Source organism: Macrotis lagotis, chromosome 1 (assembly GCF_037893015.1).
Source record: "Macrotis lagotis isolate mMagLag1 chromosome 1, bilby.v1.9.chrom.fasta, whole genome shotgun sequence".
NCBI lineage: Eukaryota > Metazoa > Chordata > Mammalia > Peramelemorphia > Peramelidae > Macrotis > Macrotis lagotis.
The window spans coordinates 360,338,920-360,483,098 of NC_133658.1; the positions used below are offsets into that span (position 1 = coordinate 360,338,920).

At 35.4% G+C, this 144,179-nt stretch overlaps 2 protein-coding genes across 9 annotated transcripts in view; both read right to left on the bottom strand.

Moving 5' to 3' along the window:
- Positions 1-3,755: 3,755 nt before the first annotated feature.
- On the bottom strand, positions 3,756-65,339 carry MAPK9 (mitogen-activated protein kinase 9). Of its 6 annotated transcripts, none has more exons than XM_074212199.1 (13): positions 65,291-65,339; positions 47,532-47,700; positions 41,343-41,472; positions 39,511-39,569; positions 38,229-38,367; positions 34,041-34,206; positions 32,591-32,662; positions 29,678-29,860; positions 28,307-28,431; positions 18,286-18,349; positions 16,489-16,560; positions 14,309-14,440; positions 3,756-6,549 (listed from the first exon to the last, which is right to left on the bottom strand). In XM_074212199.1, the coding sequence occupies exons 2-13, from the start codon at positions 47,651-47,653 to the stop codon at positions 6,503-6,505; spliced, it is 1,311 nt and encodes a 436-aa protein (XP_074068300.1). In that variant the 5' UTR covers positions 47,654-47,700; positions 65,291-65,339; the 3' UTR covers positions 3,756-6,502. The 6 variants fall into 6 exon arrangements, with proteins under 6 accessions (XP_074068300.1, XP_074068302.1, XP_074068301.1 ...); XM_074212201.1 differs by lacking the exon at positions 32,591-32,662 and adding an exon at positions 32,976-33,047; XM_074212200.1 differs by lacking the exon at positions 65,291-65,339 and adding an exon at positions 64,767-64,886.
- A 35,814-nt stretch (positions 65,340-101,153) lies between these two features.
- The window catches only part of GFPT2 (glutamine-fructose-6-phosphate transaminase 2), a 56,678-nt gene continuing 13,652 nt past the window's right edge, over positions 101,154-144,179 (bottom strand). For 2 of the 3 annotated variants that reach the window (XM_074212208.1, XM_074212209.1), the window contains exons 2-19: positions 135,414-135,521; positions 129,128-129,226; positions 128,347-128,472; positions 126,199-126,257; positions 122,039-122,173; positions 120,979-121,040; positions 117,286-117,365; positions 116,712-116,829; positions 114,229-114,392; positions 112,392-112,487; positions 112,195-112,292; positions 111,771-111,891; positions 110,572-110,729; positions 110,143-110,257; positions 109,411-109,538; positions 104,127-104,294; positions 102,896-103,057; positions 101,157-102,460 (exon numbers count right to left, since the gene is read on the bottom strand). In XM_074212208.1, coding sequence (XP_074068309.1) covers positions 102,416-102,460; positions 102,896-103,057; positions 104,127-104,294; positions 109,411-109,538; positions 110,143-110,257; positions 110,572-110,729; positions 111,771-111,891; positions 112,195-112,292; positions 112,392-112,487; positions 114,229-114,392; positions 116,712-116,829; positions 117,286-117,365; positions 120,979-121,040; positions 122,039-122,173; positions 126,199-126,257; positions 128,347-128,472; positions 129,128-129,226; positions 135,414-135,521 — 2,042 coding nt within the window. In that variant the 3' untranslated portion in view covers positions 101,157-102,415. Of the gene's footprint in view, positions 102,461-102,895; positions 103,058-104,126; positions 104,295-109,410; positions 109,539-110,142; positions 110,258-110,571; positions 110,730-111,770; positions 111,892-112,194; positions 112,293-112,391; positions 112,488-114,228; positions 114,393-116,711; positions 116,830-117,285; positions 117,366-120,978; positions 121,041-122,038; positions 122,174-126,198; positions 126,258-128,346; positions 128,473-129,127; positions 129,227-135,413 lie in introns of all 3 variants that reach the window. The other variant, XM_074212207.1, reaches the window with a different exon arrangement.

The following is a 144,179-nucleotide window of genomic DNA, read 5'->3' on the forward strand; positions in this document are numbered from 1 at the left end:
TCCAAGAAAAACAGAAATTGGGCTCAGGCTATGACAGAGCTCAAAAAAAGACTGAAAATCAAATGAGGGAGTTAGAAGAAAAACTGGGGAAAGAAATGAGAGAGATGCAGGAAAAACATGAAAATGAAGTCAGCAACTCAGTCAAGGAAATCCAAAAAACTGCGAAAATAGCATGCTAAAAACCAGCTTAGGTCAAATGGATAAAACAGTTCAAAAAGTTATTGAGGAGAAGAATGCTTTTAAAAGCAAAATTGTCCAGATGGAAAAAAGAGATAAGAAAACTCTCTGAGGAAAACAAATCCTTCAGACAAAGACTCAGGGACTCAGGGAGATTGATGAATTTATGAGAAATCAGGACTCAATACTTCAAAAACCCCCCAAAATGAAGAAAATGTGAAACATCTCATTGAAAAAACAACTGATACGAAAAACAGATTTAGGAAAGATAATTTAAAAATTATTGGAATACCTGAAAGTCATGATCAGGAAAAGAGCCTTGACATCATTTTCAAAGAATTACTACAGGAAAATTGCCCTGATATCCTAGAAGCAGAGAACAAAATAGAAATGGAGAGAATCCACAGATCCCCCCCAAGAAAGAGATCCAAAAAACCAACCCCTAGGAATATTACAGCCAAGTTCCAGAACTCCCAAGTCAAAGAGAAAATATTACAAGCAGTCAGAAGGACACAATTCAAATATGGAGCTGCAGTCAAAATCACACAGGACTTAGCAGCAACTACATTAAAAGCTCATAGGGCTTGGAATATAATATACCAGAAGGCAAAAGAGCTTAGAATGCAACCAAGAATCAACTACCCAGCAAAACTGAATGTCCTTTTCCAGGGAAAAAGATGGACTTTCAGTGAACCAGGGGAATTTCAAATGTTCCTGTTGGAATGGCCAAAGCTGAACAGAAGGTTTGATCTTCAAATACAGGACTCAGGTAAAGCATAGAGAGTGGAGGAGAAGAGGAAAATATGAGGGACTTAATGATGATGAACTGCATGTATTCCTGCATAGAAAAATGACACTGATAATACTCATATAAACCTTCTCAGTTAATAGAGCAGGTAGAGGGAGCTTTTATAGTTGAAGCACAGGAGAAAGCTGAATTTGGAGATAAAATATGGTGTAAAAATGGAGTCAATAGGAAAAAAGGGAAATGCAATGGGAGAAAGAAAAAGGAGAGGGGGAATAGGCCAAGATATTTCATATAATAAGATTTTTCTTTATTACAATGAGCTATTGCAATGATATGGAAGGGGGGAAGGCAAGGGGGAATGAGGGAATTTTCTCTCTCATCAGAGGTGGCTAGGAGAGGAAACAGCATATATATACTCAATGGGGTATAGGCATCTGGAATAAGAAGGAGAGGGGGGATGGGGGAAGGGGTGGGGATGTGAATAAAGGAGGAGAGGATGGACCATGGGGGGAGAGTGGCCAGATATAACACATTTTCTTTCTTACTTCTTGCAAGGGGCTGGTATTGGATGGCCTGTCCAGGACCATAGGGCCAGGTGGATGCTGGGCCTAAGGGGTGGTATGGGGGCTCGGGGCCTCTTGGCCCCAGGGCCAGGGATCTGTCTGCTGTGCCACTCAGCTACCCTACAGCAGAGTCAGAGTGAAAGGAGAGAGAAAATATAGTACATGGTAGTGGAGAAATACGAAAGGAGGGAGTTGTGATCAGCAATGGCAATGGTGGAAAAATATGGAAGTAACTTTTGTGATGGACTTATCCTAAAGAACGTGATCCACCTGCGACAGAGTTATTGGTGTTGGAACAAAGACTGAAGCACATTTTTTATTATTATTATTTTGGGGGGGATGCAGGGCAAATGGGCTGGGTGGCCTGCCTGGGGCTGCATAGCAGGGTGATTGTTGCAGCCAGATTTGGACCTGGGTTCTCCTGGCTCAAGGGCCAATGCTCTGTCTGCCACCCAGCCACCCCTACTATTATTACTATTTTATTTTATTTTATTTTATGTCTTTTTTTTTTTTTTTTTTGGTTTTTGCAGGGAAGTGGGGTTGGGGTGGCTTGCATGTCACACAGCTGGGTGATTGCTGGGTGTATGGGCCCAGGTATGGGCTCAGGTGCTACTGGCTCCAGTGCTCCATCCATTGCGCCACCTGGACATACCTACAATTATTATTATTATTTTTTTAAATTTTAATATTTTTCTTTCCCCTTTACTTTATCGTTCAAACAAGTCTATATTTTTTTGGGGGAGGGGGTGTTTTGTTTACTCTTAAACAAGAATATTTTATTAATGTATAAAAACATTATTTGTACAAAATGAGAATAAATATTAAATTAAAAAATAAATAAAATCTAAACAAAAAAGAAAGTACATTAATTGGGGAGGGGATAAGAAATAAATATCTTTTCATAATCCTTAACATTTTCAAAGATCAGAAAGAAGGATAACTCAAACAGAAAGCTTGTAGTTATTTTTGTTCTGTTTTGATGTTTGAGAAGTTTGAAATAAGAGGGATCAGGAAGCAAATCACTGGGAGGCAATGAGGATGGAGGGAAAACACCATATAGTGGAAGTAATCAAGATAAAGAATATTCAAACAGAGGGAGAGGGAGGGAACGGAATTCAACTTCATCTGAAATGAACAAAGAAAGATCAAATACAACTACACATACATAAAGATATCAATATGGGAATACACTAAACTCAAAGGAAAATTGGAGGGGAGGGAGAGAGATTTAAGATCTGAATAGGAAAAGAATAAACAAAGCAAATTCCAGCTGGAGTGAGGGAAGAGCATGAACAAGAAATTAAAAGGAAGAAAGGAAAAAAAATGCAGTTAGGTATGGGGAAAGGGGAAGATAAAAACAGTAACCGAATAGAGAAAGATCGTTTCATTTATAGGTCATAGGTATTAGTCAAACTTCCTCTCTTTTATTGCCTTCTTATTTACAAAAAAGAGGAATAGGAGGAAGAAAAGAGGAAAAAAAGTACAAGAGAAACAGGATGGAAAGAAATACCTACTAACCATTATAAACATGAATATGCATTGAACATACCACAAATCTATAATTACCCAGAAAATCTAAGAAGATAAAGTAAATTAGAAAGCAGAATTCAACAAAATGTTTTTTACAAGAAATGTTAAAAATATCAAGAATTCAAATTAAGAGAGAAAAATATTATGCTTCAGTTAGAATAAAAAAAATGCAGGGATAGCAATCATAGTTCAGGTAAAGATACATTAAAAATAAATAAAATAAAGAGATAAGCCAGGAAGCTACATTATGCTTAAAGGAAGCATAGATAATAAATCGATAACAACTCTTAATATCTGTGTACTTTATATAGCATAACACTTAAATATCTAAAGGAAAAGTTAATCAAATCAAATTTGGGAGAAATAGTAAAGTACAATGGAGAAGGACTTCCAATGAATCCCTTTGATAACTAGAAAAATCTAATCAAAAGAAAAACAAGGAAGGAGTTAAAGACTTGAATAGAACTAAAGAAACATTAGAAATGATAGATCTATGAATATTACTGAATGGCAATAGAAAAGAGTTTACATAATTCTCAGTCAACTATAGCATTCTTATAAATACCAATCTTGTAGTGGGGTATAAAATTCATACACAAAATGCATTAAAGCAAATATATCAAACACATTATATTTATTGACCAGAATGCAATAAAATTATATTCAATAAAAACTTTTGGAGAAAGATCCAAAATTAATTGAAGACTAAATATTCTAATTCTAAGAAACTGAGGGAAGTGTTAAACACAAATTATAGAATCCATAAAATTTCAGCAAAGAAAACTGCATTATGGAGACAATATATCAAAATATAAGGGATGAATGGGGGAGGTAATGTTGGGGTACCAAGATTGCAAAGTGAAGGAAAAACTAGATAACTCTTGCCAACATTCCTCCACAAGACCAATCCAAGACAAAAAAGTTACAATGAATCATTTTTCTGGCTCAAGTCATAGACTTTAGGGACTTGGTCTGGGCAGAAGCACCCCATGTGCACGGGAACTGAAAGAAAATTGAGGCTATGCCTAAGAGCAAGAAGAGATTCCAGACCTTGGTGACACTACAGCCTTGTGCAGGCTGAGGAAACAGTGCCAACTGTAGTTTTATCATTCATTATTCAGTTCTGGGTCAGATCCAGAAGGATAAAGGACTAATGGTGGCATTTCAAGGTTAGGAGAAGTCATGGACTATAAGTTGTGTTTTGAACTAGGAACAAGTTTAGAATCAAACAAAAATTAATGTGCTAAAGTGGAGCAAAGTCTAACCAATCAATAAACATTCACTAAGCATTTAGTATGTGCCAGGCATGGTACTAAGTATTGGGGATATAAAAAGATGCAAAAGCTTATGGTCTAATGGTGGAGTTAATAAGCAAATATTTACAAATAAGCTATATTCAGGAAAGTAATAATAATAATAATCCTGATTGCAGTGCCACAGGGAGCTAGGCCACACAACCTGGAAGGTTGGACCTTGTTTGCTGCCTGGACTGCACTGAGGCTCTTTCAGATACTTGGGCCTAGGGGAACAGACCTTTCCCGAGGATCTACCAAGTTGTCTTGGACTGGAAAATTGTTTCACTTAGTCTTTCTGTGGGTTCAGCCTCTCTGGTTAGAGTCAAATTTTATAGCTTTTGGAGTTTTCTGGGCTAGAGTTTCTTGGAATTCTTGTCTTCATTCTGCTATCTTGGCTCTACCCCAATTATGATGTTATTAAGATTTATCATATTCTGATAGTGGAGTTTTATAAATTTTGTATGAATTTCTAAGGTTTTTCTTTTATAGATTTTGTTGCTATATCATTTGATGGATAAAATTTAAAATTTGTTACACTCTCATTTTGAATAATGCCTTTAAGCATAGTAGAATTTCACTTGATTTCAGGTACAAATTCTTATCTGACATCTCAATGTCTTCCACTTTTATTGACCAAATTATATAATGGAATTAAACTAAAAAACTGAACAAAAATTTATACCTTCATAAGGTGCATATATTTATTTCAGACAATGTATTATTGAACTATTTTTAATCCATGATGTAATTTTGTTATTACAGAGCTCAATTCATTTACATTTAATTGTCAAATTTGTTTATTACCACCATTGTCGGTTAATTTGTTATTGTGGGCAAAAGGAGATAAAAATTTTATTTTACTATCTAACTTAGCAAAACACCACTAAACAAAATTCCTAAATTTTACGCTTCCAATTGTCCAAGTTTCTATTAATTTAGATTCATATTTGAATTTGGAATCATCCTATACCATCTCATTATTTTGAATAATAAACCACAATTTTGTAACATTTAGTGAACTAGCCAATACAACATTTTGGCAAGCACTCACACTTAGTCATTAACTAGTTTATCTCAGGCTAAAAATATGCACCGAGCTAAATACTACTTATCATTTTAAAGTTCTTACTCCTTCCCAAAGTCTATGAAATGTCTATTTTGATGTGAAATTGTTGGGCATAACTTTAACTCTGAAATATTAATTCTCTTGTCAAATTCTCTAAAGGCTGATTATGTTTTCTTGGCCCATTAATTTCTTCAATTATCCTTGCCTTTTTCAAAAAAAGTGGTCTGTGATCTTGACCCATGTCCCATCATATACTTTAATTCTTGAAAATTGATCATTACCTTGTGAGTGTAATTTTGAAACTGAACAAACTGTGTCAGAAGTGTTTAAATTTAAGATTTTTGGAAGACATTTAATGGTTATTTGTAAGAATGTTTAGATAATTCTGGAGAACTTTTGTCTGGAATGTGATAATGAAATTATCTCAAGTTATATAATTCAGATTTGTCCCTTGAAACTGCAGTTTCAAAATTCTTTTTTAAGTTTGTTCCCCCCCAAACCCAACTTTTATTGTCTGTCATTGATCTCAACTGAAATTCTGCTCTTGTCTATTTCTATTGGCAATTACATTCTCCATATCAGTTTTCATATTTCCTTATCTTAATTATTTTTAAAGCATCATTCAGTTTTAGGTATTCACAGTATGTTTTAACTGTGGCAAGTTATTTTATTTCCTTCTATGATTTTTTTTGCCAGTGTGAATTCTTGCCTGAATTCATTAAATATCCATTTGAAGACATCTTTTAATATAACTTGCATCATTTCTTCTGCAGATATTATTTCTGATGTTTTGGACTTTCTCTCAACTGAAAATAGTATAAAATTAAAAAGTCTTATAAAGACAATTAACAAAATAGCAGTGATCCATTGTGATGTTTCTAATATCCTGTAGTAATGTTGAGCTTCAGTTCCATCCCTTTCCCCTTTTTCCCCCCCTTCAAAAGCTAGTTTTTCTTGGAAACATTTTACAAATCTGCCATCTAGTGTTTCAATAATCTTCCTGCACTTAGGGTTTCTTTTCTCTCTATGTAAACTAGGCTTCTCATTCCATTTTCATTTACCACCTACCTCAACAGCTAGGCTATCTGTAGCAGTATAACATCCTTTATAGGATGGCTGGTCTTCAGAGCAGGGATCCTGGGATTCCTAGAGATATGAGTTGCTGTTTCCCTAAATTACAAATATGGAACAAGATGTCACTATACATTTGGAAATGAGGGTAAGATTTCCTGTAGTAACAGGTTTAGTAATTTGAGATGCCACTGAGAAATACAGTCAAGATTCAGGCACTTAGTCTTCCCTTACTTGCAACATATGCTGTGTTCCCTAAGATGGCTTAATTAAAGTGCTCTTGCCAATTTTTTTGTTTCAGTTCTCAGGATAATTCAAAGGTAACAAAGGAGTACTTTCATACCTTTATACCATGTAAATGTATATGTACTCCTTTGTGGTTGTCAGCATGCCATAATATATATAATTTTCACTAACTGCCCTAAAATTATTGGATTTGAAGCCAGATTTAGTTCAAAACTTTTCTCTATTGTGACATATGGGGCCTTTGGATTCTTCCATTGTAAAACAAAAAGTTTGACTAGATGATGAGGCTCTTCTAGATTTAAATTGATCATCTTTTATGGATTATTTTAATTTGATTTAGTTCACTATGATTTGATATAGTTCACTTCTTTTTGGAAAGAGATGCAGTGATAGGAAAGGGCAAATCCACTTGCGTTTGTTTTGGACCACAGTTCTGTATGATTTACTTTATTTTTCAGTTCACTGTTTGGTTGAGGTACTGCTAGAAGCATTTTATAATCATAAGGACCAGGAAATATTACTCAAATTAGTCTATTCTTGTCAATAGTTCTGGTTTAAAAAACAAAAAGCTTAGTGGCTAATAACTACTCTCTACAATAAGTCTTCTGTAAATTCAAATTATCCATGCAATCCTTGGTCCACATTATTGTAGATAATGGCAAGCATTCTGGACCCTGAACTTTGGAAAGGAGTTAAACAAACAACACAGACAACTGAATGTTTGCCATTCAAATATTTATTATTTTTTACAGTGTTTTTAGTAAGATAATTTACTTCTTTAAAAAGGCTTTTAAGAAATAAAATTTCATATGATATAGCTAGCAGTTCAAATGTAACCACTGACAACATTCTTTATGAAATGCTAGCCTACTTTAAATCAAATGAAAACAAGGAAATACAACTGCCATCAGTAAAAAACAATGTGTCTTAAGTGGTAAAACTTCTTGAAATTATATCCAGCATGAGACAAAGTTGTCAAAGCCATTACGTAAAACATTTTTGTACTGAACAGGCAACAAGAATGACAAAATAGCGGCATCAATGAGGCCAAATGGAATAGGCAATATAAGCCACTTCATGTAACTCTACAGGTATTACAGACTTCAAAGCACACATCATTCCTTTTGAAATCACAAACTGTAACCAAAATAAAGTTCAAAATTCTGAATACAAATTTTTAGTATTAGGTATTAGGACTTAATACTATGCATATTCTGCTCTCTTGCCCTACCCTGCCCCCCCCCCCCAATTTGCTCACTGATTAAAATACATCGGATGAGCTGAACTATTCAACAACAATGTGCATTTTATACACAGGACAAAGCCAAAGTAGACTGTGATACTAAAGTAAAAGCTGGTGCTCCACCCCAACCAAAAAAAACAAACCTAAAAAAGGAAGCAGTTCCTCAGGACCAAACTTGGATACTAAGAAGCACTTATTATCAAACCACCTTCATTTTATTTTTCAAACAGGTTTGTTAGACTGGTAATTAGGGCACTGATACATATGTAGGCACACGTTATGTGTGCATGTATGTGTCTGCATGTGTGGATCTCAGGAAGACTTTGCCAAAAGACCTCAAGATATTTTTGTGGACAAAATAGAAGAAAGTGGGCCAGATGACTGTATTAAAGTTAAACAAAAAATGCTGATTAACAAATCAGCATCAACTCAAGGGAGATTTCTAGTAGTGTGCCTTAGGGAATTATCACAGAATCTGAATCACGGATAGGACACGGTCTCCAGCCTTACGTAGTTCAACATTTTTATTTTGGCTTGGGTGAAGAAAAGATTGGCATGCTTACTAAATCTATGGCTAAAATAAATCCTCCACAAATTTAGAAGGAGATAAAATTGCTGCTGAGAAATATGATCCAAAACTATCTCCGTAGGTTGGAAAAATGATAAATTCTGCATTTATACTAGGCCTAACATAATTTCACATAAAAAACTGCATTTTTAGATAACTGCAAGCTCAATGAATCAACAGTGATATGGCTGCCAAAAAAAAAAAGCTAAAAACAATTTTGGGAGCTTTATTAATCTAAGTATAGGGTTCAGAACAAGGGAATCTTGCTAAACTCTAAACTATTCAGACCACAGCTAAAGGAATCTGTTTTAGCTTCATTGCCATATTTTAGGAAGGATATCGAGAAAATGAAGAGTGTCAAGTGAAAGTAAACCAGGATATGAAGGACGTAATTAAGTAAGATGTAATCAAGTTATATAGAGAATGGTTTAAGGAAGGGAAGTGTTGCATTTCTTCAAATACCTGGAGGACTTTCATAAGAAGAGGGACAGGACTTAATTCTTCACAGCTCCAAAAGAAAGAATCAGAATTATTGAGTGAAAGTTATGAAGAAGCAAATTTTAGCTCAACATATGTAGAACATAAGAATTGTTGGAAATTGGAATGGACTGGCTTGTGAGGTAGTGAATCACAGTCACTGGAAATGGTCAAATAGAGGGTAGATGGTCCATTATGAGGACATAATAAAGGGGATTCTTGTTTAATTATGGGTTGAATTAGATGACCTCTGAGATAGAAATCTTCCACCTCTGAGATTTTGTGAAATTCAAGCATGGGGCACAAAGTCAAAGGTGTCATTTTCATTGGAATTATGAGGAAGTTTTTGGGGAGTAGAGAAGATAACATTCTTAGAAGAGCATAAATTTAAAATGATTAAGTGAAGAATCAATTATATATTCCAGCTAGTCAAAAACCCATAATGAACATGGTCCTTAAATGTATAGTTAATATCTTATTTCATTCATGTTTTCATAAAGCTCTAATATAGATCAAGGTTTGTCTCCTTGCAAACTTGTTACTAAAATAACAGACAGGAAAGGTGAAAGGAAAGGGAGGATTTAACCTGTAGTAGTAGTTTCCTTTCTTTGCTCTTCAATAAGAGCCCCAACTAGCCCTAAAGTCTTAGAATGACAACTCTGAAAACCTCTTTTGTACTTAAAGATGAGAAAGATGCACTGGGGAGAAGTGGCAAAAAAAAGGAAGTTAGGAAGTTCTAGGAGATTTTCCTCTCTTCCCTCTAGCATGAACATTAAATAACTCTGTCTTTCCATGGAGCCATATTAAGAGTGAGAGGCTTTATGACAGATCAATTCAAAGAGAACAATAAATCTGTATGACAGATCAATTCAAAGGAACAATAAATCTGAGCTCATCTTGGTTCTTCCAAGGTTTAGCCAAAAATGTGGTCAATTCCTATCCAGGTTTGGGTGTCCTTATGAAGGATTTGAATCAGGTAACTTAAAATTCTTTCCAGCTCTAAGTTTCTCTGACCAAGAAAAAGTCAGTTAACAACTACAGTGTCACTATCTGACACTCATACTTGACTCTCTCTATTCACAAAGAAATTTACTTCAATTTGCAAGAAAATAACTACATCTATTTTTAAAGCCTCTCTTTTAAACTCCCCAAGGAAAAGTGGTGGCCATGACCTGATTAGTAAATACAAAAAACAAAGGGACCATGGCAGAAACTAATAGAGAGATATATTGCAGTTCTACATTCCATTCTTAAAAATCAAGGAAGCTAACTTGTGTTGGTCAACATAATGGTTTACTAAAGTCTATAATTATATTTTTACAAAATATAATTAATATCAGGTAGGGAACTAGTGCTTAAATTCATCACACAATCAGAAAATCTTCTGGACATGATTGAGTAGTTAATTTTTAGATTAATTTTTTTTAATAAAAAAGTATGGTTTGAACAAAAGACTACAATTGGATTCTTTAATTACGAGTGAAAATAACAGTATTTTCTAAATTTAAAAAGGGATGGTAGGTGGTAATAAGGGAGATATCAAAGCCATAACATATAAGTATTCTCCTACATATTTTAAAATAAGAGAGATATTGTACTCACTTGCTTGGCATGGTCAGGGGTGGGTCTGCCTTTCAGCTATAAGAAAAGAAAGAGGAACCTTCCAAACCTATGATGCTATGTTAAGAGCTTCCTAAAGTACCTCAAAAACAGAAACTAAAATAGTTCATGTGCAAAAATTGCAAGCACCATTAGGATTTTTAAGCAGTAAGACCTAAACACAAATGACTTTATAAGCACTCCATTGGTCATAATCTTTTAAGGAGGCTTCACCTGGGGGGAGTGAGGGCCTACACACTGTATTTGTGAGTGAGTGTAGCTTGCAAATCTATGAAGTCATAATCTGCTGCTGCAATTTGCCACTATACCTTTCAATACAGGTACAGACAAAGGGATCCTATTTGAAAATTTGGCCTCAGGAACTTTCATTGATCCAAACAGAAAGATATTTTAATTTTTAAATGTTAAAAACTTAGATAAATCCATTAACTTTTGGGTTGTGTGATCTTAAAGACCATATAAATATTCATCACCAGGACATATATTTGGTCATGAGTGGTTGTGACCATAATTAGTGTAGTTCATCACATAAGTTACCCAGATAAACTTGTCACAAAGGATAATATTTAAACCTTGATTAAGTCAAGATTGTACTCAGTATTCCATAGATAGTTTTCTCCCTTAGCTGTTATTTCACTTTTGCTTCTCTGAAATTCACATGCCAATGATCAGGATTAAGAAAAACTGCTATTAAAAAAACTAATCAGTGTTTCAGATTTCCCTGGTCCTTGCTACAATATAAGCAACTTGAGGAAAGGTCTCTCTGCCTTATTTCGTCTTTGTGTCTCCTGTGCCTAGATCTGTATCCTGCACATGGTCCATACCTCATGTCTATTGATTTGACCTGCTGCTTTTCTTTCCTCATGTGGGAACTGGCATGTGAAATCAGAACAGAACCACTTTTGTTTTGAACTTAAAACTGAAGCAATAAAAATAAAAAAGTTCAAATTTTTAATGTCAAAATTCTTTAAATTTATCTGTGTTATAAAAATGCACTCCTCAAACAAGACAAACAGCAACGTTGAAAAAGATAGGCAAAATTTGTAATCTTCTATCTAACTTCAATAGCTGTTAAGAAAAGTCAAACTACAATTCACATTGTACGAGAACCAAAGGGTTGGCCAGTCCAGGGTTTGGGGACAGGAATTCTAAAACTGAAATGAGGTATCATTCTGAAAAACATGTTGCCTTCAGCATGGGGGTCTTAAGTCTTAGATCTGCCATGCAGAGCAAATTCACAGAATTCTACTGCAACAAATGGTAACATATAAGAAAGTTGGTGCCAACAGTAATCATCAAAATCATGCTGGGCTTTATCAATGAAAATGAACATCTGGAATGGCACCTGAAAATAAATGGGCAGCAGTGCAATTTATAGACAAGTTACAATGAATTTCACTCACAAATATCCTTTGGTAGATGATAGGAGAAAGTACCCTCTTAATAAGCTTTGTTTAGACAAACTTCCTAAGCAGAAAAGTTACCAAAGTGTCATGATTTTTTTTAAAGTGCATTAAAAAAAAAGAGAAATATAGGCATAGTGGATTTGTTGCTCTTCAAACAATAAATATTAAAGAAAGGGCCATCTTAATATGCATAGTGATATCATTTCCCCCCCAAATACATTAAGAACAACTGACAATTTTTAAAATGGGTGTTTATGCTGGAATCCTAGAGTCACAAAGTATTTATTTCTTAGCTGTATTTGTCTGGTTTGCAACATTTGATACAGAATAAATGATTTCAGAGACTCATGTAAGTTTGATTTCTTGTTCACCAAAGGCTCCAGTTTCCAGTGATAAGACCAATCATATGACATAACTGGTATAGACAAAAATCTCATTTTTATATAGTATTTATAACAGACATTTTCTTATTAAAATACTTCTTCAAAACATATCTACTGAATGTTCAGTCCAAATAGCTTCCAAAATGACTAAAAACAAGATATTAGTCTGTAAAAATAAGTTCTTGAGGGGGAAAATTATGAGCAACATAGTTGAAATGCAATTTTAACTGACTCCATTTCTGCAATGCCATCTAGATATTCAGTGTCTTATTGAATTTTTAGATATGCATATATATGTATATACATACATATATAAGACTCATTAATAATATTCAAAGTATCTTTCAGGTGAGCAGTTTAATTACAAGTTACAAATCTCTTATCAGCTTATTTTTAACTGTAGCTCAGCATGCCCCCTCAAATCCCAAAGTCATATTTCAATAATTATTCTGCTAGTTTAAAAAAAAAGAAGAATACTCCCAGGACAGACTCCTTTATTTACTCTTTAGAAAAGTTAAAAAAAAAAGTCAGAAGTTTTAAAAATATTTTCTAAGCATCTTCCATTTAAAAACTGATAAAATATGAATTAGGGGTCATAATCAATGTTTTCTTAATTTAAAATACAAACCACTATTAACATAAAATTAAGGATCAATGTGACTTTTCACATAAGATGCATTTATTATAATACTTTAAAATATGCAACACATCTTTCATACCTGATCATGTTTGAGCCTGAAGACAACCCTATGAGAAATGCACAATGTGGATTATTTTCTTCTTTTAACAGGTGAAGAAATTTAAGTTCAAGGATATTAAATGACTTGGTCACAATCAATGATGTGCCTATTAAGCATCAGAGATGCAGAATCAGGAACCTGGTCTTCCTGGTTTCTCAAATTCAGCACTCTGCTTACCTCACCAGAATTTTTCAAAAATCTATTAGTGATGAAGATAATGAATTTTAGAATTCATGTGCCATCATATTGTTTTGAATAATTGTAAAATATTTTTTGAATTAGGGCTCCTTAAAGCACTGCAATCAGACTATTTGCAGTATTAATAGATTGGAATAAATTAAATGGATAGGCTTTTAAAAGCCAGATGTGACTGTATATAACAAAACATTCTTTGGCATACTGAAATGTCAAATTTAAATATCAACAAAGGACAGAGTAATTTTAGAAGAACAAATGACCCTGTAAATATTTTTGTTTGGGTAGTGGTCAACATCAACATATTTATTACAATAATTAATCCTCAGTCTTGAATGCCATTAATTCATGGAAAGCAACAGCCTTTTTTTTTTTTATTACTATATACTTTTAAAATGCTTATTCTCCTTAAAGAAAAAAAAGCTTTAAAATGAAGCATAGTATGATAGAGAGCAAAACAGGCAATGATAGATGATTAAACCTCACAGGACTATTAATTTTTTTCTACTGTAGGTACCACATTACTCAGGAGGAATAAGAAATGGCTTGAAAAAGTACACTGTCTGGAGCTTCACTGGACTCTTACACACCACATTTCTAAATGTGAGACAGGCCAAAAAGCAAAGCTAAATAAATAAAGCAAGCTTCTGATGGCACAATTGTGTAAGTCCAGAAGTTTGCTAAAGACACATGGTCACTGTTGATATCACAATTATCTTTTTTTTCCCCACCTACTATAATTGCTCACCTGAAATAATCTACGATTGACTTGTGATTTTTTTTGTCAGACATTGCATTGCTTTCATTTTTATAACATCAAGCAGGCAATCGAATTACAGCTGAGTAGGAACACAGGCATTGCACTGACTAGGACATGCAGAACATGGAGTTTCCCTGCTTGGTTCCATGAACTTACAAGCATGGAATCAAGAGTTCTTTTCCAATAGTAAATTTGCAATTTTTAACTTATCATCGACAACCTTCAATGGGTCCTGTCAAGGCATCCAGGCTGCTGTCTGTATCTGAAGCCAATGTCTGCTCTGTTGACATGGATGAAATGTCATTGATAGATGAAGACTGAGAAGGAGTGGTGTTGCTATTTACTGCTGCATCTGTGCTAAGTAAACCAAATATAATAAAATCTGAGGCAAGACATTGCTACAAAAACAATCAAAACAGTGAGGGCTATGGACAAATGACATTTATTTCTCTTCCCCTTTATCACAATTCCCAGATCTCAATTTTGGAGACAGAAAAACAATCTAGTTAGTCAGTAGGAAACAGTTAAGTCAGAATTAACCTAAATCTCTTTCCAAGTTCTCATTCTTAGGTTCTTGAATCCCTCAGGTTCAATATCTTTTCATAGACATTTTCATTTTCTTTTCCAAAAGTCTGACATCAAGCATATGGCTCTATATAGGGCCAAGGTCTGGATCTGCTATTTATTGTTAGAAGAACACCTAGATGAGAAAGCTGCTTCTACCAGTGCAGGTCAGCAATTCCTCTTCAGCTTGGAGAACTGCTTATAGTATAAAAGCTCAAGTGATTTGCCCAGGGTCACAAAGCCAGAATGGGTCAGAAGCAGGACTTAAATTCAGATTTTCTAGATGTTCTACTTATCAAGCTGCTTCTTGATCATATAAGAGTAGGCTCAATTATGTTCTGAAAATATGCTTTCATTTCAATAAGGTTTAAAATCATTGCATTTATCCAAATATCATTGTTCTTAAAAAGGCATGTGGAAAATCATGGTTCAAAATCATGTATATTTTTTATACCATTGTGTTCTACTTAAATGTAAGCCCAAAAGTATCATCTTTAAATTCAGGTTTGATAATAACAAGAGGTGGCTGCAACAAAGACTAGTCTGTCCAAAGAAAAATGATCATAAAGACTAGGAGTTTGCATTTTCAAAAAAGTCAAGCATAAGATTTAAATTTCATAAGACATAACAGGACATTTCATTTTTAATGCCTAGTTTTATGACTCAGTCTAATCAGAATGAGAATGCCTTCTAAAAGTATAGTTTACCCAACTTCTAAATTGTGTTCATTTTTAAGTTATACTGTTTGTATCTTTGAACAAAGAATATTTATTAGTTTATAATTCAAAAAGGAAAACTCATCAGCATATTCTGTATATAGACTCTTTTTGTATATTGGCAGCATGTGTGAAAAGAGCAAATCAGATCACAATTCACAAGCATGTATACATGTTACTTTTAGTGGCTTCAAGAGTCCATGACCTTATTTGTCTGCAAATGGTAATGGAAGGGTTTGCTATTTCCTTCTCTGGTTCACTTTACAAATGAAGAAACTATGGTAAACAGGGATAAGTGATAGGGTCACACAGCTAGTAAGTTTCTTGAGATCAGATTTGAACTGACTCTAGGCCTGGTAATCTATCCATTGTGCCACCTAGTTGTCCTTGTATGTGTAAAAGTAACCTGTTCATCCCCTGTACTTTAAAGATGATATGTCCTGGGGTGGCTAGGTGGCGTAGTGGATAGAGCACTGGACCTGTAGTCAGGAGTACCTGAGTTCAAATTCGGTCTCAGACAGTGTGGACTTAGGCAAGTCACTTAACCCCATTGCCTTGTACAAAAAAAAAAAAAGATGATATGTAGTATTCCAGATTTCAAATAAAGGGATATTCATAGGTTCCAAACTACCACTAATGAAATAAAATAATTCTTAGCAATTAGTTGGAAAATCTGGCAAAAGTTATCTAGAGAAATAAAGGTTATTTTGTCCTAGGAACAAATTGCTTTAATTTATGCTTGGTTTGATTGTGAAGCCACAGTTACAGAGGATTATGTATATCTTAGTAGATAAAGTTACACTCATCAAAATGAGTAAAGTGCTAGAAGAGGCAAATTCCTTTTCAAAAACAAATGCTAAAGGCAGCTAGGTGGCCCAGTGGATAGAACACCAGCCCTGGAGTCAGGAAGACCTGGGTTCAAATCCATCCTCAGACACATAAAACCTAGCTGTGTGAACTTAGGTTAAGTTACTTAATCCTATTGCCTTTCAAAAAAACCAACCAAACAAACAAACAAAAACAAATGCTGATCATAATGGTTCATACAGAACACACTGTTGGTATTTAAGTGAGTTAAAGCAAAGACTAACAGAAAAAAATTATGAAACTAATCACTAACCTGAAGGCTGATCTTTTACCACACCATTCTTGCTTCTTTCTTCCCAGTCCATTACTTCTTTGTATATTAGTTCTTCAAATAGAAAGATAAAATGCTTCATCAGTATCCTTATAGTTCTACAAATTTTCAAAATCAACTTTCACTACAATAAAAGGCTTTTTGACATCCCTGAATTGAATATTATGACAGTCTTTAGTCTTATGTATCAAACATGCTCCATTTCAGTTGTTTAGGTAGATCTAAACCCAGGACACTTTTGTCAGATTTTTTCTAGAATTAGAAATGGAGTCCAGATCTCTATATATCATGTTAAAAAAAAAAGTAGGGAATGTAATACATTAATATTTCTAAAACATAATAAAAAATTTACAATAGCCAAAATAATACAAAATAATGGGAAACAATATGATATTGGAGATAGAGAGCAGGTTTTGGAATTAGTAAGACTTGGGTTCAATGCCTGTCTTTAATCACTTCTTGGATGAGTGATCCTGGGCAAGGTATTTAATTACTCAGTGCCTCAAAGCTGCATATCTATTTTGTTAGTTTTCTATACCAATAAAATCATAGGTTATATTCAAAATAAAATAAAATAAAACAAAATAAGGTATAATAATCATTAATGATCTCTTCATATGTAAATGAAATTTTCAAGATGCTTATACTGACAACTAAATTAACACTATCAAACAGACTTGAACATTACAGGAAGAACACAAAATGAAGTATCCAATGGTCAAACTAACATAATGATTAAGTAGCTATAAAATATAATGGATAGCATTTGGCTTCTAATTCATTATTCTATCATGAGAAACATCATTTTCACAAATGTGGTTTAAGGGGGAAAAGTTTTACACTCAAAGGAGACATCAATATTAATCCAAGGCCTTTTTCTGACCTACTAATGAAGAAAACAGGATTTAGGGCTGGAAGGAACCTTAAAAAATTATTTAGCCCAAGCCCCTCATTTTAAAGATTAGGGTCAGAATAATTAAGTGACTTGTTCATGGATACACAGCCAATTGAGTAGCGGGGCTGGAATTCAAACTTAGGTCTTTTTTTCTCCAAATCTAGTATATTCTTTCTGCTAAGCTTTTTCTTGCTAAATTTTGCTAAGGTTTTTGCTTTTTTTGGACCTCAATTTTCTTGTCTAGAAAATAAGAGGACTCGGGGCAGCTAGGTGGCGCAGTGGATAGAGCACTGGCCTTGGAGTCAGGAGCACCTGAGTTCAAATCCAGCCTCAGACACTTAATAATTACCTAGCCGTGTGGCCTTGGGCAAGCCACTTAACCCCATTGCCTTGCAAAAAAAAAAAAAAACCCTAAAAAAAATAAGAGGACTGGACTAAATTATCTTTAAGATTTTTTATTTTACAACTCTTTGGGAGATGCCAGATTTAACCACAGAAACAATGTTTTAGGTATTAATATGCTTCAATTCCTAACAAAAATCACTTGAAATCTCTATCAAACCTCTTTAAGTCTTAAAACGATGGCATTTTAGTAAAAGCAAGGATCTTTTAAGATTTCTTCTTTGTTAAAAACAAGTCACATAAAACGATTACTTTTTTTGGCTATGGCTTAACAAGAACTGAAAACAAAATAATAAAATCCATTTAAGAAACAATAATTTACAAAAGAATTTGGGGATAAAACTATAATAAATAGTCCCATAGTTTTAGAAAATAAGGACTAAACTGACTCTTGGTCAATTATGCTATACAAAATTTATTTGTGCCAAGAAATATCAATAAAATTGTCTAAAATTGATGACCAAAATAACTTGTGTCATTACCTTTCCATTCTTCAATAGCATGTTCTCGTTCTTCTAACTGGGCATCATAAATTTGAGGTGGTGGCTAAAAGTTAAATTAGAAAAAAATCTGTTGTTCAAAAATCTAATGTATAAAAAGAATTCTAAGAGACTTCCTCAACGTGTAATATTGAATGAGCAATTAGACATATACTACATGCAAAGAAATGAAGATAGAAAGAAAAACCAAAAACCAGTCCCTGTCCTCAAGAAGTTTACAATCTACTGAGAGGTTACAACTTGTCCTTTAGAAAATATAGCCCATTAGAGAAGGGGGAAAAATAACAATGAGAGGAGTTAGTACCTAAGTACCATTAACTTGAAGAAAGTTAATGACTCTCTGAGGTTTGGTTAGGAGACAAGGCACTGGAGGCATGTGTTAAAATGTAGTAATGGGTGATAGAATGCTGTTTGGAAGAAAGAAAGCAATCTAGTTTAGCTGGGACAGAGCACATGAAGGGAATCATGTAAAAATAAGCCTAGAAAGGTAGACTAGTCAGACTGTGAAGAGCTTTAAATGCTAGTGCTAAGCCAAGAATCTTCATTTTATTTTAGTGACATTAAGGAGTCACTGGAGATTCCTGATTAGGAAACTGACATGGGCAGAGAAGTACTTTAAAAAGACTTGTTGGCAGTTGTGTGGAGAATGGATTTTAGGGTGAAGGGACTAGAAGCAATAAGTCCAATTAGGAGGCTAGAGCAATAAATCAGGTAAGAAGTAATGAAATTCTGAACTAGCTAAGTAGTCATGTTAGAGATGAAAGAACGGTTGCAAAAGATGTGGGGGTATAGGGGGCAGCTAGGCAGCATAGAGGATAGAGCACCAGCCCTGGAGTCAGGAGGACCTGAGTTCAAATCCATCCTCAGACACTTAATAATTACTTAACTGTGTGATCTTGGGCAAGTCACTTAAAGCTATTGCCTATTGCCTTAAATAAATGAAATTTAAAAAAAAGATCTAGGAGTAGAACTGATAAGGTTTACAACTATTTAGATTTAGGAGAGGCAGGAGAATGAAGAGCTAAAGATGTCTGAGATATTACAATAATGGGTTTATAGCAGTGTGAAGAATGATGGTACCCTAGACTAAAAAAGGGAAGTATGGAAAACCAGGGAATCTACCTTTAAGACAAACCCAGGATTATCAAGGCAGCATTTCCTCGGAATTCCTTCCCCCCCAAAACCCCAAAAGCCATCACATTATGACTCTAGCCAAAATTTAGAGGGGCAGAACCCACAGAAAGACTGAGTGACACATTTTCCCAGTCCAAGATAACTTAGAAGCACCATGGGAAAGGTCTGTTTCATCAGGACCGGGAACTGGAAAAAAGCCCTGGCTGCAGTGCAGCCCAGCGCAGCCCAGCCCAGCCCAGTCCAGCTCAGGGATCACTGGGAACAGCTTGAAGAGGCAGTGAGAGAACTCTGCTACACCAGAATGAGTATGGAGTGAGGAGTACTGGCCGCAGAACCTGCAGCAAGAATCGGAAGAAACCAGCCTGCACCTCCAGAGCACAGCCCACAGACAGTAAGGGGGTCAGGGGAGACTGCAGAAATCTCTCTGCTCTCCCTGGGGCAGGACTCTGCTGTTTACCCACACTCAGATGCAGCCTGCAGTTTGGCCTTCCATATTAAGATAGCAGGGACCCTCCTCACAGCTCCAGGGCAGAGGGGAGTGTCTGTGGTCATCTACATATCAAAGCACAGGCAAGAGAGCATAAGACCTTGAAGGAATAAAGGTCCCAGTGCGGTGTCCCAAAAAAACCCCAAAGCCTTGGTAGTTCTATAAATTAGTCTTGAGCTGAGGAAATGAGTAAACAAAAGAAAAAGAAGAATCTGACCATAGAAAATTACTTTAGTCCCATGGAAGATCAAAAAACATACTCAGATGATGACAAAGTTGAAACTTCTGTATACACAACCTCCAAGATAAATAGAAAATGGGCTCAGACTATGGATGAGCTCAAAAAAGACTTTGAAAAGCAATTAAGGGAGGTAGAGGAAAAATTGGGACGAGAAATGAGAGTGATGCAGAAAATTCATGAAAACCAAATCAGCAGCTTGGTGAAAGAAATATAAAACATATTGAAGAAAATAATATGCTAAAAAACAGTTTAGGCCAAATGGAAAAAGCAAAACAAAAGGCAAATGAGAGAAGAATGCATTAAAAAGCAGAAATGGCCAGCTAGAAAAGGAGATCAAAAAGCTCTCTGAAGAAAATAACTCCTTCAAATGTAGAATGGAACTAAAGGAAACCAGTGACATTGCAAGAAATCAAGAAAAAATAAAACTATACCAAAGAACCAAGAATTAGAAGAAAATGGTGAAATATCTCATTGGAAAAATAACTGACTTTGAAAACAAATCCAGAAGGGATAATTTAGAAATTGGACTACCCGAAAGTCATGACCAGGAAAAGTACCTAGACTTCATTTTTTTAAGAAATAATACAGCAAAATTGCCCTGAGATACTAGAAGTAGAGGGTAAAATAGAAATTGAGGGAATTCACTGGTCATCTCCTGATAGAGATCTCAAAAGAAAAACTTCCAGGAATATTATAGCCAGATTCCAAAGCTCCCAAATCAAAGAGAAAATTCTAAAAGCTGCCAGAAACAAACAATTCAACTACCAAGGCTCCACAGTCAGGATTATACAGGATCTGGCAGCATCTACATTAAGGGCTTGAAGGGACTGGAACTAGAATATGATATTCCAGAAGGCAAAAGATCTTGGTTTACAACTGAGAATCCACTACCCAGAAAAATTGAACATCTTTCAGGGGAAAAGATGGACTTTCACTGCAACAGGGGACTTTCAAACTTTCCTACTGAAACAACCAGAGCTGAACAGAAAGTTTGATCTCCTAAGTACAGGACTCTGGTGAACCATAGAGGGGGTAGATGAGAAGGATTAACTATGAGGAATTTAATGATATTGCACTGTTTATATTCCTGCATGGGAAGAAGATACTGATAATGCATAAGAAATTTCTCATTTATAAGAGCTTGTTAGAAGGAGCCTGTATAGACAGGGCACAGGAAGGAGCGGAATATACTAGTATAATATAGTAAAAAGATGGAGTCAATGGGTGATAAAGGGAAGTACTGAGAGGAAGAGAAAAGAGAGGAAGAAGGAGCCAAGATATTTCACATGAATGGGGGAAGGTGAGGGGAGAATGAATGAGCCTTCATCCTCATCAGAGAGGAAATAACATACACACTTAATAGGGTATAGAAAGCTATCTTACCCTAGAGAAAAATGAGAAAAGAGAGATGGGACACAGGGGAATGGGGAGAGGGAAGGGGGGAATAGGTGATAGAAGAGAGGGAAGATTGTGGGAGAGGGTACTCAGATACAACACACTTTTGGACAGGGCCAGGATGAAAGGAGAGAGAGAACAGAATAAATGAGAGTGGGGAGGGATAGAGTGGAGGGAAATACAGCTAGTAACAGCAACTGTGGGGAAAATATTGAAGCAACTTCTCTGGTGGACTTATGATAAAGAAGGCAACTCATTCCAGAGACAGAGCCATTGGAATCTGAACACAGACAAAAGTACATTTTTTCTCTCTCTCTCACTATTCCTGAGGTTTCTCAAAATATTGGGGGGGGGGGGTCATGTTTATTTTTATAACAAAATTATTGTAATAATATAAAATAAATAAACCAAAATCATACTTGAAAAAAAGACAATTAAAATGAATGAATGAATGAATGAATGAATACAAACAAAAAAGACAAACCCAGGAAATATACACACACATACACACACACACACACACACACACACACACGTATATATGCACAATTACAAAACACTTCACACCAATAAAGTCAGATCTGAACAACCAGAAAGATATTAATTGATCATGGGAAGGCTGAACCACCATAAAAAAAAGAAATGAATTTCTCCCTAAATTAATGTACTTCCTGATGTCATGGTCCCTCTTCGAGAACAAAGGACAAACAACTACTTAGTAATTGTCATACCAATCAACTACCAAAAAATTATGGTATAAAGCTAGAAAAAATGAGGGGCAGCTAGGTGGCATAGTGGATAAAGCACCGGCCTTGAAGTCAGGAGTACCTGGGTTCAAATCTGGTCTCAGACACTTAATAATTACCTAGCTGTATGGCCTTGGGCAAGTCACTTAACCCCATTAGCCTAACAAAAACCTAAAAAAAAGAAAATGAAATTCATCTGGAAAAACAAAAGGTTAAGAACATTAAGGGAGGGGCAGAGCCAAGATGGCGACAAGAAGGGATCCAGTCTTAGAAGTTCTCTGATAAAATTCATCAGCTAAGGACTCTAACTAAACTTTCGAGAGACAGAACCCACAAAGAGACCCAGTGAGGCAGTTCTCCTACTCAAGGTAACCTGGAAAAGAGAAGAAAGGCTCTGCTCCCCGGGATTGGAGAGGCAGCCTGCCAGAGGGGTGGCCTGCCAGAGCCAAAGAACTTCAGCCTCCCGGAGGCAGCCCCAGGACACTGGGAGTCTTAGCTCACAGCAGCGGGGGAGTCTCCTGAGCTGCACCCCGAGGAGCACCGGGCACAAAGTGGGGGAACAGCGGGGGACCTCTGCCAGAGCGAGCACATGGAGCCCAGCCCTCAGGGCACACAGCAAGCAGCTTGGTCTTTCTGCAGCCCACAGCAGGCAGAGCTGGTAAGCAGGAGCCTCCAGGGCATGAGCCCATTGAGCTGAGGGAGGGTAGTGAAGAGAAACTGGGAGCTCGATCCTCTGCCCCTGGAACAGGACTCTGGAGCTCTGAACACATTCAGATCCTGATCACAGTCTAGGGCCCCCCCATAGAACAGCAGGCCCCCCCCCACCTTGGCCCCGTGGCAGAGGGAGGTGCTTGTGGTCATTCACAGACCAGGAGGGAGGACAGAGCCTCACACACTGAGACCCTTGTGGGAGTGTCCCAAAAGCTCAGGAAGCACCCCCAAACCAGGCCCAGGCCGGGAAAATGAGCAAGCAAAGAAACAAAAGGAAGACCATTGAGAAATATTTTGCAAATGAGCCCAAGAAGGATCAAAATACTCAGTCTGAAGATGAGGAAGCACAAGCTCCTGCATCTAAAGACTCCAAGAAAAACAGAAATTGGGCTCAGGCTATGGCAGAGCTCAAAAAAGACTTTGAAAATCAAATGAGGGAGTTGGAAGAAAAACTGGGAAAAGAAAGGAGATGTAGGAAAAACATGAAAATGAAGTCAGCAGCTTAGTCAAGGAAATCCAAAAAAATGCTGAAGAAAATAGCATGCTAAAAACCAGCTTAGGGCAAATGGATAAAACAGTTCAAAAAGTTATTGAGAAGAATGCTTTAAAAAGCAAAATTGGCCCGATGGAAAAAGAGATAAGAAAACTCTCTGAGGAGAACAAATCCTTCAGACAAAGAATAGAATTCAGGGAGATTGATGAATTTAACAGAAATCAGGAATCAATACTTTAAAACAAAAAAAATGAAAAATTAGAAGAAAATGTGAAATATCTCATTGAAAAAACAACTGATATGGAAAACAGACTTAGGAAAGATAATTTGAAAATTACTGGAATACCTGAAAGTCATGATCAGGAAAAGAGCCTTGACATCATTTTCAAAGAATTACTACAGGAAAATTGCCCTGATATTCTAGAAGCAGAGGGCAAAATAGAAATGGAGAGAATCCACCGATCCCCCAGAGAAAGAGATCCCAAAAAAACCAACCCCTAGGAATATTATAGCCAAGTTCCAGAACTCCCAAATCAAAGAGAAAATATTACAAGCAGCCAGAAGGACACAGTTCAAATATCGTGGAGCTGCAGTCAGGATCACACAGGACTTAGCAGCAGCTACATTGGAAGCTCGTAGGGCTTGGAATACAATATACCAGAAGGCAAAAGAACTTAGAATGCAGCCAAGAATGAACTACCCAGCAAGGCTGAATGTCCTCTTCCAGGGAAAAAGATGGACTTTCAATGAACCAGGGGAATTTCAAATGTTCCTTTTGGAATGGCCAGAGCTGAACAGAAGGTTTGATCTTCAGATACAGGACTCAGGTGAAGCATGGAGATTGGAGGAGAGGGGGGAAATATGAGGATGAGGATGAACTGTATGTATTCCTGCATAGAAAAATGACACTGATAATACTCATTTGAACCTTCACAGTTAATAGAGCAGGTAGAGAGAGCTTTTATAGTTGAAGCACAGGAAAAAGCTGAATTTGAAGATAAAATATGGTGTAAAAATGGAGTCAATAGAAAAAAAAGGGAAATGGAATGGGAGAAAGAAAAAAGAGAGGTGGAATAGTCCAAGATATTTCACATAAGATTTTTTTTATTACAATGAGCTATTGCAATGATATGGAGGTGGGGAGTCAAGGGGGAATGAGGGAACCTTTGCTCTCATCAGAGATGACTAGGAGAGGAAACAGCATATATACTCAATGGGGTATAGACATCTGGAGTAAGAAGGAGTGGGGAGCAGGGGGAAGGGGTGGGGATGTGAATAAAGGAGGAAAGGATGGACCATGGGGGGAGAGTGGCCAGATATAACACATTTTCTTTCTTACTTCTTGCAAGGGGCTGGGATTGGAAGGCCTGTCCAGGACCACAGGGCCAGGTGGATTCTAGGCCTAAGGGGTGGTATGGGGGCTCAGGGCTTCTTGGCCCCAGGACCAGGGATCTGTCTGCTGTGCCACTCAGCGACCCTACAGCAGAGTGAGAGTGAAAGGAGAGAGAAAATAGAGTACATGGTAGTGGAGAAATAAGAAAGGAGGGAGTTGCGATCAGCAATGGCAACAGTGGAAAAATATGGAAATAACTTTTGTGATGGACTTATCATAAAGAATGAGATCCACCCATGACAGAGTTGTTGGTGTTGGAACAAAGACTCAAGCGCATTTTTTGTTATTATTATTTGGGGGAGGGTGCAGGGCAAGTGGGGCTGGATGGTCTGCCTGGGGCCACATAGTGAGGTGATCTTTGGGTGTTTGGGGCCGGATTTGGACCCAGGTGCTCCTGGCTCAAGGGCCAATGCTCTGTCTGCCACCCAGCCACCCCTACTATTATTACTATTTTATTTTATTTGGGGGTCTTTTTTCTTTTTCTTTTTAGGTTTTTGCAGGGCAGTGGGGTTTGGGTGGCTTGCATGTCACTCGGCTGGGTGATTGTTGGGTTTACGAGGCTGGATATGGGCTCGGGTGCTTGTGGCTCCAGGGCTGGTGCTTCGTCCATTGCGCCACCTGGCCATACCTACAATTATTACTATTATTTTTCTTTATTTTAATTTTTTTCTCTCCCCTTTACTTTTTTAGCCCAAGCAAGTCTATCTATATTCATGGGGGAGGAGGGGTATTGTTTACTTGTAAACAAGAATATTTTATTAATGTAAAAAAAATTTGTATAAAATGAGAATAAAAAGTAAATTAAAAAAAACCCCCAAAAAAGCAAAAAAAAAGAACATTAAGGGAATTAATGGGAAAAAACCATGAAGAAAGGTGGCCTAGCCTCAAACTCTATTAAAAATGCAATCAACCAAAACAAGCTACTATGGCTGAAAAAGAAAGTAGATCAGTGGAATAGACTGGGTACACAATATAGAGTAGGTAATGACCCAGCTTTGGGGACAAGAATTCATGATTTGAAAAAACTGCTGGGAAAACTGGAGAGGAGAGTTTGGCAGAACTAGGTATAGAACAACATCTCATACCATATACCTTATAACAAAATAAGTACATAATTTAGACATAAAGGGTGATACCATAAGAAAATGAGGGAAGTATGGAATAGTTTATCTATCAAATCTATGGATAAGGGAAGAATCTGGGATCAAATAAGATCCACAGAGCATTAAGGGATATTAAATGGATAATTTTAATTTCATTAAATGAAAAGGTTTGCACAAATAAAACCTATGCAGCCAAAATTAGAAGGAAAGCAGAAAATTGGGGCGGAAAAAGCAAGTTTCTCTGATAAAGACCTTATTTCTCAAAAATATAGAAAATATAAAATTTATTAGAAATACATTTCATTCCCTAATTGATAAATGGTCAAAGAATATGAATGGGTAGTTTTCAGATGAAGAAAGCAAAGCTATAATCATATGAAAAAATGCTCTGAATCACTGTTGAATAAAATAATTTTGAGTTACCACCTCATACCTATCAGATTAGCTAATATGACAGAAAAGGAAAATGATAAATGCTGGAGAGGATATAGAAAAATAAGGACACTAAATAACCCTGGAAAGCAATTTGTAATTATGTCCAAAGGGTTATAAAACTATGCATACCCCTTGATCCAGCAGTAGGTCTGTGGACCAAACAGATTTAAAAACAAAATGGAAAAGGGCCATGAGTACAAAAATATTCCTAGCATTCCTTTTGTGGTGGCAAAGAATTGGAAATTGAGGGGGATGCTGAACAAGCTGTGCTATATGGGTGTGATGGAAAACTATTATGTTATAAGAAATGATGAGCAGGATGCTTTGAGAAAAACCTCAAAAGACTCATATGAACTAATACTAACTAAAGTGAAGTGAGCAGAACCAGGAGAATTATGTACTGCTGTATAAAGTAATAGCAATACTATATGATAATGAATTGTGTCTGAGCTAGTCTCAGTAATATAAAAATCCAAAACTATTCTGAAGGATTTAGGTTGAAAAATGCTGTACACCTCCAGAGACAGAACTGATGGAGTCTAAACATTGATAGAAACATAGTATTTTTAACTTCATTTTTTTATCTTTTTTTTTTTTTGGTCCCTGTTTTCTTTCACAACATGATTATTAAGGGAATATGTTTTATGAGTGCACAAGAATAACCCACATTAAATTGTTTGCTATCTTAGGGAAGGGGAGGGAGAGAATTTGGAACCCAAATTTAAAAAATGAATGTAAAAATGATTTTACATATAACTCAAAACAATAAACAAAAGAAAAAAAAGAAATAGAAAAAATATGGGTTTAAGGAGAAGATCATGAGTTCTAATCTAATCATGCTGAACTTGAGGTTTCTACTGAACACTCAGGTGGAGATGTCTAATAAGCAGCTGGTAACCTGGCATTGACTGGAGCCTAGAAGACAAGCTGGAGAGGAATATATAGATTAACAAGATAAAGATAATTGAAACTATAGAAAATGATGAGGTCATTGAAAGAGAACTGAGAAAGAAGAGAAGCAGGTCCAGGACAGAGTTTTAGGGGATAACTCTGGTGAAGGGATTGGACCTGGGTCATTACCCAGCAGAAGACAAAGAAATGGCCAGATAAGTAGGAGAATCATGGCAGAGCTATGCCATAAAGACACAGTATCCAGGATGAGGTGAGAGTCAAGTGTCAAAGCATGCAGAGAGTTCCAGATTTCTTTGGGATAAAACATTTCAAGTTCTGATCTAGAATGGAAAGCACATACCTCCCAAACTCAGCATTAGCAATAGGAAGGGGTGGAGGAAACAGGAAAAGGAAGGGAATTAGAATCTGCTAGGAATGGGTTATAAATATCCTTGGCACCAGTAACTTATAAACTCTCTACATTCCTGTACCTGCATAGCAGAAGTTATTATTTATACCTCTGTATAAGAGAAAACAACTCTCTAAGGCATTTACCTGACAGTTCTAAATTGAGTAAAGAGAGAGCACCGGTCCATTTAGGAAGAAAGATGTCTAGACTTAAGACACTCCTGATTTCTCTATGTATTTCTAAATTGCATATAAAACAGGGGTTGCCTATGCTTATTTAACCATCACACAAATAGTATTTATGTAATATGTGTATATAATACACATATGCACATACATGTGTATGGACATGCACACATAAAAACATATATAATTTATGAGAGGGAGAGGAAGAAGAGAGAAAAGCAGAGAGGAGAGAAAATGGAGAAGAGACGGAAGAGACAGAACAGAGAGAGATCTTCAAATATCAGTGTTAAACTGCCTTAACTTCCAAGATATATCTTGCTTCAATCTATAAAATTACCAAAGTTAAAAAGATCCATAGGTCATTTTAAATCAGTACTTACTGCCTCTGCCTCAGCAGGGTCATACCAAACAGTAATATATGGATGCCGTAAGGCTTCATCAACAGAAATTCGCTTGTCAGGATCTATTACGAGCATTTTTGATAACAAATCTCTAGCTTGACTTGCTAGGAAGAAAAATAAAGTGTATGAAGAATCAGATTTTTGAAACTAAGTTGTTAATTGAAAATTAAGCAAAAATACAAGATAAAAAATTAAATATGGCAGCACAGATAAGGAAAAGATCAAAAGCTCAAATTATGCAATGAAACACATTAAATTCTCTTAGATTGTTTTTTTATGAGAAATAAGAAAGAGTATGCTGGGGAGAGTGGAGTTGTGTGCAGGGTACATGTCTGCTCTAATATCTGGAAAGGGCAGCACTCTCTGGCAATGAACAATAGAAAGAAAAAGACCCAAAGAACTGGAATCATTCTGAGGTTTGACAGTTCTAATTTTTCCTTCTGAGGAATAAAACAAAAGCTTGATATCATTCTCCTAGCTATTCCCTCTCTCATGGCCACATAAAAACTTTAAAAACAATTGCACTAAAACCTTGATTAACCAGAAAAATCAGGAATTTGGGAATCTGCCTAATGAAACTTTCTGATTAACTGAAAATTGATTACTGAAGCAGGATGAAAATAGTTATTAGCAACCAAAATCTATAAATCCATAAAAAGAGCTGTATCCCTATAAAGTGTCTAGGTGCAATAGATGCAGGAGATGCATAAGCCTGACCTTTCAACTTCATAAAAAGATATTTTTTGAAAATTACTTTAGGGAAGAAATTCTAGCTATTAAAAAATCTAGAGGATAATCAATATTATAAATTAGAGTTATAGTTGCACATAGCAAGTTTCATGGTTCCTTTGATCATCAGATAATATAATTTGCTTTGGATTCACAGAAGTTATCAATTTTTTCTGATTTTTTCTGAGCTACCTCAGTATTGAGATAATTTTATATGGAGAAACTATATTTAAGATTGAAAGCTTTGATAAAGTATGAAATGTACATCTTTACAACTTCAATTTCTGTAATTAACATATGTTCAAACTTTCAAATTAATTTGTGAGGTTTTTTTTTAACTTTGCTTGAAGATTTCTAAAAGGCAGACTTTGAGAACAGAATCTCAGGTTTCAGGTATTTATGTTGACACTGATTCTCCTTATCTTAGATTTCTCTGTCCTTGAGAAGTAGCAAAGTGTTTGAGGATCCCAATTGCTGGTATAATTAAATATATTTTAATATATTCCAATGTCATTTTCATTTACAGAAGAGATAACTATATTCACATTCATATTGTGGAATGTAATTAGGAAAAAAATTCATATGCATTAAGTATTCAAGTATTAGAAAAAAAAGTCTTACTTTTCAGTTTATCTCGTTCAGATTCTGATGGGAATATCCAATCAGGAAAAAGTTCTTCAAATTTGATACCAGGATATTTCGGCCTGTTTTCTACATAATTCCTCACAGTTGGTTGCAATTTCTTCATAAAGTCTGATGATGGTGTTCCTAACTGTTCAATAACTTTATTCCACTGATCAATATCTGTAGGACCTCTTTAAGAAAATATAACTGAAACAACCATATTACACAAAGTATAATCCAGTGGGGAAAAAAGCTAATGTATAAATGTGTACACCAATAAGGAATGAATAAGGAGAACCAGAATTCCAAGTTCTTATTATTCAAGACAAAGATAATTATAGAAAGCACTATACAAACTATTTGACAAATGGCATATGATTAACTTTAAAAGAGAAGTAACAACATAGCTTTTAATTCTTGCTCTATCCTTCCTACCTGAATTCTTTATGAATCTAGAGACTTGATTTCTTTGTTTGGGAAAGGGGAAGTCAGTCCCTCACAGTTCTGAAATTCTCTATTTCCTGTTGTCTACTGATCCAACTTATCAAACAATCTGCTAATGAATACTGCTTTGCCTTCTGGCTCCAATGAGATAATTTTCTTGTGACTGAAGATTAGAGCTTAAGCCAAAAATTATAGGTAGCCCCTGGTTTTTTGTTTGGGGTTTACTTTGGGAGATAGGGGTGGGAGGAAAGACGACAAAATCTTTTCAATAGTGTGGACAATTGTGGGTGAGAAAATTCTCTCTTCCAGTGTTGATCTGGTATCTGCTTTATAACTTGCAGACTTATAGGTACCTCAGGCAATAAGAAGATAAATGACTTGCCCAGGGTTATTGCAGTGTATGACAAATGCAGGAGCATTTGAGGCCTGATCTTGCAAGCTCTGAGGTTTACTTCCACATCTCTACTGCCAGGATAATCTCAACATTCACTAAAATTTAGGTAAAATATCTCACTATGGGATTCAAGACTATGACAATGGAATACAAGCTCTGGCAGGTCCTAGTAACCTCATTTATTATTACTGTTGCTCACAAAAATAATAGTCTACATTCATAGCATATTGCTTACATCACACATTCTGTCTCACTGGATTCTAACAACAGTCTTGTGAGGTAGGCGGTACAACTATCATTGACTGTTTCACAGATGAAGGATCAGGAAAGTAAAGTGATCTCTTCAAAGTCACAGACCTGGTGAATGACAGAGCTGGGACTCAAATATTTGACTTTAAATCCAGTTTATCTTCCAGTCACCCCTTCACAGAATAAGAGTCTATAAATTTGTATTCTTTTTCACTTAAATTATGATAGAAAAACCTAACTACTTTATTCTTTGTTTAAAGTAGATCAAACTGATTCTTTTCTCTGCACCAAGCTATTTTTTCTACAGTACCACTCTACTGATCTTTACTGTAGAATTGTGAAGTCTAACCTAATTCCTAACAATCCTTTTTCAATGGCTATAATGTACAGTTTTTTCATTTCTGCACCTCTTAAAATCTCAATTCTCTTTTAAAGTACATAATAAGCTAACTCATTAAATGCACAAAAATGAAAAGTAATTGATATGCAGGTCATTAATTCACCTAATATTAGGCAAAACAGCTTGTATTTTATAAGTTTTTTCAGTTCAATTTATTTTCAGAATAAAAAAATCTAGTTACTGAAATGAGTAAACTTGAAATAGGGTAAAACTGCTAGACAACTGTTAAGAAATCCTGAAAATAACATAGCATCTAACTTCACAGTTAAATATTTGTAAAAGAGATGATATACAAAAATATTCATAAAGCTAATCACAATGAAACAAAAAATCTCTCCAAAACAATTATCTATAGCTTAAGAATCTATCTACTTCACCTGGAAAAATCTTCCCAATAAAAAGACCACAAGAAAAAGTATGTTGCTATAATGTACATGATACTGAAGACTGATTTATTAGAAAGACAATAATATCTATCAATTAACATAAACTATTTTAAAAATATTTTTTAAAAATGAAGACTGATGAAAATATTGAATGATTATCATGAGAAATGATATATGGAAAAAATGGTTAGGATGAAAAGCACTCACAAGATGAAAGCATGACTACAGACAAGAAATGGCATACAGGAAAATCTGATTTTTTTCTGCTTAATGATGTTAATATGAATGAATGGATCATCTATTAATTGAAAATTTTGAAATTTACGTTCCTACAGTGTATTTGTAATGTGCCAGAGAAAAGTAACGATTGTTAAAATTAAAAAAAAAGCACACACACACACACACACACACACACACACACACACACACTGGGGTGATTTTTGAAATTTTTCCCAAATAAGAATTAGAATGGAATTAGAAAATCTGACACAACCGTTTATCTCATTTGAATATTTTCTATTTGGGTCTCATTTAATGTGTTTCCAATTCTAATTTCTAAAAAAGAATATTTTTAGTGCATATCAATCAGTTTAATAAATATAGCACAGTAGTAAAATCCTTTAAGCACAACATCCTGAGTTTGAAATAGCCTCTTTTCAGATAAATTAAATAATGTGGTGGGCTATTTATATCTTCTTCTTTAATATAGTTGTATTCCTACATATCTATATGACTTTTTAATGCATTTAAATGCCATTGTGCCATCTAATGCAATTAGCTTCTGGAGTAAATACATGAATATTTAAGCAGTAGAGTTTAGCATAGTAAAGTAATCAGGAATGAAAGTTAAATATGTGCAAATTGGTTAGTGGCACTAACTTAAATATGAGCAAAAGACCATTTCAAACACATACTCAAGAAGTATGATGTTTTCCTTTTTGTGTTCTCATCTACTGTACTGCAGACAAAGAAAGTCATTTTGTCTTTGGTGGTTATGGAAAGCATGGCTGGGGTTTAAGGATGACTGGGAAGGATACGATCAGTGCCTTGGAATATCACACAACCTTTCACCAGTTCTCCCATGATGCACCCCACTGACCAGATATCAACTGAAAATAAAATGAAATGATAAAATTATGAAGTGTCATGATCAAAATAAAGGCGGGAAAAAGGAATTCTAGCTTCTATACTAGACACATAAATATGGAAAAAATAAATAGCTAGCTAAAGATGAACTTTTACACAACATGAACTCTATTTTTTGTTGTTTCCAATTTGATAGTAATTTGGTTGTAGCACTGACTATAACATTTAATACCTCTGTTAAAATATTATGGTAAGTTACATGATAAACTAACTTAATGACCATTTTCGAACTCTAGCAATTTATTTTATAATTCTAGAAACCATGGTGAAGGATACAGTCTCTTCCTGGGAACAGGACTTTATGAAGGACCATTTCTGCCATAATGCACCCAACAGACCAGATATCCACTACCCAACGCCAGGTGCAGTGAGAACATAGATTAAAAAGTTAACCATAGAGTATGCCCCATGCCCCCTTGCCCCCAACACACCTTCAAAACAAAAAAAACAAAGAAGCTCATCATCCTTACTCTACCTCAAATATTTTTAAATTAATTTAATTTAGCATTTTTACAGTATCCTAAAATATGATTAAATTGGCATAATTAAACTGCTTAAGGCATACATCTCAGATTCAAATGGCAGTATTGCAAATGGAAGCATCCAGCAGGGGGCTCCCTTTAGCTAGACTGCAACATACAGTAGTACACTGACAAAGCAGAGCAGGTCCAGAAGTTAATAGATTTAGAGTCAAAAAAAGGTCTCACTTTACAAATTAAAAAAAAATCTAAGGCCCAGGAAGACTTCATATCAAACGCTTCCCTTGAGTTATTACATTGTGATAAAGTAATGCACCTTTTTTCTTTTAAGCCCAGGCTGAACTTATCACCAAGCCACAGAAAGTTTTATCCATTTATTTATGAGGAGAGAGATGGCAACAAATGTGGGGGGAGGGCAGATTCCATTATTTCATTTGTGTGGAGATATTTCTTTAATAAGATGAAAGTAAAAAATGAAAATAAATTAATTTTGAAACTTATAACTTGGTTGAATTTAGGCCTCTGGTTCTTTATGCATGAATTAAAACATAGTTTCTTCTAAAAAATAGAGAATCTTAAAAAAAAGTTAAGAATAGAGAAAACATCTTTATTATTACCTCAGAAATCAATTATTTTCAGATATAAAATAAATTTTGAAATGTTATTTTTTTACCAATATTGGTAGAAAATGAATGACTTCAAAAGTGTAGACTACAGGGACCTCTCTAATCAAGGACATAACCAATTTTAGAACAATAAGTAATCACAATTTTATATACAAATTCAAACTAACAAATGAACAATAAAATCAGCAATATAATTTTAAAGAATATTAACTTTCTCATGAAAATCTGGAACTTACCATTTTCTTTGTATCCCATCCCCAAGATAACTTCAGGTGCTCTATAATACCGTGTGACTACATATGGAGTCATCATAAAATTAGTGCATGCTGTCCGTGCCAGGCCAAAATCAAGGATCTTGAGTGTACAATCTGATTTTACTACTATGTTGCTGGGTTTCAAATCCTAATAAATCAATGAATTAAGTTAGGGCAGTGATTTAAAATATATAGGAAATGTTACATATAGTGTGGTTTATACAGTACTTTTTGACATTTGCTTTTTTAATTGTTTTCTCAATGTTTAGCAGTGTTCTGCATATAGTAAGCACCTAATAAATACTTTTTATTAAGTTGAATTTTAAGTCCATGGTTATCAGATGTCAGAATATTAGAAATAAATTGTACAGAAATTCTATTTATTAAAACTAGAACAGATATAGTACAGGAAAAGCAGCTAGAATTTAATGAAGCAAATCCATTTTCTCCATTAGAATCAATTATGAAGTCAGATAGGTAGGGAAAAAATTCTCCTTTGGACAAGCAAGAAAATTTTAAGTAAGCAAAGAAGAGATCTTAGTATGTTATCTGTAGCACCAAATGCATTTTTTTTAGGATCCTGCAATGTTTTTCAAGTTTTAAGAGCCAGTTTTCTAATATTACTCTCCTCTCCTCTTGATATTTTTCAGACCACCATAGGAATGTTTCTTGTGGCTCAGAATGCCTGGCTTTATATTTGATTAAGTACTTAGTTCCCCACCCAAAAATTCCATTACTGGCAATATACTTTGAGGGAGTTATCATAAAGGGAGTTATCTATTCAAATACATGTCATATATATGTATATGCAATTAAATGTACATGTAATTTGTATATGTATAAATAAATATATACATACATATGTATGTGCAATTAAGAAAAACCTTTTAAGAAAATGTTCAATTATGGCCCAAATCAATAATTCAATAAATGCCAAAAACAGTCCCTTTCCAATAAGATGATATTGCTCTTGCTTCTACAGTTTCAATGTTATTTGCAAGAAGTCTGAAGAACAACTAAAGTAGTGGGGACTAAAGTAGATGTGTTGTCTGCCCTAGTAGTAACATGGTTAGGTCTGGGCATCACATTTCTTTTTTCTTTTCTTTTTTTTTTTTTGGTAAGGCAATGGGTTTAAGTGACTTGTCCAAGATCACACAGATAGTAAGTATCAAGAGTTGAGGCTGGATTTGGATTCAGAATCTTCTGACTCCAGGACCGGTGCTCTATTCACTGTGTCACCTAGTTGCCCCATAGGTATCATATTTTAAGATGGGATATTAAATTAAAGCAAATCCAGGGAGGTAACTAAAATGGGAAGAGGATTGAAAAGCATTACATGAAAGAATCTGTTGTAGAAAGTGGAGAAGTTTATCATGGATAAGATTTATAGGATATTATATCAGTCTTCAAGTGTATCTGAGGAGCAAGTTATCTGCCGTAGAAAGTAAGATGTCAGCTCAAAACTAAGAAAAACATCCTTATCTTCAGAGCTAAGTGTGAAATAAACCATCTAGGTAAATAGTGAACTGTCTGTCCCTGGAGGAGGTTAAGCAGTGGTTCAATGTCCACTTGTCAAGAGTGTTGCAGAACATGTTACTGCTCAGATACAGTTTGAACTAGAGAATATCTTTGATCTTTTCTAACTTAGATTCTCCAATTTGAGCTCTGTTATTAACTATGAGCTTTCATGATTCCCCTTCTCTGTTAGTAAAAGTAATTTACCCTATCTTCAAACCTTGAACCTAAAACAATAGAGATATTTAAAATGAGAATATTTTAGTATTACTATTTCTATATACTACATAATAATCTATACATGGTAATCTATATTCCAGTGACATGTTAATTTTCAGTGTGAACTAATAAATCTAAAAGCATATTTACATTTCCAGGCCAGTGACTGTAAAAAACAAACTTATTTCCAGCTAAACTATTTGGGATAGACTAACAGTGCAAATTTTTTATAATTAATCATGGAGGTGGGGAGAATGTAGAGAACATAGGAAAGATTTTAACCTTTTTTGGTATCAAGGACCCCTTTGGCAATCTATTCAAGTCCATATACCCTTCCTCAAAATGTTTCTATATGAATTTTAGAAAGTGAAGAAAATACCAAGTTTCAGTTAGAAATCAGTAAAAATAAGATTTAATTTTTCCTCATATGAATTAAAAAAAATCGATCCATGGATCCCTTGGGGGAATCTAGGTTAAAAAATTCTGGTTTAGAGGGACACAGTTTATAATATGTGAGAAGAAATCAAAAGAGCAAAGACTTTTGGGGGTAATCAGGAGAGTGACCCGAGGATAGGTTGCTAGGAAAAGCAGATGACTGGGGAAATCATTCAGCTCTTTGGGCCTTTATCCCTTTGCTTTTATGATTCTATGACATTTGAAGAACGAGTGAAAAAGTGTCAGTTCAGCAAGTGGTTTCCAACTTTCACTTTTTTTTTCAAGGCAATGGGGTTAAGTGACTTGTGCCCAAAGTCACACAGCTAAGTAAGAATTAAGTGTCTGAGATCAAATTTGAACTCCTGACTCCAGGGCTGGTTGCTCTATCCACTGCCCCTGGTCTCCAACTCTCATCCCTATCTCTAACCTTCTCCTTACTAGTTATTTTGGGAGTTAGTAGGGTCCAACTAGCCCAGGTAGGCCTTGTACCACAGGGAAAAAAAACTAAGGGGAATGCTGGCATTATGCTAGTAATGCAACAATTGATTAAGGGCAGAAAGCCATTGAATAGGGACATTATTAACTTGTTTCTGGTCATTAATGGCATCAGGAATTAGGGCTGAATAAAAGAAAAAAATTACAATAGGAATCCCAAGATTTCAGAAATCCTCACACAAGAGGAACCTTAAACATTTTATTTTTTGAAGTAAAGAACTCCCCAAACTTTCACTTCCAAATATTAATCTAAGACCTGAGAATATCATCTAGGAAGTGCATCCTTGATAATTAATTATTTTGTCAACATATATAGCCATTTTATTATAAAAGAGTTTTTAACAGTTTCATCTATTTCTGAAACTGTTATCTTTTTGCCTACTTATTGAAAACAAAAGAGCCTCTTTCTTATTTCTAATATAGTGTCATTTAATACAAAACAACTGCTAGTATAATTGATTCTTCTACTGTAAAATGTGATTTAAATATTCCCTAGTAAAAAAATATGCTAGTTATTGAAGTATTAGGGTTTTGCATTATAACAATGTTAAAAGTGAATATGGTAGAAAAAAGAAATAGTTCTCAAAAGAACTGTAAACTATTAACAACCACAAAAAATCTTCCCAATCAAATTCCTAATGACAAAAGATATACAAAGTAAGATAAGATTTCATCTTACCTCTAATAAAATGACAAGAATGAAAAAAGTTGGGAATAATCCAAGTTGGGAAGGTTGTAGAAAGATATACACAATAATACACCTTTGTTGAAGCTTTGAATTGATTTAACCATTCTGTCAAGCAATCTGGAATTATGCTAACAAAGTTGTTAAGATGTCTATACCCTTTGATTTAGAGATTCCACTCCTAGGCATATAAGATATACCCCAAGGAGGTCAGTGACAAGGGAAAAAACCAAAGGTCTTATATACACCAAATTATTTATAGAAGCAGTTTTTGTGTTAGCAAAGAACTAGAAGCAAAATAAATGCCCACTGATTATGAAAATGGCTAAACAAATTGTGGGACATTAATGTAAATGGAATATTACTGTTCTATAAGAAATGATGAATAAGATGATGTGGAAAAGCATGGGAAGATTTAAATGACTAGATGCAAATTTAAGAAAACAGAACCAAGAAAATAATATATAGTATAAATAGCTACAACAACATAAAGAGAAAATATAACAAAATTTATGGAAAATGAATTTTGGAAAATGATAATGACCAAGTTTGACTCAGAAGAAGAAACAGAGATGAAAAGACACTTCCTGTCTTTCTGTAGTGCCCTGCATATACAATCGGCCTCTTTTGATGTGTTGGTAAGTTTTATTAAACTGTTTCTCCCCACCTCTCTTTTTAAAATTCTTCTGTTATAAGGAATGACTTTCTCTCATGGGGAGAAGAGAAGAATGTATAGGGAAATGCAAGTAATGTCAAAACAAAAAGAATTATTTTTTAAAAACACTAAAAGTAAGTCCCATCAATATTATATCACTACCTACTCGGTGTATTATACCAGCTGAATGGAGATGTTTAATACCACAAAGCATCTGATAAAGAAGGTAAGACATTCTTTCATGGTCCAATTCCATATGAATCACTTGGCATAAATTAGCATCCATTAACTCCATAACCAAATACCTGGAAAGGAATAAGAAATTCTCTTTTATACATATGTACATTAGCAGAACTAGATGATGTATATTCAACTGAAACCTGTAGGAAATCACAATAAAGTTTATCTGGTCATTGGCTAGTTAAAAAATACTAAAAACCCATTTTTTTTTGAGGATTCTAGAAATTATCAAACTATCAAATATCAGAGAAATAAATAATGTATCATCGTCAATTAAAAATTTGCAATTCAAAGAACACAAGTGGAACTTATAGCTTCTTATTAAATTAAAACTTAAGCTGTGTCAAAGAGGCCTCCAGTATTGGAAAATGCCAAGGATATATAATTGTGGCAGGTAGCAGGACCTCCTTTCAACTCAACCAGGGCAATTATAGCTCCTATAAAATTTAATTGTTAAATCCTGGGAATTTCTTGAGGTACAAAGTAATCAAAGGACTTGTTCAAGATGAAAGAATAAATAAATGCTGGAAAAAGGAGTTGAATCCAGGTTATTCAAAACTCATCATTCAAATTATGCCAACAGGCTATTTCCAAACACCTCCATATGTCAATAAGTGTTACCATAATAATACATTAATATAACAAATTAACATTCTACTTCAAGATTTTTGAAGAAAAGTATTTTTATTTATTAAACTAATAAATTTCAAATAGCGATTGTAAATAAGCATGCAACTACTATACTAGCTGACCAGAGAAAGTGTCATTTAATATTTGAGAAAAGATCTATAATGAAAGACATTATTTGGTTATTAACTACATTTGGTTATAAATATAACAGGGCCTTCTGGTATTGTAGTTTTAATGTGTTTCCTCCAAAAGAAGGTGATTAGAGTTCTGTTTTGAAGATATCTTTTCAGGCATTTTTCAAAAGTGTACAGAGATGCACTTATAACCATTTAGTCTTAATGATCAAAGAAAGTAGTTAAATGAATAGAATAACTACAAGTTTCATTTCATCAGAGGAACTGTCATAAGAAGGATCCTCTATCCTTAAGAGTTTTTTATTAGACACTTTTTTAAAGTGACAACTTGGAAAATAGCTACCTTTCTCAGTCTTTATAACATATTGCATATTACTTCCTTAATTATTTAAACATTTAAATCTATTGGCTAAAGACTAAAAGAGTAAAAATAAGAATACTTACACATCTTGAAATTCTTCTAGAGATTTTTGTGGTGTGAACACATTCAATAAGCTAATTATCTGGGAAGAGAAAAATCACTGTTGTTTAGAATACCAGGAAAATTTTTTAACCTTAGTTACTAAAACTAAACACTAAGAGAAAAATTACTTAAAATGGAAACTTTCATTATGGATTATTTTAGGACATTTCTTTTGTGTGTATCAGGTACTTCAGTTAAAATAATATTTTAAAGTAGAACGAAATCACTTTATCATTTAACAGATTATAAATAAGATAGAGAAGGTAATAGCATGAGCAGAGGCATACTGTCCAACTGTTATCTACTTACTCCTACAAATCTCTTAAGTTTATACAGACAGAATAATTATCATGAAATCTATTAAAAAATTACACTGAAATGACTTCTTTTATGTCAGAACTGCATAAAAAATCCAGTCAGAGTCTCACAGGCAAGAGGAAAGAGGTCCATCACCAAAGTTAGTGCTAATCCAGGCAAACAATCAGATACTGGCCAGAGATTTGTGCAGTAGCCTTTGCAAGGTTTTGTGTCTGGAGGCAGCAAGAACAGATAGAACTCTCTCCCACCCTCCCACCACGAAAGATCTAGGGAGCTAAGAAAAATCAGAAAACTCCAAGGTGAAATCTGTGGAAGTCTCAGGTAGCAGTGCCATTTAACTGAGATAGTGCAGATCTACCTGAGATGTCTTAGGAGATCCTCAAGATTCAATGTTATGAATCTCAAAGATCCAGGAGGACCTAACTCTGAGAGGATGAAGTTAGCACAGAAACCTAGATGATCTAAAGCAAGTTGAAGTAGGGTCAACCAATCTACCCAGAAGGACATGATCCTAATACAAAGGATTAACACTAGAGAGATGAGTAAATCAAAGAAAATGCCAGTTAGTATAAATAAATCATTGTAAATCAAGAGATTCCATCAAAGAGTAAACTTCATAACTATAAGTAGTTATTCAAAGTGGGGGGAAAATGGATTTTCTGCAAGGACATGAGTACCTAAAAGAAATATACCAAGAGAGGCAGCTAGGTGGCACAGTGGATAGAGCACCGACCCTGTAGTCAAGAGGATCTGAATTCAAATTTGACTTCAGACACTTAATAATTATCTAGCTGTGTGACCCTGGGCAAGTCACTTAACCCCATTGACTTGAAAAAATGGGATTAAGTGACTTGCCTAAGATCACACAACTAAGTAATTATTAAATGTCTGAGGCCATATTTGAATTCAGGTCCTCCAAAACTCCAGGGTCCATGCTCTTATCCACTGCACCACCTAGCTTTTTCCAGAGACATCATTATTTCAAGAAATCAAAAACTGAACTAATCTATTAGAACCAAAGAGTAAATGAAGATCAAAATAGTCTACAAATCACTTCCTGAAAGAAACTCCAAAAAAGAAAAACCCCAAATTCCCACAGCTAAGGGAAAAAAAATACTACAAGTATTCAAAAAGAAACAGCCTGAGGTTGATCAATGTGATTGTCATTTCACATAAATGGAAAGTAAGGAAAAGAAAGGAAAGAACAACTACTGAGGCAGTTACTTAATCAAATTTTTCAGATTCTTGCATATAGGACAGATGACCTTCTCTAAGGTCTTTTGCTAAATTTAATTTCCCCACAAAAATACAATTTTTAAACTTTACCAATAAATAAGTACCTATAATAGTTCAACCTGAAAAATCATTTAATGATCAGCTAATACCCTTAATTTGCCTTTAGAGATAAACTTAATTAACAAAACCATCCATGAAATCCCAAAAAGCAGAACATGTCACTCATGTTAATACATTCAGAAATATACTACTAACTTACATTTTTATGATTGACACATTTTAACAGAACGAGTTCACGATAAGCTCTCTTTGCATGAGTTTGATTCTGAAATGGTCGACTTAATTTCTTGACAGCAACATTTATCCCAACAACTGTATCAAAAGCAGCACTGTAATTATGAAACAGAACAAATAGCTCACAATCAGATTTTGGGTAAAAGTAAAATTTGCACAATACATGCTTAATATTTTTTCATATGCAAAACATATAAAGACTTTCATTTGAATCACCAAAATGTCTTTGGAATTGGAGAGGTTCTGGTCTTTTATTTCATTTCTACTATATGCAAAGGCCCCATACTAGGTTCTAAGAATATATTAACTTGGAGTATCAAACAAAGGTGACATTTTAAATGAGAACAAGAGTTTACCTTAATTTATCTATTAGATTTGCTTCCATTTAAAATATTTTAATTTATAAACATCAGTAGAAAGTAATTACAATTCTTTATATTCAGCTAGCCCTTCATGGTTTCAAAGGCCCTCTGCATGTCAGTGAGTTTAATCTTACAACAATTGTGTGCGATAAACAATATAGGTACAATTATTCCCATTTCACAAAAGTCCTTATTCTGCCACTTACTAGTTGTGTGACCTTAGGCAAGTTACTTAATCTCCCTGCACAGGTTAAAGGTTTTGTTCTTCTGAATCTAACACTGAATCTATCAAGGATGTATGAGTACCCCAAGGCCTCATGAACAAGTAGCAGAGCCAAGAGTCAACCTCAGGGAAATCTCTAGGTTCAGCAGTGTTCCTACTTTCTCTCAAGAATAAAAAGACTTTGTAGGTAAAACAATTCTAAGACTAGGTCTATGTCTAATTCTATGTCAACAGAGAGTGTATAGTTTAGCTAAATTTTTGCATATGGAATTTTAAATTTAGGCCACTGAAACTAATTCCAATAGTTACTTATTATATACTTTAATCAATAAAGTATATAGTATTAAATAAAAAGACTTCATTTAAAAATTTTCTATCAGGGAAAAACAGCTATTATCACAAACTAACATTTTTATAAATTCTAGAAACTTTTATAAAAAAGAAGAGAAAGATATATAGTCTAGTCCCTTCTGAGATGAAATGTGCAACAGAAAAAATAGAAATGAGAAATACATTAATGTAGGCATTTCCTGAAATAAAGTCAGAGGTTCAGGACACAGACAGACAAACACTCATAGATAAATACACACATGCTAGTATTGCCAATCTCATGTTGCTTTGTAAAATTATTTTTGACCTGGATCTGTGATTTCATTTCAACCATGTAGTAAACTCCTGGTGAGGACACTCCCCCAACAACGTGGATCAACTCTACTATAAACTAGTCTTAAGGAGTTACCTGAGGAAACTGAGTTAAATGATTTGCGCAGGGAAATAAAGTTGGTATATATTCAATCAAGAGGGGACCTAAGTGGTCATCTAGTTCAGATCTCACACTTTACCAATAAGGAAGTTGAGGCTTAGAAAGGTTAGTAGCTTGTCCAGGGTCACATGGGGAGTATCAGATGTAGGATTTGTCAATCTGTATTTGTTGAGGGAGTTACTTCTTTTAGAGTTCCAATGAAATCATAGGTCTAGATTCTGAAAAAAAAACCTAACCTTTCTCTACATATAAAAAAATAACTGGTTCAAATCTAAGGCGTATTCCTTTAATGACATGTTTTTTTCAAAACAAAGACAACTATGTCTTTGAACAACTATACACCAATTGTTGTCCACACTCAAGTTGTAGGAAAGTGAGTGACTTATACTTTGACCAATTCAGAGTGCAGACAGAGTTCTCATGTATATGTGTATATATAAATACAACCACATATATACAGAAATATTTCACAAGAGCTACAATTTTATCAGTTGAGGTACTCCTTCCATTAAGATAGACAACAACAACAACCCCTTTGTACTTTAGTGGAGAGTTTTATAAGCTATTATAATCATAATCATCATCATCATCATCATCATCATCATCATCATCATCATCATCATCTTGTGGGTATCTTTCTGATGATAAGCCTCTCAGAATTAAACTGTTAGTTCTCAGATGACAGTCAGTTGTCACTAGGCCAATACTTTTTGGTCAGAACTGTCAGAATTAGGTTCCAGAGGCATAGTGTTTAAGAAGCCACCTCAACTCTTCACTAGAGTAAGAATTAGATAAGTATTTGAAAAACAGTCATAAAAACTAAACACATAACATATATACATGGCAGGTCCTTTCAAAATGGGGTCATAGAACCATCTGCTATCCATAGAGCATTCTAAGATACAGAATGAAAAGGTGGGTCACTAAGTGCAAATTTTTTTATATCACAGATTCATTAAATCATCTAAGGTATCAAGGGGGTGTGATCTGATTTGTACTAGAAGAGTATCCTTACCTATGAAATCATAGAACTTCTGCTGTGAAGTAGCATGTTCTTTACATATACACACATAAAAACATATTTCATGAGTTGGGAAATATGAGATCAATTTCAAGATCTTTTTTGTTTAATAAACTTTTTTCCTGCCTTGACCAAAGTCCAAGATGACCAAAACAGAAGAACCAAACCTATCACCATATTTTATTCACAATGGAATAGCTTTGAATGATCTATTCTAATTATCTAAGGTCCTGTTTCTTCCTAAGCAACTTTTTCTTTTGGCTTATAAAGTAGTGCTAGGATTCTATGATATCTTTCCTCAAGAAAGCAAATTAGTAGTCAGTAACTTCCACAGGGAATCAAAGATTCCCATGACTGGAAGGAGCCTTAAATACAGTTCAATCCTTTCCTTTTACAGATAAGAAAACTGTGGTCCATTAAAGAATAGAAATTTACCAAGGTTCACACAATGCTGTGAACATTTTCATGAAAGAATAGTTAAGAGAATGCAAAAATACTAAGAGGATTAGCACAACATTCTCCTACTTGGAGAAAGTAAAAAAGAATAACATATTAGGTATATTGTGACAAAGACGTAATTATGTCCTTCCATTTGATCTGACCTAAAATAACTTTTAAAAAAAGACTAGATATTACATAGAATTGATTTAGAAATCAAATAATCATCACTTTGATTCAATAGTTTGGAGTTTTTGGAGAAGGATAGGAAATCAAATATTTGTACATTTGAAAAGAAAATAAACATTAGTGCTAGAAAACTATGTGCTAATTCCCGAAATATTTATGTATATCCCAACTATACCAAGAAGACAAAGGTGTTTCAAATATCATCCCTCTTCCCCAAAAACCAATAACAATTTTTTTTCAATATATGACTAAAAGTGGCATTAACTTCTTAGTCTAAGTTAAGAGGCAGTCTGGTGTTAAACATCAGAAGACTTGGATTCTGGTGTGGGCTCTGTCATTTACCATTCACATACAATGATAGAATATTAGAACTTGGAATTATATTTTTTTGACTCTCCTCAGTTTTACAGAAGAGCTGTCTGAGGCCCTGAGAAAGTAAGCGACAATTCAGAATATTAAGTTGATTGTATAGTTTCTTAGTCACATATATTCAGAAGAAAGTATAAAATTCTGTGATTCAGATTATTTCCATGCCAGAGATCCTTACAATAAGAAAGGACACCAAGGTGTGTAAGTTTGGAAAGGCTTTCACAAAGTTGATAAGTCTTCAGGCTCAAAAGATTGGTAGGATTAGGACAGATTAAGTGGGGAAGCACCTTCCTTTTTTTAAAAAAAAAAAGCAGAAGAAACAGAAGAAATAAAGGTATGGAGATAGAAATAAATATAACAAATAAAAGGGGGGGGGATTCTATGGTAGGAAATCCTCAGTACACCATAAGAACAAAAAAAGGGAGACTCAGTAAGGGATATGCTTCAGAAACATACTTCCAGTTCCAATACATGGATCCTTCCTTTCATTAGGTTCTTTTTTTTATCCCCTGAGCTTAATAATCTATTAATAAACATTAGTATGTTCTAAAGCAAAATTATTGTTAGGAAATGAAAATTTCAAAAATTCTATTCAGCATCAGAAGCGTCTATTAAAGATTAAAATTCTCAGTTTCTAGCATCTTACTCATTAGTTTAAATGTTTTACATGATATAAATACCTGAATAAAAATAATCCATATTTCTATAGTACCTTAAGATTTAAAAAGCATTTTCCTTACAAGTCAGTGAGATAGGACATTCACAAGCATTATCATTCCTATTTCACAGAAAAAGGAACTGAGACTCAAAAAGGAAAGCCAGAAAGTATTAGGCCTAGAATTATACCTAGTCCTCTGATTTCAAAATCCAGGCTTTTCCTACTACATCATATCTGCTTTTGAAAAATCAAAGCTATTTTTTCTACCACCACTATCAGAGGTATTTTGATTAGGAGAGAGATAATAAACCTTAAATATTTCTGACTTGGTTTATTCTGTTTAAATAAAAATTCATAATGAAAAATTTTATCAAAACTTCCCTGTTCTTTAAATTAAAACAATTGAAATAAACCAGGAGTCAAAAAACAATCATCAAATAAAATAAGTTTTCTATAATTTAGCATAGTTTATTATTGATGAATATCACTGTTGTAAGAAGGTAGTTCTTTTTCATGGTTCCTCTTTCATAAAAATACAGAGCTTTCATCTTTTTTTTTTTTTAGGTTTTTGCAAGGCAATGGGGTTAAGTGGCTTGCCCAAGGCCACACAGCTAGGTAATTATTAAGTATCTGAGGCCAGATTTGAACTCAGGTACTCCTGACTCCAGGGCCAGTGCTCTATACACTGCATTACCTAGCCACCCCCCAGAGCTTTCATCTTGACCATTAAATTTTGACTTTTGTTCTTAGTTAGCCTATACATTACTTAAAAATCCTTTATGGGTGGCAGTTCATATGTTAAGGTATTTTTAAGTGACCTTAATATTACTCTCAAGAAAACATATCTGAGTCAAATTGCTTGATTCTAAAAGAGTAAAATGGAATATAAATCAAAAGTTTGTTTCATTTCATAGAAAGAATTTAAACAACAAGAAAATGTTCTTAATTTTCTTGGTATCTTTCTCATAACACACTGGATTTTTGAGTTTAAATACAAAATAGTACTATTTGAAAGTTAAGACCATTATTTCAGAAAAGGCCTATGAATTAATTTCAAAGATCTGTCCCTTTTTCTTATAAACCATTTAAATAAACTGTGGACTGCAAATCATATTTAGCTGCTTGGACCTATTCCACAATTTTTTTTTTCCTGATCACTCATGACCTACAATAGATGAAAGCTAAATAAGCTTATCATCAAGCTTAACCAGTCAAAAGAATGAAACTCAACACCTCAGTTAAAATGTCTATGGAGCTCTTCTTTTCACACTTCCTTAGGATACAAGTTTAAACTGGAACACTAACTACTAATTTACTATTGCCTTCATTTTAGGCTTATGTTACTAGTCTGTATCTATTTTTTTTTTTTTGTTTAAAAATAGTATGGACCATTCTTGCCTTTGTTAAGGAGAAAAAAAGAGTTTTGTGTCCAATAAAATGTGGGACAAAAAAAATGTTTTGGAATTGTTGGTAGCTGTAGGCTAGAAAAAAATTTGAAAAACTTTACCTTTAGCTGGCCCAATGATGTAGTGGCAGCTCATTGTCTTACCATGCAAGAGACTAAGGTTCAGGATCAGACAGTAGAGGCTGGACATAGTTGAGGTAACACATCAAAGAAGAGACGGCCAGCCCAACCCTCACACAGCATCCCTTCCTGGTTACGCCATGGAGTGATAATGATACTGACTTGCCTCATCCTGCCAGTTACTGGCAAGGCACTGCATTGATGGCTCCTAGAAATGGATAGGAGTGATTGGGAATAAAAGGGGGTAGGGGGGAAAAAAAAGGTGGCCATGATGAAGAAATGAGCAAACCCCAGAAACTCTCACTAACTCACTGTCAAATCATACACTTTAATATTATAATTATTAGGGGAAAATAATTTAAAAAATAAATAAGGAATGAAAAATTACTACCTATTATAATTTATGAAGAGGTCTAAGAAATGAGGTTTGTATCCTGCAAATAATTTCACTATGTTTAATTACAGCAAGAAGTGGATTCAATTTAGCTCATAATCCTGTAGTAAAAAAAATAGAGCATTACAATATAAGCATTTTAAATTCTGACAAGTCAGCTTTACCTTTTATCGTACCCCAACCATTTCACAATAGCAAAGTGTATTACTTACCAAACAATTCCCTGAGCTCCAGATCCTATTGGTTTTAATTGCTGGTAACGTTTTAGTACTGTGAAAGTTGAATCTGCAACTTGCACACTATAAAAATGACTATCACATTTATTGTCAGTCATGATGCAGTGCCACGTAGTTTTCCAAAGGCCTGGTACCGTTTGATTTCCTTTAAGAAAAGCAAAACATATATGGATTCTTACTTAAATTAAATACACATGCTTATGCAAGTAATTTATTTTTTATCAATTTTAGTAGCTTATTTTGCTTTTTTTAAAACTACTCATGAGAATTAATTTTCAGTGAAAATGAAAACTGTGATATCTTCTGGCATATATGTCACAAAGTAATCTTCAATTACATATATTTTTCTCTGATATGAATAGCCAAAGAGAAGAGAAAGATCTAGGTCAGAAGCAATATGTGGCCTCAGAAGAAAAGAGGTAATAGGGAACTGGTCCAAGATAGTTTAATACTGGCAAAGAAATTCCTAGACCCCACACCTTCTTTCCCTCATCCCTGGAACACTGATTTTAGCCCTCATATCTGAGGTCCTACCCCAGTCATTCTTCCTTTGCCTAGTACTGAATGAGCTCCAGTTCCATGGAGGGCAGGTTGAGCAAGAGGTGCAACTGGCTATCTCTTCCTTGTTGAAACCTCAATCAGGTCCAACATTCATTGTCATTCTGAACTATAAGATCTGAACCTGGCCAACAACCATCCCAGAATACAGGTGAGCAATATCATAATGGTTTAAAGTTGAGAAAAATATGTACATATGCTATCATTTTTACAAGATAGGTTGGAAGCAAATATATATATACATTTTATCTATATGAAATTACTTTTTAGTTTTAAATAAGGAATTTTTAGAATAAAACCTACTCCAGAATTGAGATTTGCTTGTATGTATGTATGCATGTATGTATGTACATACTATACAATATAACTATACAATATAAAACAATTTGCTTGGGGCAGCTAGGTAGTGGGGTGGCTAGGTGGCGCAGTGGATAAAGCACCGGCCCTGTAGTCAGGAGTACCTGGGTTCAAATCCGGTCTCAGACACTTAATAATTACCTAGCTGTGTGGCCTTGGGCAGGCCACTTAACCCCATTTGCCTTGCAAAAACCTAAAAAAAAAACCCCAAAAAACCAATTTGCTAAGTTTTACTGATAAACCTGCTAAGAGACATTCTCTGATATGTGCCTCAAGAAATCTTGACAGTTAATGAAAGGAAAGAAAGTAATTCATTTTTTTTGTATAAGTAAATATTAAAAACTAGAATTCAAGTAGCTACCTTTGGAGAAAATAAGGTAAAGATTATTACTAGCATTGTTAGTGGTAGCATAATGAAATTGAATCACTATTTTATTGTCTATGTCTCCTATCTAGTTCAATTGGAGGTGGCAGGCACTGCTTTAAATCATCATTTATCGAACAATACAAATTACAGATTTAGAGATGAAAGAAGGTACCACAAAAGTACCTCCAACTTCCTTCTGTCCTTGCTCTCAAGGAGGTCACAGTCTATTGGAAACTACATGCAAAAAACTAGGTGCAAATATTATATGTATGTATATATGTGTATGTAACTATATATGAACACAAACACATCTATATACACACATACATATCCAGGATAAATTGGAGATAATTTGGAGGAAAGGCATTAGCATTAAGAAGATAGGATTTTGAAAAAGTTCTTTGAATTTTTTTTTTTAGGTTTTTTTGCAAGGCAAATTGGGGTTAAGTGGCCTGCCCAAAGCCACACAGCTAGGTAATTATTAAGTGTCTGAGACCGGATTTGAACTCAGGTAGTCCTGATTCCGGGGCCGGTGCTCTATCCATTGTGCCACCTAGCCACCCCAAATTCTAAATCAATCATTCTTTTTTTTTTTGCAAGGCAAATGGAGTTAAATGGCTTGCCCAAGGCCACACAGCTAGGTAATTATTTAGTGTCTGTAAATCAATCATTCTTTCAAAAGAAAGCAGACCACCCCCTAATTTCACTCTTAATGCTGTTTCTCTGTTTAGTAATTTTTGGAAGTGATATAGGATTGACTTTTTTCTTTTTAGGTTTTTGCAAGGCAAATGGGGTTAAGTGGCCTGCCCAAGGCCACACAGCTAGGTAATTATTAAGTGTCTGAGACCGGATTTGAACCCAGGTACTCCTGACTCCAGGACCAGTGCTTTATCCACCACGCCAACCTAGCCACCCCAAGGATTGACTCTTAAGTCTAATTCCAATGATCCTGGGTACAGAAATACACATATTGGCATTCAAATTATGATGACTAAGTTTTAAGTTAAAAAAAACAAAAAGGACCAATGAAAGAATGTATACCTATTGCATAAGAACAAGTCCCATATGTTATTAGGTTGACCATAACAAGAATTGTCCTCACTTGTTTATTCTGTTGCTGTTTGTTCACCCTTTTAGAAGACCAATGACATCATGAAAGTGCCCTCTTGACTTGCAAGTGAACTGGATTTAAGTTGAGGCAGAGGTATAAAAAACCACCAGTCTCACTCTCTCTTCCAGAGCCCTCTGTGTCCAGTGGCAGGGCATAGATAAGAAAGACTGGAGATGGCCCAGAACGTAGTAGGAGACCTTGGTCTTTTTAAGCTAAGGTATTTGCCAGGTTTGCTTGAGGTAACACCATCAATGATTAAGGTTAGGTAAGAAATGAGGCAAAGAAGGTTCTCTTTTATACTAAAAAAAAAAAAAAAAAATCAATCCAGAAGAGGAAGACTCTCAGGGTTTCTGGCCAGAATAGAAACAACTGTAATTTACACTTACTTTGGGCCAACAAAACCCAAACAATGACCAATAGAGCCTAGAGTTGAGGCCCAAATTTGGCCCATAAATGAGAGCAAAAGCAATTTGGGTTTAAGGGATAGTCAATCCCCAGCAATAGTCAATTGCTCCAAATGGTCTTATCAATGTCTGGTTACCAGAGCTACATTTCAAGAAATTTATATTTCTCTAAAGTCCTTCCTTATAAGGTCTCAGTTTGTCTGAGGCTATACCCATGCAGTGATTTAAGGCTGGGTAAGAAATGAAGCAAAGGATGACTTCTTTTGCCTATTTAAAAAAATTCAGTTTGGGAGAGGAAGACCCTCAGGGTTTCCGACCAGAAAAGGAAAAAATTGCTATTTACACTGACTCTGAGTCAACAAAACCTATTGACCAATGGAGGCTTGGGTCAGGACCCATCATTGGTCAATCTTCGAGAAACCAGAGTGATTTGGATTATTATTCTTTTCGAAAGGAAATGTGGTTCCTTCCTATTCCCTCTACACCCCCCCAAAGGTGATGCTTTATTTGTTTTAAACTGTAATCGCTTTCAAACTTACATTTTTTGTGGAAAGAAATCAAAAGCATTCTATCTTTTCTATCACTAGTTCTTTAACTATAACTGTTTGCTATTTTTAGGATTTCCTCAAAGATATGGAAATGCTGTTCTCCTGTGTCTTTTAACAGAATCACTACCCACATATTTAAAATGAATAATGTGATTTTTTACAGCTCCTATTCTCATGCTGTTTTACCTTCCTAAGAGAAGAAATATATATCTCTTCCCAAGATGAGCCTAATTCTTACTTAAGAGTCTTCTGATGTGTAAGAAAGGGAAAGGAAAGGGGGTGGAGGAGGGAAAGGAAAGAAAGGAATAAGCATGGTCTGGCATAGTGTTAAGTGCTTCTTATACATATCATCCTATTTGGTCTTCAAAACAACACTGCAAGTTAGGTGCTATTATTATTCCCATTCTATAGCTGAGGAAAGTGAAGCAAAGCAAGGTTAAGTGACTAGCTTAGAGCCACAAAGGTACTGAGTGTTTAAGACCATAGTTGAATTCAGATCTTCCTGATTCTGCACACAGTGCCATTTCTACTATATCACTTTGATGTGTGTCTCAAAAATACAGAGAACTGAATCAAATTTGCAAGAATATAAAATAAAAGTTATCTATAGTCATATAAAATGTATCAATCATCACTGACAAAAATGTGAATTAAAACAGTTCTGAGGCACCACTTCATACCTATCAGACTGGCTAAAATGATAGAAGGGAAAAACGACAATTATTATAGGAGATATGGAAAAACTGGGACATGAATACACTTGGTGGAATTGTGAACTGATCTAACCATTTGGGTGAGTAATAGGGAATTATGCCCAAAGAGTTTCAAAACTGTGTATATCTCTGACCCAGCAAAATCAATTAGGTCTGTTTTCCAAAGTGATCAGGGAAAAAGGAAAAGAACTTATATCTTCTAAAATATTTATAGCAGCTCTCTCTGTGGTAGCAAAGAACTGGAAATTGGGATGTCCATCAAGAGAAGAGTGGCTGAATAAGTTGTGAAGTAATATTGTTCAAAGAGTAAATGAAAGACCAAGTAATATGAACATTTAAGACAACTGAAGGACATAGGAAGGAAAATGCTATCCACCTGATATGTAGAAGTATGTAATGTTGGTTTTCTCTAATACAGAGTTGGGAGAGAGGGGGATAACTTGAAACTCAAAATGTAACAAAAAATAACCCTGTTAACAATGATAGTGCTGGTGGGGGGAGGGAAGTAAGATTGGGGAAAAATTGTAAAACTCAAAATAAAATATTTTTTAAAAAATGATGGTGCCTTAGATTGAAATTGGGAAGTATGTGTAGACTGTAGATAATCTATCTTGGGAATCTACCTGCCCAGACAAACATTGGAATTGTATAAACGCAATTAGAGAACACTTTTCACAATAAAAACATCATGTCTGAACAAAAGGAAAAATATCAATTGCTCACAGGTAGGATGAGACGCTATTAAAAAAAAGACAATTCTAGCTAAACTAATTTACTTATTCATTGCCATTCCAAACAAACTGATTTTTATAGTTACCAAAAAAAAATAACAAGATTCATATAGAAAAGCAAAAAGGTTAAGAATATCAAAGAAATTAATGGGGAAAAAAGTGTGAAGGAAGTTGGCCTAGCCATACCAGATCTCAAAATGTATTATAAAGTGGTAATCATGAAAACAATCAGGTACTGGCTAAGAAATAGAGTGGTAGTTTAGTGGAAAAGATTGGGTACATAGTGAAAGTAGTAAATGACCATAATAATCTAGTGTTTAATGAACATGAAGATTCAAGTTTTCAGGAAAAGAACTCATTATTGACAAACATTGCTGGAAAAACTGGGAATGGTGTGGCAGAAACTAGGTATAGATCAACATCTCACATTACATATTAACAAATTCAAAATGGGCACATGATTTGAAAGAAAGGATGATAGAAGCAAATTAGGGAAGCAAAGAATAATTTAACTGTCAGTTCTAAGGATAAGGGAAGAATTCATGAACAAATAAGAGAGAGTGGATCATGGGAATTTAAAAGAATAATTTTGATTAAGTTAAAAAGTTTTTGCACACACACACACACAACTAATTGCAGTGAACATTAAAAAGAAAGGAAGAGAGGCAGCTAAGTGGCAAAGTGGATAAAGCACTGGCCCTGGAGTCAGGAGAATCTGAGTTCAAATCCAGCCTCAGACACTTAATAATTACCTAGCTGTGTGACCTTGGGCAAGTTATTTAATTAACCCTATTGCCTTTCTAAAAAAAAAAAAGGAAGAAACTTGGGAAAAATTTTTACAGCAAGTTTTTCTGATTAAAGGCTTGATTTCTCAGAAATATAGAGAATTGAGTCAACATTGTAAGTCAAAGGATAAAAAACATACTTTTCAGAAAAAAAAATCAAAGCTTTCCATAATCACAAAAAAAATGCTCTAAATGACTACTGAAAAGAGAAATGCACAGTAAAACAACTATGAGGTACACATCACACCTATGAGATTGGCTAATATGACAGAAAACTACAATGACAATTTTGGAGGGTATGTGAAAACATTGCGACACTAATACACTGTAGGTGGAGTTGTGAACTGATTCAGCCATTCTGGAGAACAACTTGGAAATGTCCAAAGAGGCATACCCTTTAACCTAGCTAAACAACTCCTAGGTCTGTACCCCAAAGAGATCAAAGAAAAAGAAAAGGGCTTCATAAAGTACAAAAATAATAATAGTAGCTCTTTTTTTGTGGTGGCAAAGATTTGGAAAACAAGGGGATGTCCATACATCGGGGAATGACTGAACAAGTTGTGGTATATAATGGTGATGAACTACATTGTGCTTTAAGAAATGATAAGCAACAACTATGAAAAAGGGTAAAAACATCACTTGTACAAAAATATTCATAGCATCCCTGTTTGTGGTGGCAAAGACTTGGAAATTAAGTAAATGTCCTTCAATTGGGGAATGGCTTAACAAACTGTGGTATATGTATGTCATGGAATACTATTGTTTTATTAGAAACCAGGAGGGTTGGGAATTCAGGTAAGCCTGGAAGGATTTGCATGAACTGATGCTGAGCGAGATGAACAGAACCAGAAAAACATTGTACACCCTAACAGCAACATGGGGGTGATGATCAACCTTGATGGACTTGATCATTCCATCAGTGCAATAACCAGGGATGATTCTGGGCTATCTGCAATGGAGAATACCATCTGTATCCAGAGAAAGAACTGTAGAGTTTGAGCAGGAAATGATTACAGTTATCTGCTGTTTGATAAATCCAAAGAGTCCAGCTATTGGGATAAAAACTCTTCGATAAAAACTGCTGGGAAAATTGGAAGTTAGTATGGAAAAAACTTAGATTAGACCAGCACCTCACACCCTATACCAAGATAAGATCCAAATGGATACAGGATTTAGACATAAAAAACAATACTATAAGCAAGCTAGAAGATCAAGGACTAGTTTACCTGTCAGATCTATGGAAAAGGAAGCAGTTTATGACTAAGGAAGAGATGGAGAACATCACTAAAAACAAACTAGATGATTTTGATTACATTAAATTAAAAAGCTTTTGCACAGACAAAACCACTGTAACCAAGATCCAAAGAAATGCAGTAAACTGGGAAACAATCTTTACAACTAATGTTTCTGACAAAGGACTCATTTCTAAAATATACAGAGAACTGAGTCAATTTTTTTTAAAAGCCATTCCGCAATTGACAAATGGTCAAAGGATATGCAAAGGGAATTTACAGATGAGGAAATCAAAGCAATCCATAGTCATATGAAAAATTTCTCTATATCATTAATTATTAGAGAAATGCAAATTAAGCTTCTCTGAGGTACCACCTCACACCTCTCAGACTGGCCAATATGACCAGAAAGGATAATGATAATTGTTGGAAGGATTGTGGGAAATCTGGGACACTATTACACTGTTGGTGGAGCTGTGAACTCATCCAACCCTTCTGGAGAGAAATTTGGAACTATGCCCAAAGGGCAACAAAAATGAGCATATCCTTTGACCCAGCAAAACCACTACTGGGTCTATACCCTGAAGAGATGATGAAAAAGGGTAAAAACATCACTTGTACAAAAATATTCATAGCAGCTCTGTTTGTAGTGGCAAAGAACTGGAAATCAAGTAAATGCCCTTCAATTAGGGAATGGCTTAACAAACCGTGGTATATGTATGTCATGGAACACTACTGTTCTATTAGAAACCAGAAGGGATGGGAATTCAGGGAAGCCTGGAAGGATTTGCATGAACTGATGCTGAGTGAGATGAGCAGAACCAGAAAAACACTGTATACCCTAACAGCAACATGTCAGTGATGATCAAGTTTGATGGACTCACTCATTCCATCAGTGCAACAATCAGGGACAATTTGGGGTTGTCTGCAACAGAAAATACCATCTGTATCCAGAGAAAGAACTGTGGAGTTTGAACAAAGACCAAGGACTATTACCCTTAATTTAGGGGAAAAAATTGATATCTTATTGTCTGATCTTGCTATCTTTTATACTTTATGTTTCTTCCTTAAGGATAGGATTTCTTTCTCATCACATTCTATTTGGATCAATGTGTACCATGGAAACAATGTCAGGACTGGCAAATTGCCTTCTGTGGGGAGTGGGGGGAGGGAGGAAAGTAAGATCAGGGGAAAAATTGTAAAATTCAAAATAAATAAAATCTTTATAAACAAAACAAAAAAAAAAAAGAATTCTAGAGTTTGAACAAAGACCAAAGACTATTACCTTCGATTTAGAAAAAAATCCATTATCTTATTATGTAATTTTCAAATCTTTTATGCTTTATTTTTCTTCCTTAAGGATATGATTTCTCTCTCATCACATTCAACTGGGATCAATGTATAACATGGAAACAATGTAAAAACTAACAGAATGCCTTCTGTGGGGGGTGAGAAGCAAGAATGGGGGAAAAATTGTAAAACTCAAAATTAATAAAATCTTTCTAAAAAAAAAAAGAAAGAAAGAAAAGATAAGCAACAATTGGGTATGGAAATCTAGTTTACCCTAGAGGAAAACAGGAAAGCAATGGAGAAAGGGGGCTGGGGGAGAAGAGGGGGTGGTATAGGTGATAGAAGAGATGGAAGATTGTGGGAGATGGTAGTCAGACACAAGCCATTTTTGAAATGAGAATAGATAAATGGGCATGGGGGGAATAGGATGGAGGGAAATACAGCTAGCAATAGTAAGTGTGGGGATAAAACTATTGAAGCAATTTCTCTGATGGACTTATGATAAAAAATGCTATCCATCCCAAAGACAGACTTAATGGTGTCTAAATACAGACTGAAGCTTTGTTTTTTCCTTTTCTCACTTCATTTTTATTAAGGATTCTCTTTCTTTGTGTGTATGTGTGTGTGTGGGGGGCTCTGTTTACTTTTACAACATGACTTTTGTAGTAATGTTTTATATGGCTTCACATTTTTAACCTATACCAAGTAACTTGCTTTCTCAATGGGGGAATTGGGTTAGGAGGGAGAGAGAATTTGGGATTCAAAAGTTTTGAAAGCAAATGTTGAAACTTGTTTTCGCATGTAGCTTGGGGGGGAAACTTTAAAAATAAAAAAAATAAAAATTAAGAAATGATGAGCAAGATGCTTTCAGAACAACTTGGAAAAGATTTATGTGAACTGAGAAGAACCAAGAGAATAATATAACAGAAATATTGTATGACAATCAACTATGAATAAATTAGCTGTTCATAGCAATACAATGATCCAAAACAATTCTGAAGGATTTATGACGAAAAATTTTATCTATGTCAGAGAAAGAACTGAGTTCAGAATGAAGCATGATTTTTTTTTACTTTATTTTTCTTGCTTTTGGGGGGGAGGGCAATATGGTTAATATAAAACTGCTTTTTCATGACTTCCTATGTATAATTACTATCACATTTCTTGCTTTGTTAATGGTTGGGGAGAGGTAGAAGGGAAAGGGAGAACTAAGAACTCAATTTTTTTAAAAAATGAACTTTAAAAATAATCAATTAAAAAAGAAGAGTTGATTGAAGGAATTGGGATAGTTATCCTGCAGAAGAGAAGACAGGGAATACCTGATAGTTGTCTTCAAGCACCTGAAGGACTCTCAGAAAAATGTTTGGTCCCAGGAGCCAGAACTGAAAATAATGGCTAGAAGTTACAAAGGTGCCAATTTAGGCTAATGTCAGGAAAATTTTCCCAACAATTAAAGGTGTGCAAAAGTGGAATAGACTGCTTCATGATGAGTTCATGAACATCTTCCTCCTTAGAGAATCTAGGTTTTCTTTCACAGCAAGATTAATATGGGAATGTTTTACATGACTATTCATATTATAACCTATTTTGAACTGCTTGCCTTCATAATGGGGGGGGAGGGAGGAAGAGAAAAAATTTGGGACTCAAATTTTAAAATTTTTTTTTAAAGAATGCATGTCTCAAAAAAAAAAGAAATTCTAAGGTCTCTTCCTGAGGTCTCAGTGTAATCTGGAAAATTTGGGAAGATCTAGGTGTTACTGCCAATTCTGAGTTTCCATGAACTTATGGATATTGCCCAGGTCACTGACTTCCTGTGTAACAAAATCACTTATCCTTCATAAGCTACTTTTCTAACTCTCTTAAAATCAGGTGGTCAACATCACAAAAAAAAAAAACAAAACACAAAACCACAAATGTATCTACATGGACACCCTAGGCCCACTTCGGCCCAAATGCCCCAGGAGCAGTTCCTGGAAGCCAAAAAATAGTATAAGGTGGGAATCCAGGAGGAAGCTCCTATTCAACCACTGCAGAAGAGGCTGAAAAAAAATAAACCAGTAGAGAATATGAATTATCAAACATGGAGGCAGATGAACCATAAAGTATCAATGGCTGATACTTCCACAAGTTACAAGTTAAAAATACTACCTGACAAATACTGGACTCCCCTTCCTGCATAATTTACTCAGATAGCTTCTGGTCTAATCAATTTTGTGATCAACTAATATTAATAGTAATAAATGTACAAAAAGCACTGTGATTTATGGTTTAAAAGATGTTTTCTGCAAAACATTATTATGCAGATGATGCATTGCCCATTTTAAAAATATTTGGCATTTAATAGCTAGCATTTTAAACTAGCACTTTATCCTCATAAGAACCCTGGAAGGTAGGTACTATTATTATTCCAATTTTACAAAGGAGGAAAGGGCAAATAGAGGTTAAATGACTTGCCTAACATCACATATAGGTAAGAAGTGTCTGAAGAAGTGCACAAGCCTGGGTTTCCTGATTCCAAGTCCAGTTTTCTATCCACTGTGACATCTAGCTATCTCAGAAAAGGAAAAAGGATCCAAGAGTGAAAAAGTTTGTCTAATGTCATATAGCCCTGGGACTTGAACCCAGATTTTCCAGTTTCTGGAAAAAGTATTTCTGGAAAGTATTTTTTATGTAGTGGATGCTTCCATGACCATCACAGGAAATACTGATAAATGGTATCTGGAAAATGTACATATTAGCTAACACAAAATGCTGCTCTATTTAGCTTGAATGAGGTAGAACTGATGCTTAAGATATTTTTATACTTTGTAAAATTTTATACTTTGTAAAATAAAAAATTATGGGATTTGGTCTAATTCTTCATTTCTCACAGACTGAGAGCCAGAATTACTTATACGAACTTGAAGCAGAATGTACCAGTTCAGCTATTAACAGTTGATAGAAACACAGTGTCTGTCCAACATTTAGGTCACGAATGGGGCACAATTTTTCAAATCTATTTGCCTCTGTTTTATTGCTAACCACAATAATTAGTAGTAACTACACAGAAATTTTTGTGAGAAATAAAAATTGTTACTTTTATAACTTTTTTAAAATTAGTTTGATTACATCAAAAAGAATCATAACGATGTTAAGTCTCAAAGTAGAAAATTAAAATTCCACAAATATTTATTAAGTGTCTAGTGTATGTCAGAAAATATAGGGTAGAAAATAGGGACTGGCCCTATGATTTCAATGGGATAGAGAACTCCTATTTAAGTAAACTTCCTCTATCAAGGCAGGTCAACATCTCTTCAATTTATAATCCTGGAGAGTCACTTAGATCACTGAGATGTTAAGTGACATGCCCAGGGTGACACAGCACTGTGTGTGTCAGGAGGTAGGGCTTGAATTCAAGTGTCTCTGACTTTAAGACTAGCTATCTATCTACTACAATTTGCTGCTCAGTCAGGGACTATGCTGCACAAAAAAATACTTGGGAATGTTTAGAAAACACATCGAGATCAACAGGCAGCTCTTATCTAACTAGAGTTGAACTAAGACCTTTCTATACCATTCTTCTTCATTTCCATCAGAATCATACAAGGTTAGCATTAGAAGGGTCTTAAGTATAATGCAGTAGCTCCTTCAGTTTTAAGGAGAACACTTTTGTAGTATGTTGGAGTATGTTAAAGGATTCCATTAGTTAGAAAATTCTTTATATAGTGAGCCAAAATTATATTCTGTAATTTCATTTGATTTTCAAGAAACAGAATAAGCTTAATTTCTCATCTATGTAACAACCCTTCAAATATCTGAATTTAGCTATCATATCTAAACAGTCTATTCCTTCAACCATTAGTAAAAAGGATACATTCTTCATCATATGGTATCCTTACTCTGGATGCATGCTGATCTGCCAATGTTACTTTTAAAATATGCTACTTAAAAGAGGCATATGATTTCTTGTATTTGATCAGAATAGTGGGACTGTCAGTGAAATAATCTCCTAAACTACTAAGGCAACTAAGGATTGTTACTTTCTTTTGTATCTAAATCATGCCAATTCATAAAACTTGGGATCAAACTAAAGACCTTAGTAAAAACATCACTTGTACAAAAATATTCATAGCAACCCTGTTTGTGATGGCAAAGAGTTGAAAATCAAGTAAATGTCCTTCAATTGGGGAATGGCTTAGCAAACTGTGGTATATGTATGTCATGGAACACTATTGTTCTATTAGAAACCAGGAGGGATGGGAATTCAGGGAAGCCTGGAGGGATTTGCATGAACTGATGCTGAGTGAGATGAGCAGAACCAGAAAAACATTGCACACCCTAACAGCAACATGGGGGTGATGATTAACCTTGGTGGACTCCCTCATTTTATCAGTGCAACAATCAGGGACAATTTGGGGCTGTCTGCAATGGAGAATACCATCTGAATCCAGATAAAGAAATGTGGAGTTTGAACAAAGTTCGAGAACTATTCCCTTTAATTTAGGGGAAAAAACCTGATATCTTATTGTCTGATCTTGTTATCTCTTATACTTTATGTTTCCTCTTTAAGGATATGATTTCTCTCCCATCACACTCAATTTGGAGCAATGTATACCATGGAAACAATGTAAAGACTGGCAAATTGCTTTTTGTGGGGGTGGGGGGAGGGAGGTAAGATTGGGGGGAAAATTGTAAAACTCAAAATAAATAAAATCTTTAATTAAGGAGTGGCTAGGTGGCACAGTGGATAAAGCACCAGCCCTGGAGTCAGGAGTACCTGGATTCAAATCCCGTCTCAGACACTTAAAAATTACCTACCTGCAAGCCACTTAACCCCATTTGCCTTGCAAAAAAAAAACCTAAAAAAAAAATAACAAGCACATGTACACTCTATTCCCCCCTCCAAAAAAAAAAACACCTTTCCTTTGCTCTCTAATTTCTATGCTTTTATTATACTGCATTCTCTAATATTGTGTTCTTACCAAAAACTACCTTATCCCCAAAGAGCAGTTAAAATTAATTTACTGCATTATGGCCAGTCCAAAATATCTTTAGCTCAGTAACATTTCTGTGATCTAAAATGTGTTTACTGATCCATTGGATAGTTGCTCTTTAAATTACAATGATCTAGGGGTGGCTAGGTGGCACAGTGAATAGAGCACCGGCCTTGGAGTCAGGGGTACCTGGGTTGAAATCTGACCTCAGACACTTAATAATTACCTAGCCCTGTGGCCTTGGGCAAGCCACTTAACCTCACTGCCTTGAAAAATCTAAAAAAAAAATTACAATGATCTATTGTTTCCTTTACAAATATATTAATTAGTTCAATATTTCAAAGAGTTGTGACTATACAATTTGGGCGTTTACTCCACCAAATTTGACAATGAATGATTTTATGAGTTAACTGTGACAAAAACAAAACAAACAAAATATCCCAACTACATGGTAGCCAACTTTCTGATGATGAGCTTTTCCAAATTTGGTAGGCTGGTCCTTAGTCAAATGGCAAAAATTGTGTTGTTGGACTAATCCCTAAGCCTTTCTAATTTAGTGGAATTTGTTATAGCTTTCATTCTGGTAGAACAGTCTTACAGACTCCAGAGTCATCTTTATTCATGATGAGGTATTAGAGTAAGGCTTTAGCTGAAAGGCACTAACTAATGTAATAAATATATTTGCAATAAATATGCATTTTTTACAAAATCTAAGAGGGAGTGTATGAATTAATAGAATGACTAGTAACATAAAAACCACTCTGAGAAACAATAAAAACAAGATAAAAAACTCTAAAAAGCACATTTTCAGGATGTTCTTAACTCATAAGATATGAGAAGCAAGAACACTGGCCCAAGGGCAGTAACCTTGAACTTTAATCACCACTCATCCACTGTCCAATAGAAGACAAGCCATCTTAACCATTATGGCCTTGGTTTCTTTATCAACAAAATGAGGGTATTGGACTAAATTTATAAGACCCATTTCAACTCTAAAATTTTGATTCTAGAAATTTGTTAAGTCTAACACTGGAAAGGAATATCAGCTAGTCTCACCCCTTTATCTGAGTGATTTATGGTCAGAGGTTTGAAATTACCTACCCAAGGTCATAAAGCTTGATTCATTGGCTTTGGTTTTGTAACAAACTTAAAGTATGAGAACTAATCATTCTTTACATAATTATAGGCATTGAATCAAGGTTTAGTAATGGAGTTGTGGATTAACATCTTCCCCCCATGCCAAACCTCCATGGTATAAGATAGCATAGAGTCCTCACAACTGCCTGCATTTCAGAATTAGATTTGTAAATCCACATAACTTTTGTTTTTCAATCTGATTTCATAGGGTAGACCTGAAGAATGCTCTCCATAAACTTTGAAGCCCTCTAAGCATGAGTTTCAAGCTTAAGACCTATTTCCATATAACATCTGTAAACTAACAACAGAAAACCGTTAATGCCTATTAATAGTTAAAATTGATATGTGTTTTAAAAATTCACAAAGTTCTGGATATACATGACCTCATCTTAATCTTGCAACTCTGTGAGTGAAGTAATAAAGGTATTATCTCCATTTTACAGATAAGTCCATTAAAGTTGAAACATTAAGTAATTTTTCCACTGGCCAAATCCCAATTCCAAATTGTAGCCTCTTTTCCCTACATTGCTATAAGAAAATTCTACTTGTTTTTTAAATTTACTCAACCTTGTTTCCTTTTTCCTCAAATGTCTTATAAAACAATGAAAGTATGTTGGAGGGATGCAGATATATAAAGCATCCTACTCCACTGTGGAAGGTATGAATTAGTCTAACACAGTAAACAGGATGGAATGATTCAAAAAACGTAGACAAACTATTTGTAATTTTTTTTATCTTGAAATCTCAATACTGAATGTATATCCCAAGGAAATAAGTGACAGAAAGGACCTGAATGTACCCAGACATTCCTAGTAGTAGTAGTAGTAGTAGTAGTAGTAGTAGTAGTAGTAGTAGTAGTAGTAGTAGTAGTAGTATTTTTGATAGTTAAAAAGTATAAAATACATGCCTAATAGCTGATAGAAGTGTACTAAAAAAAAAGTAGTGAAATAGTACACCAGAAAGAAGGGAAAATATGAAAAATTCAGTGAAATGTGGAAAGATCTTTAGTCAAGAAAGCCAAGCCTCTCTCAAATTTACAAAATTCCTTATCTGTTAAATGAAAGAACTGGACTTGATGATCTTTGAGGTCTCTTTTAACTCTACATTTATGATTCTAAGCCATTGTGCCACAAAACTAAAGTTAAATACAACAGGCAACATTGATTTCAAATTTTTAAAGTTAAAGCAAACATCCTTAATTTTTGTTAAATGATAAACTATAAAAATGGAAAATGACATGTACTGTCAATTGTAATCACTTTATTGAGTAGCATTACTTAACTTTTTATAGGGAGTTTTGGGGTAGACAGAATTTTGAGGAAATCATCCTATCAAAACAAAATACATCAATATACAAAATTTTTTTAAAAATGTGAAATTTTTACTTAAATATTCCCAAGGGAATATTTAAAATAAAGTTAGAACTACATCACATTACTTTAATGTTCAATATTTATTTTCTTCAAGTGTTAAGGAAACTAATATTTTTAAAAGTGAATTATTCTTTAGGAGTTTTAACTTTCAAACTCTAACAAATACCAATACAAAAATCTGAAAAAAGTCTGCTTGGTTTCCTTCTCCTTTCTCCACTTTAACTTGGAAAAATTTCACAAGTTTTAGACAATTATGTAGATACTTAGTACAATTCAAAGCATATAAGGATCTTTTCACTTTTGCAATTCAATTACTTAGATGAGTATGTAAAAAGATATCATATGCTTAGAAAAATAGATCTGACAACTATTAGATTAGCAATTTTATAAAGGGGAAAAAAAGTTTGAATTTAAGCCTGAATTGTGCTTTTCTTTGAAAACTTTGGTAGAGGTTGATAAATGCTCTCTATTGGACACTGGGATGAGTGAATTTCAAATGCTATGAAATGGAAGAAATGCGATTTGAATTATTATTGAGACAAATATGAAATCTATTATTCCATTATTTAAAAAAAATTAAAGTTATCAAATATTTAAGTGGTCTGATCATTTGATTTGGTTTATTTAAATTGCTAACAGTGTGAGAACAAAATGTGACATGTTCAAAGAAAATGAAGATTTCCCCAGAGAAGACTATGCTAAAAATGGGATTTTTTTTTTACTTATAAGGAGTCCTCTGAAAGGAAAAAAAACATTGTATAAAAAAAGAAAGGATCTTAACTGAATCAGGGTTAAATACTTTCTTGCAATGTAGCAAATTACTGGCTAAATGACTGTCAATGTTAACATTCATCTCACTGCTGGTTTTGGAAGTTTACCAACAAAAGGAAATACATCAGGATCTAAAAAGTGGCAACAAATTAGAATGAATTTAGCGGTGCTCAAGAGTCAGAAGGGAGGGGGCATACAATAAAAGGTTAGTTAGTTAAATCTACATAAAAGTTAGTCTGAAATAAGATATCTAAATCAAGATCCAAATCATTTCCTCTTCTTAAACAATCCTATATTCTCTTTCCTGGAATTAGTAAACAAGGTTCTTCTGAAAGACATTTTCTGCCTCATTCACTAAGATTTTCTAGTGAAAATTCCCTCTGAAGAAAATGGGAACATACCAATTCAAGATGCTCAAAATGTACTAGCTGAAGAGGGGTCCACGGGGGTCGGATTAGCTATAACGTAATTTTGCCCAAGGCCTATTATTTAAGCCCCTCTACAATGCCTCACTCCTTCATTCTGGCCATCTCCAAATCCCGTTGGAGAATCTGATGGATGGTAAAGGAGAGATGTCAAGATGGTTTGACCAGGGTTTGGATTCTCCACTATGCTTCTTACTAAACTGTGTGCCGTGCCGATGAGCATGTCATTTCAGATCTCTGAGCCACAGTGCACTACCTACTTACCAAGGTTGCTGGAAGGAAAACGCTTTGCACTCTATTCTACTAATGAGAATCATCATCGCGAATGCCTGAGTCTCACGTCCTACGTCATTCTTCAATAATAATTGAATTTGGGGAAAGAAAGAAGAGACGTCAATCTAGGTGACTTTCATTTACGGTGCTTTTCTCGTTTTACCTTTTTCACAGGATGGTGATGAAAGGCACAAGCGTTTGGTTTCATCGAGGTCGAATGCAGGAGTCTGGAGTGGGAGGGAGGGGTCCCCAGCAGCCTCCAGGCGGGGAGGGGGAGGAGTGACAGCTGGGAAGGGGGGCACGGGCGCCAGACGCAGGGGTACCCGGGTGCCCAGGCGCCCAGCAGGGCGGTCCCCAGGGGGCTGGGGCCATCGAGTGCAAGCCCCTCGGCCCGGCGGGGGCTGGCCCAAGGTCACGCAGGCGGGCAGGGCGGGAGGGGCGGCGCTGGGGTCCCGCCTCGCGATGCTGCGCCCCGGCCCGGCCCGGCTCCGCGGCCCCGGCGCGGGCGCCTGACGGACAGAATGCGGCACCCGGCCGGCGGCGGGGAGGAGCGGGGCGCGGCGCCGGGGGCAGCCCCCGGGGCCCGCGCCCGCCCTCATCCCTTCCCCCTCCTCCCGGGAGGAGCGGGCGCCGCTCCCCACACCCTCTCCGCTCCCGGCCCGGCCCGGCCACTCCCCGCCTCCTCACCTGCGCTCCCCGCGGCTGTCCGGGCCGGCGGGCCGGCGGCGCTCAGGGCTCAGCCCCAGCGCCCGGGCCGCCGCCGCCGCCGCCGCCGCCGCCGCCGCCGCCGCCGCAGTGCGTGCGAGGCTGAAGCTAGGAGCCGAGCTCAGGCCCTTCCGCTCATGGCTCCCTCTTCAGCCGCCCGGGCCCAGCTCGGCGGACGGACGGTCACCGGAGCCAATCACGGAGCGCGGAGGGAGGAGCGGCGCAGCCAATCCTGAGAGGGGGCGGGGCCCCGGAGCCGGGGCTGCCGGGAGGGCAGCCTCTGGCCCGAGGTGTGGCCGCTTCGGACCGGAGGGGCTGCTGGCCACCTCGGCGCGCAGGTGTCCCGGGCTCCCCGTGGGAGTGGACAGCGATCGCCACCTCCCATAGACTGAGGGGGCAGACGATGCCCTCTGCGTCACCCAGCCAGCCTGGGCACAGTAGACCCCGGAATGCAGATGGCTCGCTCGCTGCCCCGACAAGGGTCATTCATTCACTGAGGAGTCCCTTGCTAGGGGCAAGATGCTGTTCTGCGCTCTCTGCTTTCATCTCACTGCACCGTCTCTTGGTAAACTCATGCCAGAGGAGCAGCACTTATCTCTGTGCAGAGATGATATCCAGGTGGTAGCTGGTGGTGCCAGACTGATAGACTTCAGGAAAGACTCAAGGTGAATCCTGTATCCAACATACATATCTGTATGTATATATGCTCCATCTGTCTGCCACCACTAGGGACATAAATTATATATCCTTTGAGCATCTCAAAGTCTACAGGTCCAAAATAGAACTCATTATCTTCACTCCTTCCGTCCCCACTCTCCATCCTATCCCTGTCTCCCTATTTTCCCTATTTCTCTTGAGTCTTGCTCTTCTCCCAGGCATCCATCTTCTTTTAAAAAAAATCTGAGGGGTGCAGGGCAAATGGGGCTGGGTGGCCTGTCTGGAGCCGCATAGCAGGGTGATCTTTGGGTGTCTGAAAAAAAATCTAAATTTTACTTTATTTTCAAATCCTCCTTCCCTTCCACCTCCCTTGCCCCCAATCCTTCTGTGTGTTCCTATTTTTCCCCTTCTCTGTTGGAAGGTACTGCTATTCTCCCAAAGACTTAAGTCTTCATTTTCAAAATCATACTCTCCACCTCTTTTTAAATTTTTTAAATTAAATTTTATGTTATAATCAGATCCTCATTCTCTTTTTTATTTATTAAAGATTTTATTTGAGTTTTACAATTTCCCCCCCAATCTTACTTCCCTCCCCCCCCCCACGGAAAGCAATCTGTCAGTCTTTACTTTGTTTCCATGTTCTTTATTGATCCAAATTGAGTGTGATGAGAAAGAAATCATATCCTTAAGGAGGAAACAAAAAGTCTTAGAGATAACAAGATCAGACAATAAGACATGTTTTCTTTCCCTAAACTAAAGGGAATAGTCCTTGAACTTTGTTCAAACTCCAAGTTTCTTTATCTGGATACAGATGGTATTCTCTATTGCAGACAGCCCAAAATTGTTCCTGATGGTCGCACTGACAGAATGGGGGAGTCCATCAAGGTTGAATATCACCCCCATGTTGCTGTTAGGGTATACAGTGTTTTTCTGGTTCTGCTTATCTCACTCAGCATCAGTCCATGCAAGTGCCTCCAGGCTTCCCTGAATTCCCATCCCTCCTGGTCTCTAATAGAACAGTAGTGATCCATGACATACAGTTTGCTAAGCCATTCCCCAATTGAAGGGCATTTACTTGATTTACAATCCTTTGCCACCACAAACAGGGCTGCTATGAATATTTTTGTACAAGTGATCTTTTTACCCTTTTTCATCATCTCTTCAGGGTATAGACCCAGTAGTGGTTTTGCTGGGTCAAAGGGTATGCTCATTTTTGTTGCCCTTTGGTCATAGTTCCAAATTTCTCTCCAGAAGGGTTGGATGAGTTCACAGCTCCACCAACTGTGTAATAGTGTCCCAGATTTCCCACAACCCTTGCAACAATGATCATTATCCTTTCTGGTCATATTAGCCAATCTGAGAGGTGTGAGGTGGTACCTCAGAGAAGCTTTAATTTGCATTTCTCTAATAATGATTTAGAGCAATTTTTTATATGGCTATGGATTGCTTTGATCTCCTCATCTGTAAAATGCCTTTGCATATCCTTTGACCATTTGTCAATTGGGGAATGGCTTTTTGTTTTAAAAATATGACTCAGTTCTCTTGTATATTTTAGAAATGAGTCCTTTATCAGAATCATTAGTTGTAAAGATTGTTTCCCAATTTACTACATTTCTTTTGATCTTGGTTACAGTGATTTTATCTGTGCAAAAGCTTTTTAATTTAAATCATCTAGTTTGTTTTTAGTGATGTTCTCCATCTCTTCCTTAGTTATGAACTGCTTCCCTTTCCATAGATCTGACAGTTAAACTGATCCTTGATCTTCTAATTTGCTTATAGTATTGTTTTTATGTCTAAATCCTGTAACCATTTGAGATCCTCATTCTCTTTCCCAACTCCCTCCCCCAATTGTAAAAGCAAGAAAAACAAAATTCTTGTTAAAACATGTATAATCGGGGCAGCTAGGTGGTGCAGTGGATAGAGCACTGGCTCTGGAGTCAGGAGGAAACCGAGTTCAAATTCGACCTCAGACACTTAATGATTACCTAGCTGTATGGCCTTGGGCAAGCCACTTAACCCCATTACCTTGTAAAAACTAAAAACAAAAAAACCCCTCAAAACCATGTAGAATCAAGCAAAATAAATTCCCCACATTAAACATGCTAAAAACAAATCTAAATTTATACTCTGAATCTATTACTTCTCTAACAGGAAGTTGGTATCATGTTTTGTTTTAAATCCTTTGGAATTGTGGTTCCTCATTGTGATGAACAGTTACTAAGTCTTTCAGGTTTAATATCCCTGTTACTTAAACTGTGACACTAGATAAACTGTTCTGTTTCTGCTCACTTCTCTCTGTATCAGTTCAGGCAAATTTTCCATCCTCTACTCTTTGATGTCACTCTCACTCCTTATACCCAATAAGTTGTCTAATCTTGTTGAATATACCTCCAAAATCTCCAAAATCTATCCCCTTCTTTCTACTCACACAGACGCTGCCTTGATTCAGAACCTCATCATCTCTTGTCTCCCCTATGGCAATAACCTTTTAACTGGAATCATGCTCCGAGTCTCTTCTCTCTCTAATACATCCTCTATATAGATGCCAAGCTAATATAACTAAAGTTATAATAATAGGTAGCATTTATATATGATCTCTTCTATTAATATAACACTCCTATGTGCTAAACACATGGATTAGAGTACCTGCCCTGGAGTCAGGGGTACCTGAGTTCAAATCTGAACTCAGACACTTAATAATTACCTAGCTGTGTGGCCTTGGGCAAGCCACTTAACCCCATTGCCTTGCAAAAAATCTAAAAGAAAAAAATAAACATTATAAATATCTCATTTAATCCTCAAAGGTATTTGCTTATTATTATCCTCCACTTTACAGATGAAGAAACTGAGACAAACAGAATTGAAATGATTTGGCCCCTGCCACACATCTGGTAAGAGTCTGAAGCTGAATTCAAGCTCAGACCTTTATGATTTCAAGGACAGCACTCTCTAACTGCCTCTAGTTGAGGTCTTACCATGTTACTGCTCTTCTCAAAAAGTTCTAGTAGAATAAAACGGATTCCTCTGTTTTTTAAAAGTCCTTTGCAATCTAGCTTCAACCTAACTCTCCAGATTTACTGTATATTACTTACCTATGCACACTCTCAGTCAGATTGGCTTATTTCTTGTACCCCATATTCATTTCCCAGACATATCTTGACAAGCTATTCTCCATGCTTAGAATGCATTATCTCCTCACTTCTACCCCAAAGAATCTCTGACATCTTTCAAAACCCAGCTCATGTCATCTCTCAGTTACTAGAAGCTATGAACCCCCATGAATTCTTTGAAAATATGTTATATTTACCTTTTTGTATACATGCTCTTCCTTAGCTAATAGAATTTAAATTCTTTGAAGGTCAAGACTACTTACTTCCTAAATAAATGAATGAACAAAATGAAGAGAACATTTGAGACATGGCAATAGATCTGAGATAAATAATAATAATAATAATGATAATAATAATAATAATAATAATGATAATAATAATAATAATAGCTGAGACTAATGTTATAAGGTGCTTTACATATTTTATCTTTTTTGATCCTCACAACTGTCCTGTGCAGTTTTGCATGTGAAGAAACTGAGGTTTAGAGAGGTTAGGTAGGGGGTTGGAGTCAGGACCTGCGTTCAAATTGACATTTGCTAGCTGTGTGACCCTGGGCAAGTCACTTATCCCTGATTGCCTCAGAAAAAAAAAGAAAGAAAAAGGAAAGAGAGGTTAAGTGCTTTGACTATGCTAGTATGGTTATAAAGTCAGTAAATGACTTTGTATTATGATTCAATCATAAGTCTTTCTGGCTCCAAGACCAGAGATCTATCCATTACCCAGACCACTGCCCCACTGTAAATCAGAACAGTCAATAGTCCATTTGAACAAAGAGGCAGAATTTCTAAGAGAAAGGCCGCTGGACATTTGAAAATAGTTATGGAAGTTGAGGTTGATAAATGAGTCATCAATGTTAACATTAGTCACCAACTATGAAGACTAGTGTTGAATTAAGAGAGGAAGAATAAGTCATTACAGGAGACAGAAGAGTGCTTAACAGATGAACAATTCAACAATTTTTAAGTACCACCATGTATCAGGTATTATGCTGGATACAAACGGATACAAAGACATAAAAAAGCAGGTATTATGCTAGATACAAAGAGATACAAAGACATAACAAAGTAGTCCTTGCCCTCAAGAAGTTTATATTTTATTGGCAGAGAAAGGACAATATGTACAAGCTAAAAATAAAAGTAAAATATATAAAATTGTTTGGTTTTTTTCCTTCAGGGGACAGAGATCTAATGTGAAAGGCAGTTTTTATACACTAGAAAAAATGTCATATACCAAATGTGGTAGAAGCAATATCTACAAAAATCTGTCATGTAGACTAGGCTAGTTTTTTCCCCCTAAAAAACAAGAAAGCTGTCTCTGAGACTTATCTATTAGTAGAATCCTTTCTATAAGCAATGATGGTATTGGTTTAATTACAGTTCCCAGAGCAAGAAGTGGAAAGGAGGACCAATATAGAGAAGTATAGCAGATAGATGTCCTAATGGAGTAGCTGTACAGAGGCTGTGAAACCAGGTTAGGAAGGTGCATGGCTGCAGTTAGGAGCAACATGCCAAGAAGATGGCACAGTGAGATGCCTGAGGCTAGTGTTAAAGCCAGGAAAGATTATAGTCTGGTAGTTCAGAGTCAAGATTGAAATGAAATGAGACATCTGTAGATCAACTAACAGTAAAATAAAATTTGCTTAGCAATAACATAGAAAGGGAGGAGTTAGTTGGTACCTCATGTTCCTAGGTTCACATCTGTCCTCAGCAGCTTTTTGTGATGCAAAGATTTAGAAATTGAGGGGATGCCCATCATTTGTAGAATGAACAAGTTGTGGTTTACAGATATAATAGAATACTATTGTTTTATAAGAAATGATGAGCAGGCAGTTTTCAGAAAAACCTGGAAAGACTTACATGAACTGATCCCAAATGAAGTGAGCAGAACCAAGAGAACACTGTGCATAGTAACAATAACATTATGTGAAGATCAACTATGATAGACTTAACTCTTCTCAGAAAGAAGTACAATGATCCAATACAATTCTAAAAGACTTGTGATGGAAAATGCCATTCAAATCCAGAGAAAGAACTATGGAAACTGAATGTAAATCAAAGTGCACAATTTTCACTTTTTAATTTGTGTTCTATGTCTTCAATTTGTTCCTTTGTTCTGATTCTTTTTTCCACAGTATGCTTAATATGGAAATATGTTTAACATTATTGTGCATGAATAACCTAAAAAAAACCCCAAAATCAAATCTGACCTCAGACATTTACTTGCTCTGTGAACCTGAATAAGTCACTTAACCTTGTTTGCCCCAGTTTCCTCATCTGTAAAAAAGAATAGGAAAAGGAAATGCCAAACCACTTTAGTAGCTTTCCAGGAAAACTCCAAATGGCATCGGGAAGAATCAGACATGACTGAACAATAAGCAGTAATAATACTAAGCATTACTGTCCAAAACCTTTTAAAATCAGAGTTTGATCTTAAGACAAAAAAAAAGAAAATTATTTAAGTATGTTAAACCTTCCAGAGTTGGACTTTAAACAGGACAAACAGAAATTAGGTTTACACATCAGTATTTAGTTTCTAAGGCTTAAAATATTTCATCTAAAGGTGGGAAATCAGTCAGAAACTGATTCAAAGTAAGGATTAGGAGAGCATTTTTATAGGGTTTAGAAAAAGTGCATAAAACTTTTGGTGGTAGCCAATGAAATTACACATTTGTTCATAAAGATGTCACTGGATACATATTGATCTTTGTTCCTGAGTTAGGATGTCTGTTTTATGCCATTACTGATAAGAATTCCATTAGGGGACAGGAAAAATGTCTTCTACAAAAATCCATTTGGAGTTTCTTCTTCCCCTACCAGGATGTCCTATCATTCTTTGATTATTGATTCACTAAAGGAATGTGTTGGGTCTTTTACAAAGATAAACTTTTCTCTTCTCTCAAGAGGAGGAAATTTACAGCTTTTATATAATGTTGACACACTTACATTCAGATTTATAATCCTTATTAGTGTCAGAGAATCAGACTTTGACTAGAAATATAAGTTTAAAACTTATACACTTTTGATAGGACATAACATTAATTCAGATAAACGTGGTTTCCTTGCCTCCATGGATTTATGGGAAAAACAAAGTATATTTTAAGCTCTTATTTTGTGCAAAGTACCCCATACAGAAGCACATCTAATCATCAGCATTTGGTGGTAGGCAACTAGGAAGGAGGCAGGGCTGAGCTGAATTTTGTGTACTAGGAAAATAGTTTAGGTACTGTTTCTGGATGATAGATTAAGGGAACAGAAGACAGAGGGCAGAGAGAATCAGGTAGAAATTTCTAAGTGACTAAGTGAAAAGACCCCTGGACTTGGAGTCAGAAAGAATGGAGTTTATATCTGACTTCAGACATTCAATAACTGTGTGACCTTTGGCAAATCACTTAACCTCTATTTGTCTCAGTTTCCTCAATTGTTAAAATGAGAATATTAGAATTAAAATATTAGACCTCTACCTCCCAGGATTGTTGTGAGGATCCAATGAAATAGTATTTTTGAGATGCTTAGCATATTGCCTGATTATATAGAACTTGCAATATAAATTATTATTATTAATTAATTTCAAGTCCCTAATTAGAATATTGGGACATTAGAGCTTTAACAGATTTCTTCAGGTGTTGGACACTTTCATTTAGGAATCAAGAGACTGCTTTAGTTTTTGGCTCAGTATGGGTTAAACCCTTCTCCAATCTGGTCTTCAGCCTCCTGATGTTTTAAATTGGGAGTGGGGGAGGGAAGGGAATTTGTGTTTAAATTTAAAAAGATTAAAATTAGGGGTTTTGAGTTCAAAATCTCTTAGCACTCTTTTAGTTCTGATAGTTCTATTAATTTCTCTTTCCTTTTCTCTGAAAGTCATGATATCTCTTTGCCAGGTTGGGAGATCTGTCACCTGACTTCCCCCTAACATATACCTCAACTCTGAAAGAAATTTCACTAAGTTGAAGTGCAGGAAAAATAGCCATAATAAAAAAGTTTCCTTGAGCCCTGGCAGAGAGGGCATGCAGTGTTTTTCAGGATTTTCAGAGAGGATAATATTGAGGTTATTTCAAAATATAAACAAATCATAAATCTTTGGCCAAAATAGAGAAAATGGATTTTTTAGTTTGGAAAGTTTTGCAAGCCTGATTTTGTAGAACTTCAGTATTCACAAGCTGATTTGTATATACAAAACTCTGCATCTGCAATCTATCAAATGTAACACAGATTCGGATTTGCCAGGACTAAACTCATGGGGACAGATCCTCACTATGAAGTCCTCTTCTGGAGGTTTGAGGGGTGATACCTCAGTGAAGTGAAATGTAATCCAAAGGTCCTTATGGATGTCTTAAATACCTATCTTAGTCTCACAGGAACTTTGTTCTAACCAAGGACCATTCTTGTGAAATCACAAGGTTAAGGCTTTCCAAGGCAAAGAGTCTAGGTCATTGGGACTCTTGTGGCACACTTCTCTTTCCTTTCCTTATCTCATTGGGTCATAGGCTATCTCTCATGGGACCATAACTCCCAATACAGACACTGCAGAAGCTCCTAAGCTTCCCTCATTTGTTCTTTTGGGGAGCATTCATTTCTCACCACGTGATAAGGAGAGGTCCTCCAAAAATGAGGAGGGTTCTATACTGAGTTTTGTAAAAAATAAGTAAGAAAATAAGTAAAAAGTAATTCTGTGTTAACCTTCCAAGAGTTTGTCCTAATGGGGGAAAATGTTACCAGACTTTTAGTCTTAAGAGTAAAACAGGGGTGGCTAGGTGGCACAGTGGATAGAGCACCGGCCTTGGAGTCAGGAGTACCTGGGTTCAAATCGGACCTCAGACACTTAATAATTACCTAGCCATGTGGCCTTGGGCAAGCCACTTAACCCCATTGCCTTGAAAAAAATCTAAAAAATAAAAGGAAAACAGAATTAGATTAACATGCACATTTGTTGGTATTCCTCTAAAAAATTTGAGGGTTACATAGGCATGCTTGGGGATGGGGATCTAGTTAGAGAATCAGAAGGAATGAAGCCTTATGGTAGGGTTTTTATAGTTTTGACTGTCAGAAGGTGAGATCTGAAACATCACCTCCAGTTTATAAAGCAAAAAAAGGTTACAACTCAACCCAGAATTAGGGAGGGGATAACCCAGAGACCTTTAAAACAAGGAAATACCTTGACTATCTTGATACAGATTAAGAAGGTAAGACTGTTTACTATTGAGGCTTTCTCAAAGTACCCTTTATCATTGCTAAATTAACTTGATTAAAATGAGTCCTTCTTTATTAGTATTTATGTGAAAGTTAATCTCATCTACCAGCTCTGCCCTTAAAGAACCAGAAAAATAATTCTACTATACATATAAACACATGCATACATATGAAGAACAAAATTCACTGTTCACTGTGGCAACTTCATGATCTAGAATGTTGGGCCTTGGAGTCAGGAAGACCTGAGCTCAAATGTGGCCTCAGAAACTATCTGTGTGGTTTGTCTCAGTTTTCTCTATAAAATGAAGAATATAAAAGCCCCTAGTTTACAGGATTGCTGTGAGGATTAAATAAACCCTTAGGACAATGCCATTGACAATCACTATTGACTGAGAACTAACTCATCTTGATTTGGTTTCAGTTCCCAGGCCAATGGACCAGTTATTGTCCCTGATTATTTTGTAAACCTCCCAAACTCTCTCCTTCCCAGATTCCCAGACTTCCTTTATGAACATTTTCATGGTATATAAAACCAGATTATCTGGTGAAACTGTAAGATCTAACCCCTCCCACCTGCAGCCTAGTCATTCTCTCTGCCTTGGTACTCTATATATAAACCTGTTCCTAGTCCCTTATTTGGGTTAGCTCAGCACTTGCTTTATGATACCAGGGGTTGCAACTCTTCTACCCCATTAAAGGCCTCCATATTGTGACAGCTAGGATAGAGCACTGGCCCTGGAGTCAAGGGGACCTGAGTTCAAATGTGACCTCAGACACACAGGATGTTCTATCATTCTTTGATTATTGATTCACTAAAGGAACGTGTTGGGTCTTTTACAAAGATAAACTTTTCTCTCAAGAGGAGGGAATTTACAGCTTTTATATGATGGTGACACACTTACATTCAGATTTATAATCATTATTAGTGTCAGAGAATCTGACACTGTGATCTTGGTCAAGTCACTTAAACCCATTGCCTTGCAAAAACCGAATAAATTTTTTTAAAAAGGCCTCCATATTGTTGTATTGACTTCTTTTTAACTAAAATTTTAGATTGACACCTTGCATTTAAATGTTTGTTTCTTTGCTGCCAGCTGCCCCCAAAAGAAATTCAAAGCCTTTGAAATGTGGGAGGTTACAAGGGCACAAAGAAGAACACTGAAACTTTTCAAATGTTTTAAATTTAAGAGGCCACAGAGATTCAAACAAAGACATCTTTATGTGCTTATATTGAACTATAATAAAGATGCTGAGACAGCAAAGAGATTTCAAGGAAGTGTAAGGTGTTTGAAGTTTGATCACTTGGGCCAAGAGAGAAAAGAAAGAAGTGCCAGGAAGTTGGATTTCTTCTTAAGACCTTCTCAGAGACTACAGCTTCTCTTTGCATTTTAGCTCTGGCAGGAACCTGCTAATTGTGGATCAAAGCATCTTGTAGTCTCCTGGAATTAGAGAAAAGCCCAATACAGATAAAAGTATCTGTTAGAAACTACCGGCAATTAAGTCCCTAAAAAAGTCAATAGATCCCCAAAACTAGCACCAAAAGCAAGAGAAAACTTTGACTAATAAGAACTCCTTGAAATTTTAAGGGACTTACTGCATATTATCTTGTTTGAGTCTCCCAACAACTCTGTAAGGTAGATATCAGAGTTATTATCCCCATTTTACAAATGAGGAAGCAAAGAGTCAGAGAGGTTGCAACTTGTCCACAATCTAGAATAAAGATTCAAACCAAGCACTACCTTGAATCCAAGTCTTGACTCTCAAAATTTCATTTATGGAAAGTTTGGAGAGCATGGATACTTTTATAGTAAACTTCCAGAGAGACTTGCAGAGAACAAGGATGGTGATCTCTCAACTCAAGAAGATCAATTACTTTCCAGGTTATAAGGAAGAATGAAGTATCCATTGAAACAACAGTGAGGAACTTCATGAGTTTGTCCTTAAAAATAATAATAGATGAACTATGTGTTAACTTTCAGCATTTGTCCTCATAAGGGTCAAACATTAACCTCTAGGGTTGGGTCTTAAGAGAGAACAAAAGAGAATTAGGTTAATATACATTTATTAATACTTCTCTAAGCTAGTTGATTACATAGGCATGCATGGGTCATCTGTTAGAGAGTCAAACCCCCAAAGATACAACTTGGAGCTGGGTCCTTGTACATTGCATTATCTGAAGACAGGGTATAAAAACTACATCTCCATCAAGGAAGGGAAGTGACCTTCAACTTTGGATGGGGTTGGATATTATCTGGGAATTATTAATTCTCTCCACTGATATTTTCCTTTCCATAGGAGGTATGTCTCCCAAACCTAAGATCTTTGCACCTTTTCAGTTACGCCAAAGCCTCGCTTCCCTCTCTAGGATGTTGGCACACCAGTGACCCTTGATACAATGGGATTTATTATTGGGGTCAACAATGGAAACTAAAGATATCAAGATGATATCAAGAGTATGTTCATGATACTAACTAATGTTAAGGGAGATGAGGAATTGAATAGAGCTCCCCATTTGGCAGTGGATAATATTGTTTAATATTTCATGGATAATATTGATGAGAGCAATTTCAACAGCCTGATAGGGCCAGAAAACAAATCGTAAAGAACTGAGAAGTGAACTGGAGATGAGGAAGTGAAAGTAACTATGAAAGGGAAGATAATAGTTAGAAAGGATGAAAAGGTTAACAAATTATGAGTAAAAACTATAGAAGCATCAGAAGAGAAATGCAGATTTGAGTTTTGGTTAAGATATAGGAATGATTTGATGATAGAATATATCTAATGAGCACTGGGAAAAATAAATATATTTAACTGGATATATATGAATCTAATCACAGTCTTAAAACTGAAAATGAAAGGAGGTGAAAACTGCTTATTTATTTGCCAAGTCAGATATCACAGAAGTGAGTTTATAGAAAGGAAATAGCAGTGGAGAGAATTAATAATTCCCAGATAATATACAAGAAGAGAAACATCAATAAAACCCCTAATCTCAGATGTCTATATACAAATATAAAAGTTTATCTCAGGAGGTAGATCAGTTTGTTGGGTACTGTTGAGATTTGTTAGGAGAGGCAGATAGACAGTACAATAATTAGAGTACCGACCCTGCAATCAGGAGGACCTGAGTTCAAATCCAGCTGTGTGACTGTGACTCTGGGCATACTTAACCTTAAGTCTCAGAAAAAGAAAAACGCAAGATTTGATAGGATATGACTCATGATTGGAACATGGCCATAGAAGGGCAAAACCTATATAAAATGAACAGATTAGGTAAAATGGGCAGTGGAATAACATACTTCTGAGAAAATCATTAACTCATTTCCATATTGCTTTTGAAATTTGCAAAACAACATTCCTTTTTTTATTTTCCTTTTTTATTTTTTTAATTTATTGGATTTTTTATTAAAGATATTATTTGAGTTTTACAATTTTTCCACCAATCTTACTCCCCCCACCCCACGGAAAGCAATCTGTCAGTCTTTACTTTGTTTCCATGTTGTACATCGATCCAAATTGAGTGTGATGAGAGAGAAATCATATCCTTAAGGAAGAGACAAGAAGTCTAAGAGGCAACAAAATCAGACAATAAGATATCTGTTTTTTTCCTAAATTAAAGGGAATAGCCCTTGAACTTTGTTCAAACTCCATGGCTCTTTATCTGGTTACAGATGGCACTCTCCTTTGCTGACAGCCCAAAATTGTTCCTGATTGTTGCACTGATGAAACGAGTGAGTCTATCAAGGTTGAACATCACCCCCATGTTGCTGTTAGGATATACAGTGTTTTTCTGGTTCTACTCATCTCACTCAGCATCAGTTCATGCAAATCCCTCCAGGCTTCCCTGAAATCCCATCCCTCCTGGTTTCTAATAGAAACATACATATACCACAGTTTGCTAAGCCATTCCCCAATTGAAGGACATTTACTGGATTTCCAATTCTTTGCCACCACAAACAGGGCTGCTATAAATATTTTTGTACAAGTGATGTTTTTACCCTCTTCCCTCATCTCTTCTGGGTATAGACCCAGTAGTGGTATTGCTGGGTCAAAGGGTACGCACATTTTTGTTGTCCTTTGGGCATAGTTCCAAATAGTTCTCCAGAAGGGTTGGATGAGTTCACAGCTCCACCAACAGTGTAATAGTGTCCCAGATTTCCCACATCCCTTCCAACAATGATCATTATCCTTCCTGGTCATACTGGCCAATCTGAGAGGTGTGAGGTGGTACCTCAGAGAAGCTTTAATTTGCATTTCTCTAATAATTAATGATTTAGAGCATTGTTTCATATGGCTATAGATTACTTTGATCTCCTCATCTGTAAATTGCCTTTGCATATCCTTTGACTATTTGTCAATTGGGGAATGGCTTTTTGTTTTAAAAATATGACTCAGTTCTCTGTATATTTTAGAAATGAGTCCTTTGTCAGAATCATTAGTTGTAAAGATTGTTTCCCAATTTACTACATTTCTTTTGATCTTGGTTACATTGGTTTTATCTGTGCAAAAGCTTTTTAATTTAATGTAATCAAAATCATCTAATTGGTTTTTGGTGATGTTCTCCAACTCTTCCTTAGTCATAAACTGCTCCCCTTTCCATAGATCTGACAGGTAGACTAGTCCTTGATCTTCTAATTTGCTTATAGTATTGTTTTTATGTCTATGTCCTGTAACCATTTGGATCTTATCTTGGTAAAGGGTGTGAGGTGTTGGTCTAATCTAAGTTTCTTCCATACTAACTTCCAATTTTCCCAGCAATTTTTATCAAAGAGGGAGTTTTTATCCCAATGGCCAGACTCTTTGGGTTTATCAAACAGCAGATTATTATAATCATCTCCTGCTTTTGCACCTAGTCTATTCCACTGGTCCACCACTCTATTTATTAGCCAATACCAAACAGTTTTGATGACTGATGCTTTATAATATAATTTTAGATCAGGTAGGGATAAGCCACCTTCTTTTGCACTTTTTTTCATTAATCTCCTGGCAATTCTTGACTTTTTATTTCTCCATATGAATTTACTTATAATTTTTTTCTAACTTGTTTAAGTAATTTTTTTGGAATTTTGATTGGTAGGGCACTAAAGAGGTAGTTTAGTTTTGGTAGACTTGTCATTTTTATTATATTAGTTTTACCTATCCATGAACAGTTGATATTTTCCCAGTTATTTAAATCTAATTTAATTTGTGTGAGAAGTGTTTTATAATTGTTTTCAAAAAGATTCTGAGTCTGTCTTGGCAAATAGACTCCCAAACATTTTATATTGTCTGAGGTTACTTTGAATGGGATTTCTCTTTCTAGCTCTTCCTGCTGTTTCTTGCTAGACATATATAGAAAAGTTGAGGATTTATGAGGGTTTATTTTATAACCTGCAACTTTGCTAAAATTGCTAATTGTTTCCAGTAGTTTTTTAGATGATTTCTTGGGATTCTCTAGGTAGACCATCATGTCATCTGCAAAGAGCGAGAGTTTTGTCTCTTCCTTCCCAATTCTGATTCCTTTAATTTCTTTCTCTTCTCCAATTGCTGATGCTAACATTTCTAATACCATATTGAATAGTAGTGGTGATAATGGGCACCCTTGTTTCACCCCTGATCTTATTGGGAATGCCTCTAGCCTCTCCCCATTGAGTATAATGTTTGTTGATGGTTTCAGATAGATACTGCTAATTATTTTAAGGAACAGTCCATTTATTCCTACACTCTCTAGTGTTATTTAATAGGAATGGATGCTGTATTTTGTCAAAAGTTTTTTCAACATCTATTGATATGATAATATGATTTCTGATAGGTTTGTTGTTGATATAATTAAGTATACTAACCGTTTTCCTAATATTGAACCAACCCTCCATTCCTGGAATAAATCCTACTTGATCATAATGTATTATCCTAGTGATGACTTGTTGTAATCATTTTGCTAAGATTTTATTTAGGATTTTTGCATCTATATTCATCAGGGAGATAGGTCTATAATTTTCTTTCTCTGTTTTAACTCTTCCTGGTTTAGGTAACAGTACCATATTGGTTTCATAGAAAGAGTTAGGCAGAGTTCCATCTTTCCCTATTTTTCCAAAGAGTTTATATAGGATTGGAACCAATTGTTCCTTAAATGTTTGGTAGAATTCACTTGTGAATCCATCAGGCCTTGGAGATTTTTTTTTAGGGACTTCAGTAATGGCTTGTTGAATTTCTTTTTCTGAGATAGGGTTGTTTAGGTATTTAATCTCTTCTTCATTTAACCTGGGCAACTGATACTTTTGTGAATATTCATCCATTTCACTTAGATTATCAAATTTATTGGCATAGAGTTGGGCAAAATAATTTTGAATTATGAGGTTCACCTTTTTCATTTATGATACTAGCAATTTGGTTTTCTTCTTTTTTTTAATCAAATTGACCAGAGGTTTATCAATTTTATTGGTGTTTTCATAATACCAACTTTTGGTTTTATTTATTAATTCAATAGCTTTTTTTGCTTGCAATTTTATTAATTTCTCCTTTAATTTTTAGAATTTCTAATTTGGTATTTATTTGAGGATTTTTGATTTGTTCTTTCTCTAATTTTTTTAGTTGCATGTTTAGTTCATTGATTTCCTCTTTCTCCAATTTATTCATATAAGCTTTTAGAGCTATAATATATCCCCTGAGAGTTGCTTTGAATGAATCCCATAGGTTTTGGTATGTTGTTTCATTATTATCATTATCTAGGATAAAATGGTTAATTCTTTCTATAATTTGTTTTTTGGCCCACTCATTTTTTAAAATGAGGTTATTCAGTTTCCAATTTATTCTGAGTCTATATTTCCTTGGCCCAGTATTGCATATAACTTTTATTGCATTGTGATCTGAGAAAGATGTATTCACTATTTCTGCCTTTCTGCAGTTGATCATTAGATTTTTATGTCCTAGTACATGGCCAATTTTTGTATAAGTTCCATGTACTGCAGAGAAAAAGGTATACTCCTTTCTATCCCCATTCAGTTTACTCCATAAGTCTACCATATCTAATTTTTCTAACAATCTATTTACCTCCCTAATTTCTTTCTTGTTTGTTTTATGATTCGATTTATCTAGCTCTGATAGCGGGAGGTTGAGATCTCCCACTTGTAGAGTTTTGTTGTCTATGTCTTCCTGTAATTCTTTCAGCTTCTCCTCTAAGAATTTGGGTGCTGTCCCACTGGGTGCATATATATTCAATATTGAAATGACTTTATTGTCTATGGTACCTTTTAGGAGGATAAAGTTTCCTTCCTTATCTCTCTTTTTTTTTTAAGGTTTTTGGCAAGGCAAATGGGGTTAAGTGGCTTGCCCAAGGCCACACATCTAGGTAATTATTAAGTGTCTGAGACCGGATTTGAACCCAGGTACTCCCGACTCCAAGGCCGGTGCTTTATCCACTATGCCACCTAGCCGCCCTCCTTCCTTATCTCTTTTAACGCTATCTATTTTTCCTGTTGCTTTGTCTGAGATAAAGATTGCTACTCCTGCTTTTTTTACTTTAGCTGAAGCAAAATATATTTTGCTCCAACCTTTTAGCTTTACTCTATATGCATCTCTCTGCTTCAAATGAGTTTCTTGTAAGCAGCATATTGTAGGATTCTGGTTTTTAATCTGCTCTGCTATTTGCTTACATTTTAAGGGAGAGTTCATCCCATTCACATTCAAGGTTATGATTACTAATTCTTTATTGCCCTCCATACTATCTTCCCTCTGTATTTTTCCCCCTTTTCCCCACTTTTATCCATATTCCCAAGCCTTTTTTTCTGAAAACCACCCCCTTCAGTATGTTTGCCTTCCTATATCACACCCTCCCCTTTCTTTCCCCTTTCCCTTTTTCCCTTTTCCCTTCCCTTCCTTTTGTTATTTTCCCTTATTTCCCCCACTCCCCTTCCCTTTCTCCATCCCCCCTCCCCTTTTCCCCTTTTAATGCTTTAAAGGTTAGATGTTTTATAAGTTAACTGAGTATGTGTAGGTTGACTTTAAGCCAAGTCTGATGAGAAGAAGATTCAGGTGTTTCTCCTCTGCTCCCTTCTTCCCCACTATTACCATAGGTTTTTTGTACCTCTTAGTGTAATGAGACTTACCCTATTCAATCCCCTCCCTCCTCCTGTCTCTTTCCTGTACCCCTTTTTATGGCAGTAGTGGGTTTTTTTTAGATCCTTCTAAGTCTTGGAAAATTCTAAGTGTCTGTCCCTTCTAGTTCTGTATATTCTATCGAATAGAGTCAAAATTCCTGAGAGTTATTAGATTCTTTCTCCCAAGTGGGGTTAAAGCCAGTTACATCCCATTAGATAGTAGTCTCATGGATAGGTCATAAATGTCCATCATTTCTGGCTAGGTGTATTCTCTCTGTTAGAGTTACATTTCTCAAGGTTTATGAGAATCTTTTTTTTTTTTTTACCCCCATGCTGGGATATAGCCAGTTTCAACTTACTGGATTGCATTTTTTTTCCTTTTACGGCCCCCCCCCTTTTTTATTTTACCTTTTCATGTGTCTCTTGAACCTCCTGTTTGATGTCAAAATTTTCTGTTTAGGTCTGGTCTTTTCATCAGAAATTTTTGGAATTCTTCCATTTTGTTAAATGTCCATCTTTTTCCCTGGAAGAGAGGGCTCAGCTTTGCAGGGAAGTAGATTCTTGGCTGCATTCCAAGCCCCCATTCTCTTTGAAATATCTTGTTGCAGGCCCTTCGATCCCTTAAAGTTGATGCAGCCAGGTCCTGTGTGATCCTTACTGTGGCTCCTTGATATTTAAATTGTTTCTTTCTGGCTGCTTGCAGGATTTTCTCTTTTATCTGATACTTCTGCAGTTTGACCACAACATTCCTTGGTGTTTTCATTTTAGGATCTTTTTCTGATGGGGATCGATGTACTCTTTCAATAACTACTTTGCCCTCTGATTCCATAATATTGGGGAAGTTTTCCATCACTAGATCCTGTAATATCAAGTCTAGGCTTTTTTTCTCTTCAATGTTTTCAGGAAGTCCTATAATTTTCAGGTTGCCCCTCCTTGATCTATTCTCAAGGTCAGTGGTTTTGTTGATGAGGTATTTTACATTTGTTTCTATTTTTTCTATTTTTTGATTTTTTTTTTAGCTGACTCTTGCTGTCTCATGGAGTCATTAGTTTCTGTAGACTCCATCATTTTTGGGGGGAGAGGAGTTTTCTTCATTAACCTTTTGCAACTCCTTTTCTAATTGGTCAATTCTACTTTTGAAAGAGCTTTCCATTTGACCAATTGAGGTTTTGAGAGAATTTCTTTTTGCATTTGCTCATTTGAGGATCTGAGAGAATTATTCTCATTTTGTAATTGTCCAATTGGTGATCTGAGAGATTTATTCTCCTTTTGTGTTTGTCCAATTATACTTTCTAAGGTATTGTCTCCCCCAAATTTTTAAGCTCCTTCCTTATTTCTTCAAGGAAGTCTTTCTGTGCTGGAGACCAGATTGTATTCTCCTTAGAGGTTCCAAGTCTCTCTGAGTTGGGCTCTTTCCCTTCCAGGAATTTTTCTATGGATCCACCTTTCTGCTGACCCTTCTTCATTATGCTAAGACCTTGAGTTGGGGAGGGGCTGGTTCACAGACCTTGGGATCGCTAAAGGCTTTATTGAGTGCAGTTTCTCTGGCTGGCCAGTAGGAGGTGCTGGTTGCCCTCTCTGGAATGTCTGTGACCTTGGTTGAGAGGCCTTCTCCCTTCGCCTGAAGGGAGGAGTTGGAACTATTGAATTCTTTTGCCTTCAATCAATGGTGGGCTTTCCCCTGGCCTGAGGTCATTCCTCAGCTGGGCTGGTTGTTTTGCTCACACACCTGGGCCTGAGGCAGAAGTAGTTTGCCTTTGTTTGGGGAGAGGCCTCTATGCAATGGAGGCGTGCCCTCAGAGTTTCTCAGACCCAAGGAGCCAAGGTATGGTGTCTGCAGCTCTCCTGCACCAGAACTCCTCTCCCAGCCTGGTCCTGGAGCTCCAGGTGGACAGCACCAACCCCAGCGCCTCTGCTTCCCCGAGGACCCAAGCCCCTTTTGTCTAGCCCTACCGCTGATCCAGCAGGTCTGGCTCTCTGGCCCTCAGACTCTCGGTTCCAATTCAGCTGTTAATCTGGCTGATCCGGGGCTGATCCTCCCTCTGAGCCCAGACTCACCTGCCCGAATTCGGCCAAAGCTGCTGTGGGAGACAAATCCTGAGGTAGATGTTCTTTCTCCTGGCTTTTCTTTCTGGGTTTTGTGGGTCTGATTTCCTTTAAGAGGTTTGTTTCATGTGATAGGTGGGGAAGAGATCAGGAGACTTTAGAACTGTGCCTGTCTTCTCTCTGCCATCTTGGCCAGAAGTTATAGTGGTATTTCTCAGTGGAGTTACTCATGTAGTGAAATGATTATGGAAGTTTATTGTGTTGAAGTATGTATGTCAATATGACAGTGAGTAAGCCAAAATGTAAATTGTAAAAATCTCCAGAATCTCATTGTCTTGTGATGAAAAGATGTGTTTTGATTTGAGTGAAACGTTAAGCAGTTTCTTTGCTAGAAGAGAAGGTCTCAACAAATCACCTGAGCTGGAGAGGACTTTTTGGAATTGATTCAGAAGGTACAGAAGGATATTGGATGTCCCTGGGGGAGAAGAGAAGAGGAGAGACACTGGACAAATTCATCTCCACCATCTCTTGCCTATGTGTACTTTGTTTAGTCAGGGCATCTGTAACTTCCCCTTGATTCTGTATGACATCCCTACTTATAACTTATGGAAAGGAGGAAAAGAGGCAGGGAGAAGATATTCTCCATTGAGAGAAAAGAAGGTCAAGATTATTGGGTGGCATCATTATATCCCACATGAGTCTGTATATCCTATATAAGAAAAGACTTATCTCTGATTTAGAGAACTAGGTATTAGAAATGGTGGGAAAAGAATCTAGCTGACAGAAGTCAATGCCCAGTCTTTTGGGGGTGGCTAACTATTGGACTTGTGGTGGTTCACAGAAGTTTGAGAATTGGCCTTGGGGGCCAGTCCTGAATCCACTCAGGTCAGTTCCTGGTCAGAAGTGTGCTCTGGCACAGGATTCTGGAGAGAAACATCAGTGGCATATAACTTTGTCAGTTCAAGATGACTATTGTTTATACCAGTCTGGCCAGGATAGTTTCCTGGGGAGTAGCAAATGACTGTGGACTTATGTCCAGGAGCAGGATACACAAATTATGGACTATGCAACTTAAAGAGATAGGTGCACTGAGACTCATGCGAGATATAATGATGGTATCTGGATCCCTTGTCAGAAACCATTGCAATAAAGAAAATTGATTACTGCTGTATATACCCATCTGCCAAGGATTGGTCAGGGAGCTGTTATCTAGGCTTATGGGCTTGTTACCTGGGCACAGGATGGGAGTTGGGGCTATGGAACCCCAATTTATAACCTGATTAGATTCTAAGTTGTAATGGAAAAAAATTACCAATTAGATAGCTAGGGTCCTGGACTTGCTGGCTGACTAAGTCACACAAACAAGAGAGAGTTTTTCAATGTAGAATCATATTAGACAATCTGTTGATTGGAGGAGTTTGTGGTAAATTGAATCTATCAAGTTGTAGCCTAAAAATAGATGATAATAGGCAAGTAGTAAAAGATATCAGAAAGTTGGCATGTGCTCCTTAACAAACCTGGAAAATAGGATGCTCCATGCCTCTGATAATAAGGAAGTAAAAATCTTGATAGCAGAAAAAGTCAGTAGTTATGTCAATAACAAGGATTGTGATTTAAGATAGAAATCACTAATAAGTGGAACCTCAAATACTTATTATAAAAGAAAAGGGGGAATTGTGAGGAATATGTGTGTGTATGAGTTCCACAAGAAGAAGGGAGAATTGTTAGTTTACATTACAAAGACTGGACTCTGCCTGTATTGTTGACTAAGGGCAGGTAGCCTCAATCTGATCAAAAACTGAGATAGAGCACGGGCCCTGGAGTCAGGAGTACCTGGGTTCAAATCCAGTCTCAGACACTTAATAATTACCTAGCTGTGTGGCCTTGGGCAAGCTTCTTAACCCCATTTGCCTTGCAAAAAATAACCCTAAAAAAAATAAATAACAAGCACATGCACACTCTATTCCCCCCCTCTAAAAAAAACCCACCTTTCCTTTCTCTTCTACTGCTCTCTAATTTCTATGCTTTTATTATACTGCATTCTCTTATATTGTGTGCTTACGAAGACTACCTTATCCCCAAAGAGCAGTTAAAATTAATTTACTTCATTATGGCCAGTCCAAAATATCTTTAGCTCAGTAACATTTTTATGATCTAAAATGTGTTTACTGATCCATTGGATAGTTGCTCTTTAAATTACAATGATCTAGGGGCAGCTAGGTGGCACAGTGAATAGAGCACTGGCCTTGGAGTCCAGTACCTGAGTTCAAATTCAACCTCAGACACTTAATAATTACCTAGCCTTGTGGCCTTGGGCAAGCCACTTAACTCCATTTGCCTTGCAAAAAAACTTTAAAAAAACCCTGAGATTAGGCCAGGTGTGCCCCACCTTTCTTAGTTAACCTAGGATCTTGACCTTCTCCTTTGCACATGTTTAAAGAGATAGCTGTTCTTGCTCATTAGTATAATGAGCAGGGAGGGGGAAATGTATGAGAACCAAGGTATCAATTAAATTGTGACCCCAGCCCATGACTAGCAGGAAGGGGCAGGAACAAAGCCTTTCAAACTGCATAAAAGACCTTCCATTTCTGGGATTCCTCACCTCTCTCTCATACCTTGAGAGAAGTGTGCCATTTTGTAATAAAAACCATTTTGATAACTCTGGACTAAGCATTCCTGAGTCATTTATAACAGAAATAATCACTCTGTCTTAGAGTTTTTGACAGATAATGAGGAATACATGGATCAACATGTATCCTAGATTTTGGGACAACAGATTTCAAAGAATTTATAGGGAACAGTAGACAGGATCCCCTGCACTAAAGTTCTGCAGGGAAAGATGTCCTCAGAGGGATGCAGTGGTCTTAAGAGGAAAATTTTGATGAAACAAGCCTGATTCTGATGAGAAAGAAAAGGCAAAGGTGTCTAAAGAGACCGATGTAGATAAAAATGAAACTAACTGAAAAAAAGTAAGTTTTAAAATTTTTTTCCAGTTATATGTATATAGTCTTCAACATTCATTTTTTATAAGATTTTGAGTTCTATATTTTCCTCCCTCCCTACCTTCCCCATGACAGTGAGTAATCTGTTAAAGGTTATACATGTACAATCATATTGAACATATTTCCATACTAGTTGTATGAAAGACAAATCAGAACAAAAGGAAAAAAAGCACAAGAAAGAAAAAAATACAAATTTTAAAAAAGTGAAAATAGAATGTTTTGATCTAATTAAAAGATTTTGTAGTTCTTTTTCTGGATATGGATGATATTTTCTATCACGTCTTTTAGAATTGTCTTTGATCACTATATTTCTGAGAAGAACTAAGTCTATCACAACTGATCATCACACAATGTTGCCATTATTGTGTACAATGTTCTCCTGCTTCTATATCAGTTCATGCAAATCTTTCTAGGTTTTTCTGAAATCCACCAGTTCATGATTTCTTACAGAACAATAATATTTTGTCAGTTATATACCACAATTTGTTCAGGCATTTCTCAATTTATTCTTTAGTATTACCAAAAGAATTGCTATAGATATTTTTTTATATATGGATCTTTTCCCCTTTTTTGTGATCTCTTTGGAATACAGACCTAGTAGTAGATCATTGTTTTTTTTAATAGCCTTTTGGGCATAGTTCCAAATTGCTCTCCAGAATGATTGGATCAATTTACAGCTCTCTAATAATGCTTTAGTGTCCCAGTTTTCCCACATCCCTTCTAACATTTATCATTTTCCTTTTTGGTTATATTAGTCAAACTGATAGGTTTGAGGTGGTACCTCAGAGTGAACAAAGTAAAAATCTAAAATATCTCTAGAGCAAAGGTAAAAGGATTTTGTCCTTTCTGTTTGTACAAGATACTCCATCTTCTATCTCTGGGCATTTTTCACTGGTTGTCTCCTATGTTTGGAATTCTCTCTCTTTTTGCTTTGGTCTTCTGGCTTCTTTGACTTCCCTTTGGCAGGAAACATTTCCTAATTCCCCCTTAATGATAATGCCTTCTATCTAGTGATTATCTATATTTTATCCTATATATTTTTTACACAATTATTTATATATTGTCTCTCTCATTAGACTATGAGCTCCTTGAGAGCAGGGACTGTATTTTGTTTATCTTTATATCTCTAGTCTTAAGCACAATGCCTGGCAAATAAGTACTTAATAAATACTTGTTGATGAGTTGACCTATGTAAAAAGATATTCCTCTAAAATCAAAAGAAAAAGATTGGGAGAATATTTGCAATAAATACATGAGATAAAAGTTTGATATCTGTAGTCTGTAAGGGTCTGCCATATCACAATGGCCTAACTGGTTTCCAAGGGTAGCTTTGTGCAATGGACAGTGTGTCAGGAGAGGAGTTAGGAAGATTCATTTTCTGAGTTCAAATATCTAGATGACCCTGGGCAAATCACAGAGCAAAGATTTATTTGTCTCAGTTTTCTACAGAATAAGTTGGAAAAGGAAATAACAAGCCATTCCAATAGCTTTGCCAAGAAAACCCCAAAGAGAATCATGAAGAATGAGGCAGTTGAAAAATGACTGAACAAATTGGGCTCCATTTGGACTCAAGTTTCTCCCATCTCCAACACATTCTCCATATTGATGCCAAAGTGATATTACTAAAACAGCTCTATCTCACTTCCATACTCATTAAAAACAATGAATTCTATGTCATCTAAAACTCCTTTGTTCAACTTTTTTTGTTTTTTAGGTTTTTTGCAAGGCAAATTGGGGTTAAGTGGCTTGCCCAAGGCCACACAGCTAGGTAATTATTAAGTGTCTGAGGCAAGATTTGAACTTAGGTACTCCTGATTCCAGGGCCGGTGCTCTATCCACTGTGCCACCTAGCTGCCCCTGTTCAATTTTTAAAGATCTTCACAATGTGACTTCAGTTGATCTTTGTAGATGCTGTCATATACTTTATGGTTTAACCAAACTGTCTTTCCTACTGTTCCTACATGTGACACATCTTCTAGCCCTCTGTGCCTCCCCATGCCTAGAATGCACTGCTTCCTCTGCCATTTAGAATCCCTAGTTTCTTTCAAAGTTCAACTCAAAGTCTTTCCAGAACCTACTAGGCACTATTGCCTTCCCCTAAAATAATCTCATATAAATATTTTGCATGTACTTTTGTGGTTTTTCCCTATAGAATGTAATCTCTATCTCCAGAATTTAGCATGCTATCTAACATATAGAAAATGTTTAATGAATATTTAGATAAATATGCATATATATCATATACATATATTTTAATACATAATATATGCATATGTATTTACATCTTCATTGAAGTTATCAAGGTCATCCATTGTATCTAGAGCCATCACCAATTGTCTTGACTCTGTCTTGCTATTGGACTATGAGTTTGAAAGAGAGAATGAGGTCAATGACCTCATGCCTCACTTAAATCAAATTTACACACAAATCAAAAGACATCACCCACACCATTTTACTATTCCTATCTCAAAGCCTTGTGGTGAGAGGTAAGTGAGAAAGCAGCATGTGCATCCACATTGGGTGCTGTAGTCACAAGTCTGTACAAAGGCAACACAGGCAACCCAGGTCATAGGGCTGTCTCCTCACTGAAAGCAGCAATGAGATAGAACAGCCTTCTAAGGATCATATTACTTCTAGTATGAGGAAGGGGCTCAAAAAGATGCCAGAAAATTGTCTGCTTACCCAAACCTGGCCTGATTACTGAGGCAGGCCAGAACTTTACCCTGTGGTCAACAAAAAAAATGTACAAAAGAGTCTTCAAAGTTGATTCCACTACTATTGGTACAAGGAATTATCTCAAAAGCAATATTAGAGACACCTGAAATATGAACAGCCCTAGTAAAACAATTAGCCAAGGCTGGCAAATAAGGCCAGTTTACTAAAGTTGGAATTGGATACACATTTTTTCTACAGTGACAATAATGAAATGAAGTGCCATGAAGCTGGGGTAGGTTTTGTAATCAAAACTAATCTACTCGGGTGCCTAGGTGGCACAGTGGATAAAGCACCAGCCTTGGAGTCAGGAGTACCTGGGTTCAAATCTGGTCTCAGACACTTAATAATTTCCTAGCTGTGTGGCCTTGGGCAAAGCACTTAACCCCATTGCCTTGCAAAAATCTAAAAAAAAAAATAAGCTGTGACCAAAAGGAGTGAATGACAGGCTCATGACAATACATTTGCCACTTGCAGGAAAATGCCATACCATCATCATCCTTGCCTATTCTCCCACTATGACAAACCTGGATGAGATCAAACAAAAATTTTATGAGGACCTAGAAGTCTTTATCATCAATGAACAAAAAGAGGACAAGCTTATTATTCTGGGGGATTTTAATGCTAGAGTAGGTTCGAACTATCAGACAGGGCAGAGAGTTCTTGGGAGGAAGAGTTGAAAACAGTAAAAGCAAAGGTCATTTACTTTTGAAGACTTGTGCATCTCATGACTTTCTCTTAACAAACACTGTCTTCCATGTACCTAATGCATTAAAAGTACCTAAATACACCCTCACAGCAAAAATTGGAATCTGATAGACTAGGAGCTTGTAAGGATAAGAGACAGACTGAATGTAAGCATAATGAAGGTAATGTGGAGGTTTAGCCTGCTGGATTGGTCACAGACTCATTCTCTCCAAGCTGAATATTCACATTTAACCGAAGCAGTAGTCTTAAGGCAAAATTAATATCAGAAGAATTAATATCAAGAGATTAGAGTGCTTCTCTGAGTAGGAAGTTTGTTGCTAACTTAGAGGTGAAGTTGAGCCAACACACAGCTGACAACAGTGGAATAGAAAAGGAGCAGGCAGCTTTCAGAGATTTGGTGTATAGCACTGCATTTGGCTCAACTGGGTTGGAACACTTGAAAACATCAAGACTTGTTTGATGAAAATGATGGGGGAAATACAGAAGCTGCTAAATGAAAAATGAGAACTCCACAGGATTTACCGGTAGGATTCCATCATAATATACAAATGAAGCTCAGAGAGATACAGGATTCTTGACTCAGTAAAAAGGTGGATCAAGTTCAGTTTTATGCAGATAGTAACAATAAAAAATGCTTTTATGATGTCCTGAAGGCTATTTATGGGCCAAAGATCTATGGTGCATCTCAGCTACTCAGAATTGATGGAGCCACATTGATTAGTGATGAGAACATGATCCAAGAGAGATGGGTTGAACACTTAAGTGTTTTTAGTAGATCACCATCAATCAATGCAGAAGTTATTGACTATTTATTTCAAATTGAATCCGTCTTTAGCTGAAGTTCCAACTGAAGAAGAGGTTTTAAATTATAAAGATTTAATTTATTTGGAGTTTTACAATTTTTCCCCTGATCTTACTTCCCTCCTTCATGCCCCACAGAAGGCAATTTGCCAGTATTTACATTGTTTCCATGGCATACATTGATCCAAATTGAATGTGATGAGAGAGAAATCATATCCTTAAGGAAGAAACATAAAGTATAAGAGATAGCAAGATAAGACAATAAGATCTTAGGTTTTTTTCCCTAAATTAAAGGTAATAGTCCTTGATCTTTGTTCAAAATCCACAGTTCTTTCTCTGGATACAGATGGTATTCTCCATTGCGCAGTACCAAGTTGTCCCTGATTGTTGCACTGATGGAATGAGCAAGTCCATCAAGGTTGATTGTCGAGTCCGGAGGAGGGAACCCAGGCCGACATCAATATGATGCATAAGCTGGTTTGTTTATTGATCACAGGATACATACTTTTATACTCTACATTTACGTAACCAATTACATAAGCGTTTTAGCAAGCATTTTTTCACATGCATACCTTGTGTATGTCTTAGGTGATTGTTTTGAGAACTAAACAGTGTTCTGCTAAACAGAGAGAAGATTGTTTTGAGAACCAAACAGTGATTTGATAAACAAAGTGCAGAAGGTAATTATCTCAGAATGCGCTATCTATCTGGGCCTGGGAATATACCTCCTTAGCTTAGACATGCAGCTACTCCCTTATCTAAGCTCTGAAGTACATCTTGCTCGTTAAAGCACATAACTATTTCTGTGTTAACCCTTCATAGCTCTTAGCCTGGAACACATATGACACAACAGTTGATCATCACCCCCCCCGTTGCTGTTAGGGTATACAGTGTTTTTCTGGTTCTGCTTATCTTGCTCAGCATTAGTTCATACAAATCCCTGCATGCTTCCCTGAATTCCCATCCCTCCTGGTTTCTAATAGAGCAATAGTGTTCTATGACATACATATACCAGTTTGCTAAGCCATTTCCCCAATTGAAGGACATTTACTTGATTTCCAGTTCTTTGCCACCACAAACAGGGCTGCTATGAATATTTTTGTACAAGTGACGTTTTTACCCTTTTTCATCATCTCTTCAGGGTATAGACCCAGTAGTGGTATTGTTGGATCAAAGGGTATGCACATTTTTCTTTCCCTTTGGGCATAATTCCAAATTGTTCTCCAGAAAGGTTGAATTCACAGTTCCACCAACAATGTAATAGTGTCCCAGATTTCCCACAATCCTTCCAACAATGATCATTATCCTTTTTGGTCATATTGGCCAGTCTGAGAGTTGTGAGGTGGTATCTCAGAGAAGCTTTAATTTGCATTTCTGTAATAAGTAATGATTTATGGCAATTTTTCATATGACTATGGATTGCTTTGATCTCCTCGTGTAAATTGCCTTTTCATATCCTTTGACCATTTGTCAATTGGGGAATGGCTTTTTTTTTATTTGACTCAGTTCTCTGTATATTTTAGAAATGAATCCTTTGTCAGAAACATTAGTTGTAATGATTGTTTCCCAGTTTACTGCATTTCTTTGGATCTTGGTTACAGTGGTTTTGTCTGTGCAAAAGCTTTTTAATTTAATGTAATCGAAATCATCTAGTTTGTTTTTAGTGATGTTCTCCATCTCTTCCTTAGTCATAAACTGCTTCCCTTTCCATAGATCTGACAGGTAAACTAGTCCTTGATCTTCTAGTATGCTTATAATATTGTTTTTTATGTCTAAATCCTATATCCATTTTGATCTTATCTTGGCATAGGGTGTGAGGTGTTGCTCTAATCTAAGTTTCTTCCATACTAACTTCCAATTTTCCCAGTAGTTTTTATAGATGAGAGAGTTTTTATCCCAATAGCTGTACTCTTTGGGCTTATCAAACAGCAGATTACTATAATTATTTCTTTCTATTGCACCTAGTCTATTCCATTGGTCCATCACTCTATTTCTTAGCCAATACCAGACAGTTTTGATGACTGATGCTTTATAATATAATTTTAGATCAGGTAGGGCTAATCCACCTTGAAGAAGAGGTTTTAAAATGCTATTAGACTCCTTTAATGTGGTAAAGCACCTGATGATGATGTTATTCCACTTGGGATTTACAAAGTGTGGGGTCCATTGCTCATATGAAAACTGACTGAAAATTTCCAGTTTGTATGGCAGTTTATCCCCCAGGAATTCAAGGATGCTCCATTATCCATCTCTGTAAAGGTAAAGTGAATTGTTTGTCCTTGACAATCAGAGGGATGTTTTTCGTTTTTCCTCTTAGTCAATGTTGGCAAGATTCTTGGCAGATCCTCCTTTGTAGGCTGATCCTTTACTTGGAAGATTGTCACCTATCTGAGCCATGTGGCTTCAGAAAGAGTCGAGAAATAGTCAATGTGTTGTTTGCTGTCTGACAACTCCAGGAAAAATGCCAGGAGCAGACAGACAGAGGTCTGCCTACAATGTCTGTAAGTCAGATCAAGGTCTTTGATATTGTTGGTCATGAAGGCTTATGGAAATTATGTCAAACTTTAGTTTCCTGGAGAAATACCATTAGCATTGTAGGTCATTTTCTTGATAACAAGGTTGCTCAGGTTCTGGATAGTGAATGATGCTCTTGTGATTTCCCAGTTACTAATGGAGTGAAACAAGGATTTGTCCTTGCTCTCATGTTTTTTAAAATGATGTTTTCAGCGATGTTCACTGAGGATGAATATAGCATCAAATACTTCACTGCTGATAAATTGTTCGACTTGAAAAGGCTACAAACCAAGACCAAAATGAAAGGAATGTGGTACATGATTTTTTTGTTTGCAGATATGCACCAAAGTATGAATCGATTCTGTACTGCTTGTTCTACTTTAGCCCTTACAATTAACACCAAGAAAACACAAGTGCTCCATCAGCCAGTACCACGCCATTCATATATGAAACCAATGGTTATGGCAAATTGAGAAGTTTTGAATAGTGTGGATAAGTTCATTTACCATGGCAGCATACTTTCCAGGGAAGCATATATTTATAATGAGGTTGACACAAGTATTGTCAGAGCTAGCTCCATACTTTGGAGACTGTGAAAGAAAGTAGTATTAGACTAACTATCAAACTGAGGGTCTACAAAGTCATTTAAAAAAATGACTCATTGTTGTATGCCTGTGAAACCTGGATAGTCTAGCAGCTTCATGTTAGGAAATTGAATTGCTTCCATTTAAATTGCCTTAGAAAAATTCTGAAGATTAGCTGGCAGGGTAAGATACCAGATACAGAGATTATTTCTCTGTGCCAAGCATTCAAACATTACTACAGAGAGCACAACTAAGATGGACTGGCCACATTGTTCAAATGCCAAACATACATTGCCAAAAAGACTATTTTATAGATAACTCACATAGAGCAAGTGCCCCCAGGGGGGTCAAAAGAATACTTTCAAGGTCTCTCTTAAGAACTTTAATTGGTTGTATAGCATGGGAGATACTGGCACAGGACTGCCCAGCAAGGCATGCCCTTATCAAGGAGGGTGCTGTGCTATATAAGCAAGGCTAAATTAAAATAGCTCAAAGGAAATTTGAGATGTGTAAGTTTAGGTGTTTATATGAACTATTTGTGCTCATCCTGTGGTAGAGCATTCTGAGCTCATATTGGTCAGATCAGTCTTAGTGGTTGTCATTAGTGTATATGCTTGTAATTTTGTAACATGTCTCTAACATAGAGATGTTGGTTTAGTCTTCTTCAGTAACAAAGGACATGAATCAACCAACCAGTTTCCCATAATGTTGATGATAATGTTTGTTTTTTGTTCTCAAAGACCATGACATCAGGGAGGTGATAAGCACATTAATTGGATTTGAATAAAGGGGTGCTGTTTGCTAAGTCACCAGTTTCACTTTCTCCTCCAGACTCATCTGGGTCCAGTGGCCAGATATGAATCAGGATGACTGGAAATGGCTCTGGATGTGAGGCAATCAGGATTAAGTGACTTGCCCAAGGATGCATAACTAGTAAGTGTCAAGTATCTGAGGCTGGATTCAAATTCTGGTCCTCCTAACTCCAAGGCCAGTGCTCTATCCATTATGTCAAACAATTGCTCCATCAGTTTCTCATATGCAAAGGTGAAATGGAAGCAAAGTCTAATAATCAGGGAAATACAATGATAATGTCTTTAAAATTTATAATGTACTTTGCAAATATTTTCATTTTTTAGGTCTTTTTGCAAGGCAATGGGGTTAAGTGGCTTTCCCAAGGCCTCATAGCTAGGTGATTATTAAGTGTTTGAGGACGGATATGAACCCAAGTATTCCTGACTCCAGGGCTGGTGCTCTATCTACTGCACCACCTAGCTGCTCCAAATAATTTTCATTTTATACATTCATTTTATCCTCATCTTGGGAGGCATGTTGCTATTATCATGAAATAGACATCACTTGACTTGCCCAGGGTCATATGGCTAGTGAGTCAGAGGATAGATTTGAACCAAAGTCTTCCTGAATCTAGGTCCAGTATTCCAGCTACTGAAGCACATTGTTGTGCCAAATTTGTATACAGCTTTCTATTTAGTAGAATGACAAATACAGAAAAACATGGACAAAATTCAATGTTGGTGAGAATGTGGGAAAATGTTTTCTATTATAATTTTGAAAGTATTGTAGAATGGCACCAACTTTTGGGAGTGAGCAATCATGTGATTAGGAGTTACCTTCAGTCCTGGGAAGATCTGGTTATAAGTTCCACCTCTGAAACATATTGGCTTTTTAATTCCAAAAAAAAAGAAAAAGAAAAGAAACATTCAACCTCTCACTGGTCTTGGAAACCCTCTGAAATTAAAAATGGCAGAGATGATTCTAAATTGCATTGGCAGAGGGAAATTTCTTATCTAGGAGTTTTCTGTATAGATAAAATTAAAGGTCCAAACCCCATCTTTAATATGATAATAGACAATGAATCATGAATCACAAGATTTATCATATCTTTTGATCCAGAGATTGTTACTAGAATTTTATTTCTAAAAAAATTGCAAAAGAGAAAAAAAAGATATATTTAGCCCCCAAATAATCATAGATGTTTTATTTGTAATAGAAAAACCTAGAAACTACTTATATATCCAATCATTAAAGAATGTCTGAGTACATTATAACAATATATTGAAATATTATGGCACCAAATACAACAAACATAAGGAATATGAGAAAAACATGAAAAGTTCCATACAGAATGATGTAAAGAGAGATTATCAGTGCCAGAAAAGCATATACACTAATGAAAACTATAATTTAAAAAGGGAAAATAAAACCAAAGTTAGCAAAATTTCAGGAGGACATCATAAAGGAATATAGAACAAATATATTTTTGTTTGTTGCTATTAATTTAGTGTCATTAAATACTAAGGATGTATATAAGCTTTTATGTCTCATTTGGCATGTTTATTTGATTATTTTAATTGGGAGTTAATGCTTTAAAAATAAACTATTTGGGGGCGGCTAGATGGTGTAGTGGATAAAGCACCAGCCTTGGAGTCAGGAGTACCTGGGTTCAAATCCGGTCTCAGACACTTAATAATCACCTAGCTGTGTGGCCTTGGGCAAGCCACTTAACCCTGTTTGCCTTGCAAAAACCTAAAAAAAAAATAAACTGTTTTTGAATTGAAGGAAGATACTTTTTTTTTTTTTTTGCAAGGCAAACAGGGCTAAGTGGCTTGCCCAAGGCCAAACAGCTAGGTGCTTATTAAGTGTCTGAGGCCGGATTTGAACCCAGGTACTCCTGACTCCAGGACCAGTGCTCTATCCTCTGTGCCACCTAGACATCCTGGAGGAAGATACTTCTTGAAGATGGAAATAAGTGCAGGTAAATTCATATGAATACAAAAGAATAGCATAACCTTGTAATGCCAGGTTATCAGGGTTACTATAGCTAAAAACTGATGACTGCCAAAGAATATGAAGCAATTTTTTAAAGATTGTTTTTGATATCAAAAAGAAAATAAAAGAAGGGTTAGGATCAATGGCCCATAGTGATAATGGTAATGGTCAATGGGTCAATGGAGAGAAGACAGAACTACTTATCTTTTACAGACAGTTTTGTAATATCTTTTGTTCTTCCTATTATGGCCAATTTTGATGGTCATATAGCTCTTTCTTGTCTTAAACAATTAAGCAAAACCAATTGATGCAGTCTATCTGACAGCATATTCAACATTTGGAAGCCACATTCTCAATCTCTCTATCTAGAGGAAGTAAGTTTTTTAACTCTTTCTTTGGACTGGGAAATCATGCCTCTTTTAAAGCAGCTTGAGATTGAATCAGCTTTTTTGGTTGCAATGTCACGCTAATGATTCATATTGAGTTTGCCATCTCACATCTTTTTCAGAACATCTTGCCTCATCTTGTGTTCATAAAGTTGAATTTTTTGAACCCAAGTGTAAGACTTTATATTTGTCCCTTTAAATTTCATCATACAAAGTTCAGTTCAATGCTGTAATCTCATAGGCTTCTTTTGAATCCCAACTCTAATCATCCAGTGTTACTACTATTCCTACCAGCTTTTTGTGGTTGGCAAATTTGATGAAACTTTCATCTCTGCCTTTATCCAAATCATTGAAAGAAATGTTTAAGAGCCAAATACAGGTTCCTAGGGTATTTATTCTACAGGAGGCATCCTTCCATATTGCCACCAAACTATTAGCATCTGTTCTTCCAGTCCAACTTGTCTGATTGCAATGTCATCTAATTCATAACTTTCCATCATCTCCACAAGATTAGTGTGAGTTAATTTATAAAAATTCACTGATATCTAGATAAACAGTTTTCACAGAATTTCCCATAATCTAACAGGTCAATATGGGGCACTGTATAAAGATTAGTAGATTAATCAGATTCTAAAGATTAATTATTTAACCTTAACACGCAATTGTGTAAAATTTACTATACAGATTCCCATGGTAGGGGATACATTTAATAGACAGCCAAATTATTATAATATGGTAAAGATGAACAGAAAGAATATTTATTCTTCATTGTTATTGCCATCAAATAACTGCTGAAGCACTAAAATACATTTTTCTTTAACCTGTCACAATGATCTTAGTTACTTTCTATTGTCTAGGGTCTAATGATAAAGGAAAATATTTTCATTATGTTTACAATCCCAATTAGACATAAATGAAGCTATCTCAAAATAAAAATCTGTCAAACATTATTAATAAATTATTGTGTCGTTGAGTTTTCTTACTTTTCACGTGCAAATTTTAGTATGTTTCACTCTTTAATTAACTTTTAAAATTTGAGGCATATATTTATATTGAGATTTCCAACTAGTTCCAAAATTATTTGATTTAATCAAATATTGCTTCAAAAATAGATGAATTTTGATTGCCTTTTTAAATTAGAACATATATTAACATTAAATAAATTGAAGAAACAATGGTCTCCAAATGCTGATCATTATTACATTTTAATAACACCTTAGCTGATAAACATACAAAAGTTTTAAGTTGATGTCAATCACTATTGTTCTTTAGCAAGAAATAAGTGTGAATCTTTATGAGATTTTTTCCAAAAATGCTTTCAATTGCTCATATACAGCTTCCAAATCAGAGCTATTTCTATAAAACAAGACATCTTTTATAATAAATTGTTTCTATGGATTACAGCTCCCAAGAAGTTCAATTTTAGCTTTACTGTTTTTAACTTGATTTTTTTGTGTCATCTATGGAAATAGGCTGTAGACAATTTGTCTTTACCTTGTATTTCTTCATAGCCTTTTGGGTCATCTGCAATTTTGATTTTTCTGGGATTGAAATATTTAAAGATTCACAAACATGTAGCATTGTTAGATGAACATATAATTGTTAAAAAGAATTTTTTTTGAACCAGGCAACAGTTTGGGAGCATTCAAGGTATTGTATCATTTTCTAAAATACATCACCTTGATCTCTTCCTCTTATTCCTCTTTCCTGCTTGGTTTCAACTCCAGAGAATAAGATGCCTTTCCCAGGATAAAATGATCACTTCAAATCTCCTCACCATGCTACTAACCCAACTCCATCCCACCTCCCTCAGTCTTTTCTTCTGACTGGAGGAGCTCTCAACTCCTCTCAAAACTTTCCTTTATGTGGGGCAATATTTGGGTTTTCCGGCTCATGCTACATCTACAGCTTTGCTTGGTTCCAACTCCACAGAACAAGAAGCCCCCAAAGAGAGCATTCCCTGATGTCTTCCCCACTTTTTTCCAACTTTCTTTTGTGTTTTGTTTTGCTCTATTACATTGTAAGCTCAAGGGCAGGGACAATCTCCCCCCCCCCCCCCATTTCTATTCCCAGTGCCTAGCACTATCTGGTACATAGAAAGCACTTAAATGTTATGGAATTGAATTATTCAATTGGGGACTCAATTTACTATCTTCAGTGCTTGTTCCAGATAAGTATACTACTGATATACTGATTCAGTAAACTGTTCATCTGACTTCATGTCATGATCTGGATAATAGGTGTTTTTCCCATGTTAGTTTGATCTCTTTGGAGTAATCATGGAACTCACCAAGGATGCTCTATAATGCTTTTAATGCTGTCACCATAATACATACAAACAGAAACAATTGAAGGATTTATAGGAAATGTTTTTTAAGAGTAAAAATTATTTCTAGTGGGGCATCTAGGTGACGTAGTGGATAAAGCGCCGGCCTTGGAGTCAGGAGTACCTGGGTTCAAATCCGGTCTCAGACACTTAATAATTACGTAGCTGTGTGGCCTTGGGCAAGCCACTTAACCCCATTTGCCTTGCAAGAACCTAAAAAAAATTATTTCTAAAATTCCACTTAACCCAGTATTTCATTTTTGATAGTCACATTTGAGAACAGTCTCTTGGTCATTAATTGCACCCGTGCTATAAGAATGGAATAAGGAAAAGACATGTATTTTATAAGATGAAACCTGTGTACAAATAACTATAGTACTAAACAGAAATTAATAAATTCCATAAAATAGAGACTAAGCATGATCAGTTTAGAGGAGGGAAAAAGCCTTTCTGGATGGGGAAATCAAAAGTGTCATCATGGAGGAATTGTTGGATCACGTCTTTGAAGGATTCAGATGAATCATGTGACCTTAGTTCTTCTTAACCCTTATTTAATGCTGTGGCTATTTAGTAAACACTGTTCTATAATAACATCTTTCCTCTAATCGTCATCCAGTAGCACATTTATAGCAGAGAGTGACTGGTTGGATTTGGGGTGTGAATAATAGGGTTGTTTTCAAAGTATGTAACATTTTGTAGTTTCCAAAGTGTTTTCATATGCATTATCTCATTTCAACCTTGTAACCTGACCTAAGCAGGGTAAGAACTTTCCATCTGTGCAGAGGATCAGAAATGTTAGATGACTTATTCAACATTCTATTATTGCTGAGTGTTAGAGCTGGGTTAGGACCCAGGCTCAGTCTTTTTTCTATTGCACCATAACTTTTTTTTTAGGTTCTTGCAAGGCAAATGGGGTTAAGTGGCTTGCCCAAGGCCACACAGCTAGGTAATTATTAAGTGTCTGAGACCGGATTTGAACCCAGGTACTCCTGACTCCAGGGCCGGTGCTTTATCCACTGCGCCACCTAGCCGTCCCTGCACCATAACTTTTGCTAACACTGCTGCAGCTCCCGTGTTCCTGTTTACCTAGTGTGGTTCCCAATGTATCACATTGGAAATAACTTTGTCATTCCTACTAGTAAAGCAACTTGATTTAAAATTTGGATATTTTGGAAAATCATGCAGGCATAGTGGTAATCCAGGGTGTTTGAAGAGATAATATATATGGATGTAGAAAAATGGTTGGATCTCCCCCCACCCCGTGATAAGATGCTAGATGCACCCATTTTAAAAAATAAAAGGAACCACATAAAAAACTACACAAGAAAAAATTGCAATAACTTTATTTTGGTTGCATAGTAATTCAATTGTACACGCTTATAAATAGAGATCAAGGTAGCCTATTTGAAATTATCCTCCTGAAGGAGTTAATTTCAAGCAGTTTTAATGAACCAAAACATTGCTTTGGCTTTAAAAGAGCTATTGTTAGATAAGTCTGATGTTTGAGAGCTTTAGGAAATTCAATCATAGGTGAGAGGGAAATTGCCAAAGAATTACCAAAGACATGGGAGTTTTGCAATGGTGCAAGAAACTCTAGAGATCTAGGTCAAGAAAGTAGGAAGGGAAGCAAAGTGACACTTTTCCATTCAAAGTTATATTGTGGAATTACACCTGCAGAGGATTGGAATCACAAACAGACAAAGCCCTGGTGCACATTCAGGATTTACAGGTTGGGCATCACCACTGCTATAGACAAGCAACATACTAAAAAAATAACTTAGAAGCTATACAATTGTAGTTATAAATACTTTATCTTTTTAAAACTAAAATGTTGGCTAAAAAAAGTTCACAGTTACTCTGAAGAGAGCTGTATACATACATACATACATATATATACATATATACATATATATGTATATATATATATATTGCACAGTAGTAGAAAAGTTCATCCTGTATACCATATGTAAACAATGATTTTCCTTCTCCTTTGGCAATTCCAGGACATCTAGAAACAGTATTTGCTATAAGCAAAAGCACTTGGGTACAAGGCACATTGAGAGCTTTTAAAGCTGCAATTAAACATTGTACTCTAGAACATTCTCTTTCCAGTTTATCTTCTCATTTTATTGACAGGAGTACAATCCACAAATCTATGAATTTGTAGAGCTTTGCAAAATGTGGATAACATATATCCTTCAAATCTCATGTTCTTATTCCACAGTGACAGATTTAGCCAGATTTCTAGGAAAATCCACCTAGAATGAATGAAAAATCACAGAATCTCAGTATACAACATATTATAGTAATTCCTTCTCAAAAATAGCATAGCAGAAAGTGATGGAAGATACATTAATAATCTTCTCCTATAATCTGTAATTCAAAAGCAAATGAAATTCTGGCTAATACCACAAATATTACTCATGCAAAAGACTGTTATCTGCATGCTCTTTATATTTGTAGAACATGGATCATATCCTAAAGTACAAGTACTTAAAATCCATTACTATATAGATTTTTATTCCAAAAGTGTCTGAAAAACCAAAGAGCTTTTTCATTCAAGTTGAATAACTTTATTATAACCACTGCATCACTCTTATAATAGCTCATTTCCTCTTTGAAGAGAAAGGCATTAACAAGTGCCCTCAGTCTTACTGCCCTAATTGGGGAATTTAAAAATAGATTAGACTTACATCATATCCTCTGAGAACAGCAAGGTGGAATGAAAGAAGTTGTAAAGGAATAACACTCAAGACTCCTTGGAGACAATCAACTGTATGTGGCAGTTCAATAGTTTTATATGCGTACTTTGAGCTCTCAGTATCATCCTTTGAACACAATATAATTGGTCGACCCTAAAACAAATAAAAATGATAACATGAAAACCTTTTTCTGTTAAATGATACCCTAAACATAAAATGCAATCCACTTTTGTGTTTTGTTTCTCCCATTAGAATGTAAGTTCTTGAGGGCAGGGACAATCTTGTTTTCATATTTGTCTTCCCAGAACTTAACACAGTAGTTAGCACATAGTAAGCACTTAATATTCTTCCCACCATTTCATCCCTTCTTTCTTTCTTTTCCCTTCCTCCCTCCCTCCCTCCCTCCCTTCCTTCCTTCCTTCCTTCCTTCCTTCCCTCCCTCCCTTCTTTCTTTCAATTTATCTGGAGTTTGAGTTCCTTTCATATTTAAGGTAATCAGACATCTTCCAAAGGGTAGGGAATTCTTAGGTTTCAATTTCCTTTCTTTCCTGACATGTACTCAAAATGCTTTTCACTAAGACATTTAGCTCCTCCCTAGGTTTTTTCCTTTCCCTTACTTTCCTTTAGTCTTTACTCTTCTTTCCTTTGGACCAGCCCCCTTATTTTACAGAAAAGGATTCTGTGGCTCAGAGAAAGGACTTGTTCAAAGTCACTCAGGTTGCAAGTAGGAGAGTTGGAATTTGAACCTAATCCTGACATCAATTCCAGCTTTCTCACTCAAAATCCATGTGTCTTTCCACAAGAGTCATATTTACTTGCAAAACTCTAACCTTTCCATTGCTTTTTTGGTTATGGAAATTTCTGTGGTTTGGCTTCTCTTCTTCTCTTCTCTGACTTCATCTAAATTTTCAAAACCGAAACATACAAGGGGAAATTAACTTATCGAGTCATGTTTTGTGTACTAAGCTGAAATCTGAATTTAGTTAACAAGCCACAACACTGTGCCACATTTTCAACAGATTAATTCTATGATTTGGATGGATTGCATCCTCACCTCTAGCTAGTGATTCCCAAATGTATACTGTTATTCCAATAGAACTGGAAGACTGTGTAGATGGCTCACTGAAACCTATTTCAAAGCAAATGACCAGAGAAAGCTTTAGTGATGCCTATGTTCCCATGGGAAGGAAAAGTTCAATATAAACCTAGAATATATAATTACCTGGCGAGCAGTGACCTGCTGCAGGGCATTCTGACATTTAGTGAAGCAAGGATCTTTCATGATGACCATGATAACTGGCATGTGCTTATCTATTAGGGCCAAGGGTCCATGTTTCAGCTCTCCTGCTAAGATGCCTTCTGAGTGCATATATGTGATCTCTTTAATTTTCTAATAAGTGAATATAAAAGAAAAATGGATATATTTCAATTAATCATTTGTCAAATATCTTCTTTGTTTAAAATAGCAATCATTTAAAATCTTGTATAATTATCTCATTAACCTAACACACTGTTACTTTAGACAATGAGGAGGCCCTCATTTCCATAAAGTGAATTTCCCTTTGTAGGATGTGATTGTTTTCATTCCACTTCTAACCACCTGTTATTTTTTAAATCACTTCAAAGTATATACAATTTTACTTTTAATTACCAATAAAGTTGGATACTTGATTAGAGCATATTAGAGAAAATCTCTCAAATTCTCCTTTTAGAAATATTTAATAAATATTTATATATTATTGATTAGGTTAAATGGATTAAATCATCAAACAGGAAACTCATGTAATTAGCATAATACCTTTCTTGAATATGCATACATTTGAAGCATTGGTATATAAAAAGTACTTCAGAAAGTCCATTAATAGTATACAAGGTCTTCTCTCTCTTTCACAAAGGTAAATATGACAAACTCGAGAAGCTAGAAGAAACCGCTTTTCAGACCTATAGTTATAGCTGAAGGGTTCATAACCAAACAAGGGATAGAAAATAAAAGATGATAAAAGGAACAATTCTGATGATATAACTATATATAATGTAATAATATGATATAATGTGATATAATATGCTAAAATATAACATAATAATATTTGTAGAAACAAAACCAATTCAGAAAAACTATGAAGGGAAAAGATCAATGGAGAAAATATTTACAAATTTCTCAGATAAGGGTAATTTCCAGGATACATAAGGAGTTAATTCAAATTTATAAGCATAAGAGGCATTCCTTAATTGTTAATTGGTCAAAGGATATCAAAAGTAATTTTCTAAGGAAGAAATTCAGACTATTAATAGCCATATGAAGAAATGCTCCAAATCACTAAAAACTAGAGAGATACAAATTAAAGCTTGTTTGTGGTATTACCAGTGTTGGGGAAAGGGCAAAAAAAAATGGGCACATTGATATACAGTCATGGGACTGTGAATTGGCACAACCACTTCAAAAAACAATTTGGAACTATGCCTCCATAGTTGATAAACTGCATAAACTCTTTGATCCACTGCTATTACTACATAGATAATACTACTATAATCTGAAAGACAGCAAAAAGAGGAAGACTACCCAAATGTACAAAATTTTTATAATATCTTATATTTTATAGGGGGTTTTTTGATGATAAAGAACTGGAAATGAGGGAGGAGTGCTAATCAACTAGGGAATGACTGAACAAATTATGGTATAGGAATGTAATAGAATAGGATTATGCTATAAGAATGATGCATGGGATGTTTTTTAGAAAAAACTGGGAAGACTGGTATGGGATGATCCAGGGAGAACGGAGCAGGTATACAATTTAAACAAGAATAACATTGTAAAGACAGTTTAGAAAGACTAAAGAACTCTGATTGATATAACCAACCACAAATAAAGGAGGTGATTTTTATTAAATATCTAAAGACAACAGAATCTAAAGATAAAGAAAACAATATCTAAAAATATCTAAAGACAACTTTTAAAAGTTATACAATATTGCAGTGTTTGTGATAATTATTTGCAAAAAGACCAACATGAAAATAATTGTAGTAATGTCTACTGGAGAAAGTGAAAAGGTAGAGAAATTCTATTAAGAGCTAAAGACCCGGGGCAGCTAGGTGGCACAGTGGATAGAGCACTGGCCTTGGAGTCAGGAGGACCTGAGTTCAAATCCAACCTCAGACACTTAATAATTACCTAGCTGTGTGGCCTTGGGCAAGCCACTTAAGCCCATTGCCTTGCAAAAACTAGAAAAAAAAAGAACTAAAGACCCTCCAAAATAAAATCAGCATATATTATGATACTGAATGACTTCAATGCAAGGATGAGGCTGGTTAAAAATATGTTGGGAAATATGATTCAGGAACAAAAAATGAAAGAGGTAAGACTCAACATATATAATTTATATAATTTCCCAGCTGGTTAATTTACTCAGTTCTTTTAACCTAATTCTTCACTCTATCTTAACTATGTGCAGAATGCATGCATATATATTTTTTTGATCTTTCCATCACTCATAAATATTCCATTTCCAGGGGGAAAGAAAAAGGGAACCAAGTAAGTATTTACAGAAAACCTACTATGTGTTAGGCACTGTGGCAAATGCTTTTTATGAGAATTATCTTACTTGATTCTCACAACAAACTAATGAGGCATTTTATAGATGAGGAAACTGAGGCAACAGAAGTTACATAACTTTTATAAAGTACACATCTAATAAGTAGATTTAAACTGGATTTAAACTCAGGTCTTGTTGAATCCCTATTCCGGACTCTTTATGTTGGGTCCCTTTCCTGGATTCTTATGTTGAGTCCCAGATCTGAACTCCCTTAATCGTTCTCAGGCAAGTGTTGGAGGGGTGGGAGACAAGGATAACAACGGAGACAAGTACTAAAGTACAAGTACATCAAGATCTCCAAGTGCTCTGTTTATTCACCAAAAACACCAGTGCCTAAATACCTTTCCAGTATCTAATTCACTCCCACTCCTGTGGCACTTAGTAAGATAAGATTCTGGTGTTCAAGGACACCAGGTGAAGATAATTCACAATGCTCCCATACAACAATGGTTCCCAACAAGGTCTTCCACCTCTAGACCTGGCACTTTATTCAAGTTCATTAACTCTCAAATCCCTGTATCTCATCATAGTTTTTAATCATTTTATCTATTTCTATGCCTTATGATCCTTAAATTTTATTCTCATTATGACCTTCAGTTCTTCCATCTCTTAGTACTTTCCTAAACTATCACTCCTACATTGACTATACTGTGCTCACTTCCTAATCTTGATTCCTTTGTGAACTATTTTGACTCTACATTATCCACTACTCTCAAATTCTTTGCCCTCATATTTTATTGCTGGTTATGCCTTGTTGATCAATTGTGTCTGACTCTGTGACCCCATTGGGGTTTTCTTAGCAAATATTAGAAGTAGTTTGCCATGTCATTTTATAGATGAGGAAACTGAGGCAAACAAGATTAAGTGTTTTGCCCACAGTCATACTAGTAATTGTCTGAGACCATATATATATGAACTCATGTAAATAAGTCATCCTAACTCTGAGCCTGGTACTCTATCTACTGCCACTTGGTTGCCCAAAGGATCCAAATAGGAAATCCCATTGATGGTATGTATCTCCAAATGCACAGTTAGTATTATATTTACTTCACTGAACTCTGGAACAGTACTCTCTCTTAAGTGAAATAATGAGTAATGCACAAGAAATTAGTTGACCCATTTACATTGAAAAAGCTAATACATATAATAATACATATTGTACAAACTATGAAATACAGATGGATAGGAGTCTGTCATTACTGATTTAGGACAGACATGTGTAGATAGCTGTTTCCTGAACTGAGCAGGTGACAATCATCTGCATAATTTGAATTAGGGCATTTGAGAAACTGTGCCATGCTTTCAATGATTCCTAACTGCTTAATGATACAAAAACCAATCTCTTTAACACTAGTATTCTCTCACTGATATCATGTAGCAAAACAACCTGTAATAGACAATCTCAGATGGATTAAAATTACAAGTAACAAAATGAGGAAGGAAAGACATATAGTAAGTATGCCTAAACTTTGTCATTTTACCTACAGATCTTGAGCACTTGATAAGTGGCATAAAATTGAGATCATGTCTGATTGGAAAAGAAAGTGGGTCAGTCATGTAATAGGAATGAGAAATGATAATTTGATCTCCCAAATTCTGTATCAATACTCATGAGATGATCAATAAACCAAGAAAGGTTGTTTCCTGCTTGGGCAAATCCTTTATGGAGGATTTTGGGACACAAACTTAATTGTGCTACTTACTACCTCTATGACCTTGTGATATTTAACCTTTTTGCCTCAGTTTTCTCATCTATCAAGTGAAGGGGTTGCACTAGAGAACCCCTGGGGTCTTTTCCAGTTCCAAATCAATGAACCTAGGGTAGGAAGGCATGGAAGGACTTGCATTCAGTTTTGGAGTATTAACATTAAGAATACCATCAAAGTATTAATCCATATATATAATTTGCATATAATCTATATAGCACAAAGTTGCTAATGCAATGGAAGAAAGTGACAAAATGGGTAGGGGAAAAAATTCAACAATTTGCTGTGTAGAAGAATCAATTAAAATATAAAAATTCCCTTCAAAGTTAAAAAAATCTATAATGCGCAATGGCTGGTGTATAATAAATGCTTAGTGATTGATTAATATATCTAAATTAAATGTTCTTAGACTATATATATATATATATATATATATATATGTCCATACTTGCTTGTATAAGGGCAATATTACAAACTAAGATCCAGGTATCTGTGTCTCCACAGCCAATTTTATTCATCATTTAATGCTATAACATAAACATTTATTGATTGTGTGTGTATCTAGAGTTGCCCTTAGTCTTTCAGCTAATAATGAATACAAACTCATGATTCCTAGTTTTGGTTATTTCCTAATGATGGTGACTTTGGGTCAATAGCACCAGAAATGATACATCATCTCATTTCTGAGTGTTGCCTCACTCTGTGGATAAGAAATTCCTGGAGTTTTCCTACATAGTCCCACAGTATATGTGGAGAATTATGGCACTCAATAATTCCAAGTACTCATTGAACATGCATTTATCATTTACTAACCCAGTTAAGTATTTGGAGTATTTTTAAGAAGTGATATCAAATGATGCAGGGATGTCTAGCTAACTGGACAAGGCCTATGAATTATTTGGTCTGGTGCTGCCAAGGAAACCACAGGTGGGGCTTGAAATTCAATAAATCTAGGAGATTTTTAGGGTTAGCATTTTTAAGTTAATAATTTTCTATGGCCTGCAAATAATGTTGTAAATAATGAAATGGCTCTTGGCATGAAGAGATTTGCATTTTTAGCAATAGCAGCTGCCTCAGCACTTTAGACATCAGAAAACTCCAAAAGAGTCATTAGAATAGCCACTAAATAAATATAAAATGGTACAATGCATCATGCTGAAACCTATATATGTCTAAAGGAAGGAAAAAACCAAGAACCAAAAAGACCTACCAAAGCTCCTTCCAGGCAAGTAGCATAGTTATAGCCACGACCCATCACCAAAAGGGATCTTTGCTTATAAAGTTCAAGGGCTAAATCATGTATCTTCTCATCCAAAGACAAAACTTCTTTAATCATCTCTAGAGTATGCAGAAAAAAGAAACACTATTATTTATATATCTCTAAATGTTGATAATGAAACTTTGTGATACTTTGTGAAAGAAATCAATGGTGACCACAGTCTTTTTTTTTTAAATTTTCAAACATGATTTAGGTTCAAATTAGAAAAATTTTGCCAACTAAAATCTGTCATGACAAATCCTGGGTTTATATTAAAAAATTATTTCCTTATATTCGATGATTTCATGGTCTATAATATAAAAGAAGTATTACTTCAAATGAAGTTTCAAGTTAGTTTTCACCTAAAGGGGATTATATTTTAAAACACATATATTTTTCCTTTTCCTTATAATGGAAAGGAAAGAAAACCCTCAACCTTTGTCCAAATCTTGCTTTACCCTATTCTATAATGGGCACCCTCTGTGAGGCTAATTCTATTTGTATGTGGCCAGAGATGGGCCTGGAAGGGAAATCAGAGAGAATGTTTATTTGTTATCTGATGGGGGGGCATGTCAGAAAATCTTCCCATATTCCCACTAGCTGTCTTCTTTGAAAAATCTGATTTTCAAAGCTGTTCCTCAAATATGATTAGAAATATTCATGTTTTAAATATAACTAACATACCAGGCAAACACCTCAGTCCATTGATGATTTCTTGTCTCCTGCTTTGCAATGAAATTCGATCTTCAGACATCATCAGGCCAAACATTACTAAGGAGATGAACTGACTGGTGTAAGCCTGCAGATAATAGCAATACTACTTCACATTTGTGTAGTGATTTATAGTTAAATTCTTTCACATGTATTATCCTAATTTTGTCTTCAAAATTACCTTATGAAATAAACAGATCACATATCATGTCCTTTTTATACATTAGGAAAAATTTTCCTGAAGCCAAATGACAGAACTAGAATTAGAATCTAGACTTTATAATCTCCTAATTCAGTTTTTTTTACTACTTTATAGTAGTGTCTTTCTGTCTCACCCAGTTTTTGATTAATCAGAAAATGATACCAAAGAAAGTCATACAACCTGAAATAAAAAGAAATTACCTTTGTGCTTGCCACACCAATTTCAGGTCCTGCATTGATATGCACACCACAATCAGTCTCCCTGGATATGGAACTTCCCACTGTGTTTGTAATACCAACTGTAAGAGCTCGGCGATCCTTACAATAACGCAGGGCCATAATTGTATCAGCAGTTTCACCTACAAAGCAAGAAAATTTCACATGTATTAAACTGAAACATTTTTATTCTATGTGGCCCATACATGACATTTACTTTGATCCAATACAAAGTTCATGTATATATAAAGGAAAATATTCTTATTTCTAGATTATTTCCAAGCTAGATTCAAAGTTTATCCCTTAGGATAAAATTTGAGGACAAATCAGTACATATATTAAAAGAGTACTCCCTTCTGTGGGATTTTTTGATATTAGAATTGAAATGGACTTTAGGAATATGAGGAAGATAAGACTCCTCACTTCAAAAATAAGGAAAATTAGACATATATTAGAAACTAGGAAAGGTTAGTAACTTGTATATAGTGAGAGACCCTGGATTGTAAACTAGAGATGAGTCCCATTCCATTACTTTTTCTAAATACCTCACTATCTCCCACTCCTCTTCAGGAAGGGGTGTCTTATATACTGTAAGAAAGATGTCGGGGCAGCTAGGTGGCGTAGTGGATAAAGCACCGGCCTTGGAGTCAGGAGTACCTGGGTTCAAATCCAGTGTCAGACACTTAATAATTACCTAGCTGTGTGGCCTTGGGCAAGCCACTTAACCCCATTTGCCTTGCAAAAACCTAAAAACAAACAAACAAACAAACAAACAAACAAGAAAGATGTCTAATGCCCACTTACCCTAAACTATGGAGGTTCTGCAAATATTTGGACTAAGCAAGAATTACTGGGTATTTGCTTGGTCACAAAGTGGTGATCATGTATCAAACTCTGATGCTTTACTAAATTATACATACCTAATTGAAGCGGATATTCTGTTCTGTGTTATATAGACTGATCCAGGCAGAGGTTGAAAGAGGAAATAAAAAGAAAACTCTCCATTCTAAAGCTTCATATGTTATGTATGTGTAAACACATATACATACATATATGTGTTTATATATAAAAAATGAAATACTAAAGTGACTGAGGCCAACATTTGAGAGCTGTTTGCCTATTGAATATTTGTTTTTAAATCAGAACATCCATAATGGACAAATTAAGATACTGATAATACTCACCTGACTGGCTTATGAAAAAGCAAACATCATCTCTGAATACAGGTGTATTTCTGTCCAGAAAGTCACTAGCAAGTTCAACCATCACAGGTAACTCTGTCAGTTCTTCCAGTACTTGCCGAGTCTAAAAGTAAGAATAAAATGTTAGCCTCAAGAGTTTAAACAAAGTGATAGAGGAGCAGTTCTATTTTTAATGCAAAATCTGATATAACATAATTTCAATGCCAGATCTATGCTGCTCTGATTTCACTTAAGTGTAGTTAATATGACATGGAAGAAAGGGATTGATTTAATTTTGGAATGATAAGCCAAGGGAATGTATGGAAGGAAATTTACTTTGCACTATATAATGAGATTCCATGTCAACTCTTGAAGGAAATTCAGTGAATAATTATTCAAGAATAATTTCTTAGTCATAATTACTTACAGCAACTGCAGCATGATAACTAGTTCCACAGCCAATGATGATCAGTCGTCTGCATCTTCTTATTTCTTTTAAGTGATCTTTCAAGCCACCTAACAAAACTAAAGAACATGAACATGAGTGTCAATTCACTTACTTAAATGAGTATTTCAGTATTGAAGGTGGAAGTTATAACTTTCATTATGAATTATCTGGATCACCTGTGTTAGTTTCGAAGTTAACTCGGCCCCTCATGGTATTGAATACTGATTCTGGTTGCTCAAAAATTTCCTTCTGCATAAAAGCACTGAAGTTACCTAGATAAACAAACAGACTTAGTGTTAAATGATTTAATTTTTCCTCATTTCAATTCTATCAAAAAAGACATTTTTACTTTGGTATCAATGACAAAGGGGACAAATAACTTAGTAATCTAGTTGGATCAAAAAGAACCAAGAAAAAAATTATAAGAAACCCACACATATTAAAGTACAAAGTGAACATGTCCACGAAAATGAAACAATTTCCTTATTAATAAGTGCTGAACCTAGAACAATTCTCCTGATTTATAATCCCAGGGAAGTCCAGGCCTTTGCCAGTCCATTATTTGGGACCTGGAAAGTTTTAGGAGTCCAGAACTCTATTGTTCTGATTATTGAATCTCATCTGAAGAAGCAAACTCCAATTGATAAAAACAAAAACATCAGGCTGCCAAATTCTACCTTGAGCTCTGTATCAACTAGAGTCTAATCATATGCCACATTCATCTACCTGCTCTTGTACTGAATCTTCATCTGGTTAGTCAGTTTCACCACCTTAGCTGCGAGTGGTATGCTAATGGTAAAGGGCAGGAAGACATTAATTCAAATGTGACTCTTACTAGGTGTGTTCTTGGGCAAGTCAATTAACTTCTGTTGACCTCAGTTTCATAAACTGCAAAACAGAGGTTGTTATCTTCTATAATTGTTTGAATATCAACTAAAATAGTATTTGGTGACATAATATTATGCTGCTATACTTCCTTGTCTAATCTAAACCTTTCTTCTCCTCAGTCCCATCCTAAAGTAGTTTATCCACTACCTAGACTGTATCATTGGATCCTTTAGAATTCTCACTCTATTCACAAAACTCCTTTATTTCCTCAAATTCTTCTACCAAAATTCCTTTGACTTCTTATTTTAACAGAAACCTGGTTCTCCTCTGAGGATATGGCATCCCTTAAAATTCTTCTCTCCTAGTTAGTAATTCCACTAATACCACAACTTCTTGAAAATTTCACATGATTAAGGTGATAAAATATTTATCTAGAAGTCTTGAGACAAAGAAAGTGGGCTATAATTAATATTTCAAAAAGAGGAATGGAGATCTCAGTCATTCTTAGGCTTGCAAAGATAATATAAAAGTAGGAGAAGGGCTAGGGTTTAGAGTTGGAAAGTACTGTAGAGATGAAATAATTCTTTTAAGAGGAGAAAACCCATAGAAAGGTCTAGTGGCTTTCCCAAAGTTATTTATGCAGTAAGTAACTACACTGGAATTTAAGCCCAAGTCTTTGACATTAGATTCAATGATTTTTTTCTCTCATTGCATCTTATTGCTTATATGGCAGATGTTTGCTTGAGATGCTTATGCTAAGACCAAGTTCCATTTCTAATGGTTTAGAAATTGGATAACAAAAGCAATAAAAACTGCCTATTTGTATTCTTTGACAATTTATCAATTGGTGGCAGTGACAGGGAAAGTTGCAAATTTGTTCAGTCATTTTATATATATCAGCACTTTTTATGATGGTGGACAGATAGAGTATTATAAATTGGGTAATGGGTGATAAAGTATGGTACATAAATATAATTGAATATAGTTGTCCTTTAGATGATGTTCTGGGTTTATTTTTAATTTGGGTATTTAGGAGTCACATGGAGGGGAAAAAGACCTAATAGCATTCTCTCTGACTCCTTTCCTTTAAAAATCCTAATATAGTTCTTATTTAGGAAGGACTAAGCTAAAGATGCACTAAATAATGAATCTGACTACATCTGGGATTACAGATAATATACATGCCTTTCATAATTTGCTGTAATTCCATCTGTAAAGTCTGGATGGCTCGAGAAGGATCATCACTAGCTGAACGTTTCACTCGATGAATAGAGAGTTTCCCATCAGCAACGGCTGCAATGTCATCATCTTCAAGGAAAATTACTCTGTTGGTATGTTCAATAATGGCACTAAAGGAAGAAAAACAGGCTTTAGAATTCAGAACTATCTAATATTTCAGAACAAGTACTGTTTAATTCAATAACTCACTGAAAGAAAAAATAATGCTCCACTGGCACTGTTTTTGAGGAAAATAAAGAAATCAGATTAGAGAAATCTCTAATACAGAGAATAGGAGATTGGCTATAAGATAAAAAAAATAGGCTTTCATATAGAGTGCTCTGAGTATATCCTACACAACCCAATTTGCCAGAGACCCTTTCATTCAGTGGGGTTGCCTGTAGAATTTGTCAGACTGGGTTTTTTCCCACTCTCTATGGTTCCCTGGTTGTTATGGCCATCATTTCTTTTGCTTCCCTGCTCCATTTTCATCATGCTTCTGCTCTGACAACTTTATGAAGCAGGAGGAAGAAGAGAGTGAATGTAGTGACTTGGTCACCTCACAGTCTAGGATCCTTCCATGACCTTCTTCTTGACTCTTATTGTGGTGCTGCCTAACCTGCTCTGATAGTTCTATACAGCAGAACCCATTTTCTATCTGGATCAAGTGAACTATTTTTTTTCCTTCTTTCTACCCCTGGAAATTTCCTTCTTGCCTGTGTACTCTGCAAGGCTGAAGCTGAGACAGAGGAAAAATCAAATAAGATTTAAGATTTCCCAGAGAGGGAAAAAGGACAAAGGGTGGGGGGGAAGACTTCTCTGGTCACTTTGTTTTCTATTGCTCAGTTTGTAATATGTGGCCTGGGGTTTTGTATGGTATTGATAAGGAAGGAAAAAAACTTAAAAGATTTAAATTTTGAAAGGATGCACTCTGGTTACTAGTCCTTAAACCCTGACATTGATCCTTCTTGGAAAATTGCAAGGAAAGAAGCAAGGTCTAGCTGGAAAAATGATTTATTTTTATTTTTTTTTTTGATTTAATAAAGAGACTTCTGTATTGGAAGGGGTAAGATGAAGGTTTTTTCCAAAGAAAACCCCTTTTTTTTGGTTTACTTCACCAATCTGCTGTGTAAGGAAAAATGTCAGAGTTGCTTCAATTTGCATTTGTCCATATGGCTACTATTGTTAGTTTAGATTTCTTCCATTGAGAATTGTCTGGTCATATCTTTTGACAATTTATCAATTGGTGGTAGTGGTGGGAAAAGCTGTGAATTTGTTCAGTTGTTTTGGAATGCAATTTTCTTTTTGAACTGTGTTCCAAAGTCATGCATACCTTTTGATCTAGCAATACCACTTTTAGACCTAAAGAGAGCAAAAACCTGAAAAGGATCTATATGTACAACAATATTTATAGCAGCTCTTTTTGTGATGGCAAAGAAATAGATTACTATAAATTGGGGAATGGGGAGCAAAATATGTTACATGAATATAATTGAATATTATTATTCTGTAAGAGATGGTGAAATAGACAGCTTCTGAGAAAACTCAGAAGATCTGTAAGAATTGATGCAGAGTAGAGGATCAGAAGAATAATTTATATTATGACAACATTATAAAAAATCAACAACTTTGAAAGATTTAAGAATTCTGATGAATTAATCACCAACTATGAAGAATTCTTTCCATTCCTGGCAGAAAAAATGATGAGCTCAATATACAGAGTGGAACATGAATTTTTGGACAAAGCTAATGTGGGAATTTGTTTTGCCCCATTATGCATATTTGTTACAGAAATTTTCTTTTCCCATTTCTTCAAAGGGGGGATGGGGGAAATGAATTAGACATGAATATCTAAGGATACTTCCACAATAACTTCCATCCAAAATGGAAGGGAAATGGGATTTACTTAAATTCCAAATAAGTATGTAGTCTTTAAAGTAAAGGAGATAATAGTTGCATGTATAAATGTTATGATGGCTACTCTAAGACCTCTATAAAATTTCTGCTAAACATTTTATACATTGATAACAAAGAAAATGACTCTTCATGCACAGATGATTAGAGAAATGGTGACAAGACCAGAAGTCAACATTTAAGATTTATAATCCACTTCTGGAGAAAGGACTATATTCATATAAAAAAAGTCTTTAATGAGCACATATAATAACATGGAGAAATCTTTCTTCAGTTGGTGAATTATAGTTAAAATTAGAAGATATATAATGCAAAAATGCATATTTTCCAGGCATTTTGAGTGAAGTAACATTTAGACAAGACATGATCCTTGTTGATCTGTTAGAGCTTCTCGTATTAGGTTAAGACACAAAATATAAGACATAAGGCAGGTTTTAGTTTTCCATGAAATAACCAAAATGTTATTTATATGTGTCAGGTAAATTTGATAACTAACTTACTTAGTTCTAAGAAATAAAAAAAAAATTTCCCCCTACCTTGCATCAGAGGCAAAGAAAAACTCTACTGCTTTATCCCCAACAGCATGAAGACAAGTTGAGCTATCCAGTCTCTTCATTCTTGTCTTACATATATTCTTAACATTCTCAATATTGCCTGCAAGGAAAATTATTTTATTGATTTCATAACTCTAAAGATTCAGTGTATTAAAATCAAAAATCTGAATAATATATACTAGGTATTGGGTCAATATAATCTTTTGAATTCAAGTATATTAAGGGATTGACATTGAGAGAATAAGATAAATTTCTTAGTAATTTCTTCCATCAAGTCTGAATCTAATCACAAATCTCAAAATTTAACTGTAGAAATCTTTAAAATGCCATAGAATAAGATTTAGAAAAACTGGGTCACATTTGCCAAGTCATCTAATGATAGTAGGAAGTTTTAGACACATACCCATGGTCTATTTCTCTCTCCCTCCCTCTTCCTTTACATCATCACATATTAATGTTTCCATATTTCCCAAAGAACTGACATGCATTAATTATTGCTGAGTCTCAAGGAACTGGCCAACAGTTGTAACTTTCAGAAACTTTAAAAATAACTTACATGTTCTATATAATATAGGGATCTGTTCAGTAGAAAGCTTATATTTACTACGCACTCCAATGAGCAGTGGGCTCCCTCTCCTGTTAATGTAACAATGAATAACATTACACATAAAATATTATTCAAATTAAAACAAGTTTTTAATTTGGAAGATAATACTAGAGTTTTTAAGAGTAGAATGTCCCAAAATTAAAAATGCTTGAAACATTGTCTTCCTCAATTACCTAATTCAGATTCTCTGAAAGTATTAAGTTTCATATATGGAACATATAATACAATATACTAAAGTCCATGGATTTTTTCTTTGACCTTATATAGCTGTATTTAGATCTAATGAGGTAATTCAAAGAGTTTTACAAATCTATCATTTCAGTAATGGTACATAATTTTTCTGAACCATACAGATAACAATTGTTACTAATTCATTTCATAAGGAAAGTAGTCAGATTCACTTTTAAATTTCTACAAGTTCAAAAAAATGTTAGTAGTTTTGTTCAACAAGTCGCCCCATCCTGGGCCCTGGTTGGTTATGCTCCACCTATGCCAATTTACAAGAAGTTCTCCTCTATATCTTTCAGAACTTTTAGACAAGGTATTTGTCAACTAAAGTAGGTTTATTGATGGCAATGCAATTTTTCTGGTTTAGAGATCACATTCAATTAGAGAAGTGTTTATTGCAATCTAACATATTTTTAATTTTTGGTGTTCTACAAAAATCTCTCACTCATATTTATTCATTTTGATTTTTAAACCAATTCTATGTTTCAGAATACACATCAGAAAAGATCATTTCATTTTGCAACTACATAGTGAATTCAAGATTCAAAACAATCATATAATGCTTAGCTAGTATCTTTTTATAAGAGCAAAATCTCAGTCACTAACAAATGTATGAGTTTTTTTAATAGCCTTTATAAAAGAGAGAATAAATTTTAAAAAGTCTATCAAGAATTCTGTCTCTAGGGGCGGCTAGGTGGTGTAGTGGATAAAGCACCGGCCTTGGAGTCAGGAGTATCTGGGTTCAAATCCAGTCTCAGACACTTAATAATTACCTAGCTGTGCGGCCTTGGGCAAGCCACTTAACCCCATTTGCCTTGCAAAAACCTAAAACAACAACAAAAAAAGAATTCTGTCTCTAAAAAAAAAAGAACCTAAAAAAAAAGAATTCTGTCTCTAGAAATATGAACTCCAAAGCAACATTTATGTAAGATATTTTTTATAAGCCTTCTAAGCAAATTGGATGAATAAATTATTTACTGCTTTGATGCCACATGAATTTAGCTCACATACACTCCTTTTGATCTATTAAAATGAGCCAACAAAGCTCTAGTAAGACTTTGGTGATAGTAAATTTAACTGCCTTTCAAATTTCTCAAGCTGGATATCTAATAGATGTCTTAAAATGAACACATTTAAAATGGACTTCACTCTCTTTCCCTCTAAATTCTTCTCATTCTTTACCTTCCCTACTTCTGTAGAGGCAACCCCATCCATCCAATCCTTTAGTTATTCTCAGTGTCTCACTACCCTTTATTCCCCCCCAAAAGAAAACACTTTGTTCCTAGAGCTTCTCAATTTAATCTTTGCTATATTTATACACCCCACTTTTCTTCTCTGATATTACCACCATTCTAGTATGAACCTTTATCACATCACATCTGAACTATGGCAATAGACTGTTGGTGGGATCACTTGCTTCAAATATCTCCCCATTCAATACTGCCCTTGATTTGGACCATCAAAGAGAATCTAATAAAGTGCAAATCCAAACATGTCACTCCCCTATTCTATCAAACTTCACTGGCTCATTATAGCCTCCAGGTTCAAATACAAAATTCTTCATTTGGTATTCAAATATATTTTATAACCCAGCCCCTTCCTACCTTTTTAGTCTTCTTACACTCTACTCATCACCTACTCTTCAATCTAATGACATTGGCCTCTTGGTTGTTGTATAAATAAAACATTTCATCTCTTGACTCTTGGCATTTTCTCTGAATGTTCTCCATGCCTGAAATGCTTCTTTCTTCTCCAACTTGCTGATTTCCCTGGCTTTCTTTACATATCTCATCTTTTACAGGAAATCTTTCCTAATATCTCTTAATCCCAGTGTTTTCCCCTTCTAAATATTTCCTATTTATTAGTTTAAGGTTTGATTTGTACATATTTGATTGCACGTTGTCTCCCCCATTAGATTGTAAGTTCCTTGAGGACAAGAATTGTCTTTTGCCACTTTTGTGTTTGTACAACTTAGCATTGTACCTGGCTACACTTTGTGGGTCAGGCACCCCATAAAAGATTATATAGAGGGAGTCCATGACACATATTGGTTACATAAAAATGAAACACAACACAATAAGTTCTGAAAGGAATTTGTAATTAATAGGTAGAATGTGATCTCAAAATAAAAAAAAAGTTTGCAAGACATACTTTTAATTTGATTCTGCAATATTAACATTTTCTCCATCACTTTTAGAAAACCTGCATTCTTGTCCTGGGACTCTCCCACTTCTAGTTGGGTGACACAAGGCACCCCAAAGAATCTTCTTTATGCTTCTTTGCTCATATAGATTGGGACAGAGGATCATATTTGCAAATGGGCTTTAAAAACTTTATCATATTATAAAACAGGGGTAATGGTATTAATAGAGAAGTACTATGGTGCAGTAGATAGAGCTACCCCCACATTGAAAATATGACTCTTGGGAGATCACTTAACTTCTTTCCACACTCCCCCCCTCACAATTCTGTAAAACAGAAAGTTGCAGAACAGTTTCAAATCTACATCACTAGTGGGATTTTTCTTCACTGCAAATTCTTTCCACCAGTGAAATCACAGTTCTAGACCAAAAAAAATATGAGTCAGGGGTGAGGGATCAAGAAGGTTGTAATACCAGCCTGAATAATACTTACTCTCTTGTATCTGGGTGATTAGTACATAGACATAGATAAGTACTTTTCTTCCTTCATTAATGTTGGTTAAACCCTCAAAAGTCACAGAGAAAGAGAGAAAATGTTCTCACACCAATTTTCCTTAACCACAATGTTCTAGCCACAATAAAGGTAAAAAGAGGAGTGATTCCTTCTATTCATCTAATCTGCCTGAAGACCAGGAAATGTGACTGTAACATGCAGAGGAGCTGAGTACCTTTTAAGAACATTAAACCAATGAAACCCAAACAAATCTCAACCAAACTATCAATTCTATTATTATCATCATTTGATTTTCCCTTCCCATGGCCCTGTTGCTGGAGAGAGAAAGAAAAAAGCCAAAGCTTTAATTTTATTTTCAAGTTGCTCATTTTCAAATTTAAACATACATTTTCAAGTAATTAATAAAAGCACTTTTTAGCTTGCTTATTTTTTTGTTGTTATTCAGTTATTTTATGATCCTATTTGGGGTTTTCTTGGCAAAGATTCTTGGAAAGGTTTGCCATTTCCTTCTCTAACTCATTTTATAAATGAAGAAACTGAGGCAAACAGGTTAAGTGATTTGCCCAAGGTCATGTAGCTAGAAAGTGTTTGAGTTTGTTTTTGTGTTAGTTTTCAAACTTTTTTCTCACAAAGAATAAAAGGCTATTGAATCTGCTGTTTAAAACTTAATGCATGATTTTGAAATGGTTTGATCCAGTTCCCAAATTTTTAACTGCTGTTTTTTACACTATAAAATACAAATGCATTTAAAAAACTAACCTGGTAGTGACAGCTTCTCCTGGGTAATGAATACTCTTGAAAACCAATGCAAATGCTCCTTCCTGGAATCATACATAACAGAACTGAAGGAAAATACACATATGGCTAAAACAAATTACCTGGCAACACTGAGATAGAACTTTTAACTGACCCCTTGTTCACTTATATCCATACCTCAGTACCTCCTGGCAATCACTCAAGCAATTTTTATTGGTAGAGATGGATAAAATCTGACAAAATATACCATTAAAGAATACAATGATAATCAATGAGTAATTCTGAATCACTTAATAAAAATCATATATTAACTGTGCAGACCACATTGTCTTATTGAATATAGATATTAAAACATTTTGACTCTAAACTCTCAGAAACAGCTATCATACAGGGTGATCATTGTATTTTTAGCTTTTTATTTGTATTTCTAAGAAGGAAGATTTCTTTCAATCTCAAGATTCAAAGACTATGTAAATGAAGAAGCAATACTGAATCAATGGAGAATTTTTTTCGTGATAGCAGTGCTCCAGAGAAACTACCTGCTAGGACAGGTAAATGACCGAATATTAAAGTTTGACATCAGGGTTAATGTAGGATTTTCTAGAATTGTTATTTCTAATAGAACAAAAGAAATTATGGTTGACCAATATTTAATATTGTTATGTCTGTAATTCTTTTATCAATAACATTTTTATTGATATTGACTTAAACCATTTTATTAGTGAAGAATTGACTTTTCCAAATCAGACAATCCATGGTGTATTTAACAAAGGAGTAAAAAGTCTCTTCAAGTTTCCTTTTTTCCAAAGTAATTTCTTTTTGTCTGAATATTTATTTGAAAAATATCAAAATGTGCTAAAACTTCATACTGGAGAAGCACTGCTAACAATTTCAGTGGAGGTCTATATATCTTCTCTGTACCTTCTCACCTTGTTCTCCCAGGACTTCCCTTGCTACTCACTCACACAATCATCTAAAAGAGCAATTTTTAAGGCAAAACATGTGGGTAGATTAGCCCATATCTGCAGGTTGAGTTAGGGTACAAAGGTGCATTTTGACTTACCAACTGCTGGATGACTCTTTCTACCAAGGTTGAGAATCTGATGTCTTCACTTTCTCTGTTATCATATACATATTTAATCAGTTTTGCAATGGTTTCTGTATCAGTTTCAGACTCAAACTCATAGCCTTTGGTTTCCTGAAATATTTAATTGAATATGCAATATCAGCTAGCCATTGTTAAACATTTTATAACCTAGTTATTCTAATATCTTTGCCAGGACTTCCTCCTCCCTATATCTCTACCTCCTTACTTCCCTACCTCCCTATCTTTGCATTAGTTTAGGATGACTTTAGGTAAAAATAAATGCATTTTCTAAGCCTAGTCCAATTATGGCGTGGAAGTAACTATAAGGACTTCAAACATACATATACCATATAAAACAAACATATATCAGAGAAACATCACATTCTGGAATTCATATTAAACTGGAAAAGTTTTAAGTTCAGAGCTAGTGAAAAGACCATGATCTGTTGTGCACCAATCTAAGTTTATAGCATAGAGCAGAAAGGGTTGATCTCATCCAATCCCCTCACTTTATAAATTAGAAAATAGATTCAGAGATGTTAAATGGATTGTCCATGATCAGATATATAGTTAGTTAACTAATCAGTTCTTGATGGCAATATTGCAAATGGCCTCCGAATTGCTCTACCTGCTATAAGTCTCTTCCCTCTCTGACAACATGATTTTCTAAAATCCTGGTCTGCATTTGTTAATCCCCTTCTCAATACATATCAATTGTTACCTATTTATTGCCTCTTGAACTGAGTAGAGAATCCTATGTTTGGCAATTAAAAACTTGTTACATTTTCTTCTAACCACCCCCCTTTCAGTTTTATTATATATAATTCTCTCTTCATACTTTCTACTGATTAAACTGAACTTTTTGATGTTTTTTGTTCATCAGATTCCATCTCCCTTCTCTGTGCCTTTGACCCATCTGTCCCTAATATGTAAAATACATGCCTTCCTTACCTTTTCCTATTAGGTAAATCCCTAATTTCCTTCAAAATCAGCTTAAATATCACTTTTTTGCAAGAAGGCTTTTCTGATAATCCCCATCTACTACTGCCTCCTCTCTACTTATATTTATTTTGGATATAGTTCTTATATATATATAAACATTTATATTATCATAATTTATTTTGCATGATTGAACATGTATGAGCTATATAAAATTGCTTATTGTCTCAGAAAGGAGGGAAGTGAGAGAAAATTTGGAACTCAAAAATTTTTTTGAATGAATGTTAAAAATTATCTTTATGTGTAACTAGGGAAAAATAAAATAATATTAAAAATAAAACAGATGTAATTGACACATTCCATATGTAAACACACATACTAACCAATTAAAACTTTGGGTGAAACATAAAAGAATTCATATAAAAGATTGATCCAGAAGAAATGTTAGGGACAAAAAGGTTTATTTAAGTATGGCTGTGGACAGAAGAAGTTAAGGGAGGGAGAGAGAGAGAGAGAGAGAGAGAGAGAGAGAGAGAGAGAGAGAGAGAGAGAGAGAGAGAGAGAGAGAGAGATCCATGAAAGGACAAGCAGTAAAGAAAGGTATAGGGTCATGAGAAGTTATTTGGGAAGATCACATTCCCCCAGGGTAGTTTATCCTCTCAAAGTTAGGCAAGTCATCAAGGGATAAGTAGTAACAAAGGGCATGGGGGACATGAGAGGTTGTTTGGAGGATTACAGAGTGGGCTGCCCTCCCAAAGAAAGAGTAACTCAACTGAGGAGTGAATGAGCTTTTAAAGGGTCAGGAAGATGAAGTAATTAGGAATATATAGATAAGAAGTGGTATGTTAAAGATTTAATCCTTTCAGATTAAGGAACTAACTAGGGAAACAGACTAAATAACTAACTAGGGAAAAAATAAAATGTTATTAAAAATAAAACAGATGATCTAGAATAAAAAAGTATATTAACATATATATATATACATATATATATATGTATATATATATATGTATATATATATATATGTATTTATATATGCTGACCCTATAATAGAATACAAGCTCTTTGAAGTCAAGGATGATTTCACTTGGGTTTTATATCCCCAGCACCCAGTATGTCTGTCTGGCCTATAATAGGTGCTTAATAAATGGTTGATTGATTAAAGAGTCCGTATAGTCTAGTGGATAGATTGCTGAATTTAGAGTCAGAAAGACTTGGATCTAATCCCAGCTCTATCACCTCTGAGTTATATAATCTTGGGTAAATTCCTAAAATTTTCTTGTCTTCAGTTTCCTTATTTATGAGGAGTTTGCACTATATCCTAAGATCCCTTTCAACTCTAGTGCTATGATCTAATGATGGGTTAGTTATATGATGACACATTTTTAAGGCCCAGAGATTTTTTTTTAGGTTTTTGCAAGGCAAATGGTGTTAAGTGGCTTGCCCAAGGCCACACAGCTAGGTAATTATTAAGTGTCTGAGACCGGATTTGAACCCAGGTTTTCCTGACTCCAAGGCCAGTGCTTTATCCACTACACCACCTAGCTGCCCCAGGCCCAGAGATTTTTGAAGAGTATTCTCCAAACCAAAGAAACAGTTTAATTTTTGTCAGCAGAGAAAGAACCCCATTTTGATGAAATCATGAATCTTGGAGGCAGCAAAGTGGTGCAATAGATAGACCACTGGACTTGGAGTTAGGATAAAGTAGGGGAAATACTGGAGGAGAAATGTGTTTTATAGTTATGTTTCCTCTGCAATAACCATATACCTTACATTAATTCTGAACCCTCCCCACCCCATTGTATCTATCCCAGAACCTAGAACAATGCTGTGCTTAAGAGAAGGTATTTTATATATATATATATTTGTGGAATTATTGAATTGTTAAGTGATCTAGGTCAAAACTGTCTGTTTTTATAGACAAAGAAATAGGTTCAGAGAAGTGTAGAAACTTGCCTAAAGACTAAAATTGAAGTCTCTTAACTATGTCAATTCAGTGCTCTTTCCATCATACCAACTATACTAAGTGTCATACCCCTAGTAAATATCTGAGACAAGATTTGAACTTAGATCTTTCCTTAAAGATGGAAAAATATGGCTCTGGGAAGGAGGCTTTAAGGATCAATATGGGTTTGTTTTGAGTGAAGAAATCATCAGGCTCTCTGACTCAGGAGGGTAAGAAAAGGCATAAATTTTAATTCACAGGCTGCTGCAAAAGTTCATAGATTATGGGGCAGCTAGGTGGCACAGTGGATAGAGCACCTGCTTTGGAGTCAGAAGGACCTGATTTCAAATCCTGCCTCAGACACTTAATAATTGCTTAGCTGGGCAAAGCATTAACCCCATTATCTTAAATAAATTTTAAAAAATGCATACAGATTACCACAAAAAGCTCATAGGTAAGGTTCTTCAACAAGGTAAAGAAAGTGAATTTTTAAGTTTAAGCAAAGAAGAGAGCTATAAACTGGGTTGGGGAGAAGAATCACATGCCAATAACAGCAGACCTTTTATGTAATGAATAAGTATGCAAGAGTTCTTAAGGTAGGTGAAAAAATTACAAAGTGGGACAATTAAAAAGGTACAGGACATAGTTTCTGGGTAATTTAAATATTAAATGATAGTAGGTTATTAATAAAAAGACAGTCATTTGTCTTTCTCTCTTAGCCTGAAGACAATCATGGTGGAGGATTCACTTTATATGCCCTTAAGAATAGAAGGGGATGAGAGTGATCCTTGGGGAGAAACAATCTCTTTACTCACCCTATCTTTTTCTTAACTTTTGCTAAAATTTCCTTAAGAAATCTAGCCCAGGGGTGGCTAGGTGGCACAGTGGATAAAGCACCGACCCTGGAGTCAGGAGTACCTGGGTTCAAATCTGGTCTCAGACACTTAATAATTACCTAGCTGTGTGGCCTTGGTGGGCAAGCCACTTAACCCCATTAGCCTTGCAAAAACCTAAAAAAAAAATCTAGCCCATATTATTATTGCATTTGTTTACTTGTTTAACCACAGTAATGCATAAACTATTTTGTCCTTAAATACTTCTGGGTCAAAAGTTGGTCTTTTAAGTGAATTTATTCAATGTTCTTGAACCCTAGACTAGACCACCCTCAAAATTTCTCAGCATCACTATGATGACAAAGAATGTTCAATATGTTAAGGTTTAACTTCTAAGTCAATTATTAACCATTACATACCAGGAATTTCCTTAGATCCTTATAATTTGTGATGATTCCATTATGAATAACAACAAATTCTGAAGGAAAAAGCCATAAAATGCAATTATGAACATATTACAATAAATAACAGAGTAATTTGATTAATTTTCAGAACATTTTCCCCTAACAAAATAGTTGTCAATGATATCATTTAAAATAAGTGATTAGAATAAACATATCTAAAAGGAAATTTCATTTGCTCTAATATAACAAATCTAATTTATGAAACTATAAATTGAGATTTCAACTATATTTGTTAAAAAAACATAATATCTTTCAAAACATAAAAACTATCTGTACTGGATAATGGAATGTTAATGAAAAAATAGTTAATGAAACAGAATAGAGAATTTAGAAGCAGAACATAATATGTATAAGAAGATATAAATGTTTGAGAATGAAGAACTGAAAAACCTTAAAGGAATTTTTATTTAATTAAAAACTTGGAGGGTGGGAAGATTAGATCATAGCAAGTCACAAATGAATTTAGAACTACATTTTAAATTGGAAGAAAAATACTAATAAGGAGAGAAGATAATTTATTTTTAGAAAAATCTAAATGAAATCTATATGAAACTGGCATAGAACAGGAACCATAAATTTGCATGTAGTTTTATATAGAGAGATATGGTGAATCATTTGGTTTGAAAGAATGTTGAACATTTTTAACAACTGTGGTGACAAGTTCATAGATCTAGGTTTAGTCTTGGTTGTATTACTTATTAGGGATATGACCTTACTATTTTTGTGACCTTGAGCAAAGCATTTAAACTCTTTGGCAATCAGTTTCCTCTCTTTCTACAGTTGACGAAACAGAAGCCCAGGGAATTTAAATGACTTGCTCAATCTGAGAAATAATATTGGCTAGAGGAAATATTTGAACCTGGATCTTTTCCAGAGACAGTACTTTTTTCCATTATTACATTATAAATGAAAATCCACTCTAATGACATATATAGTATAGGCCAGTGTTACCTCCCAATTTATTTTAATAAAAAGGCCTAGCTCTGTAATCCTATTCAGACGTCACCAGGTTCCTGACCAAATTCCCTTATGCTTTACTGCCCCCTGGTGTTCATCAGATGGGCTTTGTTTTTGTCCATTTTCAAAGAAGACCATGAAGTTAGGGAGGGAGGAGGTAATGCCATGACAAGTATGTGAACTGGATCTGAGCGAGGGGGTGCTGGGCTAAGTCAGCAGCTTCACTTTCTCCTTCAGAGTCATCTGGTGAGATGTATTATCTCAGATAGACACACACACACACTACACAGCCATGTTAGTACCAATGGTCCATTTTCCAAAGTTTTGGAAATTCAGTAGCATGTTTTTAGAATTTATATTGTGATACTCTGCTCAAAAGGGGATCCAGACAGTTTTACAAATCTATATACCCATTAAATAATGTAAAGTGGTTGCATTATTTGTATGGGGCTCAATTTTTTTTTTTTTTTTTTTGCTGTAAGTCATTCTATCCAGGAGCAAAACATTTCCTCTAAGAATCCACGAAAACATCTTTTGCAATTTATGTACATATATACTTTTACAAATAGGGTGTGTGTGTGTGTGTGTGTGTGTGTGTGTGTGTGTGTGTGTGTATGTGGAGAGAGAGAGAGAGAGAGAGAGAAACTTAAAAATAGGAGCTAACCAAAAGCAGAAAGAACTTCTTTCTCAAGTAGTGGCTTCTTCACTGCAAAGCTTCAAGCAAATGCTAGATGATCATTGGTTGGGTTTATTGTAAAGGCAATCTGTGTCTAGCTATGGATTGATCTAGAAGGACTTTGAGGTCTCTTCCAACTCTGAGAGTCCATGAACTGACCCTAGATATGGACTACTGGATTTTGTCTAGTGATTCAGGGGTGCATTGACCCCTAACAAGTACTTCTTTATATTAAACAATATCAAAAAGTAGGTGAGATCTAAAATAATTTGCTAGGTCTTGAGACAGTTAAGTGTCTTAATGAAATACTTTTTTTCCCAGTTGGAATTTTTTAAAACTACTCATCAAAAATCAATATCAGAATAAGTAAAAATTATAGAGGATGATATTCAGAATAATAAATTTATGAAATCAATTAATTTTCTAATTATTAATTTATTAACATTTCTAGATCATAAAACAATACATACCATTAGTTTTGTCTGATCTCTGGGGATGACTGTTCACAGCATTGGGGACTCCGTGGGTTGCCCAGCGAGTGTGAGCAATGCCAAAGTGTGTTTCAAATTCTACCTTCAAGTCCATTCCATCTTGTTCTATATTAAATAATAATAATAATAATAATAATTCTGTCCTTTATATCTGCATTTCACTGTAGTTTGTACAAAATATAGTCATTTATATTATCTCATTTGTTACTCCTAACAACCCTATAATATAGGCAGGGTAAGTATTATCCCATTTTACATATAGGTAAATAGAACATCAGAAAGATTATATGATTTGCACAATTTATAGGATCATAGAACTACAAGACTAGAAGACACCCTAGAGGCCAATTAATCTAACTATTTCATTTTATACATGAGGAAACTGATTGCCAAAGAGTTTAAATGCTTTGCTCAAGGTCACAAAAAAGTAAGGTCACATCTCTAATAAGTAATACAACCAAGACTAAAACTACACTCTTTTGACTTTCAGCCCAGTATTTTTTTTCACTCATAATTTTTGATATTTTCAAATTACAATAAAAAGATCCTATTTAATTTCATTTAGGCCCAGAAATATAGTACCTTTCAGAGAGATTTTTTAAAACATCTATTTTTTATTTTTGTTGCAGACAATAGAACTGTTCTTTATTTCTTCAAAATATGCCATTTTCAGATAGGAGTAAATATCTTTTGATAAGTATAAATTGAATAAAATATTTCAAATACCATTCATTATAGTAATTCAAATTTTTCTACTTACTATAAAGTTCTTCATCCAGGGCCTTGACTTTTCCTCTTTTCTTAACTAGTTTGATATGCCTTTCTTTGTCTTCATTATTATTTCCATCAATTGCCACACCTATAATTTAAGAAAGATTATTTTCATATTAAATGAATTTCTGTTTAATTTCCATTGCCAAAAAATTTTGCAAAATACACACACTATATACATTTGTGTGTGTATATACGTGTGTGTGTATATATATATATATATATATATATATATATATATATATATATGCCTTTTTGATGCTTATTTTCTATAAAGACAGCTAGACAGCTTTTGGAAAGAACTTACATTAAAAAGAATATTTACTGCAACAATAAACATCAGAGAAGTGAAACTTATAGAGACATACTCAGAATATGGAAATTTATGAACTCAATTTTCTTAGGGAAAAAACCTTAATTCATAAAATAATGTAAAATGAAGAATGCACACTGGCTCAATAATAAGTTTTCTAGCACTAGATCTAAGCTTATCATATTTAAATACATGGTGAAGGCATTAAAAATTCTTTACCAGTAAGACCAATATAATGATTTTTAATTGTAAAATATTGCTTTCAATCATTCAAGCTTATCCCTCACATTTTAGATTAAGAGGGAACTTGATTTCTAGTTCAATTCTTTCTGTTTTTATACACACACACATATACACACATATGAATACATACATGCCTATTATATAAAGTTACTCTTCCTTCTTCCCTTTTCCCCTACTCAGAGTTTGATACCTTCCTGTACTTCAGGTCTCTCAGAATTATGCTTTTTAGCTTAATTCTTCCCCAGTTCTATCTGATTTTTTACAAGGCTTGGATGAAATTACAAGTCATCAACTTTGTTCCTTCTGGTGAGATGGAAAAACATGGACCATCAAGCCTTAATATTTGCCCTTTCCATACTCTAAGACTAACACTAGCACAGGACCTCTGGGCTTAGGCAACTATCACATTGTAACTTTAATATTTCTGAGTTTTCTCATCCATCCTGTAGCTGAACTTTCTTCTATGTAAAATATTTGCTAAACAAAGTATAATATGTAAATAAATGTATAGATTAGTAAATGTGTGTATGAATGAATGAAAAGGCATTATTAAATATCATGAAAGGCATTATTAAATATCATGTGCCAATCATATACTTGGCCCTGAGTATAAAAAACAGACGAAGCAAGATCATCTTTATTCTCAAAGAGCTCATGCTCAGTTCTTTCGTGGATGACCTAATTTTAAAGAGATCCAATGGAAAAAATTATTAGATTTTTTTTCTTCTTTTGTTTTCAACTAGACAGTCTGTTTTCTGGTATGTTTCCTTTATAAATCAGAACATTTTCCTTGAGATAATTTCTTCATAGTTGGATATTTACATATTAAAAAATTGCTATATTATTGTACTCTATAAGAATAGAAACCAATAGTGGGGCGGCTAGGCGGTGCAGTGGATAAAGCACTGGCCCTGGAGTCAGGAGTACCTGGGTTCAAATCTGGTCTCAGACACTTAATAATTACCTAGCTGTGTGGCCTTGGGCAAGCCACTTAACTCCATTTGCCTTGCAAAAAAAACTAAAATAAAAAAGAATAGAAACCAATATAAACAGTATGAATTTTTGTATTCCTAGAATACTGGTATCCAACAATTTGCCTGGAGCATAATATGAGAGCTCATATATGATGTTTGTTAGTTTTCCTTTTTGTCTTTTTTTGACATAAGTCCAGAGAGTTTCTTGAGATCTTTTTGAACTGTAAACATAGAGACATAGAAAAAGGTTTCTCTGCTGGTCTAGTAAACTCAAAGATTTGTGGAGTTCTTCAAAAGGAATTAATCTCAAGTACTTAATCCCACAAATCTCTGAGGCTTTTCTGAATGTTATCCTTTTTTAATTTATTCTTTAAATCCTATGACTTTAGGCTTCTTCTTGGATTCCTGGAGAAAATTCAAATGCTCTATAAGAGACCAAGAATTCTCTTGAATTTAAAATTCCCTTGGAATTAAACACAGAGAGGTCCTTAAATGGGAATAGGAAAAGTGAAAAGGTCCCCTAAATCCAATGGAAGTTTGTTCCAATTGACTAAGTCCAGAGCAGAGAGATTCCTCAGTTGGAAAGGAAGAGGGCAAGTGCCCCAGAGCCCAATTAAATGTGGGACTATGTTGGAAAATGCACCATAATATTAAGGTTTGGTGACTGCTGGATGAAGACAATTGACATTTCACAGAAAATATCTAATGATAAGCTAAGGGAATCTATCATGCTTCCTTGGTTCTAGTTATAAAAAAAGTAAGCAAAACAACTAGAGGCAGCTGTACATGAGAACTTTGCAAATGTACCCAGGGTCAGAAAGAAAGGCTTTTCTCTTTCTTCATCCTCACCCTTATTACCAATAGAAGATAAGTAGAGAAGAGAAACACGTATTGCAGATAGACCTAAACAGAGAAAGACTCATCCAAGAGAGGAAGCAACTTCAAGGATTGTGAACCTGCCAGCATGAGTTGGTCTTTGTTGAAAACCAGACCCTGGAACCTAGTATGAAGGCAGAAAAATCTTCCAGTATTGAATTACATATATAATTCAGTACTTAGCACAGTGATTTAAATTTGAGCCTATTCTTCCCATATATGGATTTGTGGGAGAGGTACCCAGATTTGTAAGGACAAGGGAATGCTTCATAACTAACATTTTAACTATGCCATCTGGAAAAAAATGTCTTTATTGAGAGTTATTTGAGATCAGTAACTGCTTTTCTTTTTTAGTTTTTACAAGGCAATGGAGTTAAGTGATTTGCCCAAGATTACACAGCTAGTATATCTGAGGTTGGATTTGATCAGGGTCTCCTGACTCCAGGGCTGGTGTTCTATCCACTATACCACCTAGCTTCCCCTTAGTGACTGACTCTTTTTTTTTTTTGCAAGGCAAACGGGGTTAAGTGGCTTGCCCAAGGCCACACAACTAGGTAATTATTAAGTGTCTGAGACCAGATTTGAACCCAGGTACTCCTGACTCCAGGGCTGGTGCTTTATCCACTATGCCACCTAGCCACCCCTAGTGACTGACTCTTAATGGGAAGCATACAGGTTGGGGGCCTTTGAGCTGTAGTTTGCGGCTTCACAGAATTACCATTTGAACCCAAGGTAACTGCTTCTCTCTAAGGCCTTAAACTTAAGCAAGTTGGGTGAACAATACAGAAAGGGTATATATATATATATATATATATATATATATATATCCATAAATATGGGCTATTTCTCCTCTTGAAATTATCTTTAAAAATCTCTTGTCTCCCTTTGATATTTTTATCTCTTTATACATATTTATCAGTCACTCTATTTGTTCTAGCACTTATAAAATTCTATAAAGTAATATTTAAGTATAACTCTTATGAGTACGCTTCAAGGCTTATAAAGTATTTTTCTCACAACAACCCTATGAGAGAGGATATATCAGTACTTTTATTCCTATTTTACAGGTAAGAAAATTAAAGCTCACATAGTATAAGTGACTTGACCAAGGTCTCACAGCTAATAAGGAACAAAGTTAGAACTCTTACTATTTGAAATATGGAGTTAAGTTTAACTGTCAGTTGCTTGCTTTGTTTAATTTATACCGCACAACAATACTTTCTTGAGAATCTAGAATGTTCTGTTAAAAAGAACATCCTATTTCAAGAACTAACTAGAACATGGAAAGTTAGATAAACCCTCTCCCCTCAAAGAGGGTAAAATACATATATTTCTCTTTTCTTATCCTTTGGACTAATAACTAAGTACTCTTAGGGAGAAGTTCATTCCTACAGTTACTCACAGCACCACATAAGCAACTCTGTCCTCCAGAGTTAATCATAAATATTTGTGGCTGACTGGATTTTCAGGTTAAAATAAAACCTTTTTCGGATCTTTATTTTTAAAAGAAATTGTTTATCCTCTTGGGGAAATTATTTAGTTTTGGATGTAGATCATTGACCAATTAAAGTTGAACTACATAAAACATATCCTTTCCTAAGACATTTATGCTTCACTAAAGCAAGAAAATAACTCCATGTTCTTAATGGCTTAGACCAGGGTAGCAGGGTGTTGAAGAAAGAGCCTGGATAAAAGGGATTCCAATTTTGACTTCTGCTATTTTTTAATTACATCTATCACTTTATCTCTGCAGGAAGTTGGATTTGATGAGGCTTAAACTCTCTTACATTTAAGATATATTAAATCAATAACCTGCAAGTGTTGGGAGATCTTTCTAAGCTGGAAGGTTTCCAGGAGGAGCCCAGTATCCATAGAACAGACTAGCTTAGTGGAAAGAGTTTCATCAACAAAAAGTTGACCACAAGGTGGCGAATTTTTTGTCCTCTAGCTCATTTAAGAGATGATGCATAGTGGATTGAAAGCTTGCCTCAGAGTCAAGAAGGTCAATACTCAAACATGGAAAAGTCATTTAAACTTTCAATGGCCCAGGCAACTCCTTAAGACTATAAATTGCAAAGAAGTTGTTTAAAACACAGAACTGATCATACCACTTTCCTATAGGATATCTTCTTGCTTAATCAAACCAATGAAATCACAAGGCTAATTAAAAATATTTTTTTCTGCTTGAAACAATTCTGTCTTTATTACTTTGCAGAGGCTGACCACTCTTCCCCTTCTCCCGACCCTTCATGTCTAGAATGCATTCCTTCCTCACTTCCATGTTTTAGAAAGATGAGTTTTTTCAGTGCTTCACTTAAGTATCAATTTGTATGTGAAGAATTTCTTGATATATTGAACTGCTTATGTTTTTGCCTACTTATCAAAAAAAAAGGAGAAACAAACAAATGAAAAACCCAAAAGAAATAAAAAAAATTTACATTTCATTTCACTTTTGTCTCTGGACTGTCCTCATTTAGCTCACTGGCACTCTATCACTGGCAGGTATATAGCAGGCAATTACTAAAAGCTTATTAAGGCAGGTAGATGGTACAAGGATTAGAGGGCTAGGCCTGGAGTCAAGAAGACCTAAAGTTAAATCTGACCTCAGACACTTCGTAGCCCTGGTTGTCTTAGTTTCCTCATCTGTAAAATGAACTGGAGACCTGCCGAGAAAATCCCACATCAAGTCACAAAGACTGGACAAGACTGAATGACAATGACAAAGATTTGTTGATTGATCAATCTTCTGAAGCATGAAGTTTTAAAAAAATTATTATTAGCAGAAGAAATACCTTTATCATATCTACTGAAAAGTACTGAAAGGTGAAGGAGTTTCCAAAGAGCCAGCACAGTGTGCTTAAAATATAAGGAGTCTGAAGAGATTTGGGTTCAAATCCTAGTTCTGACACTGTGTGACCACAGACAAGTCTCTGACCTCAGTTCCTTTATTTATAAATTGGGATAATAATACTTACAGTACTTACCTTATGGGGATAGATAATCCTTGTAAAATATCTTACAAAACTTAAAGTGCTATATAGACGTGAGGTATTATTATTCTATATGCCAACTATCATTAAGCACTTGATTAGATTAATTTTAGGGTTAACATCAATATCACAATATCACAAAAGAAGGCTTCGATAAATACCAAGAAAGACTTATATGAACTGATGATGAGTGAAGTGAGCAGAACCAGGAGAACATTATACAGATTAATAGCAGCATTTTATCACGATCAACTATGAGACACTTGACTGTTCTTAGAAATACAAGGATCAAAGATAATTCTAAAAGACTTGTGATGAAAAATGCCATCCATATCAAAGAACTATGGAGTTTTTTTAAGGCTTTTTGCAAGGCAATGGGGTTAAGTGGCTCGCCCAAGGCCACACAGCTAGGTAATTATTAAGTGTCCGAGGCGAGATTTGAACTCAGGTACTCCTGACTCTGAGGCCAGTGCTCCACCTAGCCACCCCAACTATGGAGTCTGAATGCAGATTGAAGGATACTATTTTCACTTTTTTTTCCTTTTTTATGGTATCCCTTTTTATTATGATTCTTCTTTCATAACAGGACTAAGATGGAGATATATTTGACATGAATGTACATGTACAACCGATATCAGATTGGTTGGGGAGGGGGGACGAAAGGGAGAGAGGGAGAAAGATTTGGTGTTCAAAATCATACATAATATTGAAAATTATCTTTACATGAAATAGGAAAAAAATAAATACAAAAAAAGGCTTCAATAAAAAATACTAGAAAATGGTTGAATTGTGAAGAGCAAAAAGAAAATGGATGTTTAGAAAAGGGAATGAACATATTCAAACTAATTAATGCTAATTTTAGCAGAAAAATAATCATACCTGCAGAATCATATCCTCTGTACTCTAGCCTCTGAAGACCCTTTATTAGTGTTTCAAAAATCTCCTTTCTTGTACGGGGCACTCTGTAGTTCATATAGGCAAAGATTCCTATCAAAAGGGAAGAAGAGAAAAAGAAAAAACATAAAAGTAAATACATGTTTATAGGCTATTTGGAATGCATCAAATAGTAACCTGCAATAAAACTGAATGCAAGACGTTAAAATGATATATGAATATTGTAATCCAATAAAAGGCATAGCTGTGAGCCTGAAATGAATGAAAAGAATCCTCTAACTAGAAGCAATCTTTTCTAATCTGCCAAATGGAAGGGTTAGAACAGCTGATCTTTAAAATCCTTCCAATTCTAAAACCTAGCATCCTAGGAACTCTTAATTATAATGTATCTGACTTAATAGAGGGAAGTAATTGACCCAATTCATTCCAAAATTACCTGAATCTGGAGTGTATAATATTTTTATAAAGCTTTTCCTTCCACATTACATTTTGCCTTCTTAATTCTCAAATAAATTTTTCTTTTCTAAAATCTTAGAAGGATAACTTTGTGGGCTATTGCTTAAAAAGTATAGGTAAAGGCAATGTGGAATTCAAATAAATTCAGTGGTAGGATTCAAATAAATTAATAACCAGTTCTCTGCCCTAATGGCCATTTTAAGTATATAAAAAGATATACTGAGAGGTAGTTTAATATGTCATGCATTTAATACTCAAATAAGAATGATAAAAGAGTTACACAAAACTAGATTGTTATATTGTCCGTAGTAAGCAAACACATCCTCATGGAGAGAAAGCAGCCACATGACCACAGCAGCCAATGTTGGAGCAAATGCAGAACCAAAAATCATTCGGGGGGGAGGGGTGTTGAGATTCATTTATTTATTTATTTTAATGTTTAAAATAAATTTATTTACTTTTAAATTTTATAATTTTTCTCCAAATCTCACTTCCCTCCCCCCACCCCCCACAGAAGGTAACCTATTAGTCTTTACATTGTTTCCATGCTATTCATTGATCTAAATGGAGAAAAATCATATCCTTAAGAAAAAAAATAGAAGAGATAGCAAGATTACATACTAAGATAGTGTTGTTTTTTTTTTTTAAATTAAAGGTAATAGTCTTTGGTTTTTGTTCAAACTCCACAATTCTTTTTCTGGATACAGATGGTATTCTCCATTGCAGATAGCCTAAAATTATGCCTGATTGTTGCACTGGTGGAATGAGCAAGTCCATTAAGGTTGACCGTCACCCCCATGTTGCTGTTAGGGTATACAGTATTCTTGTGGTTCTGCTCATTTTGTTCAGCATCAGTTCATGCAACTCCCTCCAGGTTTCTCTGAATTCCCAGCCCTCCTAGTTTTTGTTTCTGTTTTTTTAGATTTTTGCAAGGCAAATAGGGTTAAGTGGCTTGCCCAAGGCCACACAGCTAGGTAATTATTAAGTGTCTGAGACCTGATTTGAACCCAGGTACTCCTGACTCCAGGGCCCGTGCTTTATCCACTGCACCACCTAGCCGCCCCTCTCCTGATTTCTAATAGAACAATAGTGCTCCATGAAGTACATATACAATAATTTAGAACCAAAACTCATTCTACCTATTCCAACTCTTCTTTTCTTCTACTTCTTTGTCTTCTGAAATGGACTATAGGATAACCCTTGAAATCTGAATTTCTTTTGGTTCATTGTGTCTTAGTTTCCTGTTGGTTTCACTGTTCAGGGAATACCAGAGCTTCATAGTATCTTGGGGAAATTTGGGGCATAACACAAAGCAAAAACAAATTATAGCTTGTCACCCCCTAGTTGTTTGGCACTTTTTATGTTATATGTTTGTTTACTTAAGTAGCAAAAACAAGGGAATTAAAATGTAGTATTTCATCAAAAGCATAATGAATTTTAGGAAATGAATAAATAAATATTACAAGCATAGTTTTATCAATATTTTTTTACCTGTGGACAGAATGAACATTACTATGGGTACTTAGAAAATGCTGTTGTGCAGGTGGATGCTAAAAAAGAGTAAGGATGAAGCATAGAGAGTGGAGGGAGAAGGGGAAAATATGAGGGACTTAATGATGATGAACTGCATGTATTCCTGCATAGAAAAATGACACTGATAATACTCATACGAACCTTCTCAATTAACAGAGAAGGTAGAAGGAGCTTTTATAGATGAAGCACAGTAGAAAACTGAATTTGAAGATATATTGTGGTATAAAAATGGAGTCAATAGATAAAAGGGAAATGTAATGGGAGAGGGGCAGCTAGGTGGGCTGTAGTGGATAAAGCACTGGCCTTGGAGTCAGGAGTACCTGGGTTCAAATGCAGTCTCAGACACTTAATAATTACCTAGCTGTGTGGCCTTGGGGCAAGTCACTTAACCCCATTTGCCTTGCAAAAACCTAAAAAAAATGTAATGGGAGAGAGAAAAAGGAGAGGAGGAATAGGCTAAGACATTTCATATAATAAGATTTTTCTTTATTACAATGACCTATTGCAACGATATGGAAGGGGGAATGAGGAAATCTTTGCTCTCATCAGAGGTGGCTAGGAGAGGAAACAGCATATATACTCAATGGGGTATAGACATGTGGAGTAAGGAGAGAGGGGGGACAAGGGGAAGGGGTGGGGATATGAATGATGGAGGAGAGGAGGGACCATGGAGGGAGAGTGGTCAGATATAACACATTTTCTTTTTTACTCATATGAACCTTCTCAATTAACAGAGAAGGTAGAAGGAGCTTTTATAGATGAAGCACAGGAGAAAACTGAATTTGAAGATATATTGTGGTATAAAAATGGAGTCAATAGATAAAAAGGAAATGTAATGGCCTGTCCCGGACTATAGGGCCAGGTGGATGCTGGGCCTAAGGTGTGGTATGGGGGCTCAGGGCCTCTTGGCCCCAGGACCAGGGATCTGTCTGCTGCACTACTCAGCTACCCTACAGCAGAGTCGGAGTGAGAGGAGAGAGAAAATATAGTACATGGTAGTGGAGAAATACCAGAGGGAGTTGCAATCAGCAATGACAATGGTGGAAAAATATGGAAGTAACTTTTGTGATGGACTTATCATAAAGAATGTGATCCACCCGCAACAGAGTTGGTGGTGTTGGAACACAGACTGAAGCACATTTTTTATTATTATTATTTTTGGGGGGTGCAGGGCAAATGGGGCTGGGTGGCCTGCCTGGGGCTGCATAGCAGGGTGACCATTGGGTGTCTGAGGCAGGCCGGATTTGGACCCAAGTGCTCCGGGCTCAAGGGCCAGTGCTCTGTCTGCCACCCAACCGCCCCTACTATTATTACTATTTTATTTTATTTTGGATCTTTTTTTTTCTTTTTTTGGTTTTTTTCAGGGCAGTGGGGTTGGGGTGGCTTGCATATCACACAGGTGGGTGATTGTTGGATGTATGGGGCCAGATATGGGCTCGGGTCAGGGCTGATGCTCTGCCCACTGAGCCACCTGGCCATACCTACAATTTTAATTTTAATTTTTTCTCTCCCCCTTTATCGCTCAAGTAAGTCTATATTTTTTGGGAGGGGGGGTATTGTGTTTACTCTTAAACAAGAGTATTTTATTAATGTATAGAAAACATTATTTGTACAAAATGAGAATAAATAAATATTAAATTAAAAAAAAGAGTAAAGAATAGGGCAGCTAGGTGGTACAATGGATAGAGCACCAGCCCTGGAGTCAGGAGTAGCTGAGTTCAAATCTGGCCTCAGACACTTAATAATTACTTAGCTGTGTGGCCTTGGGCAAGCCACTTAACCCCATTGTCTTGCCAAAAAAAAAAACTCTAAAAAAAAAGAGTAAGGAATGTAAATTTGTGATTTCCACATTGGGTGGCTACCCAAGTGCCCATCTTAGAGAGAACCTTAATTACAAGTGCAAGTTTAACAACCTGTTTGCTGAACTCAACATAAAAATTAGATATCAGTTCTGCTGAACCTGTGCAAAACGGTTGAATCCCACCACTGGGTAAAAGATTTGTGATCTATTCAGAATATCTGGTGTAGGAGCTCCCTCCAACAATTAAGATCAAGGTCCCTGTGGCAAGTTGTTTATGACATGATAGATAAATCCAAGAGAGTTTCTTTAGACATTGAATGACTTGCTTAGAGTCACATACCTAGTAAGTGTTGAGAGGTAGCATTTGAACCAGGTCTTCCTGAATTCAAGGTTAGCACTCTATCAATTCTACTATATATCTCTTGGGATTAAAATGAATATAATTGGGATTTAATATATCTAGCAAATAAATTACACTTAAAATTGAATATTGGTTATATTTGTATACTGTACATCTTATGCTTGGTTACATTCATTAAACATGTATATGAATTTGTAGCTTGATTATACTTAAAAGAATTAAGACTCCTATGCTACCTTTAAGTCAATTTGAAATAAACAAAATAATGTAAATAGAATCTCCCAAATTCTCAGTTAATTGAAATTGATTCTTCTGAATGTTGAAGGATATATAAATTCATGTACTAGAGTATAAGCCTCTTGAGAACAGGGGACTGTTTTACTGACCCTTTATTTTTCTCATATTCCTTAGTGCAAAGCCTTGCACAGGATCCAGTCAATTATGGACAAATGAATGAGATCATAATAAAATTCCAGTAGATCTTGAATAATTAGCATCAAATCTTTTTATAGCTATAGCAGCTAGATGTTATATTGTTGATAATAGAACTTAGTAATGCTTTTTATAATATCACAAATGGCTTATGTTCTTATCTGGTTTCTTGGCAATAACATCTAATATTGCATGCAATTCAACAAATAGAACTTAATTAACAGCCATCCTGTATGCCTAGAGGCAAACAACCATAAATGATCAACAGCTCTATATCCATTTTATTTTATTTTTTAGGTTTTTTTGGGGGGGGGGAAGGCAAATGGGGTTAAGTGATTTGCCCAAGGCCACACAGCTAGGTAATTATTAAGTGTCTGAGACTGTATTTGAACCCAGGTACTCCTGACTCCAGGGCCGGTGCTTTTATCCACTGAGCCACCTAGCCGCCCCCTGTATCCATTTTAAAACAGAAACTTTTTACCCTACATCCAAAGACAGACATATTATTCTTTTCAATTATGTTTTTTCACTCATTTCTATGCCAAAATTTATAATACATTTAAAGATATGTCCGACATGTATATTTAGTGTGGCATTTTTTTGACTACGGAGTTGCAGAAAACAGCCTTTTGGAGACTGCCTTGACAATGTTACCAATATGTTATAATTGTTAAAGAATCCTTGTTTCTAAGGAACTCAAGTTCTGCTTCTGCACATGAAAAGCAGAGGCTCAACTAAAGTCTATGAAAGGAATAGTTTCAGACTGGGCAGCAAAGAACCTCACATTCCCCTCCCCCCTGTAATAGATATAACCTTCAACATTAAGCATGCACAGTTCTTTCTCCTTTATTATTTATCTATGTAATAGTGCCTTACATTTATGTCATAATCTTTTATATGATACATCCTCCACAATAATACTGCATTAAGAAGTGAGGTGTTATCCTCATTTTATAGGTGAAAAACTGACTCTCATAGAGGTTATGTGATATGTCCAAGGTCACATGAAGAGTAAATATCAGAATCAGTAATTCAACGCAACTTTCTCTTCTGATTTCAAGATCTCTAATCCTCTCCATTCTTTGCATGGTTTTTTTTTTTTTTTTTTTTGCAAGGCAATGGGGTTAAGTGACTTGCCCAAGGTTTCACAGCTAGGTAATTATTAAGTGTCTGAGGTCATATTTGAACTCAGGTCCTCCTGCCTCCAGGGCTGGTGCTCTATTCACTGTGCCACCTAGCTTCCCCAATTCTCTCCATTCTATTAAAATGTTTTATTGATGCCTTAAAAATATTATTATAGTCTATATCGGATTATTTGCTGTCATGGGGAGGGAAGAATGAAGGAAGATAGAAAATTGTGGAATTCAAAAGCTAACAAAAAGATGAATGTTGAAAGCTATCTTTGTATGTAATTGGGAAAAAAACATAAAAAAAGAAATATCACTACAGTTTCTCAATAACAACCTCTTGCCTGCTGCAATAGAATCCTCTCTTGTACAAAGGACAAAGATGAACAGTTCAGCAAAAATAAAAAAAAATGAAACAAAAAACCTCAGTCCACAGCTATGCAATCCTGAATGACAGAAGCTTGGTTCAAAACAAACCTGTGGCACTTATTACATGTAATCTTGGGCAAATCATTTAACTTCTCTGCATCTCAGTTTCCTCATTTGCAAAATGATGGTATTCGGCTCTAGAGCTTTCTACATTACATTTCTTGTTCTGTGCTTCTCTTTCCTCAACAAAACATCCTTTCTACTTGATTCTTATTGTGTATCATTACCAATATTATACCAACATAGCATTTATCCAGAGTTCTTATTAATTTAAAAAAAGACAGATTTCCTAATTATGTCTTTCTATACACATTGCAATTTTCTTTAAGGAGCATCCATGTTGGTAATCCGTAAGGTTCCAAGCCTCTCCCAGTAGACCACCAATTAAGAGGCGAATGAGGCCCCTAAGATAAATTTAGATGAATATGATGGTTAATGTTGAACTGCCTTGTCAAATTTAAAGTGCAAATCTCTTCTTTTTAAGTAAGTAATAAACAGATTTTTTTTTCAAGGAATGTACTTTGAAAGGGTATCTATTTGTAGGGAAGTATCTTGTGTCAAAATTAAATTGATTAATACATTTTTAGAATAATGAAAAATTAAATTATGAGGAAAATATTTCCTTGATATTTTAAAAATGAACTTTATTAGGTGCCTGAACTGCAGCTTTAGGAATAAATCAAAATATATATCTTAGAATGAGCACAGGACCTGTGCAATAGAATGCAACAGAAATAACGATAGTCCCTGTGATTAATAGTAGCAACTTATCACCTGGAGTTCTATATTTGTTCCCTTTAAACTGGTCCTAATTCAGGTTAGGCTATCTGGGGTCAACTGGATAACACCTAGTATGGACTCAAGTCCTATAACCTTCAGGTTTACCTTACTGTGCTGTGGGTCCAAATCTCATGGGACTACTTTAATTGAGTAGTCTCCAAGGTGCTAAAAACTGGTAGGTTAGCTACATCCTTCACAGACCCTACTCAATGTATACTAGATTCTGGAGATACAGAGACAAAAATTCTGTTGAATACAATATGTATACATAAAAGCATACAGAAATGTATACAGATATCTATCCCAAAAGCCTTTTAAACACCAAGAGTTAAAGTTAATTGTGGTGGGGGGAAGGGAAATCAGGAGAGGTCTCCTGTGGGCAGTGGTACTTGAGTTCATCCTTCAAGGAAAATAGAAATTCTCACTAAGAAGTGAGATACAGAGACAGTTCATGCAAGGGCATAGAGATAGGTGATGAGAGATGGAATTCTAGTTGTGAGAAACAGTAAGTTGAATGTGGCTGCACAGTAGAGTGTGAGAAGAGAAGCCTTAAAAAACCTGGAGAGGCAAGTTAGACCTAAGCAGGAAGGGTGTTAAGGGACAAACTGAGAAGTTTGTGCTTGATTCTAGAGGCAATAGGGAATTACTGGAAATAAATGAGTAGGGAAATAATTTGATCAGATACATACTTCAGGAAATATCATTCTGACAACTCTATAGAGGATGAATTGGAGAGGGGTATGACTTGAGGCAGGGATAGCAATGAGGAGGCTATTCCAATGGTGTTTATCAGACAAAGAAAGAGAAGGATGAATGAGAAATTGTGGAGGTAGAAGGAATAGATCTGGCAAGGTAGGTATATTGGATTAGGATTGGATTGATAGAATGAAGAAGAAGGATGACTCTGAGGATGTGAATTTTAGTTATTGGAAAGATAGTTGTGCCCTCATTGGATACAGGGAAACTCAGAGACAGATGGTTTTGGGGAGTAAGATAATAAGCTCTCTTACAGACATTTGAATTTAACATACCTACAGGATGTTCAGTGAGACATGCCCATTAATTAAGCAATTAGAGATATGGAACCAGAACTTAGAAAACAAGCCAGAACTAAATCTATAGATCATAGAATCACTGGCATAGAAATCATCATTAAACCTGTGGGACAAAGTCACTGAGAGAAAATAGACAAAGGACCCAGGAAAGAATCCCCACAGGTAAGGGACAGGAGATGGATAATGACCTAGCAAAATAGGCTGAAATGAATGATTGGACAGATAGGAAGAGGACTAACAGAGCAATGTCACAACAATCTAGAAAGGAGAGAGTCTTCCAATGGTCTGCAGTAAATTCAAGATAAGGAATAAGAAAAGACCATGGTATCTATTTGAAGAAAGTCATTCTAGTTGAGCAATAAGGCAGGAAATAAGACTGCAAGGAATAGGAAGGCAAGTGAAAGGAGAAGATGTGGAGGCAATGAGCTTGAAAAAGCTTTTTTTTAAAATGAGTTTGTGAAATGGAAAAATAATATATAGGATACTAGCTTAAGGTAACTGTTTTTAAATGAGGTGTTTTTAAAAATAGGAATGTTGCATATACAACCTATATCAAATCACTTACCCTCTCAGAGAGATGGGAGGGGAAGAAAGGGAGGAAGAAAATTTCGAACTCAATTTTTATAAAAAAATGTTAAAATTGTCTTTATATATAATTGGAAAAAATAAAATACTATAAAAAGAAAAGCTTAGAGATATGAAATGAGCTAGCAAAGAAGGACAGATTGAAGATTATAGAGAAAGGGGAGATTCATTGTGAGGGCAATCTGCTAGAGA

Bases quoted from the DNA above. Each gene is read 5' to 3' on its own strand.
- MAPK9 (XM_074212199.1), bottom strand. From the start codon at position 47,653: ATGACTGACAATAAATGTGATAGTCATTTTTATAGTGTGCAAGTTGCA. The intron at 29,861-32,590 runs GTATCCTTCCCA...GAGGTCCTACAG, and splicing joins GATATTCCAAGGCACTGATC to ATATTGATCAGTGGAATAAA. The intron at 6,550-14,308 runs GTTGTCGATGAT...TTTGTAATTTAG, and splicing joins CTTGACAGGACCCATTGAAG to GGAAACAGCAACTCATATCT.